The sequence below is a fragment of the Pseudorasbora parva genome, chromosome 13, assembly GCF_024679245.1.
Source record: "Pseudorasbora parva isolate DD20220531a chromosome 13, ASM2467924v1, whole genome shotgun sequence".
Classification (NCBI taxonomy): Eukaryota; Metazoa; Chordata; class Actinopteri; order Cypriniformes; family Gobionidae; genus Pseudorasbora; species Pseudorasbora parva.
The window spans coordinates 11,020,396-11,159,816 of record NC_090184.1 but is presented as its reverse complement, the minus strand read 5'-3'; the positions used below and the strand labels follow the sequence as shown (position 1 = coordinate 11,159,816).

The 139,421-nt window shown below is 38.8% G+C and overlaps 3 protein-coding genes across 5 annotated transcripts; 1 reads left to right on the top strand and 2 right to left on the bottom strand.

The window, feature by feature from the left end:
* Positions 1 to 46,674: 46,674 nt before the first annotated feature.
* On the bottom strand, positions 46,675 to 57,826 carry ogg1 (8-oxoguanine DNA glycosylase). Of its 3 annotated transcripts, XM_067413171.1 has the most exons (9): positions 57,678 to 57,826; positions 56,799 to 56,949; positions 55,913 to 56,271; positions 51,707 to 51,886; positions 48,866 to 49,044; positions 47,368 to 47,515; positions 47,212 to 47,261; positions 46,961 to 47,127; positions 46,675 to 46,910 (listed from the first exon to the last, which is right to left on the bottom strand). In XM_067413171.1, the coding sequence occupies exons 2-8, from the start codon at positions 56,906 to 56,908 to the stop codon at positions 46,963 to 46,965; spliced, it is 1,191 nt and encodes a 396-aa protein (XP_067269272.1). In that variant the 5' UTR covers positions 56,909 to 56,949; positions 57,678 to 57,826; the 3' UTR covers positions 46,675 to 46,910; positions 46,961 to 46,962. The 3 variants fall into 3 exon arrangements, with proteins under 3 accessions (XP_067269272.1, XP_067269273.1, XP_067269271.1); XM_067413172.1 differs by having other exon boundaries at positions 46,675 to 47,127; positions 57,491 to 57,826; XM_067413170.1 differs by having other exon boundaries at positions 46,675 to 47,127.
* A 113-nt stretch (positions 57,827 to 57,939) lies between these two features.
* qars1 (glutaminyl-tRNA synthetase 1) lies at positions 57,940 to 111,440 on the top strand. Its single transcript, XM_067413168.1, has 23 exons — positions 57,940 to 58,109; positions 58,251 to 58,401; positions 70,346 to 70,455; positions 76,200 to 76,275; positions 76,353 to 76,417; positions 76,525 to 76,578; positions 77,055 to 77,115; positions 81,709 to 81,780; positions 84,468 to 84,553; positions 86,024 to 86,110; positions 86,191 to 86,290; positions 95,135 to 95,213; positions 95,980 to 96,219; positions 96,308 to 96,400; positions 105,435 to 105,572; positions 105,883 to 105,970; positions 106,731 to 106,877; positions 107,353 to 107,454; positions 107,543 to 107,635; positions 107,750 to 107,877; positions 107,967 to 108,033; positions 111,090 to 111,215; positions 111,294 to 111,440. The coding sequence occupies exons 1-23, from the start codon at positions 57,999 to 58,001 to the stop codon at positions 111,342 to 111,344; spliced, it is 2,325 nt and encodes a 774-aa protein (XP_067269269.1). The 5' UTR covers positions 57,940 to 57,998; the 3' UTR covers positions 111,345 to 111,440.
* A 982-nt stretch (positions 111,441 to 112,422) lies between these two features.
* On the bottom strand, positions 112,423 to 123,604 carry si:dkey-75a21.2 (uncharacterized protein LOC794385 homolog). Its single transcript, XM_067413169.1, has 9 exons — positions 123,451 to 123,604; positions 122,297 to 122,509; positions 121,065 to 121,183; positions 120,689 to 120,958; positions 120,031 to 120,074; positions 118,502 to 118,573; positions 117,959 to 118,021; positions 115,222 to 115,257; positions 112,423 to 114,102 (listed from the first exon to the last, which is right to left on the bottom strand). Exons 1-9 carry the CDS (start codon positions 123,517 to 123,519, stop codon positions 113,657 to 113,659), a joined length of 1,332 nt encoding a protein of 443 aa, XP_067269270.1. The 5' UTR covers positions 123,520 to 123,604; the 3' UTR covers positions 112,423 to 113,656.
* Positions 123,605 to 139,421: the final 15,817 nt, after the last annotated feature.

Genomic DNA, 139,421 nt, shown 5'->3' with positions numbered 1-139,421 from the left:
ACTACACTCATTCATTCATACATACATTCACAACCTGAGTTCAGTCGCGAGTTCAGTTCATGCCTTTGCAAGCTTAACTTTCATAGAAATTAATTTGAGAAGTTAGAAGACTTAAATTGCTTACCATAGCTCCGTTTAAATGAATGCCTGTAGCTGCAAGCTGAGCTCTCCCTGAGCTGAGTGTAATCTCCCATCCCCCATGTGCGGGTTCAAAACATGCGGTAATGGCTCCCTCTGCTGGCTGTAGTCTTTAGCCTTCGGCCAAACATTCCTCCTATGATGCAAATATCATCAATTTGCATCATAGGAGGAATTTTTCCAGAAATAAAATCCATAAATCTCTTGTCTCAGGGGGATATGAGAGGGGAAAGCACAATCATTTGAATATACTCCAGGGTTTCTACTGATACTGATACTGTCACCTTGTTGAGGGAATGGACCAGTACGTATCTGACCTAAAATAGGGCTCTTTCCTCAAATGACCTGAAGGCCCAAAAGGGTGAGTTGCCCACGAGTTCTCTGTGTTTGCAAAGCCCGGTCTTGAGAGTGAGCTAATTAGCCAGTCATCAAGGAAACTCAGGATGCGAACCCGATGTGCCTGAGTGGCACAAGGGCTGCCTCGACTTCAGTTAAGCCGCGAGGTGACAGGGCTACCCGAATGGGAGAACTGTGTACTGGTATGCCTGCCTTCCGAAGGCAGAACGAAGAGACGGTCTGGGTCGAGGAAGAATGGAGACATGCGGATGTGTCCTGCAGGTCAGCGCTGCAGACCAATCCAATGAATGAACTAATTAATTTTATTTGTCCATGAAGTATCATGAAGTCAGGGCTGCAGAAGCACTCAAAAGGGTGTCAAATTTCATTCAACCTCCCCTCCACTAGATGGTAGACATGTCATACTTCATCCGGACTCAAAAAAACATTATGGATCTATATATAATCTTTGAGCAAGACCAAATTGAATCAGTGCAAACAAAAGCGGAGCTGGTGTGTGAGTGAGCCGTTTTATCAGAGCATTGTCAAAGTCAGTGAGTATTTGCATTATATTATTATTACTATTATTATTTTCTAATGGCATTAATAAACCTTATCCGCAATGAAGTGTTGGGTGTTCTATTCGCGGAGCCTGATTCTGAAGGGTAATATCAGATGACGGTGATTCAGAAAGTAAAACAAACCTTAACGTAGCCCAAAGCACAAACGGTGACCCCTTTGCCCAATGTCAGTCCCGGGGTCGGAGTGTTCATTGCGAAGTCAAGAGGTGTGTTAGTGTTGGGAACGAGCGGGCCGAGGGAGATTTTTACATTCAGTCAGATTACATTCATCGTGATCAATGAGCTGGATGAGCTCCTGTGATGAGAGCTGAGGTAAATGCGTTTTTTACATACTTTCACAGCATGTGTTCAGTCTGGCGTGTTTTCAGTTCATGCCTTTGGAAGCTTAGCTTTCATAGGAATTAATTTGAGAAGTTGAAACACTCACTTTGCTCTACAGGCAGCTCTGCTTACATGAATGTCTGTAGCTGCCCGAGCTGTGTGCTCTGAGTGCGATCCTATGCATGGGTTAAAAAACATGTGGAAATAGCTCCCTCTGCTGACTGTAGTCTGTAGACTCTGGCCCAAAATTCCTCGGATAACACAAATTGACGATATTTGCGTCATCAGAGGAATTTTTCCAGAAATAAAATGCATACAACCATAGGCTAATCACTGAAGTAACCCTTTAAACTCCTTTTGCTTAGCAATTTGCACATAATTTTTGCACATAATAGAGGCTATAGCACAGATATACACTTATGCGATTCAGCGAACCCTGTTATTTATTTATTTACTATATTTTACTACTATACTACTATGTTTTATTTTGTTAATTGGCATACACATAAAACATTTTTAACCTTCATTATTCAAATCAATTGACCAACTGTTAGGCTCCATTAACTAGGTCTCCGGCGCAATAACTCTGCTCTTTTAAGTATTCATATTCTTGTGTAATCGACGCGCAATCCTAATATGATTTATGACCTGTAAGGCTGCCAGAGTATTAATTATACACTGTTTAATAATAGGCCAGAGTAATAATAATATTGATGATTGAACTAAACATTAGCCTGTAATATTATTATTTTAATTTATATGTTGATTATGAAAAGTGAGCAGCATGAGTAAGAATCGCAATATGTTTGAGACCTGGGGAGTCACATGTTTTTGATCACTTCGAGTATTATTTTCTAGAAAGTCTTTCTTAAAAAAAATATTTAGTTTTGTATAAATTGTATTTTTATTTTGATCGATGTTTCATTAATTAATTGCCTGTTTATTAAATAAGAAGCAAACTAAGATCGTCTGGAATGGATTGATGTGCGTAACTGGCCTGTTTCCTCTGCCTTTGAGTAAGGCTGAAACTATAGGCTAGATCTTTCTTTTTTAATACATTTCTTGAATATGTCTTAATTACAGTATATATAGCCTGTAGTCCGTATTAGGAGAAAATATATGTCCTTTTAACTACATTATCTTGTTATTACGACACAATTGAGTGGAAAATATAATGTATAGGCCCTATGTTGCAGCAATGCGTCACCGCAACAGGTGACATGTAAATGCGAAAAAAACGCTTCCATTGCAGTTTTGCGAAAATGTCCTTTTTCGAATTGCCTGAAAAACCACCTCATGAGAGCGTAAATTTTTTTTTTGCGATATATGGGAGTTTTTGCGAAATTGCCGCGTTTCCATTGGACGTATTTTCAATTCGCAATTTCAATTTGCAATTTCAATTTCAATTTTACTGTCGCCTTTGGCTTAGCTTGCTCAGTTGGGGACATTAAAATTATGATCCAAGTTATTCAACTAACTATACATTTAATTCTATAAACTATCCAAATTAAACTATCCAAATCAAATGTTGTTGCAATGTTGTCCTGTTTAACACTGTGAAGCTGCTTTGAAACAATCGTCATTGTAAAAGCGCTATATAAATAAGGTTGATTGATTGATTGATTGAATTGTAAAACCATGGCTAATTTCTGTAAAGGTAGATATATTCACTATATGAGTGTTCATAATACAGCTGACATGTTTGTTTGAAGGACAGCATTTGGCAGGATGTGGAATAGTATGTTTTGTCAATAAAATAAAAAAATTGCCTTTTTATCCGATTAATCAATTAATCTAAAAAATTATCTCCAAACTAATCAACACAGCTGAAGAGTCGCTAGTATAACTTGTAGAGAGAAGCTCAGAAGGCAAGTGATTCACTCGGCTCCAAGGCAGAAACATAATGCGTGATTGCAATGGAACTCTGTTTATACCCACGAGCTGGGGCGGAATTGTATTATGCAAATTCCACAGACCCATGGCATTTTTAAAGCCTTGACTCATTTTGTAAGAAACCGAAGGTGATTGGCTTCTAGTCGAAACCGCCATTTCGTCAGCACTTGCGTAACTCGGAGTGCACTGACTGAAAGGGAACAAAACTAAAAAGGAAAATATTTTGACATAGAAAAGGTTTAAAAAATTTTTTTAAGTATTTGAACATTTTAAATATTCTCACATAATCGTGAAAAAATAAAATCGTTTTTTTTTTTTACATGTGTGAATGTGATATTTTCCCACCAACATTACCATGTTCACAAGGTGAAAAAACAGGGGATGCAATATAATTATAAAAACAGGATATCTTCTAAAACTAAGGGATACATATATTATTTTGCATGAGTATTAGGAAAGGAAAAACAAACATACAGTAAATGTATCTGCAAAAAATCCACTATGGATATATGTATTGTCACGGTTCATGAATCTGCTGTCTCTCTCTCGTCTTGTGAACTGTCTGTTGGCGTGGTCACTGATCAGCGCTGATTAGACATGTGGCGATTTTCGATAATGTGATTTATCACGATAATGAATATGCACGATATTATTATCGTGGGCACTTTAAAATATCATAAATAATAATTTATTAACAATTTATATTTTTTTTATAATGCACTCAAGAATACTTTACCCATCAACCGTATAAATGCTCAACACTGCTTTATTCTGCGTCAAAGGGAAGCGCTCAGGTGTAAATGAGAAGCACATGAGCTGCTGAAGTGCCGCTCAGTGACAGCAGAGGGCGCTGATGAACTGTAGAATACAGCGATTAACCCGGAAACCCCGCAAACAAACAAAAAACAGGTGTAGTTTTTAAAACATCCATTCGTTTTTTGTAATCTCAATGTTGTTCATCACAGCACCAAATACTTAATACTTTAAGACTTAATAGGCTATTTATTTTCAAACTTAAACATTTTTATGTTTTAATCTGGACTACAACATTCCCTAATGATTAGAACTGTTCAAATTATTTGTTATTGTTCAGTAAAACAGTAACACATACGACTTCATTAGTTAACATGTTAATTCATTATTACCAAACTGACAATGAAAAATACTTATAAAGAATTAATCATCAAGTAATGTTAATTTCTTAGTTACTGTTTAATAACATTAAAATCAAAATAACAAATGTAGCTATTGCTCAATCTTAATTAATGCATTAAGTAATGAGACCTTATATTAATTTGTTACCTGTTGTACTTTATAGCCTAATTCTTTTGCACTTTAATCTGTTTGAAATTTTTTTTACAGCTCTGAAAAAAATCAAGAGACCATTGATTTATTAAGTGGTCTCTTAATTTTTTTCCAGAGCTGTATATATTTTTGGTGCATTATTGTATCTAAACATTCAGTTATTTTTGTTATTACAAAAATAGTTCTTAAAGCTGTTATGCTATGGCACCACTTTTTTTTTAAACTTATTTCAATATTGTGATAATATTGTATATCGTGATAAAACTTCAGCAATTAATCGCAACATGAAAAATTTATATCGGCACATGCCTAGCGCTGCTTTCAAGAGAAGTTGAGGGTGGCCTTCGTGCTCACGTTGCTTTGGGGGAAGCCGGCTCTTTGGGGAACGGCGGTGTGGGAAAGTAAAGATCCATGCTGCACCTCATTCCAGACACTCTCCGATGAGATGCGGAGTGTCTTCGATCGTGCGGCGGCGGGTAGGGAGGCGGCCAGACTACTCACCGATCTCCGCCAGGGAGAGCGCTCAGTGTCGGATTATTCCATCCAGTTCCGCACCCTGGCCGCAGAGTGCCGTTGGAAGGAGGAGGCGCAGTGGGTCCGATTCCTGCATGGGCTGGCTGACCGTGTCCAAAGAGAGATTTATATGCTGGACCTCCCTTCTAATCTCAACGGACTGATAGAACTGGCATTAAGAATCGACGCTCGGCTGAGCAGGATGGGTCGATTTCAGCATGGACTAGAGTCTCGTAAAGTGGAGGAAGCACGCAGCGACAGGAGACACGGTCAGCCCCGTCTCCGATCACGAGCCCATGCAGGTGGGGAGAGCTCGGCTTTCCCGGGAGGAGAGAGAGAAGCGGAGATCCCAGGGACTATGCCTGTACTGCGGCAAGCCGGGCGACTTCATCAACTCCTGCCCGGTAAAAGGATTAAGCCCGGTAGCGACACTGAGGTTACTATCGGGTGGGATCTCCGCTAAGAAGACTTCACCATCATCCACTCTCTTCCGGTAAGACTAAGGTAGGCAGCGCACACGCACGACACTGAGGCACTGCTGGATTCAGGAGCAGAGGGTAATTTCATGAACTTTAGACTGGCACAGAAACTGCAAATCCCCTTCTCACCACTCCAGCAGCACATCTCCTTCAATGCCCTCAATGGCCAACCACTTCCCAACATTGCACACATCACTGACCCTCTTACGCTCATTATAGCCGGCAATCACACCGAGACACTAACTTTTTATCTCATGCACTCTCCTCTGGCACCCGTAGTTCTGGGGCATCCGTGGCTCACGAAGCACAATCCAATGGTGGATTAAGGCCACAACGCAGTGTCTGAATGGTGTCATGAGTGTCATGAGTCTTGTTTATTGTCTGCTTGTACGTCTGATCCTGTGTCTGTGTTCCAGGAGGAGGCAGCGGATTTGTCAAACTTGCCCGTGGAGTACCAGGACCTGAAGAGAGTGTTCAGGAAGTCTCGTGCTGCTTCTCTTCCTCCGCACCGTCCCTACGACTGTGCCATAGATTTAGTATTGGGTAAGTCTCTGCCTTAAGGCAAGTTATATTCACTTTCTGTCCCAGAAAGAGAGGCTATGGAGAAATATATTTCTGATTCGCTAGCTTCCAAGTTCATTCGTCCTTCCTCATCTCCAGCGGGGGCGGGGTTCTTTTTGTGGGGAAGAAGGACAGATCTCTGTGACCGTGTATTGATTACCGAGGGCTAAACAACATCACGGTGAAGAATACTTATCCTTTACCGTTGATGTCTTTAGCCTTCGAGCTGTTGCCCGTCTTCACAAAATCGGATTTACATAATGCCTATCATTTGGTCCGCATAAGGAAGGCCAATGAATGGAAGACCGCATTTAATACCCCTAGGGGGCACTTTGAATATTTGGTCATGCCTTTCAGGCTTTCCAACTCTCCAGCGGTCTTCCAAGCACTCATCAATGACGTGCTGAGAGATATGGTCGACCAGTTCATATATGTCTACCTGGACGACATATTGATTTATTCTTCTTCTCTCCAGGATCATGTTAAGCATGTCATACGAGTGCTTCAGAGGTTGTTAGCGAATGGGCTTTTTGTCAAGGTGGAGAAATGTGTTTTTCATGCACAGTCTGTTCCTTTCCTAGGGTACATCGTCTCGTCTGAGGGAGTGCGCATGGATCCTGACAAGGTTAAGGCTGTGATAGATTGGCCAAGCCCAGATTCCCGTAAGGCCCTACAGCGGTTTCTGGGATTCACCAATTTCTAACGGTGTTTCATTCGCAACTACAGCCAACTAGCCGCACCTCTGACCGCCTTGACCTCTCCCCGAACTACGTTCAGGTGGTCCGATACAGCCAAAGCTGTATTCGTCAACCTGAAAAGCCGCTTTGTTTCGGCTCCCATCCTCGTGGCTCCTGACCCATCATGTCAGTTCGTGGTAGAGGTCGACGCATCAGAGGTGGGGGTAGGCGCAGTTCTTTCCCAGCGCACTTCCACAGATGACAAGATGCACCCTTGCATGTTTTTTTCCCATCGTTTTTCTCCTGCCGAATGTAATTATGACATTGGTAACAGAGAGTTGTTGGCCATTAAATTAGCGCTGGAGGAGTGGCGTCACTGGTTGGAAGGGTCAGGGGTACCTTTCATTGTCTGGACCGATCACAAGAATTTAGATTACATCAAAACTGCCAAAAGACTCAACTCTAGGCAGGCTCGGTGGGCACTTTTTTTTGGGATGTTTTGATTTTTCTCTCTCGTACCGCCCGGGTTCTAAAAACATCAAACCCTTTTCCTTATCTCGTATTTTTGATCCATCTGTACGCCCGTCTACTCCCGAGTGTATTTTACCCAAGACTCTTTTCATCTCCACTCTCAGATGGGAGGTCGAATCAAAGGTTTTGTCTGCCTTAGAAGGGGTAACGCCTCCGCCCAACTGCCCACCGAACCGGTTATTTGTGCCAGAGGGAAATCGGTCCGACATTATTTAGTGGGGTCATTGTTCCAGCATAGCCTGTCATCCAGGAGTTCACCGTACCAGTTTTTTGGTCAGGCAACGATTCTGGTGGCCACGTATGGCTCGCGACATCCGCGATTTTGTCTTGGCTTGCTCGGTTTATGCCACTGGTAAAACTTCCAATCGCCCTCCGGATGGGTTATTACAGCCGCTGTCAGTCCCTTCGAGACCCTGGTCCCGCATCGCACTAGATTTCATTACCGCCCTCCCGCCCTCCCAGGGCAAGACGGTCGTTTTGACCGTTGTGGACCGGTTCTCAAAGGCGGCTCATTTCATTCCCTTACCCAAATTACCCTCAGCTAAGGAGACAGCGGTTACTGTCATTGATCACGTCTTTCGGTTACATGGCCTCCCGACAGACGTGGTGTCTGACAGGGGTCCCCAGTTTGTGTCCAAATTTTGGCGAGAGTTTTGTAAACTTCTGGGAGCAACTGTTAGTTTATCTTCAGGTTTTCGCCCGCAGAGCAATGGTCAAACCGAGAGAGCCAACCAAGATTTGGAGAGAGTGTTGTGATGTTTGGTCTCCATAACACGTTACCAGTGTCATCCACGGGCCTGTCGCCGTTCAAATGTAGTGTAGGTTACCAGCCACCAGTTTTTCCCAGTTTGGAATCCGAAGTTGCGGTCCCCTCCGCTCACGCCTTCATCCAGAGGTGCCGTCACACCTGGAGCAGAGCCTGTGAGACTCTTCTCCAGGCGGGGACGCGCACCAAGGCTAAGGCCGATCGCCACCGGTCTACGCCTCCGATATATGTCGTTGGTCAAAAAGTGTGGCTTTCTACCAAGAACATTCCTCTCCGATCCGTATCGAATAAACTTGCTCCTATTGGCCCGTTTCCTGTCACCAAGATGGAAACATCCGGTGACAGTCCGACTCAAACTCCCTCCTGCGTACAGGAGAATTCACCCCACCTTTCATGTGTCTAAAATAAAGCCTGTGTTTCATGCACAGATTAATCCGCCTGTCCCGGCAACTTGAAGAACTCAAATACACCATATTTTGCTGCAGTCGTGTTTATTGTCGTCATGTTTAATCAAAGCGCCTCTATCTTCTGTTTACACCGCGTTAGCTTTCACATCATGGATTTCCTGAAAACTAATGTCAATTACTTCTCTGACGCAAATCAGGTATTCCATCCAGGAACCCTGTCACCGCGAGTCGAGGATGGCTCTCACCCGGTAGACAGATGGGTCCTCGTCGATGGTAGGAGGAGGAGATACGGCACCATCACCAGGATCTGTGGGTGAAGAAGGGACAGGTTCAGTGAAGGGTTTGAGCAGTGAGACATGAAATGAAGGTGAGATTCTGTAGGTGGGAGGAAGGTGAAGGCAGTAGGTGACTTCGTTCAGCTGCCTGTCTACCATGAACGGTCCGATGTACCAGGGACTCAGCTTACGGCAATGCAGCCGGAGACGGATGTCCCTTGTGGAAAGCCAGACCTTCTGGCCTGGCTGGTACTGCGGCGTGGGTCTGCGCTTGGCGTCAGCATGGTGCTTGTGTCTCCCGACTGCCTGCTGGAGTTGCACGTGCGCTGAGTCCTAGACCCTCTCGCTCTGGCGGAACCAGAAATCCACCGCTGGGACCTCCAAGGGCTCACCAGTCCAGAGGAAAGCATGGTGGTTGGTAGCCGAGGACACATTGGAATGGGGTGAGCCCTGTGGTGTGGTAGACTGCTGGAGTGAATTCTGGGCGTATTCGGGCCGTAACGATGTCTTCTGGAAGCCCAAAGTGTCGGAAGACTTGGGTGAAGAGTGCCTCCGCCTTCCAACGCGGTAGGTAAACCTTTGAAGGGGATGAGCTTGCAGGATTTAGAGAATCGGTCGACAACGACTAGGATGCAGGTGAATCCTTGGGAGGAAGGCAGGTCTGTCATGAAATCGATCCCCAGATGGCTCAAGGGATGCTCGGGGATCGGAAGAGGGACCAGCTTACCCTCGGGGAGTCTCCTAGGGGTGTTGGCAATGGTGCAGACTGAACATCCCTTGATGAATCGGGAGACGTCCCAAGGCATGGCGGGCCACCAGTAGCAGTGGCAAAGGAGCGAGATGGTTCTTCTCCTGCCTGGGTGTCCAGAGCCCGGTGAAGAATGAGCTAAGTCCAGAAGGGGCAGGCGATGACGAGGCGGGGCATAGAGGCGCCCTTCTGGACCTCCCGGCGGAGCAGGCTGTTGGGCGTTCTACTGTTGGATCTGTTCGTGGAGAGCCCACTGGATCGGGCTGACAACCATGGCTGAAGGGAGGATGGTTTCAAGGTGCTCGGGCTCAGGGTCGGCTTGGTGGAGACAAGAAAGGGCATCCGCCCGGTTGTTATGGTTCCCTGTACAGTACGTCACCTTGAAATTTAATCTGGTGAAGAAGAGCTCCCAGTGGGACTGACGATGATTCAGCCGTTTGGCGTCACGAAGGTATTCCAGGTTACGCTGGTCGGTGATGACTTCAAATGGATGTTCTGCTCCCACCAGCCAGTGTCTCCATTCCTCCAGGGCGAGCTTGGTCGCCAGGAGCTCCCTTTTGCCGATGTCATAGTTCTGCTTCGCCGGGGATAGTTTTTTGGAGAAGAAGGCAGAACTGCTCCGACCCCGGTCGATGAGGCGTACACTTGGACGAAAAACGGAAGATGAGGATTGGGATGGACCAGGATCAGAGCGGACTGGAAGGCATTCTTCAACTGATGGAAGGCCTCCGTGACCGATGGAGTCCAGGACAGAGACTTGGGCCAGTTCTGGAGCAGAGAGGTGAGTGAGGAGCTGAGCAGGCTGTAATTCTTTATGAAGTGACGGTAGAAGTTGGCGAATCCCAGGAAGCGCTGCAGCTTCTTGATGGTGGTGGGCTGTGGCCAATGAGTTATGGTGTCCACCTTCCTATGGTCCATCTTAACTCCATGGTTGTCTATGATGTACCCAAGAAACTGGACAGTAGAGACGTGGAACTCACACTTCTCGAGCTTGAGATAAAGGTGATGGTCTCTGAGCTTTTGCAGGACTTGACAGACATGCTCCTCATGCTCCCTCGGGTTACTAGAATAGATGAGGATATTGTCGATATAGACGATGACGAACTTGTTTAAGAATTCACAAAATATCTCATTCATGTAATTTTGTAAGGTGAGTTGGACAGCCCATACGGCATCACCCGGTATTCATAGTGACCAAAGGGAGTGATGAAGGCTGTCTTCCACTCGTCTCCCTTGTGAATGCGAATGAGGTTGTAGACACTTCTGAGATCGAGCTTAGAGAAGATGGCGGCCCCACAGAGCTGTTCTAGGGCTGATGGGACCAGAGGAAGAGGATAACTAAATTTGACGGTCTGAGAATTCAGGTGACGGTAGTCAATACACGGCCGCAAGCCTCCGTCCTTCTTGGCCACGAAGAAAAAACTTGAAGCGGCAGGGGAGGTCGATGGACGGATGAACCCTTGTTGGAGCGCTTTGTGCATGTACTCCTCCATGGCCTTCTGTTGAGGGATGGACAAAGGATATATGCGGCCCATTGGTAGAGTAGACCCAGGCAGGATGTCGATGGTGCTGTCCCATGGCCAATGGGGTGGTAGTTTGGTAGCCAACCGCTTACTGAAGACATCCTGGAACGCCCGGTAAGATGGAGGAATTTGGTTTCGGCTTGAGTTGAAGGAACTGAAGATGATGATGGACCTTTTCGGCGAGGAAGATGAATACAACGATCAAAGCAGTTCTCACCCCATTGCAGGATCTCTCCGGTGAACCAGTGGATATGCGGCTGGTGTAATATAAGCCAGGGGCGTCCCAGGATGATGTCCGTGGTTGACTCCTCCAGCACCATGAACGTGATGGTTTCCTCATGCAGATGACCAACGCGTAGTGTAAGTGTGGGGGAGAAAAGGCGGATACGACCTCGGCCCAGCAGTTTTCCCTGAATGGTGGCGATTCTAAGGGCGACGGGACAACATTGACGTTGGGCGGTTAGCTTTTCGAGGGTTTACTGACTGATGAAGTTTCCCGCCGACCCGGAGTCGATGAGGGCTTCTGCTGCAACAGATGAGTGAGAATTACAAAAGAATACTGGCGTCTTGGTAAGGTTTGCCGTTAAAGGAGGTAATTTGATGGTACTCACCGCTGGCCGAGTGGGTCGCACGGGGCAGGTCGTAATGCCATGTCCATCTCCCCCACAATACAGGCACAGATGTTGTGAGATCATGCGTTGGCGTTCGGTGATGGTGAGATGGTATGAGTCGATCTGCATGGGTTCAGGTGCTGGAGGTGCAACAGATGTTTGAGCGGGCGGAGGATCGGCAGCGAGTGAGGAAAGGCCACAGGCAGATAACCGTTGAGACACGCGGATGGTTTTCTGGATGAGGGCCTCCAAGCCCATGGCGTCCTCGTAGACCACAATAAGTTGCTTGATTTCAGCGAGGAGGCCGTGGCGAAAGGCGGTGACGAGGGCTGATTCATTCCATCCGCTCATAAAGGCCAGCGTTCGGAAGCGCAATGCATAGGAACTCGTTATCTCTCGTTTGCCTTGGCAATTAGAAAACAGTTGATCAAATACCTCTTTTAGATGAGTGCAAAAGGTGGTGGTTAAACCGATGATGGGGGCATTCGCTTTCCATAGCGACTGTGCCCACTGTAGGGCTCGGCCTGAGAGTAATGAGATGATAAACGGCACCCGGCCTCTCTCACTGTGGAACAGATGGGAGTTTGCTTCCATATACAGGGAACCTTGCAAGAGAAACCCGCTGCAATCCTCCGCCACGCCGCTGTAGGTCGCTGGTCGGGCCATGGGACTTACGCAGGCAGCTGACGATGATGATGGAGACGAAGATGAAGGTAGGAGAGGGCTTCGATGAAGGAAAGGTAGTCGAGGTAGGATCGATGCAAGACCAGACAGTGAATGTGAAGGTGAGCCAGGTTGATATAGGGTGACAAGTGATGGTGCCCAGGTGCCGGTGATGGTGAACGAGTGGGCGTGGTAGTGTCTGATGCTGTGAGGGCGTGACACCCACACACAGAACTACTTTTCTTTGACATTTTTTTATTTCTGAGTAACTATTTAAATTGACGTACCAGGGTTATTTTTCAATAATATTACAGTTTTTCTCGATTGCTTAAACACTATAACCAGGCTTTTGAACTAAAATTTCAAAACCATAATGCCATTTATCAAAAAGCACACCCATTTCACTAAACTATAAACACTATTCCCTGTTTTGACACATGAGTCAGATTTGTTGAACTGTCACTGCAAAACTCTACACACAAATCCCTTAATTTCTCATTGCCTAGACCATGTGGTCATTTAGAAAGCACTTGCATTCAATATTGTTCACTCAAGTCAGCATAGTTTCAGCTCAATTAGCAAACAATTACCCAGGTGAAAACACTAAGAGTCAAAATTTAACACACATCAATCAGAACTTTCAAGATACATAAAAGTGCCAGAGTCAGTTCATTTGAGATTTGGAACAATGGATCCTCAAAAAAAAAATGAAGGAAGAGGTCGAGGAGGGAGAGGAAGAGGACGTGGGTGGTGAAGGAGGAGGAAGAGGACATGGTGAAGGAGGAGGGAGAGGAAGAGGATGTGGTGAAGGAGGAGGAAGAGGATGTGGTGAAGGAGGAGGAGGAGGAGGAGGAGGAGGAGGAGGAGGAGGAGGAGGAGGAGGAAGACAAGCAGTCTCGGATGAAATTAGAGCCAGTTTAGTTGATCATACGAGAGAAGTGCCAATCATATGCATATTCCACATTTTATCATAAGTGTGGGGACATGCACTGGTCTTGGTCTTGACTCAGTCTCGGCCCTTCAAAGTCTTGGTCTTGTCTTGGTCTCGGTTTAGGTGGTCTTGACTACAACACTAGTGGAAAGTGTGTGATCGAGAACCTTATATGCTTGTTCACCTCGTCCAGGCCACGTGTCAGTAGATGCGTGCCAGGGGTGGATCAGGCATGCAAGAGGATTTTACCCCCGCTGCCAGGCTAGGGCTAATATAGCCTGTGATGTGGATGAGATTCTCTGGCCTGACCCAGACCAAAGATGGGAGGCTGAGGCGGAATACATTTTTTTGTTTTTGTTTTTTTTGTACTGTGTAGTATGAATGAATGAATAAAAATGTGCCAATGTATCCATTGGTTGTGTCTTTTGTTCATCATGTGAAAAGGTTTGTGAGAAGGGGAACCACAAGCAACATAACTTACCAGTTTTGGAAATGTTGTTTTGAATTTATTGCACCAGTGTGTTAGACTATGTTGTAGTGTGTGTGATTTTGAGGGCTTGTGTGTCTTGTCTGAGGGCAAAGTTTGGTTTTTCAGCAAGAGTGAATGGTTTTGAGTGTAGAGCTTCATTTTGACCTGAAAATAGGTTGTTTGGGAAACTGGGTGAGACGTTATGGATTTGTGTTTATAGTTTTGAGAATATGAGGCATAGTTTCAAGAAATGTGTTTAAGCAATCGAGAAAAACTGTAAGGACTTTTTTCTTCACTGTGAGGATGGTTACTGTGGATTTTAATTCATGAATGTTAATCATAGATAAGGTGCCTTGAGTAGGCCTGTTGCGATAGTCGATAAATCAATTAATCGCACGATAAAAAAAAAACATTTTAATACTGTATTCTAAATGTTGGATAATTAATATATCATATGCTGAAGTACATTTCTGGATTAAAAGAAAAAAAACAACAAGAACCGTACAGAACGGAAAACCGTGACCCTAAAACCGTGATACGAACCGAACTGTAGGTTTTGTGAACCGTGCTGCCCCTAATATGCACCTAAAACACAATCATCTGTTGCAGTTTTCATCTATTTTATTTATTTTTTTGGTACTTATTTAAATGCATTTTTAAAAACAGATTGAGAGTCCATGCTTTTATTGTTTTTGTTTTGTTTTGTTCATGTATTGTGGTTATTTAAAATGTTTTCAATTTTTAGTGTTAAATAGTCTTTAGAAATTTAAGTTTGTTGATATTTGAAAAGGTGTACCTGCATTTTTATGCCATTATCATTATTTTAGATGAAAATGGTCTCAGAATGACAATATTATCGTTTATCGCAATAATTTCTTGGCCAATTTATCGTCCAGCAAAATTTGTTATCGTGGCAGGCCTAGCCTTGAGATCATTGTCTGTAGGAATTGCATTTAAATATCTGCACAGAGAAAAACATAACCATTGTGTTATTTTACTAAATTACTAATTAGTAATTTACAAATTAGGTTTTAACAGCTTAAATAATTTGGGAGAGTAATTCAAAGACATTAAAAGAGAGTATAACAGTAAAACTAAAAAAAGAAGTTACATTCCACATAGTTGCATTAAAAAAAGTTTCCAGTTGAAAGAGAGTCTGTTACTGCAGTCAGACATTTCCTTACATTTCCGTGAACGTTTCCAAGGGCAAACAGAGGCCCATTTGTAGGCAGTGAGATCAGAGCCAGTTTAACTGCGCATGCACGCACGTGTGTGTGTGTGTGTGTGTGTGTGTGTGTGTGTGTGTGACTACGTTCAGAACAAACAAAGGTATCACAGCAATCATAACAGCTCAGAGACACGTGGATTATTTGTGTTTGAGTTGGATACATAAAGGTATATAGTAGCCGTTTTACATAAGCTAATCATACCCGTAAAGAATATCTCATTCATAATTCCTGACCAGTTACTGCACATATGAGTGCATACACATATTTGTCACACCTGATATATGAAATTTGATGGTTTCTTTTCTTCTAATAGTAGGGCTGAGTGGTATGAAATACCAGTAAAAAAACTTTGTAAATGTTGTTTATAGAGTAGGCTCGTATGACACTTACAAATAAAGGTCTGTGGATCCAAGGCTATCTCTATTTCTGATATCTTCTCTGGTCAAACTCATTCTCTATATTTATATTTATATTTATTTTTGGTCAAAATTATTTCCATAAGGAGAAATGTTACTGTACCCTAGAGATATATGTTTTGCTTTTCAATTTTATATCTGCCTTTACATCTATCCAGTTCAAAGGCTGTATGAATGGAGAATATTAATAGGATAATGCCGCTTTTATAGCTGTATTGTCAGTCTGTGTAAAGGCACGTTTTGCAGTAGGTAATACTGTATATGCTGCTTCAGATGTTGCAGACAGGATTGAAGCTTTAGTGTTATTTTACAAAGCAGTAAAATAAATACATGTCAATGCAGTAACAAACAATGCAGTAACAAAAGACATGTCAAAGCCTGTGGTTTCCAAATCTTGGTTTACCACTGTGAAGTCAAACACAGTGGGATGAAATTACACCATGCGAGTATAAAGTTGCTCAAGGGTTTAGGAGCCCTTTATCTGGGTTAGTTTCAACGAGAAACCCCATAATATGTAAACTAAGGAGGTGTGCTCTGTTATTTTACCCAACAATGAAAATTAGCCCATGATTTACTCACCCTCAAGTCATCCTAGGTGTATATGACATTCTTCTTTCAGACCAATAAAATCAGACTTGTATTTTAAAAAAAATCCTGGCTCTACCAAGCTTCATAATGGCAGTGAACTGTTGTTTCATTTTTGCATCCATCATATAACTGATCCAGTTATCCACACAAATCTTTGTTCTTGTTCTTGCCACCTTGCCAATGAACAAATCTCTTTGTTCTTGCAGAGTATGTCCCAAGCTAAAAATATGTACGTCTGCTTCTTGTAGACATGCCCACCAACTTATGCCTGAGATGATAGGCCTACGTGGAGCTAAATCACATCTAACTTCTAAGCAATAAATATACCACATAAACTTTGGATTCCAATATTATGAATGAATGGATGAACTTTATTTTTAATGAATATCCAGCTCAAGTGGGGAAGATATTGTGTGTCTGTTCCTTCATTTGACCACGGATTCGTTTGTAAACAAGAGACTGGATTTGTGGGCATTTCGGTTGCCAGTTACCGTTTGCCGTTTCCCCACACTCTTTCAAAACAATCCCTCATTGGTACTGACATGGGAGCTGATGCTCAAATCTTATCCAATACTAGCCGTGGCCATTTACTTCCAAGTCTTCAGCACGGCACACCCATACAAACTGAGCATTTCTTCAGAGAGGCTCAAAACCAGGGTACAAAATAGCCTATTACTATGATACCTATTAATTATGATGTTTTTAAATACAAAAACCACACAAATGTCATAAGTTGACCTCAGACAACAGTATAAAAAAAATTACAAGCCAGTTCATGACCCCTTTAAAACTTTATATAGTAAATTATCTAGCTTCCACTAGATCACCTTCCATATTCAACTTACGGAAAAAGTGTAGTGCCTCTTGAGGTGCTTACAAAATTGCATACCAGTTAGGTTTTTTAATTATTTAATAAAGTTTTTATATGCTTTACTTAAATAGGGCTTTATTAAACCCCCCAAAGCTGTGTGGAGCAGCAATATGATGGATAGATGCACTTTTAAGGACTTCAAAAACGAAACAATAATTCACTGTCATTACAAAACTTGTAAGAGCCAGGGCATTTTTTTACTCTTTGGGTGCCACGGTCGAGTTTACTCAATAATGTGGCACTGAATAAAACTGCAGATTTTGTCAAATAGGGTGTCAAATTTCGTTCGACCTCCCCTCCACTTGATGGCAGACATGTCAGACTTCATCCCCGACTAAAAATAAAATAAATATTTTCTTAGTAAGACAACATTAACGATAATATCCCCTGTGTTGTCTAGATCAAACACAAGATGCTAAAGTAACAATTAGAAACTCCAAGTAGCTCACATAACAGTTTGTCAAATGACAAAGTTAATATTATTTCCTGCCAGTGTTGTCAAGGGTTCAGTGTATCCCTTTTGATGGATTGAAATCTAAATTAGCCTAAATTTCATCATCAACACATAACTCAGAAGCTAACTAAGTTTACTGCTACTGTTTAGTTGCTTACAGATTGCTCACTTGATCCTTGTAGCTAACGTCACCTACTCCACCATCTAAGTTGAAACAGCTTCTAGTCAATTTGTTAAATAAATATACATTTTTTGATAACTGAAGTATGATTATTTTACAGCAGGTGAGTAGTAGAGATGAAACGGTACGGAAATTTTAGATCACGGATAATTTGACCCAAATTATCATGGTTATCAATCTCATCACGGTTTTGTTCAAATGAGAAAGTGTTCAAAAAGAACCAATGCACACACTGAAAACTAGTGATGGGGAGTTGACTCCAAAAGAGTCGATTCCTCGACTCTGAATAGCCCCAGAGTAGGGGTCGACTCCAGTACAGGAATCGACTCTCGGTGTCGACTCTAATGCGGTGTCAGAAATCGCTCGTTTACTGATTGCTTACTGAATCTCTCATCTAAAGTGCATGGCAGTTGAGTGCACTATAAGCAAGGAGTGAATGAAATGAAGCGATCCGTGAGGTAATACACTGACATAATACACCGCATCAGACAGCTGTCGCAGAAACTTTGTCACACACATTTATTTGAGTGCTTACTTTAGAAATTGAAAAAAAATAACAGAGACTTTAGTTTTTCTTTAGGCTTCCTCCTTGCTAGCTTTAGTTTAATTGATTGTATATATTGCAATAAATATACATTTGTTTCCCATTATTAACGTCATTAAACTAACCATAAATCATAAAAATTCTGACATCAAGAAGAAACACATCAATAGTGTGCATTATTTTATGTATAGACTAGTATCTTTAACTTACCTTTTAAGACAATGATCATGTGCGTTTAGCGCCATCACTCGACAATCACATCTTTTTTCGTGACTTTTCCTATGTAAAATTATTGGCAATGGATACAGAATGATAGCCACAAAAGTCATCGCTAAATTGGAGTAAATTTGGACGGCCACGCTAAAAGTGTGCGGTTTTAATAAGAGGATTTTAGGACTTTGTGTCAGGGGGAAATAATTTAAATATGTAACAACAGCATTTTTTTTTTATTTCTTGCCCTGTTTTGATGTAAAGTAAATAGAGTCGAGGAGTCGATTCCATAGACTCCCATAGTGGGAGTCAGGAATCGGAGTCAACTCCAAAAAACCTGGAATCTAACACCCCTACTGAAAACATTTCAAATTTTACATTTGAAAATCAACAAACAACAAATAAATCAAGCAGCTCTATGCACTTTTTAAAAGCAAGATTGTATTCTGTGGGATTTCCTTCCTTATATTGGCCGTCATTAATAGCACCACATAATGCATAAATAATAATTTGGTGTAAATATAATCTCTAATATTATCTCTCTATACATATGTTCAAGCAATATTCTCATCGGTATCCTCTCAGCTAAGACGCATTTAAATCTAGCTTATTTTGTGTACAAGCCAAATATCAAAAATCCAAAAGGTTTGCATTATACCCGACACTAGATGAACACTTTAAAATCCGTTTTATACAAATGCACATACCAATGTTGTATGTAACTTTAGAGACGGTCCCTAAATTTGCGAATCTCGAACGTCAAGCCAACTTTATGCCAGTCATATCAGATGTACTATGGTTCTGCTGTGTTTAAAACTATTTTGCTGCTGAAATAGGTTAGAACAAAAACATTCAACCGTATGCTGAATGAATCTCCTCCGTACATCGCACGTTCATCTCTGCTTTGAGTGCAGATTTCAGTGAGTGAGAGCGCACCTGAACGCATCTGATAATTAGACATTGCATTCAGAAACTCAATAGTAACACGTGTGGTAGGTTATAATGCGCAATGCGATTATAACAGATGGCTTTTGAGAAGCCTATAATAAGTAACTGTTAGGGTATGGAAGCAGAAAGAGATCAGTTGTAGTGATCACTTATTAACTGCTGTTTGTGCCAAGTGTGAAAATAAACATTTATTTTAAGTATTGATGGATTATGTTTACTTCATAAAGAATTATTCATGTGCATACCATACAATGTCAGGATTTTAGATTCAACTCTACAGAAAGCACAACAATGGTTTAAATGATGAGAGATGGTGTATATAAATAGACGAGTATGAAAAATATAAAGTTTTTGGATATTTTCCACATGGTCTTGTAAAAAGCAGTGTCAGCAGTGTGTTTGTACCTGTATGTCATCCACCACACATTCAGCGGATGATGATAATTTATGTAATGACGTGCATACATTGAAGACCATTTACGTTTCATCTATGCTTTGTTTTAAGCTGCCTTCTGTCATTTCTTCTCATTCAGAAAACAGCGTTGCGTCATGTGCTGGGTGCGCATGCACCAGACTGGATAGGATTTACAGCGAGTTTTCAAAATCGTGATAATTCCTGACGGTTTTAATGATAATTAATTTTTAAACAATATTACTAACCGTCAGTACATTTTATAGTGGTTTATCGTGAAACCGGTAATCGTTTCATCCCTAGTGAGTACACTGTAAAAAAAAAAATGTTGATTTTTGTTGGTTTAACTTAAAAATGCATGTTTCACCGCGTCATCAGAAATAAAACACACACAATTACCCAATATGCTTACAAAATCTTTTAATAATATTTTAATAAAGGTTGTCGAATCTCAAAAATTGTTCATTGTATTAACTCAAAATTTTAATTTCAATTAACTCAAAATTTTAAGGTAACTTTTTCTAAAAAAAAATTTACAGTGTAGTAAACATGACACTAACTACATTTACATTTACATTTAATCATTTAGCAGACGCTTTTATCCAAAGCGACTTACAAAAAAAGGGTAGAGCAATAGAAGCAACGTAACAAACAAAGCCAACAACCTGTAAGAGCTGTAAGAAATCTCAATTAATTAGCAGAGTACACAACTTTTTTTTTTTTTTTTTTTTTTTTTTTAATAGCCAGCTACAACAAATACTCACGTACGGAAAATACAGAACACTGGATTTGGATAGCTAAGATAACAACCCATTAGGACTAAGGCTGATGCCCCAACTGTTGTCGTTAATGCGGATTCAGTGGCCCAATGGGTTGGTTTTGTATGGCATTCTAGCTAAACGCGCAGCAATAGCCATCGACAGCAAAAACTCACGTACGCAAAATACAGAACACTGGGTTTTGGTAGCTATGATATCTATGTAACATACCCGCCTGAAGGCACAAATCCGGATGAGAGACGTAGATATGATCAGTAAGTGCTATTCTGTATTGGTCAAGTGCAATAGGAAAAGTGCAATTGGAAAAGATGTGTCTTAAGATGTTTTTTAAAAATGGCTACAGACTCGGCAGCACGAATTGAGATCGGCAGGTCATTCCACCAGGTGGGAACGGTCCAGGAAAATGTCCGTGAGAGCGATTTCATGCCTCTTTGGGAAGGAACCACGAGGCGCCGCTCATTCGCAGAACGCAAGCTTCTGGAGGGTGTGTAAGTCTGAACAATTGAGTTTAGGTATAATGGTGCAGAACCAGTGGTTGTTTTGTAGGCGAGAACTAGAGCCTTGAATTTGATGCGAGTAGCCATTGGCAACCAGTGCAGTTTGATGAAGAGAGGCGTAACATGCGTTCTCTTCGGCTCATTAAAGACCACTCTCGCCGCTGCATTCTGGATCAGCTGCAAGGGTTTGATAGTGCATGCTGGAAGCCCAGCCAGAAGAGCATTACAATAATCCAGTCTGGAGAGAACAAGAGCTTGAACCAGGAGTTGTGCAGCCTGTTCTGATAGGAAGGGTCTAATCTTTCTAATGTTGTATAAAGCAAATCTGCAGGACCGGGTTGTTGCAGTAATGTGGTCAGTGAAGTTTAACTGGTCATCAATCACAACTCCAAGGTAATGTAGAAGCCACTCCAACTATTTTGAGTGGCTTCTACATTACTTTGTTTGGTTATATAAATTGACTTTTAAACAGGGATGCAAACACATGTATGGTTAAAAAAGGGAGAGGTAACTCAACCCACGCTCCCCATTATAATCCTTTTGTGGTCACCCGATAGCTATCGGAACAGCTATAAACTCAAATCAACAGCGCTTTATTTACACATCAAGTATTATAATGGGAATATATGATCTTGGAGAGTTTTGCCTGCTGACTGTCGTAACCGAACGTGACGCGCAGTTTGAATGCTAAACGGAGATGATGACTGACAGCTGCAGCGGAGGAAAGACGAGTTTCCATAAACTTTAACAATGGAAATATTAATATAATATCCTTGTCTCGCACATTCAGCTATGGAATGGCTTTAGATGACTTTGTACCAGCAAATCATAATATAAGAGTGATTGCTGCAGGATCATGTGACGATATATATTTCTGATTATTTAATTACCACGACAAGCTGAATCTGAGCAATTGTCTGCCTGTCTGAGTTTTGTCAACAGACGGAGGCGGCTGTCTCGTAATTCTCTATGCAGGAAAAACCCTGTATAACATTATAAACCAATGATCTTACCAGAACTTTGCAAGTAAAACGGGAAGGCGCAGTGCCGAACTCTGGTCTCAGGGAGAACTATTGCAGTAGCAGATACCATAGACGGTAAAAGATACGCAGTCAGAAGAAACACTAGCGGTTCACCAGCGCACATTGGCGCTCAGTGTTCTGATTTACTTAGCTCATATTTACTGTTTGGTGGAGGCAATCTAGAATTACTGTTGGTGAAATTATAATCGCGCTGTTTGCATCCCTGTTTTAAATCAGTACTAGAGCTGCACGATTTGGGGAAAATATATAATTGCAATTATTCTGGGTAAAATTGCGATTGCGATTTAAAATGTGATTATTGTTATTATAATTTTTTTACAAATGAAAAGTGTGTGTTTATAATATTTTGTGTTTTTATATTAATGTGACTAATAATAATTATTATGATTATTATTACTGCAAAAAATATTTTTAAAAATAAGAAATATTACCATCACAATAACATTTTCATAATTACAAATAAAAAGAGTAGGTCAGAACAAATATAACTATATAATACTAATACTAATTATTATTATTATTTTTGTAATATTTTACAGAAAACATTTTACACAAAAAAAAAAACTGCTGGGTTACCTATTAATATGCAGACAGCCAATGACTAAAAAACGTTAGAAAGGTCTAAGCCTAAGGAGTTTCTTAAAGTTTATTCTTAAAGTCTGTCTTTAATATGAAATATGAACCTCTTTTGCATCCACTGTGGGGGAAAACTCCTGTACATTGAAGAAAAGCATGGATTGTCCAACACATTTATAATTTTTTAAGTTTATTAAGATTTAAAAATGTATTATTCTTATTATTGATTACCCAAAGGTTTTTAATTCATACTGAAAGCCAGAGGGCGCCCTCGAGCGGAAAACGCCACATTTGCCTCAGAGAAGTAATTGACATTAGTTTTCAGGAAATCCATGATGTGAAGCTAAGCGGTGTAAACAGAAGATAGAGACGGTTTGATTAAACATGACGACAATAAACACGACTGCAGCAAAATATGGTGTATTTGAGTTCTTCAAGCCGTCAAGGGTATTTTCATAATAATAAAGTGTATTATAATGCAGTGCTGATTGACATAGAATACTATAAAATAACACATCGTCTGCCTCACTCTGATGAGAAGCCACATCAGCTCACAAACACTCGACTGACGATATGAAGTGAGGTAAAACATGTTATTAAACGTTGCCTTTTGTTGAACAGGTTTATGAACGCTTCACTAGTTTGTGAAGATGGTTGACTCGTGTTGCTTTTTCAAACGCACGTTATAAGCGACTCAAACTCGCAGTCTTTCAGACGGAGCAGCATTTATCACAGAGCCGCTCTTTGGTAACACACTGGGCATTTATTTATTTAATTAAAATCGCAGCCTTTGAGCTTTCATAATCGCACACAAGCCAAATCGCGATTGCGGTTCGATTTTGATTAATCGTGCAGCCCTAATCAGTACTCTACCGTCAAACTGTAATATTACTGTACAAACAACATATTTACGCACTACCCAGTTCAGTTTGTGATTTAAAGTTAAGAAGCTATCATTGTAAAATCTTTGTCATGACGGATGGTAGCCTATAGATGTGTTAGCTGTCATTGAGCCAATCAGAGCAGAACTCAGCATTAATATTCACGACCCTTCCAAATAAGGCAAAAACAGAGCATTACATCCTAGGGACAATTTCTAGGGTTGTAAATGGACCTGTAAAAACCATATCTTTTACCTTACTTTTTTTACCTTAAAGGGGGGGTGAAACACTCAGTTTCAGTCAGTGTCATGTCAATCTTGAGTACCTATAGAGCAGCATTGCATCCTGCATATCTCCGAAAAGTCTTTATTTTTTTTATAATTATATAAGAAAGATGCGCTGTTCCGAGTCATTCCGAAAAAAGCTGAGCGGGTGGGGGCGTATCGTGTGGGCGGAGCTAAATAATGATGAGGGCGCGCCGCTGTTATTGTGTTGAGTGCGTCGTAAAGCTGTGTCATCCCTAACAGCGGGAAAAAACTTTATTCAAAATAAAAAAATGCCTTTTAATCAGATACAGCCATACATCTATGATCCGGAATCAGACCCAGAGGCTGCAGTTGAACAGGAGCAGCAGCAAAAAACGACTAGAGCAGGACGTCTCTATGTGGTACAAGTTATACACTAACTATATAATATGCTTAGCGGCTTGTGTAATTTACATATTTATACTTTTGAAGGTGTACATGTGGGAAGTGCACTTCTTGCTAGACTACAATCAAACCGTTATTCCACGATTTTAACTTTAACGTCACGTTTTTAGAACACCATGTCAAGCGCGAGTGTTACAACGTGTGTGTGTGTGTGTGTGTGTGTGTGTGTGTGTGTGTGTGTGTGTGTGTGTGTGTGTGTGTGTGTGTGTGTGTGTGTGTTTACGCGTGGTTTGTGTAGACAATTGTAGTAAGCGGACTGGTTTTGCACGGCAGGCTAGTGTTTACATAGAAAGACATGGAATAGTAGCGCATTTGAATGAAGAAGCGCGCTTATTTAGTTCAACATATTTCCCCACTCTTTGTGTATTGTTGTTTGGAGTGCTTTTACAATACACAAACATAAAGTTACACATATAGTGGCCAGCTAAACAAATGTACACGCACTACACATTGCATGCTCCATTGATCAATTAACTATACGTGATCATGTTTGGGCTAACGTTACTTGATGGGCATAGGCAAAAACACAGACATTTGAAGCAGTCTTACTCGCCGCCTGCGGATCTAACGTTGGGACCTTTATCGTTGGGACTGCTCCATCCTTCAGCATTAGGCGATCGGAAAATCCGGCGTCGAACTGGGCCTTGTTTATGAAACAGTTTGCACCGAAATGCAGTGAACAGACATAAACCTTTGCGCAACTCATTTGCTGATCTGGAAAAGCAAATTACATCCACTGTTGCCTTAACACATTGTTTTTTGGCAATCTGTACAGGACTGTCTTGGTCTGGCAGCCAAAAACGCACTTTTTTGGTGATATTGTTAATTTCTTGAAGTCACATCACCTGTGCAGCGCAGCCTACAAGCCAGCGCTTTGATGGTAGCCTGTTGCTTTTGCACTCTCCCTCTCTCTCTCACGCTCTTCCAGTAGAATTGTCCGTACGGCCCATACAAGGAAATTCCGACCTATTAACGTCAAGTGGACCCATGATCGAAAAAAACTTGCCGAAACTTATGACTAACCGGAAGTAGTATTTTTGACAAAGAAATACTCCCATCAAACGTCCACCTTAACTTTTGAAACTTTGTCATGTTTAGTATGGGATTTCAAGTCTTTAACAGTGTAAAAAGATCAGTATGCATGAAACAGCATTTCACCCCCCTTTAAATAAGCCACATACCCTCTATTTAGATATCAGAGAACAATTTAAAATAATGTTTCAAATCAGTCTAGGGCACCTAGACAAAAATACTGAAATACTAGGGCACCTACTGAAAATTCTATAATTCAAGATGACCACCACCATATGATGTCATAATATGCAAATTAGATGGGAAAATGTAAACCATACATAAACTTTGGGTCATCCATAATATTTCTTTAATTTACAGAAAGTCTCTATCTTTTATCACTTTTAAGATATATCCTTTTGAAATTAAGAATTCCTTTGGCAGAAATTAAAAACCTTTGCCACCTAAAGGGTTAATATAACTCTGATTTTATTTGTCTGAAAGAAGAATGTCATGTACACCTAGGAAGACTTGAGGGTGGGTAAATCATGGGCAAATTTTCATTTTGGGGTGAACTAACCCTTTAATAACTCACAAGAGCAATAGTGCTGTGTGAGGCTAATGCTGCGTTTCGGGCAGGTATTTGAGCCCGTAAGTTACAACTTCAAACCACGACACAACTTTGTAGCTTTCCAGCCAAAGTCACGCCAAACTGCTTGAGCGCAAGGAATTGTGGTAGCTAACGGATGGAAACAAAGCATGGCGGACCAGACGGCGCTTATGCTCATTTAAAATCATATTTACAAATCGCCAGAGGTGCTTACTGCTTGCTTATTTGAGGGAAACGGAGGAGAGAAAAAATGGCGCATAAGGCAAGGGAAGCTGTTATACCTTTTATTGTACGTTATTTGTATATTTGGAAATGTCCTTCTCCCATCTGTTTCGCAGGCTATGTGACATCAGAGCTCAAAACTGGGAGTATATTGATCTAGGACGAGTTCACTGGTGGGAAGTCACGGGTTTGACTGCCAAAATTGGCCCGCCAGGGCAACGTGATCTCATGAAAATACGTGAGTATTTTTACGTTACGTGTGATTCTACTACACGTACATTTACTAACGTTTTCACACACAATAAAACGTACAATACTGACTTATTAACAGCACTAAAATGTACAATATTGACGTATTGACAGCACTAAAATGTAAATTATCGACGTATCTGTTAACGTGTAAGCAGCCAGCCACCGGCTCCCATAAATCGTGGCATTAATATTGTTTATTTTATATCCAATAGTCACATCAATACATGTTTTCAGTCACATTTATTAAATGCATTTTACTAAGTTAATCAACCTAATATAAAATAACATTTTGCTCTCGTGACATCACTACAAACTCATTTCGGGTGACTAGATAATGTTAAAAGAAGACTGAATTTTAAAACCGTCAGATGAATAACATTCTTGCCAACCATTTTGTAGTATTTAGCTTGTTGTTTGCTGTCAGACATAAAAAGGCATTTTCTCCTATTCAGCAACTGGCAATCACAATATACACCAAAACACAACATCAATTCACAAAACGCAACACTTTATTCGTTTGCTGTAATCCAAAACGTTAGAATCCATATGTTTGCGAGAAACAAATCTAAAATTGAGCCCGGTGATCTTCATCTCCATTAGCCTTCATCTCCTCTCAGTAGCGCGACGGCAAACATCAAATCTCGCGCTCGTAAATTCAAATTTAAAAAACGCGCCCTCATGAAGTGTTACGACATGATTTACGGCAGTGGCATCGAACGCTCATTGGCTCTCGCCTGATTCGTCACAGATTTTGACATGTCGTGTTTCAGTCGATTTGTATTTGAAATGGGAAACGCGCAACTTCACGGAGAGAAGCCGGATTAATATTTTCATTGATTAATAGCTAACATTCTGCTCTGTACCTCATACAAAACTATTAACGTTATATACCACCAGAGAGGACTGCGACTGCAACACATCTTCATTTGAACTACTTTTGGTACCGCTTTTGACATTTTTGCAATAAATAAATTATTGTGAGTACACTGCTGTCTGTTATGCTTTGATTTATAACAGTACGTTGTTTTAATAAATGCTTATGGGTAGGTTTAGGGGTAAGTGTAGGATAAGCCGTTCAAAATATTTTTTTTAATGCTATATTGTTACCAAAATCGTCATTTTCCAACGTTTTACCTTTATTTTCTTTATATTCTGTATTAAATTGGTAGGTTTAGGTTTTGGGTAGTGTTAAGGGATCGTAGATTAATCAATAAAATGGTCAAAGGGAAATTATATAGATATCTTTATGATATAACAAAACAAAATGTTTTTACCAGAATAAAGTTTTGTATTCTTAAAAAAAAGATTTCATGATGGATTCGTAAATATTTCACGTTTTTTAGCTGTAAAAATGTAATAATACTACGTTTAAATGTTGCAAATACGTCTATATTTTACATTTTAGCACTTCTCCAAACGTACTAAGACATACGTTTAGTCTCTTTGAAAGTAACGTATTAATACCTACGTATTAAGGATGAGACCAGGCTGGCCAGGGATAATATCTGGTCCATGCCTGCAGCCAGATTGTTTTGATAGTGGCTGCTGGTTCTGAAATCTATCTGTCATGATAGTGTAACAGAGCCGAGCTAGAGAGAGCCGTGCAGGTAAACTCCCCTCATGTCAAGAGACAATCTAGTTTAGCGGCTTAGGCAAAAAGTTGCAGCCTTTAGCCTCATTGTCACACTCCCTTGCGGAGTTAAAGCCCCGCTTATAGTGGGCATTGCAAACCAAAGATATTTCAACAACAGTTGCTCAAAATCAATCTGTCTTTAGTGATTTTACCTTCAAAAAAAGTATGAAAACTTTTTTGCAGCAATGTTTTATTTTGGTATGAATTGAGAGCTTTGAATTTGAAAAGTTCTGAAAGACATTTAAAAGAGTCTGTGGAATGTATAGCTAGACATGCCTCTAAAATTACCATCATGAAATGTCTGGTATGATAAAACAAACAGTGAACCATTGAAACGTTTGCTTATATTGCGGGGCCTCAGCACCAACACGTGAACAATTACAAACTAAATTCACCTTCCTTTTTATCAAAAATATTGACAAGACAACCAGCATGCCATGCTGCTTCGTCTCGTGGTGCCGCCTAAAATTGTATTCTTTACAAACAGCCACAAATTTGTTGCAGATAAGACACATCGGCTTTGCATTCACAAAATCAGGTAGGATGAACACATAGTTGACTTTCCATTCTTCTTTGTATGCCTATTTTTGCTGTCGACATTCCTCTTTAGACTCTTTGATAGTGCTAGCTTAAATGTAAGACACATCACTCTGCACAAGACGTAATGCCATACCTCCAGAATGCAAACAATTAAACAAATGCAGTTTAGTAAGTGAAGATGCCAAGGAATAATTGTAAAAGTAGGCAGCGTCAAATAATTATTACACTAATTTGTAATACACAACTCCAGTGTGTAACAAGCAAATTAAAATACACATTTATTATTCACAATATGAAAAGAGGAACATGCCATTAATGGGCTTTAGTAATTTTACCTTCAAAAAAAGTATGAAAAACTTTTTTGCAGCAATGTTTTATTTTGGTATGAATTGAATACCAAAATACTCAATAAATAAAGTAAAGACTGTAATAAAATAAAGTAAACAATAAAATAAAGACTGAATACTAAAGTCTTATTTTTTTCGTTTTTATCCATTCTGCTTCTACCACATAAGTGTGTTTTAGCACACGGGGGTCTGTGTTGCAGGTTGGAAGATACTTGCCAGGTTACATGTCACTACTGCTTTATTAATGTATCATTTTTTTTTTTTTTTTTTTAAAACAGTTCATTACCAGTTACAAAAGACACTGTAACTGTATGTCACATGCATATGTCATATGCAATTCTAGTTGTATTCATCAATTTATTTTTATAAATATAATTATATAAAACTATATTCTGGCCCGCCATCTAGTGGAGATTTATTTATTTTTATTTTTTTTTTTTTTGGCCCATGGCCAAATTCTTGCCGGCCCCTGGTTTATGGGTTCCCTTTCCCTTTCAAAAGAGTAAACTTTTAGAAATGCATGGCTATTTTAAATGACATGCCTGATCGTGCGATTCATTAGTTTTTTTTTTCCTTCTAATTATCAATTATAGCAATTAAACCAGTCATTGTGGTTGTGTTAGCTAATTTACCTCTACCACAGGATCTCAAACATATACAGCTCTAGTACAGCGCTGGCTATCTTGACCATCAAAACTTTAAAAACACAAAAAATAAATAAAATAAAAAAACTTCATCAGACACTTGATATAAAGATCTGATAATACATGTCATGGCCACTTAATTACTTTTGAGTGTTTGGGTTCATTTAAATAAATATTTTAAATAATATTTTGACTTAAAACAGATAACATGCACCAAAGCACATACTAGGTTACCAAACAAAACATTAGGCTATATAGGGTGTATACCAGGACAACATTCGCTTGTAAGGGTGATCGATGGGCATAAGTAACGAGCCTTTAGCATAGATAAACAATCTGCTGTCCAGGGTTGCGCTAACATGAGGCAGGCAGTCATTCCTATCTTTTCTGCAGGCCTGTGTAGTGTGTACGTCCTTGAGCGAAACGTATTCCGTAACGCAACGACACGACATGAACGGTAGGCTAACATATATCTCCAATAAAGTATTTTCATTTTAGCATTAACGCTTCGTAAGAGACGTCAAGTCGAGTTTTCCTTCGCAGGTAGCTGTCATGGTCAGTAACCGTCTCACATATTACATACACACGCGCGTTTTCATTAATATTTAACAATGTGTTACCGGAGAGGAATAAATGAAACATTCTTACATGTGAGTTTGGCGTTTGTTGCAGTCGAGTAGTTGGCGTCGTGTTCATTCATTTTTTATTTGTATTTCCTTCTGCGATTCTGTCCGTGAAGACATTGCGACACAAAATACTGCCCCTATACACACACACTCTCTCTCTCTCTCTCTCTCTCTCTCTCTCTCTCTCTCTCTCTCTCTCTCTCTCTCTCTCTCTGATGTTGCGAGATATAGAGAGAAAAAAAATATATATTATTGTGGGACCAACCTTTACCTATTAGTCTAACATATCCAAACAAACAAAATGTAAGTACACATAGGCAACATATCTAAGAATAGTTACTATTTAGAATCCTCAGTAAAAATGTAAAAGCAACTAGATTTTATTACTTGACATTTTATTAAGAAAATATGAGTGCATCTTTGTTTCTGTACAAGTAAAATCATGTCAGATTAGGCTATATCAGGAACAAACATATGCCACTAGCCTTTGCAAAATAACAGGATTACAGTCATTTGGCCATTTACTTTCTTTCATTCGTGTTCTGGAAAAACAAATCTAGGCTTCTCTAAAGATTATATATATATATATATATATATATATATATATATATATATATATATATATATATATATATATATATATATATATTTTCAATCTGGAACAGTTTAGTGGTAAATTAAAAGTCAATATAATAATGTCAATATATAATGTAATGCTTTTGAATTGAATGCTATTTCAGTGATCAATAAAAGTCAAGCATATAGACATGCATGTTTTTTAGTTATTCAAAAACTGTCCAAAATCAATTCTGCAACAAAAACGCATGCGTGTGTGTGTGTGTGTGTGTGTGTGTGTGTGTGTGTGTGTGTGTGTGTGTGTGTGTGTGTGTGTGTGTGTGTGTGTGTGTGTGTGTGTGTGTGTGTGTGTGTGTGTGTGATCTATCTCCCACACACATGAAACAAGTTTCATTCATTCATTCATATCAAGAGGTGGCCATGCTGGACCCCGATACTTTCAACAAGAGGTGTTTATTCAAGAGACACAAACTTGTAGCTCTATCCAACTGATGTCTTTCCTGGTTCGGTTGAAACACGCCCCATAATCACAGCCCAATGGAGCAGTTTCAGACTCATATTCTGACTAGAATTGACTATGACCACATCAGACTACTGATCTATATAAATCTATATGACTCTATATATCTATAACTCTATATATCTATATAACTCTATATATCTATATAATCAGATAACGGCCATATCGTGCTGACCAGAGCCATAGAGCTCTCAATAGTTCCAAACAACTCCGCGCTGTCAATCTGATTAAATAGGATTAAGCAGGATAGACAGCATTTTCACTATATTTGCAGCAATGTCTGGCAAATATTAACACAATATGTGCATTGACTTCGCCAAGACTTTACAGTAGCATTTTATTCTGAGGAGAGATGAAGAGACAACTTTAATCTTCATTTGGGTCACGAGAGAACAACATATGATTTTACAGCTTTGAGTGTTGTAGCCAATCACGTGCATTTCTATTGAAAATAATAACCAATCATATGTTTAATTTACCGTTAATGAGAATCCTCTCAGTATCGATCAAAACAAGTTTCAGACAGTCTCAAAACGCTAAATTCATTTTAGTGGAAGTTTTTACACGAATCCCACTATCTACAAATCCTCTCATCATAACAAACAGCACAGACCTGATTTAAATAAAGATTTATCGTGAAGTAGTCAGATATTTGTTTTTCATTTGTAATGTTCCCTAATTAGCCTATTATCATTCCAGTACAAAAAGTAACAAAAATTGTTATTTTAGTGGTATAAATCTGATTAACTATAAAAATTAATTCAAAATAGAAAAAAAGGCTAATGAGCCGCATGTGTTCCTCTTCCGCCATCTACTGGCATAGTGTTTTATTTTTAATTTTAAAAATACTCGAAGCCTACACAACAGGTGAATATAAAGGAATGATGCTAGAATAGGCTATAATTTACCCAAGAAAGGATTTTTAAATGGTGGTTAAAAATCAGGGCAACCAATTTATTCAACTTTTTACATTCAGGCACTAGATACATTAATCATTGAATGAATATAAACGCATTTGACAGAAAGATCTCAGAGAATCTAAAAACTGTTGAAATGACAGATAGCATCTGGATATAATAGCTTAAGCAGTGATCTCACGTTATCTAAAGTGAGTCTGACGATCTATTATAACAATATATAATAATAATAATAATAATAATAATAATAATAATAATAATAATAATAATCATAATAATAATAATAATAATAGATTTTATTTATAATGCACTTTTCATTCCGAAGTATCTCAAAGTGCAACAAAAGGGAACAAATAACAAAAAAATTAATATCAAGTAAAAATATAGAATTATTATACAGGTCCTTCTAAAAAAAATAGCATATTGTGATAAAGTTCATTATTTTCCATAATGTAATGATAAAAATTAAACTTTCATATATTAGATTCATTGCACACCAACTGAAATATTTCAGGTCTTTTATTGTTTTAATACTGATGATTTTGGCTCATAAAAACCCAAAATCCCGTCTCAAAAAATTAGCATATTTCATCCGACCAATAAAAGAAAAGTGTTTTTAATACAAAAAAAGTAAACCTTCAAATAATTATGTTCAGTTATGCACTCAATACTTGGTCGGGAATCCTTTTGCAGAAATGACTGCTTCAATGCGGCGTGGCATGGAGGCAATCAGCCTGTGGCACTGCTGAGGTGTTATGGAGGCCCAGGATGCTTCGATAGCGGCCTTAAGCTCATCCAGAGTGTAGGGTCTTGCGTCTCAACTTTTTCTTTACAATATTCCACAGATTCTCTATGGGGTTCAGGTCAGGAGAGTTGGCAGGCCAATTGAGCACAGTAATACCATGGTCAGTAAACCATTTACCAGTGGCATTGACCCTGCCCTTGATAAAACACAGTGGACCAACACCAGCAGCTGACATGGCACCCCAGACCATTACTGACTGTGGGTACTTGACACTGGAATTCAGGAATTTGGGCATTTCCTTCTCCCCAGTCTTCCTCCAGACTCTGACACCTTGATATCCAAATGACATGCAAAATTTGCTTTCATCCGAAAAAAAGTACTTTGGACCACTGAGCAACAGTCCAGTGCTGCTCCTCTGTAGCCCAAAAGTGGCTTGACCTGGGGAATGTGGCACCTGTAGCCCATTTCCTGCACATGCCTGTGCACGGTGCCTCTGGATGTTTCTACTCCAGACTCAGTCCACTGCTTCCGCAGGTCCCCCAAGGTCTGGAATCGGTCCTTCTCCACAATCTTCCTCAGGGTCCGGTCACCTCTTCTCGTCGTGCAGCGTTTTTTGCCACACTTTTTCCTTCCCACAGACTTCCCACTGAGGTGCCTTGATACAGCACTCTGGGAACAGCCTATTCGTTCAGAAATGTATTTCTGTGTCTTACCCTCTCGCTTGAAGGTGTCAATGATGGCCTTCTTTACCGCAGTCAGGTCGGCAGATGTTGCGGACCCATGATTGCGGTTTTGAGTAATGAACCAGGCTGGGAGTTTTTAAAAGACTCAGGAATCTTTTGCAGGTGTTTAGAGTTAATTAGTTGATTCAGATGATTAGGTTAACAGCTCGTTTAGAGAACCTATTCATGATATGCTAATTTTTTGAGATAGGAAGTTTGGGTTTTCATGAGCTGTATGCCAAAATCATCAGTATTAAAACAATAAAAGACCTGAAATATTTCAGTTGGTGTGCAGTGAATCTAAAAAATATGAAAGTTTAATTTATATCATTACATTATGGAAAATAATGAACTTTATCACAATATGCTAATTTTTTGAGAAGGACCTGTAGATTCTCCCAGCGTTAGAGGCTCTTTTGCCATATTCCCAATTCGGCAGTGTCCTGATGACGTTGTCGAGGTATGACAGCTGAAGATCAGATGATGGGGATCGCCGCAGCACCATGCAGGAGGTAAACTAAGTTTTCCTGGCACTTCTGTGGACACACCGGGTTCGGCGCAGAAGTCCAAGCCATTCCACGGCCGCATTGCCGAACAGCGACACAGCCGAGACTCAGCAGCCGAGACTCAGCAGCCAAGAAGCGAAACATTCCAACATCACGCCGGACGCTGATGACGCTAGCCCGGTGCAAACTTCAGCCACCATGCAGCTCAAGCCTGTGGGAGACCGCCAGTGAGCAGCCAAGACCCAGGAGAGAGAGCAGTCGCACTGAGCAACATCAAATGTCCTTCAAACCAGTACCAACCGCAACTATTCAAACATAAACTTCAGAGAAGCGTTGGAAAACGGCAAACAACGTCCTCTCAGTGGCTGCCAGCAATCAGTAACAGTCCCAATTGTAGCTCTGACTATTAGACTAGTCACAAACATAATAAAATAAAATAACATCTAAATCTAACTGTACAGTAACATGATTTGTGTGTGGAGAAGTGGCGAACAGACAACGCCAGAGTCCTCTCCCCCACGTTGCATAGCAACGAAATCAGTATAGATATAACAAAAACGAAATCAATATAAATCAACTCTAATATGCTTCCTAAAAAACATCTTATGTCAATATACCTGAGAGGCCAATAATGCCATAAAATCTCAAAATATGCATGAATTTCATCAATTTTCCAGCGAGTGCACTTGAGATATCCAACACTGAAATGAATGGTGTTTAATGCTGGAATTATTGCTCACTCCGTGATACGCGCTTTGCATTCCTCAGAGTTTCCTAATCACTGATCTATATAGAGTTATATAGATATATAGAGTTATATATATATAGTTATAGATATATAGAGATATATAGAGTTATATAGATTTATATAGATCAGTGGTCGTAACTCTGTTTTTCAGCGGCACTGGCCAAAACGTGATTGGTTGGAGCGAGAACGTGCTACGATTGGTCAGCACAATATGAATTTGGGGAACATTGCTTTGTACTGCTCACCTGGTTCATTCATGTTGGCCCACATCTTTTACAGGAATCCATCTGTTTTATTTTCATACACTGTTTTATGTTTTATACATCGCATTCTTTGTGCTGTCCCCTCAGCTCTCATTGTTGTCATTCTTGCTTTAAATGTTCTCTTTGTCATGACTGCATCAACACTTACTTCTTTCACATCAGACTTTTCTTGTACAATTACTAGCTGCTGATGTTTTATTTCTTCATTTTGTCTTACTTGAGTTATCGTTTTAGCCAATGTCAAATTTGGATCAAGTTACAGTTTTTCTGAGAGCTTTGCATCTGTTATGCTCACTACAATACGGTCTCTGATCATTTCCTTGTGTAGATCACCATATCTGCAGTGTTCTGCAAGCTTATACATGTCCGTGATAAAACTCTCTGCTGATTCACCAGGCTGTTGAAATCTGCTATTGAAATTAGCTCTCTTGTAAATGACATTATGCCTGCCAATTAAGTGCTCACTTAAAGCCTTCTTGACTTCCCCCCCCCACCCCACCCCACCCAATTTTTCAACATGAAAATCACAGTAGATCAAATGAAAAATATGTAGAATTTATTTATTTTGTAGCAAAAAAATTGTTCCTAATCAAATATGACTTTATCATAATAAATCTGACAAAAAATACTCCCCCTCCATTGAATCGATTGGTAACGCCCAACCAGCGAGTCACACTTTCACCAAAACAACGAGAGTGGTGTTTGAATGGGAGAGACACGGGTAACGTTAGCGCCAAAAATGAAGAGAAGTGCTGGACAGCGGACTATATTTAACTGCTGGTCAGAGAGGGATGCAAAAAAAAATAAAGCATGTACTGAGAATGAGGTATGAGAATTTTGTGTAATAGCTAAGTACACATGACATAAAATATTTAGCTAGCTCATCCATTTCAATATATTTATATGCCCTACAACTATCAGTAAGTTACCAAAACAGCTGTCTGCTTTGCTAGTTCATTTTTCAATAGTGTCTGTAATTATCACTGACAAAAGTATTAACATCTGTGTCTGTTTTCTTCCTAAATCAATCTGACTTTTGAACGTATTGGATGAATGAACGATTTAAGTGGCTCATTCATTTAAACAGTGAATCGCTGCCCCCTACTGGCGGTTTCAATACTTAATTTCTTTCTTTTTATAATCTCTACTATGTTAGAATTTAATGAGTGATTATACACAAATTTCATATGATTATAAGGTATGTCATAAGGTGTCAGTGACTTGCTCTTAATCCTGGACACTTGCTTCTTATTACTTCTTTTCAGGTTGTGAAAACCCTTCTGACACCATGTAACAGATAGTTATTTAGTAAACTATGAGGTGGAACATCATGACACATAAACAGCTCAGTCACCGAATATTCAGTTATTTCTCATTCTCTTATTTTCTATACATCACTCTCTATAGGTTTTACTGAACAGGAATGCCCTTTACCAGTCAAACCTTGACTCCTGTCTAGACTCTACCATCTTGTATCTTGTATAATTTTATGAGATTGCATTATCTGTAAAGGTTGTTCTGTAAGTCCTTGACTTTAGTTCAGTGACAATTTGACTTTGAATAAGACTCATGATCTGGGCTGACACTAAATTTCATAGACATAGATATACAGGCATACATGTTTGAGGGTGGTAGACAAGCTACCCTTTCCACATCAGTCTTGAAAATACCTTTGTCTAATATCTGATCCTTTGGTTAGAAAAAATACATATATATTGTGATGCAAGTTACTTTGACATGATGTAGCCCCTCAGAGAAGGAACACTGCGTCATGACAAGGGTCACACTTACATAAGCCACTGACTCAATTCAGTCTTTCCATTTTTAGCATCACTGTTTGTGTTTCCGGGTGAATGACCTGGTATAAATGGATGGGGGTTTTTTGTGCTTGTTTAATGGTAATGTTGAATGTCTTCAGTGTAGTTTATGTGCAGCTTCTCTCTTTATATATAACTGATCTCCTCAGAACAAACAAAACTAAAGATAACATAATTTCACAAACATTGCACACACACATATATAATCCAAAACAATACAACAATGCAAACAATATAATAATAAATCAAGTATACTGCTTGGCTTGCTTTCAAACTTCTTAAAGGGGTGGTGAATTGAGAAATCAACTTTGCCTTGAGATTTTGATATAGAATATCCTGTAAGTTTCAGAGGTGAAAATTCCTTGTTAGTCAAAGAAAAGCTTTTATAGACACCAGGCACAGAAAACGATCGATTGTGTGCTTCATCCTTACGTCATCACGCGACAAAACACCACCTCTACAGAATAATAAGCATGTGTAATTCAGTAGCCCTGCTCACCGAGGAGAGACCCCTGTCATGAGTGTAAAGCGCTTTGGGTGTACAGTAGTACATATGAAAGCGATATATAAACGCTAAATAACTATCTGTTACATGGTGTTTTGGTCAAAACCAGTGTAGAAAGTAGCCTATTTCGGTAACACTTTACAATAACAGGACATGAATAATCATGTATTAATACATGAATTAATAGTTAATTCAACATGAACTCATGATCAGTTAAGATATGAACTAATCATGAACAAATGAGGAGCTATCCTTAACTATTACACGGCTCTGTGAAATACTTGATTCTGATTGGTCAATCGTGCATTCCAGCGGTATGTTATTTCCAGATAACAACCGCTCATATGGGTACTACGAGTTATCTTGACCGGTACTATTTCTATGCTTAACGCTGGCGCCATCTTTTGGCTTAAACAGCCGTGGGTTACAATGGAAGACTTCAAGGCAGGTTTCCTTTATAACGTTTTTAACATAGATTTTTTCTTACACAAACGCATCGATTCGAATCAGAATGCTCTATTAACCCATCGGACTCTTGTGGAGAACGTTATTTGATGGACAGCTGCATTTTTTATGGACTTCAAACACAACTACAACTACTGCTTGGATTAACGTTAGCCTGGACTTTTTAAATATAACTCCGATTGTATTTGTCTGAAAGAAGAATGTCATATACACCTATAATGACTTGAGGGTGAGTAAATCATAGGCTTGGTTTCATTTTTGGGTGAACTAACCCTTTCAGCATTCATTTTCAACATTTAGCAAGGGCATATGGCAAATCTTCAGCAATAGATAAAGGCTTAAAGCAGGTTGGAACTTTTTTTTTTCGTGGAAGCTTTGTGTAAGAGCTAATAAAATATTGAATCTCAAGACAATATTTTGTGTCTGATAACTTTTCTTTTGAGACTAGTAGCCGTGTAATAAGCGGGATAATGTACACCCAGCCGGTTGGTATCGCAGAATAAACCCCTTCAGAGTGATCATATATATACTACCAGGGGTGAAAAGGAATAAGGATTCTTTGTGTATATGTTAATTAATTTAGTAATGAATTAATTGTTAGTGCCTCATAGTGTCTAAACTCATGGTTAACTAACCATACACTAACATCAACTCATGGCTTGTTAATATATGACTGTGTCATGACTTTACTTGAGGGGGCCCATCATGGTTAATTCATTATTAACTATTATTAACTATCATTATTAACAGACCACTTCACCACGCTGGTTCATGCTGTACGGTCCTCACTGGTTCAGGACACTCCCTCCACCGATACTCAAGCGAGCATGTCTTCACCTGCACCACCGGCACCCGTTACTTCGTCAGCTGCCTGCATAAGTCCTATGGCCCGACCAGCGACCTCCAGCGCGGCGGAGGATTGCAGCGGGTTTCCCTTGCAATGTTCCCTGTATAAGGAAGCGAACTGCCATCTGTTCCACAGCGAGAGAGGCCGGGTGGCCTCATTACTCTCAGGCCGAGCCCTACAGTGGGCACAGTCGCTATGGGAAGCAAATGCCCCTGTCATCGGCTCAGTCACCGCCTTCTGCACTCATCTAAAAGAGGTATTTGGTCAACAAACTGCCGAATTATCTGTCCATGATCAACTGTTTTCTATTCGCCAAGGCAAACGAGAAACAATGAGTTCCTATGCATTACACTTCCGCACGCTGGCCTGTATGAGCGGATGGAATGAATAAGCCCTCGTCATCGCCTTTTGCCACGGCCTCCTCGCTGACGTCAAGCAACGTATTATGGTCTACGACGACGCCATGGGCTTGGAGGCCCTCATCCAGAAAACCATCCGCGTGTCTCAACGGTTATCTGCCTCTCCTCACCCACTGCCGATCCTTCGCCCGCTCAAACATCTGTCGCACCTCCAGCACCTGAACCCATGCAGATCGACTCATACCATCTTTCCACCACCGAACTCCAACGCAGGATATCACAACATCTGTGCCTGTATTGTGGGGGAGATGGACATGGCATTACGACCTACCCCGTGCGACCCACTCGGCCAGCGGTGAGTAGCATCCAATAACCTCCTTCAATGGCAAACCTTACCAAGATGCCAGTATTCGTTTGTAATTCCCACTCTTCTGTTGCAGCACAAGCCCTCATCGACTCCGGGTCAGCGCAAAACTTCCATCAGTCAGCAAACCCTCGAAAAGCTAACCGCCCAACGTCAACGTTGTCCCGTCGACCTCAGAATCACCACCATTCAGGGAAAACCACTGGACCGAGGTCGTGTCCTCCATTTCTACCCCACAATCACACTACGCGTTGGTCATTTGCATGAGGAAACCATCACGTTCATGGTGCTGGAGGAGTCAACCGCGGACATCATCCTGGGACGCCCCTAGCTTATATTACACCAGCCGCATATCCACTGGTCCACCGGAGAGATCCTGCAATGGGGTGAGAACTGCTTTTGATCGTTGTATTCATGGTCCTTGCCGGAATGGTCCATCATCATCGTCAGTTCCTTCATCATTACCTCTCCAGTCCACCTCAGTAGAGAGTCCCGAAACTCACGTCAATGTGGCCATTCTCCCAGCTTACCGGGCGTTCCAGGATGTCTTCAGTAAGTGGTTGGCTACCAAACTACCACCCCATCGGCCATGGGACTGCGCCATCGAACTTCTGCCTGGGGCTACTCTACCGCCTATCCTCTGTCCATCCCGGAACAGAAGGCCATGGAGGAGTATGTGCACAAACCGCTACAACAAGGGTTCATCCGTCCATTGACCTCCCCTGCTGCTTCAAATTTTTTCTTCGTGGCCAAGAAGGACGGAGGCTTGCGGCCGTGTATCGACTACTGTCACCTTAATTCTCAGACTGTCAAATTTAGTTATCCTTTTCCTCTGGTCCCATCCGCCCTAGAACAGCTCTGTGGGGCCGCCAAGCTCGATCTCAGAAGTGCCTACAACCTCATTCTTAAAGGAGACGAGTGGAAGACAGCCTTTATCACTCCCTCGGGTCACTATGAACATTGGGTGATGCCATATGGGCTGTCCAACTCACCCTCCGTCTTCCAAAATTACATGAATGAGGTATTTTGTGAATTCTTAAACAAGTTCGACATCGTCTATATCGACGATATCCTAATCTATTCTATTGACATGAGGGAGCATGAGGAGCATGTCTGTCAAGTCCTGCAAAAGCTTCGAGACCATCACCTTTATCTCAAGCTCGAGAAGTGCGAGTTCCACGTCTCCACTGTCCAGTTTCTTGGGTACATCATAGAAAACCATGGAGTCTCGATGGACCAGAGGATGGTGGACACCATCACCCATCGCCCACCACCATCAAAGAGCTGCAGCGCTTCCTGGGATTCGCCAACTTCTACCGTCGCTTCATAAAGAATTACAGCCTTCTCAGCTCCTCACTCACCTCTCTGCTCCAGAACCGGCCCAAGTCTCTGTCCTGGACTCCATCGGCCACGGAGGCCTTTCACCAGCTGAAGAACGCCTTCCAGTCCGCTCCGATCCTGGTCCACCCCAATCGCTGGGTCCTCTTCTTCACCAGATTCAATTTCAAGGTGACGTACAGTCCAGGGAACCAGAACAACCGGGCAGATGCCCTTTCTTGTCTCCACCAAGCCGACCCTTAGCCCGAGCACCTTGAAACCATCCTCCCTCCAGCCATGGTTGTCAAACCGATCCAGTGGGTGCTCCACGAACAGATCCAACAGGAGAACGCCCAACAGCCTGCTCCGCCCGGAGGTCCAGAAGGGTGCCTCTATGTCCCGCCTCGCTATCGCCTGCCCCTTCTGGACTTGGCTCATTCTTCACCAGGCTCTGGACACCCAGGCAGGAGAAGGACCCTCTCACTCCTTTGCCACCATTATTGGTTGCCCGCCATGCCTCGGGACGTCTCCCGATTCGTCAAGGGATGTTCAGTCTGCGCTATTGCCAACACCCCTAGGAGACTCCCCGAGGGCAAGCTGGTCCCTCTTCCGATCCCCGAGCGTCCCTGGAGCCATCTGGGGATCGACTTCATGACCGACCTGCCATCATCCCAAGGTTTCACCTGTATCCTAGTCGTTGTCGACCGATTTTCGAAATCCTGCAAACTCCTCCCCTTCAACCGTGTTGGAAACCTTCCGGAAGACATCGTTTCTGACCGAGGACCCCAATTCATCTCTAGAGTGTGGACCGCTTTCTTCCGTCTCCTAGGGGTGTCTGTCAGCCTCTCATCAGGTTACCATCCTCAGACCTCAAGCCCTATTGGCTGATGGCGCAGGCGCCAACCCGAACATTCTTACGTCCTAATTTCTCTGCCTTCCCAAAGTGGCTATTTCTAGCCATTTGGTTTCGGTTTTTCTGACCCAAACATTTTGGAATTTGTAAAACTTTCGTCACCAGAGTTTCAGTGACTGCGGATAGTGAAACTTTGTTCTTCTTGACGTGAAGTGTCATGGAGTTTTGTCGCTGCCTGCCGCCGTGCACTCACTTTATTGCGAGTGACAAACCTCACAGTAAGTGTGTTAAATACTTGGGGTTTTCACATGCACACAGGTGGTGCAAATTCTAAGTGTAAATTCTGCGATAATCTCCTACTCAGCAACATGACATCATGACTTCGCGTAAACATACACGCAGGGGCGGAGCGGGGGGGTGGCTAATGGGGCTTAAGCCCCGAATGTTTTGTCAAAAGCCCCGAATCTTTTAGTAAAAAAAAAATAATAATAATAATTTTGTTTCATTTCCTCTCAGTCTTTCAGACTGGAGCGGCAAAAAATGAAACAAAAGCTCCTTACCGTGTGTGTGTGTGTGTGTGTGTGTGGGGGGGGCAGTCAGCAATGCGTCACACATCACTCAGCTTGTTTGCCAATACCAACTGCCAATAAAAACAGATTTTTTTTTAAATGAAATGAAGCTTTATTTCCATAAAGCTTTTCAGCAGATGGAAGCATGAAGTGTCCCAAAATCTCCTGATAGCTAGCTGCATTGACCCTTCCCTTGATAAAAGTGGACCAACACCAGCAGCTGACATGGCACCCCAGACCATCACTGACTGTGGGTACTTGACACTGGACTTCAGGCATTTTGGCATTTCCTTCTCCCCAGTCTTCCTCCAGACTCTGGCACCTTGATTTCCGAATGACATGCAAAATTTTCTTTCATCCGAAAAAAGTATTTTGGACCACTGAGCAACAGTCCAGTGCTGCTTCTCTGTAGCCCAAAGTGGCTTGACCTGGGGAATGCGGCACCTGTATCCCATTTCCTGCACATGCCTGTGCACGGTGGCTCAGGATGTTTTTACTCCAGACTCAGTCCACTGCTTCCGCAGGTCCCCCAAGGTCTGGAATCGGTCCTTCCCCACAATCTTCCTCAGGGTCCCGTCACCTCTTCTAGTTGTGCAGCGTTTTTTGCCACACTTTTTCCTTCCCACAGACTTCCCACTGAGGTGCCTTGATACAGCACTCTGGGAAGAGCCTATATGTTCAGAAATTTCTTTCTGTGTCTTACCCTCTCGCTTGAGGGTGTCATTGATGACCTTCTGGACAGCAGTCAGGTCGGCAGTCTTACCCATGATTGCGGTTTTGAGTATTGAACCAGGATGGGAGTTTTTAAAAGCCTCAGGAATCTTTTGCTGGTGTTTAGAGTTAATTAGTTGATTCAAGTCAAGTCAGTCTCTCACTCTCTAAGTCTCTGGCTCAGAGCCAGTCAAAAAAGCAGATTTACATTTTTGAATTTGGCAGTTGATAGCTGAACGCTCTAATCATATTTGTGATTGTACACTGCAGGGACCAGCCTAGAATGTGATTGTCAAAGGGTTAACAAACTGGTTTGCAGAGGCAAATAGCGTTGTCCATTGTTTACTTCCTTGCTAAAAATGTACAAATAACAATACAAACTATTACAGGAAAACACAGACCAAAAAAAAATCATACTTACAGGTTATGGCCCGTAAACAGCTTCTGTTTTTAAAGTTGGAACTGCTCCATCTTTCAGGACAAGCCGTTGTGCGAATCCTGCATTGAACTTGCGAGGATTGTGAGCTTTGATTCCTCCGTAAAAATTTGCAGCACAGAGAGCGAGATTTAAATTTTCCTGATAGTTACCCCTTTATTCCCCAAATATTTCATATTGTTCCCTTATACCTACAAGTACTTACTTTATACTTACACTATAATTACAGAACGTTATGCTGTAAATTTGCTTTAATTATGCAGTACTTTCCAGGCCGTAATATAAAGCGTTACCAAAAAATTATAACCATGCAGCTGTCTACTTCATTATCACATCAGACAGAGTATTTTGTCACTGAGGAAAAATTCCACTCATTCACTGCTACAGGAGAAGAATTGGCTAAACTCGTTAATTCATCAAAATCAACAATGTGTGCTCGACCCTACACCGAATAAGCTATTAAAAGAGATGCTTCCTGAGGTAATAGATCCTCTCCTTAATATCATTCATTCATTCATCTTTAACAATAGGATATGTACCGAAAACGTTTAATTTGGCTATAATTAAACCACTTATTAAAAAACTGCAACTTGATCTTACAGAATTAGTCAATTACAGACCAATTTCAAATCTACCCTTTCTGTCCAAAATACTAGAAAAGGCAGTCTCCTCACATATATGCTCCTTTTAAAAAAAGAAATGGTACACTGTAAACCCTAATGTTGTCTTTACTTAAACAAATCAAGTAAACTTGACTAAATATTACTAGTTTAGTCTAAAAACTCAGTCATATAAGTTAGTATAACTTATTAACCTACAAAATGCATAAACTTAAGATTTCAAGTTGTATGAACTCAAAATCATAAGTAATTAAAATAGCTCACTCTGGTCTTGCTTTGATGTGATTGGCCATGCAAGGAGTTCTGTCTAGCAACAAGAGAACGAATTCACTGATTGGAGGACATTTCCAAAAGGCGGTCCTTTTCGCCTCACCTGTTGCTTGTTGCTGATTCAAATTAAGATGGAGACTTTTTCATTGTGTGCAATCTTAAATTCGGTAAGTAAAAATTTGTAAGTTACTAAACCTAACAATAATACGTGAACTAACTTATAACCAGATTGACTGTATTTCTGTTTTAATGAACATAATTGTTTTGTTGGAAGTCACCATGATGGAGATAAGTGTTTGCTTTAGTTGGGCTCTTGACAAATGATAATGTAATATTAGTGTTTCTCTGGCTGCTTTGTGTTTGTGAGACACATATGTTAAGTAACAAAAAGCCAAGAGAAAATATCATCAAGTGGTGTTGTTTATTCATTGATGATGATAATAACATCATCAAGCATAGGCAGAATTCCTGATCTTGTGCAGAGTCCCATGCTTTGGATGTCAAAGCAGTTATTAATAGTTTTGAAATATTAATAATACTAGAATCTTCACTATTGTGCTAATATAAGTTTTTTTTTTTTTTTTATGTGCACAAAATGTTTAAATCTATGGAATTAGTTAGACACATACACACATCACTAATCTGCGTATGAATCTCTACAATGGTGACAAAACTTTTTACAATGGTGAAAAAATCTGATAAACAGATCAACTCTGAACATAAAACAAGCTACAAAAACATCAGAACAAAAAAGCAAAAGTAACAGCAAATAGTAAGAATTCAAAGAAAATTTGTCACAATTCAGACGCATAATTTATTCATGCTGCATGTTGGGACCAATGGGGAAGTTTTGATTGGTTGTACCCAGCATGCTGTACTGAACTGGTGTAGCAAGTTTGGTGAACTTAACAATTTAAGTACAGTGAAAGTGAGCACCAAGTTAAGTAAACTTAAATATTCAAGTTTTAGGAGACTCCATTACTCAATTGAATTGAGGGAATCACTTTCCTCAAATCATTTGAGTATTCTCAACTTATTAGGGTTTACAGTGTATCTGTGAGGAATTTCAGTCAGGATTTAGACCGTACAAATGATTTATTCTTATTATCTGATCATGGTTGTATCTCTATTAGTGTTACTCGATAATAGACTCTTTAATAGACTCAAAAATTATGTTGGCATTAGTGGAATTGCATTGGCATAATTTAAATCATACTTATCTGACAATTATTTTTATCAGTTTGTAGCAGTAAATGAAGAGATGTCACACTGATCAGTATGGAATACTGCAAAGCTCAGTGCTAGGACCGCTGCTTTTCACCATCAACTCAAGTCAAGTCAACTTTATTTATATAGCGCTTTTACAATGACAATTTTTCAAAACAGAAAATTCACAGACATCAAGAATCAGAAAAGTGCTGAAATAACTCTGTTTAAAGGGATACTTCACCGCTTTTTCATATTAAGCTATGTTATTCCTTTAACTAAAACAAGTTGATACATACCTCTCTCGTCTCAGTGCGTGCACTTAATCGCTCTGACGTGCGGTAACATTCTGATAGCATTTAGCTTAGCCCACTAAGCCCAAGCCCAGTTCATTCACTAAATCAGAGATCAAGTTAGAAGCGACCAAACACCTCTACGTTTTCCCTATTTAAATAGTTACACGAATAGTTGAAAGATCAAGAATGATTACACAAAATAAAACGTGGCGCTTTTCTAAGCGGATTAAAAAGGAGAACTATAATGTATGGCAGAATAGCACATCTGAGTATACTTCGATTTGGCGCAGTAAAAAGTCCCGGCTGAAACATCCTCCCTCACATCTCCCCCTCCATCTCTCATTTCTGTCAATGTCTGTCGGTAATAAATGAGTCCCTTCTTCATGAGGTTATACCCACTGTTTCACTTGTAGAACAAAGGGTGATCAAGTCACGTGACTCATGTTGGTTTTGAGATAACGCAGGTAAATGGGGAGAGATGTTGTCTCTGGGCATCCTTGTTTAGTTTTACAATCGGTTCAGGGTTTAGAGAGGGGTTCTCTGGAATGCTTTGTTGTGTCGACTAGCTGACTGACCCCACTAATAATACAGCACCAGTGGACAGAGCTGTGCCAGCAGGTTTTTACCTAGATAAAGGCTACTCTGTGTGGTGGATCGCTCTTACACTCTCCCGATTTTTCTGTTATTTTTATGCAGACTGATGCATCGACCAGGGGGTTGGGTGCTGTTCCAGGAAGTAGAGGGAGAGGAACGGCCGGTGCTATACGTGAGTCAGAAGCTCTCAAAGAGAGAGACCAAGTACATCACCACCGAGAAGGAATGTTTAGCGATCAGATGGGCTGTCCTCACCCTCCGCTATTATCTCCTGGAACGGGAATTTACCCTCTGTTCGGACCATGACCCCCTGCAGTGGCTCCACCACATGAAGGATACCAACGTGCAGATCACCCATTGGTATCTAGCAAGGTGGAAAGATAGTGAAGGAGAGAGGAAATAACAAAGGAGAAAGCCTTTTGCTTCAACAAAATAGAAAAATCCAGGCATTTTATAATTTTTAAAAACTAAGAAAAAACTACATATACAATCACAGTGATTAGAATTTATCTTTTATCTGTTTCTTTAAAAAGTTAAAAAATATTTACATTTTGTAGTTTTACAACAATAACAAAACAAACCATTCATGTGTAACTGCACATTTATTATACACAGTGGAAAATATTTCTTCCTTGAAATTACCAATATAATTGGAGCTGTTTGGAATCCTGATATCTATTGTAGAAATTCAAAAGATCCATCCACACCTTAAAAAAACAAACTGTATTCAGACTTGTTGTCCGAGCTTATAATTGATGAATGTAATCCAAACTATCATTTGAGGTTATGACCTCTGATGCTTATTGCCTTTTTCTCTTTTCTGTTCTTCTTTATATCCATCATGTCTTCTCTTTTTCACCTTGTTCTTCAGCTCAGTTTTCTCATCTTTTATAACAGGAAGCTCTTCTCTAAGCTTCTGAAACTTCTTTAGATCAGCACAGAAAAGTACCTGAGACACAAAAAGAAAAAAAACGGTCATCAATGTGAAAAAAATTATATTATTATCCAATTAATGTAGTACACTATTACTCACAGACTGTGCCCAGCCAGCATAGGGACCCCAGAGTTTTCTAAAGAAGTCACCTACAAAAGAGGAGAAAAAATATACCTCATTTACATTACTTTTAAAGTTGATTTTTACTTATTTATTTATTTATTATTAAACAGAGTATATTATTTGAGTACTAACCAATCTCTTTGTAGACTCTATCAGTCAAGGTCTTCTGGCTGTTACCGGCAGCAAAGTTGTAGTCACGTTTGGCGATCTGCCACACATGTGTGTCAACAGGAAGAGCCTCAAACTTGTCCAGTGACATCAGACATACACAGTCAGCCACCTGATCCCAAGTAAACATATTTTACAGATGTAACAGATGTTCACAGATATGATAAATTGATATGTTTAACAATTAGAACAACCAGGACAGGCTGAAAAAAAATAAAAGCCCTCATGGGAAGGGAAGTACGCCAATAGAAGCACATGTTAGAAGAAGCATATTCTGTAACACTTTACAATAAGGGTGCACTAATATGCATTAATTCATGCTAAATTAATGCACAAAAATCACGAGTTAATGTATTACTAATGGTGAACTAACCCATTTATTAATGATTACTGCATCAGCAACTAATGAAGATTCAACATGATTAATAGATTAAGTTATCATTAAATAGTTATTAGTTAATTATGTCATAATGTATTCATTCCTTAATAACATATTATATTAACTAATAAAGTAAATTAATGTGTTAATTACCACAACGGGTCAAAGCCATGCATTTCAACTTCCACTTGTCTGCTTTAATTAATCATTAGCTAATGATTTATAAAGGTATCATTATGTTATGACTACTTGTTGGGGCACATGACTATTAACTAATTCAGAATTAATTCAAAACTCATAACCACAATTACATATTACTTAATAAGTTAGTTAATAGTCATGTGCCCCAACAAGTAAAGTCGTAACATAATGATACCTTTATAAATCATTAGCTAACGATTAATTAAAGCAGACGACTGGAAGTTGAAATGCATGGCTTTGACCCGTTGTGGTAATTAACAGATTCATTTACATTATTAGTTAATATAATATGTTATTAAGGGATTAATACATTATGACATATTTAACTAATAACAATTTAATGATTACTTAATCTATTAATCATGTAGAATCTTCATTAGTTGCTGATGCAGTAATCATTAATAAATGGGTTAGTTCACCATTAGTAATACATTAACTCATGATTATCTGTGCATTAGTTAAGCATGAATTAATGCATATTAGTGCACCCTTATTGTAAAGTGTTAACGCATATTCTATGCAAATGTGTTGCATTGTATTGCAACCGTGTGTCCCATTGTACATATTGTACTTGATGCACTTTCCTGTGCTACCAATAGAGTTAATCAAAAGTTTGTTCCATTAAATTGAAAATATTAATATTAATCAAGTAGCTTTAAGTGCTAACAATTTGCCTAACTTTAACTTCAGCTTTAGACTGCCATAATAGTAATTGACCTAAAAGACAAAATCCTCTTCATGGTATTACAGTCCAATGAGCAAAGCCGAGAATACAATGTGTGCAATGCAATGGTGCAATTGTGAGGCTAAAAGTGTATGCATCCATGTACTGCTATGCATAGAGTATTTTAATACAAAAATGCTGGCTTAACAAATAATTACTTTGAGACCAACTCCAGGAAGAGTTCTCAGTGCATCTCTGGCCTGAAGGTAGGGGGCGCTGCGGAGCGACTGAAGCCAGTCAAGGCCATGAGAATTCACAATGATTTGTGAGCTCTGCTGCAGGAAGCGAGCACGATAGCCCAAACCCAAGTCACGCAAACGGATCTCCACACTAGGGTCTGTCACATATATATACACAAACAAACATTCAAAAATGAATCATTATCCTTTTCAGTGCTTGTATAGTTTTGCATTATGGCGTGTCAATGATTTTGGTTTTTAAACACATTTACTCTTATTACCCATCTGTCTGGAATACATGAGTGTGATTCAGCAGTCAAATATTTTTGTATAAGGATGCTAAACTGTATGACTGTTATCACAGGCAACACATTTCATACATAGTCAAACCAAAATGTATTCAGACACCTTCGACATTCTCACATTATGACAGTTGATTTGCTATAATATTTTTTTTTTGAAAATGGTAATAAAATATGACAAAAACACAATTTAAACTGTGTCAGTAAATTCATCTTGATAATGTCAGATAACTTTGATTGAAAGGTATGTAATTATAATCAACCAATCAGCTGTTAGATGTTAAAATTAAGTAAACAATTAAATAATACTTACTAAGCAATGCTTAATTTTGTTCAGTTTGTGAAGTAAATAGTCACATTAGTAATTAAAGAAAAAAACATTTAAGCAAGTGTGTTTTTATACATTTGTCTGGTAGTCCATTGTATGAAGAATTTTTTGGCATATGTCACAGTTTACTTTATTTTGCTATCCTCACTTATATAAATTAACTATATAGTGCCTAGCACCCACTAGTAAACAATTATATCTGGTGTGCGAATAATTTTTGGTTTGACTGTATATGTGCTATTTTCACATCTCTCATGTGTGTTCAGACCGTTGCTTTTTGGATCTAGTCCAGTTCAGTGTTTGATGGCTGACCCATGGCCTTCAACTTTTGATCCATTTCGCTTACACTATTTGTGCCTCATTAACCAAGATATTTATTTGTAAAGATTTTTTAAAGACATTTCTGCAAATTCTGTTGAATTAACTTGTAATTAACTTATCTTTTTTTTTTTTTTTGCAATACTACATATTCTTGCACTAGTTATATCACACATCCACCTTTGTAAATAACATTCATTATTCATGTTTATGTTTTATTGCAGAAGGCAATGATAACATCAGTATACAAAAATCTGTGATTTAGTCACACTCATCATCACACTCTTATGGTTTTTTTTTTTTAAAGGTCCCATTCTTTGCGATTCCATCTTTCAAACTTTAGTTAGTGTGTAATGTTGCTGTTAGAGCATAAATAATACCTGTAAAATGATAAAGCTCAAAGTTCAATGCCATGCGAGATATTTTATTTAACAGAAGTTCCCTTTCAAAGCCTACAGCGAAAGGCCGGTTTGGACTACAGCCCTGCACTTCCTGCTTTAATGACGCAACTAAAACTTTTGTTGACGAACCCTCCGCCCACAAGAACACGTAAATTCGGGGGCATTGTCCTTTTGCTCTCGCAGGTCGAGAATAGGAAGCGTTGTTTTTGTAGAGTGTGTTTGTCGCCATGCCATTGAAACGCTGTTATTTCCATCCCGGAGTCAAATCACTTTTGTTTGGCCTTCCCACGGACGCTGTATGTAGAGATCAATGGCTACAGTTTATGGTTAACTCGGTTCCGGAAAATTATAATCACAATTTAAAACTATGTGCAGCACATTTTGCTGAGGACTACTTCCTCAATCTCAATCAGTTTAATGCCGGATTCGCAGAAAGATTATTCTTAAAAGATGACGCAGTGCCCTCTTTGTTGTTTATGGACCACAACCGGTAAGTGTATTTTATTATTTAAGTTGGTCCGTTTAACAGTTTATTTAACTCATGACACAAAGTGCAACGCTGTTTAGCTTTGTTAACTAACGTTAGATGGTAATTGAAACTAATCCGAAAAACTTAGCATATAAAAGTGTAGTAATTCATTCCGACACCATCGATTGTTGGTGTTTGTAATGATCAGTTTAAACTACTGAATAGACAGCTTACCATTCTGGAACATCCAGCAAAAGTCTTTCCTGAGCAGGTTGTAATCGATCCTCTTCGATATTCTCCGGGTCTGATTCCGACTCAAATTGATAAGACAATATAGACATTTTTGCAATAATATTGAGCGCGGGTATCGTATCTACCCGTTGTGATAAGAGGCGGGACCTTTCCGGGCAACGTGCTAAGCTGCTGTCCAATCACAGCGTGGGAAGCGCTGGCCTAATCAGAACTCGTTACGTATTTTTGAAGGAGGGACTAAATAGAACAAGGAAATCATCAGGCCGTTTTTAGGACAGAGGAAACACCGGTATACAGATAAGTCTATTGTGTGAAAAATACTGTTTTTTTTTTACACGCGAAACATGAACTCATGTTATATTGCACACTGTAAACATAATCAAAGCTTCGAAAACACGCGAAGAATGGGACCTTTAAGAAAAATGTAGTTAATTTAGATTCCTCCTCCTCAACCTTGATTTAAGATTTATATATATATATATATATATATATATATATATATATATATATATATATATATATATATATATTTGAACTTGAAACAAGACAAAAATACTCAGTAAGAAAAGCATTTTTTTTTGCTTTGAATAAATAAATGAAGTTTTTAAACATCCCTTAAGCTAAAGGGGGGGGGGGGGGTGCATGTTTATAAAAGCTACTTAAATATCCTTATTGAATTGAGGCCTAATCCTGATTTAATCTAAAACCTGTCTGTGAAACCAGGCCATAGAAATACAAAAGTATAGCTACCTGTAAGATCTTGCAGAAGAGGAAAATCATGATAGGCCATATCATCAAGCTTGCAGAGGAGAGTCCCGAGTGTCTGACACAGTCTGTCAACCATGCCCTGAATCCGCGAGATATGATTATTAGAGCTACAGATGAATGAGAAAAGACACTCCACAGGCTCCTGGCGCAATAAACGCACTCCTAAGATATTCAAACAGACAGACACATGCACACACACACACACATTAAAAATGTATTTTGTATTAAGAACCACTGTGTAAAAGACAGCACTCAGTAGATTTTAATTTATGTTGCATTTGCTAATATGTCAGTCAACGTGGATCTATATTGACACAAAGTTTGTTTTGTGAAAATTGTGAAACATAACAGTTTGAATATATTGTAAAATGCAATATATTCCTTTTCCAAAAAATGTCACTGTATTTTTATGATAAAAAAATTCAGCATTGGTGAGCTGAAGAGACTTATTTCAAAAACATTTAAACTATTTAATTATTCCAAACTTTTAACAGCAGTGTATATGTCTTCATCTCTAGTGAGTGTACATGTTTTTCAAAATTGTTATTCAGTAAATAAAAAAATAAAAAAACACCGGGGTGCACCTTTTCTTTAACCCTCATGTTGTATGAAAACATACAATGCCCAAGGGATATCAAAGTGGCTGGCAATGCACCATAAAAACATCACAAAAAAACTAGTCTATGCATAATTGTTTACGTCTTCTAATAATATAGAATAATATCGGTATACTATGCAACCTTTTCTCCTCTAGCAGTAAAAACAAAACTGCATACATTTTGGTTGTGCTTTGGATGTGCGTGACTGTGCGGATGAATATGTTTGTCTGACTGCTCATAAAACATTCACTACTTGCCTTAAAGTGATACTTCACCCAAAAAGAAAAAAAAAAATCAGTCAATTACTCACCCATACTGTAAGTTGTTCCAAACCCATAAGACTTTTTTTGTTTTTTTTAGTTCATGAAATCTGAGAGCTACACAACTACCACTTTGACGCTTTAAAAGTGCATAAAGAGATTGTTAACAAAAATCCATATGAATTGAGTTGTTTAGTTTTTATTCACATATAAAGATTCATCCACTTACACATCAGTTGTGATAAACGGAAGCTCAAGCTTATTCGTTTGACTTGCGAGAACCAATTAGGTTCATTCTTGTGTTACACAGCATGTTTGAGCCACCGAAAGAACCAATGAAGTTTGTTTTTGCACGTCAAGCGCATTCGGTTGAGCTTCTGTTTATGTTCGCTGATCAATGTTTAAATGTGAATAAAAGCCTAAACTAAACCTGTTCATGTAAAATAAAATTAGTGCGTTTACACTCTCATGGCAATATTGTGATTAAACTTACTTCATGTAAACGCAATACGTTGATCAAACTATGTGATTAAGCTTATAACCGTAGTAACCATAATCACATTAAACTATGTGGCATACACCGATTTTCACAGGCATGTAAACACCTTAATCCCATTACTCTGACCAATGTGGTCAGTTCCATATGAGATGTTAACAGGCAAATCCAGCATTGCAAAGTGTTCATCATGGGGCAGAATAATATCTAGCACGTCCATTTTTTTTTATTATTTGATGTAAGCAGACAATGGCTGGTAACATGCTGTATGCCATACTGAGTGTGGTATAACCAAACTTATTAGCAAATAATCAGAATAATAAAAATTGCATTTTAAGGGATAGTTCGCCCAAAAGTGAAAATTGTATGTTTATCTGCTTACCCCCAGTGCATCCAACATGTAGGTGTCTTTGCAGTGTTGGGCAAGCTACTTGGAAAATGTAATGAGCTAAGCTACCAGTTACTCTACATTCAATTAAGCTTCACTACACCAACGCTACCCCCTGGGAAATGTAGCAAGCTAAGCTACAGCAACTTTGCAAAAGTAGTTTACTACATCTAAGCTACTTTTTATTTATTTAATTTTATATTGAACCAACTTCATTCCAATCAATGGTATCTCAGTGATCAATAAAAGTTAAGCATAAAGACATGTATACTTTTATTCAGTTATTCAAAAACTGTCCGAAATGAATTTGGCAACAAAAACATGTGATCCATAATATTAACAAAACCAGGTGTTGAGATATGTTCATCTGTATCTGTATGATATGCATATGCATGTGTTTGCATTTGTGCTCAATTTAGACTTGGGCACTTTTGCAGGACAAGCTGTAAGTTAATTTACAACTCAACACAGAAAGTAGAGTAGCAAAAGAATTAAGACCTGCTCCAAACAGTACCAACACAAAAAACAAAACATGTATCCTAAGTGTGTGTGTGTGTGTGTGTGTGTGTGTGTGTGTGTGTGTGTGTGTGTGTGTGTGTTCCACACATATGAAACTAGTTTAATTCATTTATTGTTATCAAGAGGTGGCCAGGCTGGAACCTGATTAACCTGTTAACAAGAGGTGTTTGTTCAAGAGACACAATAGATTATTTTCAAACTTTGCATTGAAACGTTTCTCTTTCGTCACTGAGCGGACGATGTGCGTGCAACAGTGAATTGAGCGCTTGGAAACAAACGTCACCTGGATAGCGCATATGTGCAAACGCCGAACCTTTCTTTCCGCGCTTACTGCCAAAGGAATACTTTAAATCATTTTTCACCTCAAATAGAACGCTATATCCAACAGCCTGGAATGAGCTTCACTTCCAGTAAGGTCAATATACACGCTCTGGGGTCGTGTACGAGATTCACTTCTGGCATTGGCATAAACTACGCCAGATCGTACTGGAAGTGAAGTGCGTTCCAGGCTGTTGGATATAGCGTTCTATTTGAGGTTAAAAAAAAAAAAATACGGCTCGATTTCTCACACAAACTGATCATTTTGTGCCATAAGATATCAATGTGTCGTCATGAGCCACATGGCTCTTTGTGCATGTTGTCTAAGGAAGGTTTTTTTTTTGTTGCTCTCATAGAATTGTTACCCATGCACATGCATTATATCACTGGCACACAGCAACAGTTGGAGTTAAAAATCTTACATTGTGTTCTACTGAAGACACAAAGACACCTACATGTTGGCTGCACTGGGGGTAAACAGATAAAATCAACATCAAATTTTCATTTTTGGGTGAACTATCCCTTTAAAAAGTACAATTAAGACCGCACTCTGATTATTAGAAATTATCACATTATTGGTGCACATGTAAACGTAGTCAGCGAGTCTCTTCAGAATATTTTGACTAAAATTCTATATTCATATAGATTAGTGTTACAATCTCTATTAATATTTTTTAAAGTGGGGGCTTAGAGACACCTAATCTTTAAACTAACCGTTTCAGGCACTATGAGAAAAGGGATGATGCTGCAATGTAGATTATGAGAAAGAGTGTTTTTTTCTTTTGTTTTTACCTTGGATGGATGTAAACCTATTGTAGGAGACCTCCAAAACAAAATGAGTAATCTTAAAAAAAAAGCATAAGGGCACTTCAATTGTGGCACATGGTTGAGAGAAGAGGAGAAAAAAAAAGATTTCTCTTTAGTAATATCTTAGTCATCTCTCTTTTTAAAGTCTTTCAAATGTCCCGCTTGCTTACTCTCTCTTCTAACCTATCATAAGCGCAAACAACTCCTTTTTTAGATTGGCAACAATGGTGTTTTTGGTGGGGTGAAAAAAACCCTCCGTGCTGGGTTGCGCCAAACACTACAGATATAGAAAGATATATCCCGCCTTCTAAATAGTCAGATTTTGTTGCTGATTTGAAATATGTTATTTAATTATGAGTTCAGCTGGAGATTTCAGGATTCCCCCATTCAAATAGATAGAACTTGGTCTTGGTTGCCCGAAATAGCTGCCCGGAAGCCTTGCAAATAATGCCGCAGAGTGAACACACTTAGAAAGGGACTTTGGTTGCAACCTTATGCTACACTTATTATTTAATATTACAATTCATTCTCAATTTTTTCACTACGTATGGGCCACAAGAGAAATATTTATTAAATAAATTAAGACAGTATATCGTTATTATCATATGTTGAAGTAGATTAATCTTTCTTCAGTTTGCAGGGGGCCTGCAGATTTGAGCTATTCCACTGTTCAGTATATGGAAAAGAGCATCATGAAAATTCAGCAATGCATTTGTGGAAGGGAAAATCATATGAAATGAAAAAAAATAAATAAGATAATTTTCATTTTTGGGTGAACTATTCCTTCAAGTAGACATGTACCTGTGAAGATGTTTGCTGTATGTTTAAAGTGTGGATCCACGGTGCTCCAGTTCTTGTAGAGATCCACCAATTTAACACCTAACTGGAAATAGTCCCTCAGAAGTTCCTCCTCTTTGTTGTCAGGTTCTGACATAACAGTGCACATTCCCACCTCTTCCTGCTTCATGTCAGTCATTCCTTTTGACCTCTTTCCCAATAACTGCTCCTCCTCTTCCACTTTTTGTTTCTGTCTGTTTTCTGTTCCTGGATTTTTTTGATGACTGTAAACATAGTACCATAACGTATCCTCTGTTTGAGTTAGTGTCCACACTTTTCCACGCATTACTCCCGTCCAGTGACCATCTGCAGTCTCATGCCATCTGAAAAGATGGAAAATTATGAACAACTGAATACAAAAATTCTTCAAACATCATCAAAAATCAGCTTGTTTAATTTTAAGCCATTGTTCAGAATGAAATACTGCTTTACTTACAGGGTGATATATATATATATATATATATATATATATATATATATATATATATATATATATATATATATATATATATATATACATATATATATATATTGTATGATGCTTACTGTATTTTTAAATACAACCCATATTACTGTACAATACCTACTCAGTATTCATTCAGCAGCTTGGTGGGAATTATGTTTATTTCTCATATGAATTGTGTTTTAACATTTAAAACACAATTTACACAGACATCTTAAAGGTACAGTATAATACAGCCTGCTTAGGGTCAGAGATGGTGTAAAATTAAAAATGAAGGTTTGCTTGGGTATAAGAAACAGTGACTAACATCATAAATGGACAACAATAAATAAATAAAATGCTAAAAATTTTTTGCAGAGAGCAATGAAACCATAGTATATAGTTTACCGGAAGGTCTGACCACATCCCAGAGTGAGATCCAGCCGAAGCTCTGACCGTGGACATGTAAGTGACCGCCATGCCTTACAACCCGAAGACAGCAGAGCATGTTGGGACATTATGTAGCTTTGTTCCTTACACCATCAGGTCTAGTCAGCTACTGTGATAACAAAATAAATATAATAAACAATTAAAAAAATAGTAAACTAAAACATATTATGAAAATATACATTTATATGGTTTGCACAGAATAAGAGTTGAAATAAATTAGGTCTTTATTCTTTGTAGAGTACAAAGAAACAGTCACATGAGTATATTTGTGGAAATTTTATTATATTTATTATATTTATAATAAAATTTTAAAATTATTATATTTTATGCCAAAAATCATTATTAATCATGTTTATGGAGATATTTTGTAAATGTCCTAACGTATGTGTGTGTGTGTGTGTGTGTGTGTGTGTATAAGTAGAAAATGTGTTAGGTCTTAATTTGTGATTTCCATCATTTCTTATTAGGCCTATTTCATATTGCAATTTATACAATAAATTGCTTAAATCTATATTAATTCCAAGTATCTGAGATACAAATTGAAAACCGTCTATAGTAAACAAGGTGATCTATTCTGATCATCCCTGCAAAGCATTAAATAGACCCCATGTCACAAGACTCACAACATTTCGATCATTTATATAACTTACACGTTAGATCAGCCAGGCCGACCCGGAAATTAGCATCACGCTAAAACAAATCTAAACCATATACTTTTGAATTATCGCAGAAAATAAGCTCGATAAACAAAAGAAGCGAATCAGAAGTGATCAACACAAATTGACCCAATTTTTATGAATTATGAAACCCAAATACAATAGCCAGAAAAAGGCTAACCTTAGGCGGACTACACATCACGGTCGCTCAACTTTAACGTCACCACCACCACCACAGTAGGTTGGGTTTGGCTTTCTACTGTCTATGGGCTATGCTATGCTATGCATAGATATCCATAATAAAGTCCTTATTATGGATATCTATGATGCTATGGGCTCGACTGATGCAACTTAGGTGTCAACAGAGGCGTACCGATGATTGGCGGAAGGATGCGCGAAAACAAATCTGATTGGATAAATCACGGTTCGTACAGCTCTGAATCCACGCCTACTGCAGGACTGAAGGAAGTGTAAACCGGCGTGTGTCTGTGCAAGAAGGGAAATGGCGGACTCGGTGTCTATTTTCATGTCAATTGGCCTTAGTGAGCAGAAAGCTAAGGAAACGTTGAAAAATGAAACGCTTTCGTCAGCACTCAAAAAGGCCATCGAACTGGTACATAATTAATACGCATATTTAATAATTGTTGTCAAAGTCATAAGCCTCTTGAGAACTTGCATGACAATTTCTTTACCCAAGGTGTTTGAAAAAGTTTTGTAATATGGCTGATGTTAGTGTTGTGTTTTTGTTTGTCAGGCTCACGGGCTGCGTGGGTCCGCTGGCATTGATAAGACTACAGGCACTCTGCTGTACAGTATGGTGACACGACTTAAAGACATGCATCGACTTTCTTTCCTCACAGAATACATCATTACTCGAAAAATAACCACGGAGCTGCAGTTGTCAGGTATCATTGTCTATAATTCCGTAATTATTTTTACGGTGTACACTGTACTATTAAGTTATTTTTGGTACAAAACAACTGAACACGTGTGAGAGTGGAACTAGTGAGCAGCAGAACCGCAGTTTCAGAACACCGTCCACAGAACCGGAAGTGAGGGGCGTTACATATACACGTTTTTTTTATATATGGATTTTAATCGGATCGATGTCTACAATATTTAACAACAATACTTTTAAATAAACTTACTTTTCTATTATTATCCTTGAACAGGAGAAACCAATGAGATGTGAACAGAAACATGAAGAATATGTTGAGTTGTGTGTTCACGTCTTCTTATTAGAGCTTTTTTTTTTTTTTTTCATTTGTCAAAATATATTATTTGTCTTAATATTAAATATTAATTAATAAAACATGTACAATGAAATTAAAAGTGCTTCCGGTCAGTGCATCATTCATTGATTCTATATCTAAAAAAAATATTCTTCTTAATATTAAATAATTATTCATTAATAAAACATTCATTTTGTTTTCAGGGATGAAAACACTTTCATTTTTTCAAGTGTTTCTTCAGAAATGCCATGATATGGGCTTAAGCGTCAGTCACAACTTTTTTTTTTTTTTTTTTACATGTTTTTATTTTTTAATTATGCGCCTTTTAAATTAGTTTTAAACCTATTTTAGAAATATTACGTACATGTCCTATTTGTTTTCTTTCAGAGAAACTCGTTTTACTTTAGGACCTTGGATTAAGTGGTTATTTTTATTTGACATTTGAAAAATTGAAATGTCACATTCTCTGGCTATTATTTTCAATCGGAATAATACAATTGAATATAGAGTTAAATGGGAAACACTTTATAACATGTTACAAATGTATTAAGATATTTTTAAAATGATCAAAAACCTAGTATTGTTGAAGTAACAATAAACCACAGTGGTTGTGTCCATTAACATTAAATCTCATACTTTCTGTCAGTATTTTTACAACATGAATGTGAGCAAAATACGGAAACACTTTACAACATATTATATATTTATTAATAGTTTTTAAATAAAAACGGTATAGTTTTAGCCTGTTTCCATGAAGTATAATCTACTGTCTTTTATTAATTGATATTAAGCATGATCAATAGGCTGTTTTAAAATGTTGATACATCATGACATGCACATTATGAGAACATAAAAGTTACTTTATTTAAAAGTATTGTCTACTTTATTGTGAAGTAGACATCAATCCGATCAAAATCCATGTGAAAACAGCTTGTATTTAACAAAAGAAAATTGATACACACACACACACACACACACACACACACACACACACACACACACACACACACACACACACACACACACACACACACACACACACACACACACACACACACACACACACACACACACACACACACTTCCAGGGTGGGGTTCTGCAGGGCTGCAGCTGGATACTATTGGAATTTGTAGCTGTAGAGCATATCCACACATGTTTAGCAATACATTTGAAGTCGCAGAGAAAAATATTTTAGGAGTTGTAAACATGTAGCGTTTTTTCTCTCTCCTACAAACACAACATTTACACCTTTACACATTCTTCACTGCAGGTGCACATCCTATTCTACGAAACCCTATTCCCTATAAGTATGCATACTCTCTCATATATGTATGCATGCACACACACACGCACACACGCACGCACACGCGCACACGCGCGCACACACACGCGCACACACGCGCACACACATTATGGGGGGGGCCAAACAGTAAACCAAAATGTATAGTAATAACTAAATATATAAATGTAAATCCTGAATATATATTTATAACTCTAAATATATAGTTATAACTCTGAATATATAGTTATAATTATAAATATATATCTAGCAATATATTCGAATATCTACAAACGCCTATGCTACAATACATTTAGAGTATTGTATTGGATGAGATGGCAAACAATAAAATACAAAACAAAGGTCTAATAAGCCACGTTTACATGCACACTTTTTTGTCATTCCGATTGAAAGATTCAGTGGACTGTTTACATGAGACGTTATCTAAACCGATCTCCTGACTTTCAGTCTGAATAATTTTTTGATGTGTGCACAGTTTGTCTGACGCATCAGAAATGTCGATACTTTCCTCTCCAGCCAATAAATATCTGTCTGCAGAGCTGCAGTTTCACCACAGCCGCTGTTTTGCTTTTCACTGCTTTTCACTTCACAGTTTCACTAGAGCGGTTTCATGTAGATACATTCGATTTTTAAATCTTAATTCTGTCCTAAAACTATCTATTGATTATTGTTGCTCCTGCTGTTATTTTTTTGCATCTTCTGTTGCTCGGAGGCCTTCAGGCTCCTTTACTGATATAAAACAATGCTGTCATGAACACTTACCTATTTCTTTTACGTTTATTTCTCCAAAAACGAACAGCCTGGTATAATAAACACACAATGTATTTTTAAAGCCAGGTATAAAAAAACTAACTTTCGAATAGACATTTCAAAGGTTTTTATAATTATTAAATTATTAGTCTAAAGTCAAGATAACTAATTCCTCAAGTTGATTAATTCTGCCTGAGGTAAATCCTTAAACTTGAACATAAATAAAACGTACTTTCAAACAGGCTGAAAGTGTGAGCATATTATTACAGTTTTTCTCAATTGCTAAAACACTATTTCTGAAACCTTGCTCCATTTTCTGAAACCATTAAACACAAAACCTCCTCTTCAAGCACTATTCACAAAACCTCTGACTTCTCTTGCAAAATGAAACTTTCGCTTCAAAACAGTTTTACCTGTGTTCAAAATCAAACACTGCTCTCAAATCATAAACAAAGTGATCAAAATGATAAACACTATCAAGCAATCAGTAAACAATACAGCAAAAAATAGAAAACACATTGTTCAAAACAGTTCTCAGGCAGAAGTAAATTTTTAATCTTAAAACAAATTTCATATTTTTCTGTCATTGTCTTGTGATGAATGAAAACATGTTTCATCATAGTAGCTCAAAATTGATCAGAAATTATTACTATTCTGCTTTGCTTTGCAATTTTTTGTTCTTTCTCTTGCTTGTAGCCCTATTTTTACCAACTCATTCTAATGAAATGCATATACATCACAAATTGTATTTATTGTGCGATTTATACGGCACAATTATTTTTTATGTGCATATGATTTGCATTGTCACCCCATTGGGTAGGTTGAGTTGTTTGGAGTACGTGCACATAACACAATATAAAGGACATATCATATGCACACGAAAACTGCATGCGTAACGTATGCACATAAAAACTCATTTTGGCATATAAATCGCACGATAAATACAATTTGTGCTATAGATATTCATTTTCATTAGATTAGGCTGATTTTTTACAGTACTATACTCTGCATCTCACAAACTCGTTCTTTGTTGATATGAACCTGCAACCAGTCAAAATCTATTGAGCAGTCAGTAGCCTACTGTAAACAAATGGAAAGTAACATGTTCAGGGCAATAAGATTTGTTAATTGTACAGTATACAGCCTACAATGCACTGTACTTACACTGATAAAAACAACTTGTAAGATTTACTTGATAAAATCTTTGTAACAATTTGCACTCAGTTTTTCGAAGTAAAATTTACTGCTGCGATATCAAGTACAACTTACTTGCCAATATTAAGTAAAATGTACTTAACTATAAATGTAACATTTGCAAAGACATTAAGTAAATGTTACTTAATTATATTTAACTTAGCATGTTGTATTTATTAAAAGTAATCAAGTAAATTTAATTTTAAAAGGAGCATAACTATTGTGAAAATTTTATAAATCTGTATTATTTACTCTTATGAAGTAATTAAGTAGATTTTATAATGTTTGTCCATTTGACATTTTGAATTACTAAGTTGAATTAATTTATATTACTCACTATTATTATGTTAATGTTGCTATTTTAAACCAAATAAATGTAATAATTTTCTCTGCATCAAATACATGTATCACAAATCACACATAAATACAATAAAGTTGAACAGTTTATGTCAAAATTTACAATTAACCATTAAATCAGTAATGTTCACACCAACTGATTAAGTAGTTAAGGTACATTCATTATAATTTACAATAACTGTAGAATTAACCATGTATGGTTCAACTAAACATCAGCAGCCAACAGTGGCATAACTAACATTAAAGGGTTAGTTCAGCCAAATATGAAATGTATCACATTTGAGTCCAAAAATAACAAAAACTACGACTTTATTCAGCATTGGCTTCTCTTCCGTGTTTGTGTTCAATCCTCAAATAAAGATTCAAACGGTGAAGAGAAGCCAATGCTGAATAATTTTTGTTATTTTTGGACCCAAATGTATTTTGGATGCTTCAAGAGACTCTAATGAACTAACTGATGTCTCATATGGACTACTGTGATGATGTTTTTATTCCCTTTCTGGACATGGACAGTATAGTGTGCATACACTTGCATACGCTCTCGGACTAAATATTAAATATCTTAAACTGTGTGTGAAGATGAGCGGAGGTCTTACGGGTGTGGAGCGACATTAGGGAGAGGAGTTAATGACAGACATTTCATTTTTGACTGAACTGAACTAACTTAACCCTTTAATGACGAGCACATGCATAGTCCAGCTGAAACAGAATGGTCACTTTTCCTTAATGCTCATTCATCGACTGGATCCTCTCGATCAGCTCCATGGACGACCATCTTAAGGATATGTTCAGCGGCAACACTGCGACTGTCCTCCTGCATACAGTTTGTAAGAAAGAAAGAACACAATTCCATTTAAGAAATAGAATTACATTTATAACATTACATTTTATTTTCATTAAAAAGGTGACCGGACCTTCATGTCGTTAGCTCACTAAAATAGAATTGCTGACATTCATGCACTTGTTGCTAACGTTATACATCAATGCTTATTTGGTATCAGAGTTCACCTGCCATCCAAACTTTCCTTCTTTAGTGCAGAGTGCAGACTAACTTATGCTTTGATATAATAATTGCTGTGAAATTTTCAGTGGATATAAAAACAACTAACTTAAGACACTTTTAAAAAATGCTAACATTAGCTAGAGGACACACACACAGGCAGCCAGCACTTAATCACGGCCAGCTAACATTAAATTATTTTGGAGTTAACCAGACAGGGTGACTTTTTCTACAAGAACGTGGCTAACTACATTTAATCCCCTCTATCTTTGACTAAACACCAGTCTCAACTTTATAGAAGTGGATAATGCTTTAGCTTTAGCTACCGTTATTGTGATTAAAACTCACTTTTAGTCAATTTTAAACCGCAACGTCTATGTAATAATCAAACCATCAAAACGAAGTATCTAAATCTAAATAGAAAAATCTAAAATAGAAAGGTCAGAACTTACCGAGAAAAAGTCAGCCATGTAAAAGCAACATCCCAAACCGACCGTCTCTGCCACTGAACCGGGATCTTTTTGGGCAACAACAAAAACGGGCGGGCAGATTCACTTTGCTTTTCAGATTAAAATTTACTTAGTATTTTTAGGTGAATGTGCTGTGACTATAAAACATTAAATACTATTTGTAAATATATAGTAAAATGTACTCTTTCTTCTCAGTTAATTTATTACATTAATAAATTGTGTACATTTTACATAAGATATATAGTTCCAACTTAATCTTGATTTTACAATGTATAAATTACATGAATTAATGTAATAGATTTTACAATACCACAAAGTCATTTTTTTCAGTGTATATTGGTTGTGTCTCATCATTTGAAACAGGTTAAATCAGTTTTGAGTGAATGTGTTCAATCAATGACATTGTGTTCTCCATTTGTATTTGATTGTTGCCACTTGTGTTAACCCGTATGAATGGCATGTGCATTAGAGAGCAGTATGTGTCTTGACAATGAGAATGTGTTTAGAGATTTGCTGAAAAGTCTAAGTGAGATCTGCAAATTGTGTTTTATGATGTGAAATGGTTTAAGGTATTGACAACAGACTGCACAATTAGCTAAATGAGTTCAGGCAACTGAGAAATTTGTTCAGCCGATGGGTTTTAGTGTTTTAGCAATTGAGAAAAACTGTAATTTGTTGGAGACACAACCAATAAACAAATTTAATTTATTTAGCATATTACATTTACAATTTACATTTTAAAAATTATTATTTTACCATTACAGTTGATCACTAACTAATGACTATAAAATCAAACAAGTGCAATTACAATAAATAAATAAAATCCAGTGCCATAACATGCATCTCTAAGACATAAGACTCATGATGCAATGCATATGCACGGTCAGAACTGCTGTGGTAAAACTGCGGCTATGCTGCTCGGCAGTCACACACTTCTCTCTCCAGCAGCTGGAATGTGTTCACGGTTGCCATAGCAACTCTCAATTGCTGCCAGGACTTGTACTGTTTTAGGCCCCGATCACACAGAACGCGTTTTTAAGGTTTGAAAACGTGAGGCGCACTGTACTGCCTTTTTTGGTAAGCGTTTTTTCATTCAGAAAAGAGCAGTGCGCTGCAGTTTTTAATGTTTCTAGGCAACCCCCGAATCACCTGTACTGTCAGTAAAATCAATGTAACGGTCAACACAACAGAAGGCCCACCTCTCCATTCATTCGATTGGACAAAAGAAAATAAACACGATGACGTCGGATACTTTTCCTTTTCTCCTTCAAAATTCGAGCAGCAAGTGGTTAAAACGCGAGGGGCCCAGGGTGCATAAGCAGTGCGCATAACGCTCTCTGCCAATCGAAATTTATTCAAAAAAGGCACCTCTTACTGCAAAAACATGTTCTGTGTGATCGGGGCCTTATAAAAGCTATTTAATTCTTGTAAAGTAATCATCTCAGAAAAAAATGTATTCTTCTGTCAGGCAGTTGAAGTAAAAAGTGCTTTGGACAAACACTGTCAAGATGAGAGGGTGTAGCCAGGCTATGTCTGTGTCATTATTTCAATATTAACTTCATAACTTCTTACGAAATAAAAAGTTAACCCCTCGGAAAAATTTAGTTTCCTGTCGTCAGCATTATAGCCTGGTGTGAGCACGGTGCACACTCTTCAGTAGTGATGGTGCACGCTGTATATCATGTCACATTTAAGGACGTACACTCAAAAGTAATCAGGTCAGGTCGTTTACATGGCGAAATTTTTCGCTTGATCAGTTCATAAAAAGGTTTATCCCACCCCTCTCAAACCGATTACAATTTCATTCAGTTTGTGCTTTTATTCCGATTGAGGTGTTCATATAGCAATTTCATTTGGATTGGACTTTTAAACCCATTACAGTGCTCCATGTTAAACGCACCTATAGAGTGTAAAAAATGCGCTACATGGCACTATAAAAACCGGATAGTTCGATTACGGATATGTCATGTTCGAGTGCATATTCGAATATCGAATAAAAAAGTAACAGCCCTACTCTGAATATATATTTAAATGTAAAATCCTGAGCATATCGTTATAACTCTGAATATATCAATGTAAATCCGAATATGTAGTTATAACTCTGAATATATAAATATAACTTTGAATATATAGTTATAACTTAATATATTGTTATAACTCTGAATTATAAATGTAAATCGAGTGCATATTCGAATATCGAATAAAAAGTAACAGCCCTACTCTGAATATATATTTAAATGTAAAATCCTGAATATATAGTTATAACTCTGAATATATAGCTATAACTCTGACTATATAAATGTAAATTCTGCATATAGAGATATAATTCTGAATTTAGTTATAATGCTGAATATGTTGTTATAACTGAATATATACATGTAAATATATAGTTCCTGAATATAGTTCCTGTGAATATAGAGTATCCTGAATATAGAATGTATTTTATGACTTTGCTCCTTTATTGAACACCAGTATTACATAACTGAAGATTTTACACTGTTTTTAGATATATTAAATTAAATTTGCAAGCTTTTAAGTGTGTCTGACGGAGCTGAAACAAATGAAGTTATGAAGTGAATAAATATTTATTTTTAGATTAAGTATTTAGAAATATGCCTGTTCCCTTACAGGGTTCATCATCTGAGGTCTCTGTCTATAAAAATACACATTTTAATAATGTAGTGTTTTATTTTTTAGCATCTAAAACATTTTTGTGCCTTATCTTAAGAATAAGTGCTGTATATCAATATAATTGATTAGAGTCGATTAGAAATCTATAGATTTTGTATGTTTAAAGGTTAAAAAAGAAAACGAGAAATTAAGATTATAATGGGACTGATGCCGATATAAGCACTGATGTTTTGTAGAGCACAAAAAGGCAATTGTGGTGAGGTGGTCGAGTGACAGACGTGAGAGGAGCGAGCGACACCAAGGCACACTGGTCTCGAGTCCTCTCGTGAGGGAGCCCAGAGGATATAAGGACTAGCAACACCAGTTGAAGGACGAGAGAGGACCAGGCCTGGACTACGTTGTGTTTTGTTTGTTTTATGTGTGTGTGTGACAGCCGCCCGTGAGAGGCTGCCAGCGTTACTTTTGTTTTGTTTATTTATTTATTATAAGTCTTGTTTAAACTATCGTCGGTTCCCACCACCTCCTCTTCCACACTGCTCGAACTCCTCAGCAACGCAATCCCCCTCAGGTGCAAGGGCTCTTCGACAGCATGTCCTTCCTTCTTCCCGGGTTTTGGCACCAATGTAACACAGTTCGTAGTATGGGAAGAAGAAAGCGGGAACTGGCAAACGTTTAAACTGCTTTTAATAAATAAATAAACAAAACGAAAGTAATGTGGGCAGTCCCTCACGCACTGCTGCCACACACACACATAATAAAACATAAGCAATACAGAACGTAGTCCAGGGGGTATTCCAGAAAGCAGGTTATGTGATATATCCGGGTATGTTTAAAGGGGGGGGTGAAATTATGTTTCATGCATACTGAGCTTTTTACACTGTTAAAGACTTAGATTCCCATCCTAAACATGGACAAATTTTCAAAAACTAATGTTGGACGTTTGATGGAGTATTTCTGTCAAAAATACTCCTTCCGGTTTCTCACAAGTTTCGGAGAGTTTTTTTCGAGTATGGGTCGGCTTGACGTTAATAGAGTGGAAGGTCCTTGTATGGGCCGTACAGGCTCTTCTCCCGGTAGGGTGCACGCGCGCATGACTAGAGTGAGAGAGGAAATGCACGGCCATAAACACTCGCTCAGATGCAGATCCAGTCGTCCGTGAACACTTCTGACGCGCCGCGCTCCACTTTATTCCTATGGGTGACATCAAGCGACTTCAACGCTTCAGCACAGCATTCCGGGAAGGCAGCGCTGCATTTGAACCAATTTTAACGCAGAAATGACGGGAAGCTTCACAACATCGCTTCAGTCACGTCGCAAAGTGGATTTCCACGGTCACTGCTGTCACAGGACTTCAACAAATCATACCAAAGAAGTGTGTTTTTGACGGAGCGGTCCCAGCGATAAAGGTTCGGTCCTGCTTTGGAAGCAGCCAGTGAGTAAAACTGCTTCAAATGTCTATGCTGTTGGCTATCGTCGCGTGAGTAAACATCAGTAAATGACACGATCGCGTGCTTCGTCATTCAAATGCGCTAAGGGTTACTCCATTGTTATTCTATGTATAACTTTACACTAGTCTGACGTGCAAAACCGTTTTTCTTGCTACTGCTAAGGTTTAGTCACATACAATAGTCCATAAACCAAATCATGTCCTCATAAACTGCGAGTAAAGACACACAAATGTTGACAGGCCACTAAATACAGTACATACCACAGAGACGGACATCCTGCTGTTGCTGTTTCTCCTGTTCAATTTATTTCAGCCTCCGAATTTGATTCTGGATCATTATCTGTATTAGCTGAGAATCGGTAGCCATTGGTTTCTTCACGCTTGAGGACGTCACCGCTTTGTGCGCATTCGTCATTCTTTAGCTCCGCCCACACGATAGACTCGGAAAGACTCGGTACAGCCTATATTTATTTTATAAATATAATAAAACTAAAGACTTTTCGGAGATATCAAGGATGCAATACTACTCTATAGGAACTCAAGATTGACATGAGATTGACTGAAACGGAGTGTTTCACCCTCCCTTTAAGAGTAAGTTAGCGGATAACCTCCACTTTCGGTTCCAAAAACGGAGCTAACTTTCAGGATATTTAAGTAGGCATGGCAACTCGCTCTCTGAACATAACCTGCTGCAGAGCAGGTTATGTTACAGGGTTAGTTTGCTTAAGAGGTATTCAGATTTGTTTTATAATAAATTATAGTAATTAATATAACCAAATTTGTTATATAATATACAATATTATATATTCATTCTAAAGAATTAGAATTTAAAAAAATATATGTTTAAATTAGGGCCGGGACTTTAACGCGTTAATTAAGATTAATTAACTACGGGACTTTAACGCGTTAATTAATTACGCAAAAAAAAAAAAAAAATTAATCGCACTTATTTTTGCCCCGCGGAACGTTTTTCAATGAATGAGTTTTGACGGACCGATTATACTGGAACACCAACTAGCGCTCATGAGTCACGACAACAACCATGAAAACAACAAACCATAGTGAACATGAACGAAGAAGCTGATGAGACCGCTTTGCTTGGCCCCGTGGATGGGAAATTTAGTTTTAAAAAACGAAATGATGGTAGCGTCGACAAGAGCATGGTTGTGTGCAAGCTATACAACAGGGGTATCCAAAGTCGGTCCTGGAGGGCCACTGACGTCCTGCAGAGTTTAGCTCCAGCTTGCCTCAATACACTGCTAAAGTTTCTAGTATGCCTAATAAGACCTTAATGAGCTGGTACAGGTGTGTTTAATTGGGGTTAGAGGTAAACTCAGCAGAACAGTGGCCCTCCAGGAGCAGGATTGGACACCCCTGCTATACAACAAGGAATTAGCGTATCACCGCAGCACATCGAGCCTCAAATATCACAAATATGCTTTTGCTAAACTTAATGGCAAACATTGCGCTGGTCTGCTGGACTGAAATAAATAAACAATATTTTGTTGATTAAGCTTATGTATTCAGTCATTATTCAATGGTACACTAAAAATACATGTGAAAAATTACTTCTCATTGTTCTCAGGTCAAATATTTATATGCGATTAAAATGCGATTAATTTCGATTAATTAATTACAAAGCCTCTAATTAATTAGATTAATTTTTTTAATCGAGTCCCGGCCCTAGTTTAAATGTTAATGCAGTTCAAAATTATTTATTTTATTGTCATCTCACACATGGATCTGCATTCAATTAATTAGCATCAAGCAAAAAATATATTCCTTATTCTCAGTGAATGAAGAAAACATAAAATGATTGCAGCACAACTACCCAATAGGTGGTGCATTAAGTAGGTTATGTAAATTGCCATTTAACAAAAGAAGAAGAGAAAGTAGAATGGCACACTTTTTCTTAGCAACTGTTTCCCTGGTGAATCATCTATTCCTCGCTCTGTTGAGACTGTCTTGTGTGTTCATGGTTAACATACTCTGAGTGGTCTGAACTTACTCCTGAACGCGTTTTTGAAACCAGCATGCCTCGAATAAGCAAGGTTTGGGTTAATCAACCGAGAGTTCAAGGTAAATGTGACCGCAAGTTTACGTTGCTTTGCTTTCTGGAATACCCCCAGGCCTGGTCCTTTCTCATCCTTCATTGGTGTCGCTCATCTTTATATACCCCCGGGCTCCCTTATGTGAGGATTTGAGACCTGTGTGCCTTGCAGGTGAATCTTTCAATCATGCGCCGGTCTCGCTTGTTCCTCCCACGCCTCTCGCTCGCCCACCTTGTCACAGAAATATAAATGGAAAACTATAGCAGAGAACACTAGACTTGCCAAAGTAATTGTTTAAATCAGCACTACTATTTCACCCCCACCTGATATTAGTTCTCATGAGCAAGACCCTTTCCTTTGGTTCACTAATTTGCTGTACACTACACCATTTTTATTGCTGATATTTTTTTTCACAGTGGCATTGGACTTCGTAAAAAGTCACCCTCAGGAGCATGTGGATCAGCAGGAGTTTGAGACTGCCTGTGGGGTTGGAGTGGTTGTCACACCTGAGCAGATAGAGGATGCAGTAAGGACACACTTCATTCACAAACGTTCAGAGATATATAGTAACGAAGTAGAACTTCTTCACTTCTGTACTAAAAGGCATAAACACTCTACTTTTCTAGAGTAGTATTTATTTCTCCTACTTCTACTTTTATTTCAGTACATATTTTTGATGAGTTTAATACTTTTACTCCGATATTTTTTTAATGTGCTGCATAGTTACTCGTTACAATTATAAAAATGCTACGAATCATTTGATTCTAAACCCACATTATTTACCACTGCCAGACCGTAGATGTCAGTTTTGATGAAGCTGGCACATCATTGAGTGAATCAAGCAATTCAAGAAGACTGCTTATGCTCCCGTTCTGCCTTTTTTTTTAGCCACCAAAGCAATATTTGTTCGGTGAGTGATGTAGAATAGAATAACTGCTGCAAGGCGCATATGCGAGAGAGAGCGTGCGTCCCGGCCGCGCACGCACATTCATAGTCTAACAACGTGAGCGCCGTAGGCCTATTGCTCTCTATTTGTTTAGATAGATAGTTAATGTGCACTGTGAAGTAACATACAAACAATGAACAGCTGTATTTTTATTAACTAAGATTAACAAAGATTAATAAATACAGTAACAAATGTATTGATCATGGTTCATGTTAGTTATTAGTCCAGTGTTTCCCAACCGGGCGGGTGCGGCGTCTTCAATATGGGTTATAACTTGAAAATAATGCTTTGTGTTTCTGTCAATGGATACATGTGCTGGCTCCTCAGGGATACACAACAACAGCGATAATAAAAGAAAAATGTGGGCAAAGCGGTCTCTCTTTGTAAAAAAACATTTTTTCAATGCATGCGAGTGCCGCCGTATTTTAGAACATGTCCAGTCATTTTCGTTTTCCCCGTCATTACCCGCGTGTACAGACAGAAGACGCGAATGAGAACTCAAAATGAGAAGTTTTATCTCTGTGCACTCGAGTCGTCTCAAAGCACGCAAATATTGAGTTCTCTTTTAAATCTTGCCCTTGAACAGACAAACTCACACAAAAAGTATGTCAACATGTCCATCTTGATGAGTAGCCAAGCAGACATACTCAGACATACAAGCAGTCTCAATCAGCTCCCTAGTTCAGTAGTCAGGGCACTGATCAGGACATAAATCAATGGGCTGACTCCCTGATTAGTGCCCTGACTACTGAACTAGGGAGCTGATTGAGACGCACCCATAGTCTGTATATGCCTTAAAGGGGTACTTCAGCGCTGGGAAGATGAATCTGTATTTAAACTGGGTCATTAATGTAGTAGAAATGTGAAATTATTTTTGAATTTGGTGCTTTCTAGACTGAGAAAAGACAGAAAATGAAAGACTACAATTCCCAGAATGCTTCGCTGCCCTGTGAGGCCATTCCCAAAGCCACCGCTACTGGATTACAGTAACTGAGTTCAGAAAGTACAATTAAATACTGAACGTGTGTGTTCAATATAACGATCGAGTTGCCGCGTGAGTCTCACAGCAGACTCAGATTAGGAGTCAGATTACATTTAATGTCATAAATGAGCTGATGAGCTCTCGTGATGAGAGCTGAATTAATCGCGACCACATTCGCGGCATACATTCACAACGCTTCATGCCTTTGGAAGCTTAACTTTCATAGAAATTAATTTGAGAAGTTAAAACACTTACATTGCTTAGCATCCATTTAAATGAATGCCTGTAGCTGAGCTGTGCTTTAAGTGTGATACAAAACATGCGGAAATGGCTCCCTCTGCTCGCTGTAGTCTTTAGCCTCTGGGCAAACATTCCTCTCGTGACGCAAATATCGTCAATTTGCGTCATGACAGGAAATTTTCCAGAAATAAAATGCATAAATCTCTCGTCTCGGGGGGATATAAGAGGGGGGAGCACGATCATATGAATATACTCCAGGGTTTCTACTGATACAAAGCCATATGCTAATCGCTGAAGTAACCCTTTAAAGGGATATTTCACTTTAAAATAAAAATTCTGCCATCTTTTACTCACCCTTAAATTGTGTGAATTTCTTTCTTCAGCTTAACACAAGGGAAGATATTCTGAAGAATGTCAGTAACCAAACAGTTAACTGGAGCCATTGACTTCCATAGTAGGAAAAAAAAATACTATGGAAGTCAATGGCTCCAGTTAACTGTTTGGTTACTGACATTCTTCAAAATATCTTCCCTTGTGTTCAGCTGAAGAAAGAAATTCATACAGGTTTGAAACAACTTGAGGGTGAGTAAAGGATGACAGAATTTTCATTTTAAAGTGAACTATCCCTTTAAGTGAACTTTATACAGTCGAGAAAGACGACGACTATCCTTGCATTAGGTCTTAAAGGGAAGACGACGACTATCCTTGCATTAGGTCTTAAAGGGGCAGTAACCTTTACTCTGTTTAACGTCAAACAAAAGATAAGGACTCACATACTATTGATTTAATAGCTTTTGTGAGTTTAATATTTTATTTTATTTTATTTTATTTAAACAGTTAAATATGCAGTTATTTTACACTTGATTACTTTATTCAATTTTTCTACCTAAAACTAATGTTACACCTACCTGAAGTACCTGGAAATCATTGTTTATTTTATTAGTATCTTTGCTCAATAGTATTTATTTGTGCTGTTGCTTGTATTTAAGTTATTTGCTCTTATTTTCTTTATTTTTATTTGACAGTAGTTCTTTTTTCCCTGATTATAGCAAATACCGAACTGCACTGAAACCGTGATACAAACGGAACCGTGAGCAAACTCTACCATTACACCTCTAGCGTAACGTGTGCGAGGGGGTGCCACAACATTTAGAACATTTTCAAAGGGTGCCATGACTGGAACAAAGTTTGGGAACTAATGTAATGGTTACTAATCAAACCATATTATAAAGTGTTACAAACAAATCATTTTGTTTGGACACATCTTGAAATAAGAATATAAGTGTGCTCATATTTGTTTTTAGTAAGAGTGGTTAGTAAGATTTAATCTTAATTAACTACAGTATTTTCAGGTTATTTATATGATGTGTAGAAAAATTACCTTAAAAATTAATTTAGCATAGTTTAGACTGGAGTGAGGTAAAACGGGGAAAAAAAGTGCAAAGTTGTTGTTAGCTTGCTGTTAATTGCATTCAATTGTATATGGTAGAAAATTAAAGACTATTAGTCAAAATAAACTTTTTGGTAATGAAATTTGATGTTCAAACTTTTGATTACTTACTTTAATAACTACATAACACAATACTTTTACTTTCAGTACTTGAGTAGAACATTTTTAAATAAACTACTTTCAATACTTAAATACAAAAAATGTTGAATACTTTTGTACTTCTACTTAAGTGTGGTGCTTAAAGAGGACTTTAACTTCTACTCAAGTCAATTTTTTGATAGAGCACTTGTACTTTTACTCAAGTCTGGATCTCTAGTACTTTATACATCTCTGCAAATGTTCACAAAAGTTTTTCTGTGGTGTGAGTATAGACTAGATACAATATGGCAATCTAAAGTTTGGACGCACCTACTCATTTATTATTGCTACTATATTTAGAATATTATGAGTAGTTACTTGTAGTATACTAGTAGTAGTATAGTAGTATTTTATCACAAATGGATTCATAGGAGCTGTGTGTTATAGTAACCAAAAATGTTAAAAAATAAATGAAAACTATTTTATCTTCTTCAAAGTTGCTATCTTATGTCTAGATTTCAGCTTTACTCACTGTTCATTTTCTCAGACATCTTCATGAGGTGACTCCTGAGATGCTTAAAAAAAATATTTGAAGGCCAAGTGGTGTAACCCATACTCAGAATTTGTCCTTTTGCATTTATCCCATGGTAAACACACACTGCAAACCTGGACACACCTGGAGCAGTGGGCAGCTATTTTTGCTTTGGTGCCTGGGAGTTGATTGGGGGTTAGGTGCCTTGCACAAGGGCACCTTTGGCATTTCCTGCTGGTATTGAGAATTAAACCCGCAATATTCAGGTTACTAGTCTCTCTAACCATTAAGCAACGACTGCCCTCCCCATACTTTGTGTCCGCTGCTATTTTCCATATGCATTTTTTCCCTAAAAATATATAATTTGCTACTGTAAAGCAACAACTGCAAAGAACCTAAAAAAACCTGTCACCCCTGCATTTTAGTCTGCATCTGGGAACCCATAGCAGATCTCTAGTCTGTAATCTGAGTGATATAGCTTAATTGTGTACAATAATCAACTCTGAAGGTAGTAATTATTTTAATAACTATATCCTAATAATTTTGTGTGAATTTGTCAGCTCAAACTCAGTTTAGTATTTGTGCGCTGGAGGGTTGTGTCAAAATTAGTAACTGCTTCGATGCTGATTCGTTATCGGTTCAGTAATAGACCATAACCGATGTTACTGTCGTCACGTATAATGTTATTTGTCACGTACGTGCTTTGTCACGGTAGCATACAATGGCAGAGGGAGGCGAGTAAGAATAATTAAAAATGCTCCAACTACTTTAAAAGCAGACATATTGGGCACATTTCAGCTTTAATAAACGACCTGGTTAGCATGACTGGAGAACACTTTTGTGGCTTTGCGTAAATCAAAGCTATGATTTATCAAAACGATTTCATTTACACTTAGGGCACAAATATATCTCCGCAAAACGGATATAAAGGTTATACTGTTTCTGAAACTCCGTAAACTTTTTTTTTTTTTTCCCTCACGCATTACTCACGCTTCCAATACAGGCATTATCTCTCCCGGTGCTCATCTCGTTCTGCCTCTCCCGCTATTAATGCACTATACATATAAGAATAAACCATTTAAAATGCTTTTAACAATCATACTACTAAAACTAAATATGATCTGGTGATTTAAATTATGTTTGCGCAATAATCTGAACTTCAATGTTAGCAACAGTATGTGCGTCGTTGTAAATCTGTTCATTATAATCCATCGATTGTGTCTCTTCAGAAGACTTGGATTTGGATTAGACACTCGATTATTTACTTTTTTGTGGATCTTTTAAGTTTTGTTTGATACATTCAAGAAGCGTGTTTTCTTTGAGCCGGTAAAATGAAAGGTTCAGTTCATATGACTAACAAAATTGTATACATGAGGATGCAGTGAACCGTCAATGCATCATGATGCATTGTGATATCAAATTGAACCGAATCGATGACATGATAATCGTAATCAAACCGAACCGTGAGACTAGTGTAGGTTTACACCCTTAGTGCGCTGTCTGAGATGTGGCTTTCTGGGTGTGCTTGGGATGTTTGCACACACTAAACTTTCCACACAGCGCACAAATAAGAGAATGAGCCTACTTTAGTGCCTTCTTGCGCTTGAATATTTAAATGATCAAGGCTTTAACTTTCGTGACAATGCAGCACCAAATTGTCAGCTGTCACAATTTGTTGTTCATGTTTGTTTACATTCATACAGTTAGAAGACATAAAAAATTTACCGGCCAACTAGTGAGTATCACCATTTCATTCATGTACTCCCTGATGCAGATGTTGACACTCATTTGTAGCTTGGCGGGTGTTAATTTTAGGCCCTGACTAACAAGTATTTTTCAATTTAAAAAGAGAAATAAATATCAAGTGGTTAGTTTATAACTGTTTTCTATTCTCATATTTATTTTAATCAATGTATTAAATGGCCAAGCATTGAAATGGTTTCCTCTATACTTAAGCTATACTGTATATGCTAGATTTTCATAGTTTTCAGTTAGATATTTAAGAATCCTTATCCACCATTGACCTAATAACTCTTCCACAGGTGGAATTAATAATCAAAAAACACAAAGAACGGCTGTTGGCAGAGAGATACCGCTTCAACATGGGAATACTTATGGGTGAGGCAGCATGTCATGTGTCATGAGTACAGTCGTGTTTGTGCTGGTGAGGAATAGTTTCTGTTTGTGCTATTTAGGTGAGGCCAGAGCCACTCTTAAATGGGCTGATGGAAAGATTATCAAGAATGAAGTGGATATGCAGGTTTGTGCAAGTTTGGCAGTTCTACTACCTTTCTCAAATTAGTTTAAATCATTGTTAATGTACAGTATGTGCACTTTTAGTTTTAACATATTTATTTTGGTTTTTAGGTATTGCACCTACTGGGTCCAAAAACTGAGGCAGATCTGGAGAAAAAGCCCAAGGTATATTTTTTCAGTCTCTTTTTTTGGGGGGCACCCCTTTTCCACTGAAATTATGCCTTGTGAGGATCTGGTGCACAGCTAACGGTTCTGTGAATCTTTCTTATAACATTTTACAATTATGTGGGCAGGTTATTTTGTAAATTGTAACCATCCAAAATTACTGCATCACAAACATAGACAAAATTACAAAAATAGGAAATGGTTTCAGACAGCTAAAAGTATGTTGCACCACATTAAAGCTAATCTAATCAGGTGCTTTTTTGTAGATAACTTTATTTATTTAAAATTATCTACTGTTTTTACATTGTTGTTGTACACGACAAACAGATTCAAAAAGCATTTTTTTCTGTGGAAACGCAAAGAACAGGGTGATATTTGGCACAAGCTCTGACACCAGCACTGGCACTACAGATGATGAGCTGTAGTTATGTCAACTATGCAGCTGTGAAATGTGCTGCCATTTGTTTTCATCACAGGCAGTCAAAATCAAAGGTGCAGAGAACGATGTGAAGATTGAGCAGGTTTCAGAAGTAAAAGGTAAGACACAGAAAGCTAATGAGACATTGTCACTGCACGTGACTTATGCATCGTTAGTTTTGTATAAGTGAAAAATGTACATTTCTGCATTTGGCAGACACTTTTATCCAAAGCAACTTGCATTGTATTGCATTAATTTAGTCAGTTCTCATCTGAAATGCTGCATCAGAAATATTTGGGGCTAGGGTTAGGCAGTATGACAATATATACTGTGGCGATTCTAAACAGAAAATAGTTTCTATTGATAGAGATTTCTTCAGTCATCTTGGTTACTTTGCCACAGTTCTTTTGGATTTAGTCTGTCTATACAATCCCAGATGGACTTGATGTGTGCATCTTGAAGTCATCGTATGGCAAAACATCGCCTCTACAGAATAATAAGCACGTCTAATTCAGTAGCCCCGCCCACCGACTCATGGAGCTGTTCGGATCGTGCTAGCCAGCAGCAATAAACATGCCAAAGAAGATGGCAAGATTTTGCGCTATTCCTGGTTGTGGAAGAACACAGTAGCTGCATAAGCTTCCTTCGGATCCTAATGTTAGGAATGTGTGATACTTTTCTTTCTGTCTAATTTCTGTCGAACGTGATGGCCAATCAGAAGCATTCAGATTAGTCATCGCTGAAACCAATGTTGTGTTCAGTGCACGCTCTCTGTCTTGAGTTCTGACTGAAACTCGCAAATTCTCCTGTCATCATAAATAACAAAGTCCAGATTGGATGTAAGAGGTCAATGGCACAGTATTGTCAGCTTCCGTGCTTTTAATAGTTTATGAAATAAAATCCATAGTCATCTTTGTCCAAGACTGAGAAAAAAATGTGGTTTTAACGTGCTTGTCAGAGCGTTTAACTCGCGCTAGACCCAAGTTATGGATAGACTCATAATCGGTCACATTCTCTGCTCCTTCTCTGTATAACATTAGTTTATTATGTTTAATATAATTTATTCATCATGCTGGTAAAATCATATGGTTTTCTAATGCATGAAAAGCTTTAATATACAGTGAGGAAAGTATTTGAACACCCTGCTATTTTGCAAGTTCTGCCTCATCATAGAGGGGTGTAAAATTGTCATCGTAGGTGCATGTCCACAGTGAGAGACATAATCGAAAGAAAAAGATCCAGAAATCACAATGTATGATTTTTTAACAATTTATTTGTCTTATACAGCTGTCTATCAGCTAGAAATCTGACCCTCAAAGACCTGTTAGTCTGCCTTTATATAAAGACATATAAAGAGCAGAGAACTCCACCCCGCATGCGCTCTGTCGCTTCATAATAAGCACCTTCTTAGCTCTTTCTCTTACATATTTCACATATTAATCAAAATCAAAAGTTCAGAAGACTGAATCCATGGTGAACTTATTGCTTATTCGGACAATTGTTTTTCCCTTGAATTACCGCTGGGTGTGAATTGCACTCAAAAAACTTAGATCTTCTCTGACCAGCTAAACAGCTGACATAAATCATACTTTAAATAAACGGGCAACAAATTTTATCCAGTTATGAAGTCTTTTCTGAGTGACAAATCTTCCATAATGTTCTAACAGTCGGGATTCACACACAACGGGTCTGCTTATGTCCAATTCACGACTGAATGACTTATTTGAACCAAATCATTTTAACGAATGGTTAAAACAACTGGCCTGTCCAGCACTGAACTGAACAAATCAGTTTAATCATTTACTCAGAACACCTCAGAAATGAGAACACGTGTGCTTACCGAATTTAGCAAGAGTGTATAGTAAGAATTAGTTTTAATTATCCACAGTATTTCAGCTCATTTATGTTGACAATGTGTAGTAAAATAAATGGTCTAAAATTATTTAGTTTAGACTGGAGTGAGGTGAAAACAGAACAAAGTTGTTCTTAGCTAGTTGATCATTTTATTAAATTGTATATGGCAGAACATTTCTCTATTTGTTAATTGATAATGCTATTTCTAATATTGATATGATTATATACCCAAACAATTATTTGTAAATAATGTAAAAATGAGGGACAAAAGAAACATCAAGGTAAGAGATCATACATACTATGAGATATCTAAGTAAGATAAGAAAACAATTACTAACTGTTTCTTTGAATTTTTTTAATGTATTGTCAGCATTGCACGTGGATAGGGGTGTGTGTGTGTGTGTGTGTGTGTGTGTGTGTGTGTGTGTGTGTGTGTGTGTGTGTGTGTGTGTGTGTGTGGTTAATCAAAATAAAACACATGTACAAGTTTCCTTTACTTGGCTTTGCAAAATAAAACTGCACAATAACATTTCCACAATGTAAATGAAAAATATGCCATTATATAATAAATTGCCTAAGCAGCTAATGCATATATGTATGATACATATTCCACCTCCTGGTATTCACATTAATTTAAGACATAATGGACTGTCTCTGAGATTAATACCTCACCGAGATTAGCATTTTTAGGGAACTTGAGTTTTTAAATGGGTGCGAGCGCTTTTCACAAAACAAACACGCCCTCTGTCAGTGTCAGTTTGGTGTTTTTGTCCACCATACAGTCCCTGACAAAAGTCTTGTCGCTTGTGTAAAAATTGACCTTAAGTGCCACTGAAACATATTTCTAATCAAGATTTTTTTTACAAGAAATGGCTCATTTTAATCACACCATCTTTTGTGATAATGTTTCAGTGAAAAACTAAACTTTCAAAAAGTATTCTAATATTCACAGCTTGGTAAAGCCCAATGAGTCAATTTTTGCAAAGACATAAGTGTTGTCACCTTGTCATATGAGCTTCACCTGCGACTAATAATGGATCAATTAGGTCTCAAGTGTGTATAAAAAGAACCCCTGTACACTAGACCTTCACATCAACTGCAACTAGACCTCTGCAAACATTACTAAGATTCACCCAGAGACTAAAGTTTTGATTATCAAGAGGCTGAAGACCCGATCCACTGCTGATGTGGCAGACACCTTCATTGTGTCTCAGCTTAAAGTACAGAGGATAAAAAAAAGATTTGAAGAGACTGGAGACATTTTTGACAAGCCCAGGTCAGGCAGACCCCGCAAGACAACTGCTCGAGAGGACCATTTGTTGGCTCGAAAATCCAAGGCCAGCCCATTTTCCACTGCAGCAGAGCTCCACGAGACCTGGTCACCTGAAGTCCCCGTGTCAACCAGAACAGTTTGTCGGATTTTGTCTCGAAATGTCCTCCATGGTAGAATCAGTGCCCAGAAGCCAGCACTAAACAAAAGACAACTGAAAAATTGTGTGGCATTTGCCAAGGCCCACAGCCTGCTAAAAGGATGGACGCAGGAAAAGTGGCAGAAGGTGGATTTTTCAGATGAATCTTCTGTTGAATTACACCACAGTCGCCGCAAATATTGCAGGAGACCTACTGGTGCCCGAATGATCCGAGATTCACCCAGAAAACAGTGAAGTTTGGTGGCGGAAAAATCATGGTCTGGGGTTACATCCAGTATGGGGGTGTGCGAGAGATCTGCAGGGTGGAAGGCAACATCAATAGTCTAAAATACCAAGAAATCTTAGCTACCTCTTATATTCCCAACCATAAAAGAGGCCAAATTCTGCAGCAGGACGGTGCTCCATCGCATACTTCCATCTCCACATCAAAGTTCCTCAAGGCGAAGAAGATCAAGATGGTCCAGGATTGGCCAGCCCAGTCACCAGACATGAACATCATTGAGCATATGTGGGGTAGGATGAAAGTGGACGCATGGAAGACGAAACCAAAGAATATTGATGAACTCTGGGAGGCATGCAACACTGCTTTCTTAGCTATCCCTGATGACTTCATTAATAAATTGTATGAATCCTTGCCAAACCGCATGGATGCAGTCCTTCAAGCTCATGGAAGTCATACAAGATATTAAATTTGGATCTCACAGCACCACAACTTAATTTGCTGACATATTTTTGTATTTGCAGTAAATTTGTTAAATTTCTGTATAGGCGACACAACTTGTGTCTTGCCAAAATTTGACCTTTCTGTTTTGATTAAATGATAAATATTTTTTCTGTGAAAATTATTTATTTCAGTGCATTAAACATCATTTGGGAGGGTTTTAGCTTTTCATATGAGCTATTTCTAACACCAATTAATTAATTAAAAGTCAGGTTAATATCAGGTATTTCTAGAAAATAGATAAGCGACAAGACTTTTGTCAGGGACTGTAGATCGTAAACAATATGGACACATCGTCTTCAATGCCTCCCACTGACCAAAGGTTAAGTGTTATTTGCTTAAAGAAGAAAAAGATTAATTCCCACATATCTGCAATGCCTTTTGATTATTTTATCAAAACTTCTCTCATGGAACACTTACACACCCACACATAAGAGAGAAGTGCCAATCATATGCATATTCCACATTTTATCATAAGTGTGGGGACTTCCACTGGTCTTGGTCTTGACTTGGTCTTGACTCTTCAAAGTCTTGGTCTCGGTTTAGGTGGTCTTGACTACAACTAATGTATAGCTTTGTAATATAGTTTTGGTGACCATAGTCTGCCATTGTATGACCAACAATGATGTATCAATCCACCTAGCTCCCTAACAAATTTTCTTTATAAAATGTAAAAGTCTGTTTTAGATTTCAATCTTTCTCTGTAGGTGAAGGACAAATGGAGAGGAAATCATTGATGGAGCAGCTGAGAGGAGAGGCACTGAAGTTCCATAAGCCAGGTGAGAGTGTTGACCTGTCTGTGTCCAGGCAGCTACATAGGGTGGTACTCATTCCTTATTTGTGCATCCTCGCGTTCTTTCCTCGCTTGATGCTTCCAAACTCAACCCCCCTTATGGTGCGTTCACACGAGATGCGAATAAAGCGATAAGCGCAAGTGATTTACATGTTAAGTCAATGCAAAGATGTGAATAGACATTCTGCGGCAAGAACGAGGCGAATTGAGCAAGTTAAAAAAAATGAACTTTGGCGGATATTCGCACCACGGTAACCAGTCAGGATGCTGCTTGCTGCTGTCATGTGGTGAAGTGAAGGATGGGAAACCTAAGTAATTAAAAAATACTACTATTTTGTCACATTTTTGTTTTAAGACTTTTATCAGGCGAGAATGTAGTTTTTTAAAACTCAAATCTGTGGTTAATTTTTTTAAGAGCGCCTATTTGAAAATTTGTTTTGCCGTTTTCGGAGTTGTGAGATCCAGTCGATCAGTGGGTGCTCAGCGCTCATACACCCCGACAAGAGCAGCTTTAACTCAGCTAGACCTTCTGACGTCTGCCGCTGGCTCTGTCTCCGAAGTGGTTAAACATGAGATATAATGTCTTGTGTAGAATCGGATCAGGTGATCTTTGGTCTCATTGATCTATAATTTGTTCCCTGCCTAATCGTTAGGCTGAGGGCAAGTGACGTTTCATTTATTTTTGTAGGCTATTTAAATTTACCGTTGTAGCCTACTAGTGCTGACTTTCTTTGACTGAATTGTTTGCTTTATTAATTTAATAGCTTCTTATACCTTTTACTTTTATAAAGGCACACATAAACGTACATTTAACAAAAAAACTGGGTTGTGTTTTGTCACATTTAATTTGATTACAGTGATAATCATATGCACACTTATTGTCTGAACCACATAATGTGTGCTTTTTAAAATGTAGCCTAAACGAAAAGAGGCAGGGTTGTTTTATATATTTTTTGTTATAAATATACATGCAGTAAAGATGATCAAGGTATGCGTTTCCTGAACCACATTTGTGTGGCTATAATGTTTTAATGAAAATGAAGAGGCGCAGAGTGGTGTTTTGACATATTTCGTATTATTGTTGTATATACGTAATAATGTGTATATCGTATTATTGTACATCCTGGAGTGTCTGCTGAGCCGTGTCAATTGGTGTCTCCTTCGAATTTGCCTCACCGGCACGTCATGCTCAAAAACCCGTCCCAGGCGCAATAATTCCGATCTTTCATGTATTCATACTCTTATGTAATCGACGCCCCATCCTAAATAAACCCCCGTCTCTTCCGTGATACCCTGAAATTTTGAATATTCCGATCTAATATGATTTCTGACCTGTAAGGTTGCCATAATAATAATCATACACGGTGTGTTAATAGGCCAGAGGAGAACTGGCACACCGACTGAGTCTGGTTTCTCCCAAGGTTTTTTGGTTCCTTGCCACTGTCGCCTTTGGCTTGGCTTGCTCAGTTGGGGACACTAAAATTATGATCAAAGTTATTCAACTAATTATACATATAAAATTTATGAATTAGGTTTTATTTAATTCTATAAACTATAATACGGATATGCCAACATTGTCGCTATATGATAAATTAAAATAAGCTGATAACATCACTGTTTTCTCCAGAACGACTGTACAGCAAAATCTAATTTTGTTGCAATATTATCATTTTTATATACTGTGAAGCTGCTTTGACACAATCGTGATTGTAAAAGTGCTATATAAATAAAGTTGATGGAAAAAGTTGATTGATTGTAGCATAAAATTTGCATACAGAAGTGAGGGCGAGCTGAGTGTTGCTATCAAGACATGATGTTGTTGTTGTTGTTCCATCAGCCGAGTAATGAGCTTGTGTCCTCCCATTCTTGAACTTGGCAAGTCTGAACTTGGTCGCGGGACAGGCAGAAGTATTGCTGAAATCATCCATCATCCAGGCGTAGCTCCTCGAGCGTCTCCAACACGAGTCTGTTGCTCGATTTGCGCATCCAATTCGCTTTATTTGCATGAATGGATTCAAAATGTTCAAGCGACCAACTTCGCTCGAATAGCGTGATTTTTATTTGCTTCATTCATGTCTTATGTGAACACCGCGATTCAAGGAAAGGAAATGTGAATGGAGGAATCGAACGAATACTTATTTGTATAATCTTGATCACTTGAGTGTCACTTTAAAGCGTTATTAGCTATAGACAAATAATCTGCCCTTATGTTTATTTAAGATTTAGAAATTCATAATTAATATATGAATGAAAGTCCTTTTAAAATATTTGAGATTTATGGTTTATTTAATCTGCAGAGGTAAAACATAAATTATTGTTAAACAGGTGATGGGGAGGAGAATTTATGCATGCATACATCAGGTTTTTCGATTTCCGCATAGGATACATCGGTGCATCCTCACTCATAGCTCCCCTGGAAGCTTCCACACTCATTGTTGCTTGCCTCCCCATGGTGCACTTAGAGAATTGAGATGTCCTTCAAGATTGCTAACTTTGATTGGTTTTCAGATCACAGGCTGGAGGAATGATGAAATTAGATCCCTATGAGTGTTGAGAAGCCCCCAGAGAAACTGTTCAGACCCTCAATATGCAAAGCTCATCCCAATATACCATTAGGGGGATTTTTTTTTTAAGGCTAAAATGAAATCATGTGATTTTTATTGTTCTGTCTAGGGGAGAATTACAAAACGGAGGGTTATGTTGTAACACCCAACACCATGAATTTGCTGAAGAAGCACCTGGAAGTCACTGGTGGACAGGTATGACCTGAATGCAAGTTTGCAAAAAAAAAAAAAAAAAAAAAAAAAAAAAATATATATATATATATATATATATATATATATATATATATATATATATATATATATATTCCCACAAAGCTATTGGTTAATTTTTTGCAGTCTAGGTGTGGTCTAGGTCTTATCAGAGATGGCACAAGTTATTACATTTTAATGAAAGATTAAGAAAATAAAACGATTTTGTCTTTTGAATTAGTGTCAATGAAGTGTGCACAATAAGACCACAAACATTAAAGCTGCAGTCCGTAACTTTTTTTGGGTTAATTTATCCAAAATATTTTTTTGAGCAAGTACATAACCAGCCAGTGTTCAAAACTATCTGCTTACCATAGCTTGATTTACAGCAGTAAGCTTGTAATAATATTTTTAATTTCAGTGGTACTGATGGATTTCCCTGGGAAAAGCAAATGTTTGCATCATTACGTCACGTCTGTACACATAAAGAAGGAGTCCCGGTTAGCAGGTTATCGCATGTGAGGATGTTGGAAGTTGAGAACCTTTTCTCACACCACTTGATATAATTAAACTTATCAATTTGATGGCAGATCCAAAAAGGTTCAAACGACAATCACCAGTGACAACTGGAGATTCATCCGTTGTAAAATGCAAAAGTCTTCGGACTTCGGAATGAAAAAAAGAGACTTCACCCGGGCGATGCAAAAACAAGGATAATTAAAGGTGGCGTAAACTAAGGGAGGGTTTTTTCAGCTTTTTTTTCTGCTGAACAATGGTTGAATTAGGCTATGTAACAGTAGCACGACTGTTCGCTTAATTCATGCAGTTAAGGAGTTTTCCTTTGTTGTGCCTTTCTCGTTTTGCTATGCACATTATGGTAACAGCTGTTATTTTGTGCTTGCTATGAGAGGGAGCTTCACCTCTACTCCACATTAATGTGTTGATATATGACGATTAGAAATTAGACTGCACAGAAATGGAAACAACGAGCCCTAATACACATTAAATGTAGTCACGCAATCCTGATAACATTAACAGTTTGAAAAAGTATAATTGGCAGTTTGACGTGATAAACGATGGTTAGATTAATCATCGCAATATATTGCAATGCTTTTTTCTACCTTAGTTGGTCAGAACAAAAGAGGATGAGCTACTTACATGTTCAGATGACATTCTTATGTCGGTCATACTTTCAAACAGTAAAGTCTGTTATTGGGAATGACAGTATCCACACCGGGTGACTGACAGCGCTGCTCCTGACAGCTGCACATTTGATTCCTCTGCGCTGTGCTGACCGGGGCACTACTCACGTAGAGTTGATAATTCCGCGAATAACTGCAATTGCAGTTTTCGAACAGAGATGGCGACAAAGAGGAAAAACTACGGACTGCAGCTTTAAGAAACTAAACAGAGTTAATTCATATTACCTAAATATTTTCTTTTATAAACTAATTCTTGCTTTTACTCCAACTCTAGGTCCGCACCCGTTTCCCGCCTGAGCCTAATGGTATTCTGCATATTGGCCATGCCAAAGCAATCAACTTTAATTTTGGTTATGCCAAGGTACACATAAAGACAAACACACACACACATGCACTCAAATGAAAAAAAATTTCTGTCTGACTTCATGTGTCTGTGTGAAGGCCAATAATGGCATCTGTTTCCTGCGGTATGATGACACAAACCCAGAGAAAGAGGAGGAGAAGTACTTCACTGCCATCAAAGACATGGTGGAATGGCTTGGTGAGTATTGAGAACTGATCCAATCACAAGCACTCTGCTGAAACTGAGCAGTTCACTTAACATGAAAATTGTCATCACTTACTCTAGGGCTACAAAATTAATCAAGTTTCTAATTGCGATCATGATTACGGATGCCACCATTAAGTAATCGTTCAACGCTTTGATTGCAAAAAAACAAACACTTGCATTATTTTTAGTGATCGACCAATAAGATTTTTTTATTACCGATTATTTGGTAATTAAAATTATGTTTTTGTGCCAATAACCAATATATAGAACCAATATTTATTGTGTTATTTCTGTTTTTTACAATTACAGCTACAGCACTGAACTGAAATTTTTAAACACTGTCATTTTTTCAGTTTCACTCCCTTACATACAGAACAAAAGACATTTACATCAGTAAATAGTCTGAAAAAATTGGCATTTAAAAAAAAATAGGCTACAGTGCAAAGTCTTTTTAACATTAATGCTGTTTTACCTTTGTATTTATAAATACAGCCATATTAACAACAGGCAAAATACATTTATAAAGTCTAGTTAATGTTTTCAAATGGGGAACATGTATAAATGAGATTGAGTCTCAGCTCACCATAACTATGAGCATAAATATAAGCATTCATTTTAAACTACAGTTTTAAAAGGTTTATGTGTTTAATAGAGAGTGACTATTCTCTGGAATATGCAAACATTGTAGGCCCAATAGCTATGATGTATTCGCAGGTTTGTTTATTTTTCTTACAGAGTCAATCTCATCTAGTACGGTGTCAAAATTAATTTTTGTGTCAGTCTGCTGATGACAGACACAAATGCTCTGTTTTCATCTCTGCTTTTAACTTGAGCCCCTTTCACACTGCGATTCTGGTAAATACACGGATAATGCGACCCGGCATTTGTTCCCGGGCCGCTAGATTTGGTCCATTCACACTGCCAGCGAAATGCCGTAATATGTGCGCTTTCACACACAACCCGTAACGGTCCCGGGTCGAGTTGACACGTGACATCCTGATGTGATGTATAATGGCGAGCGATCTCAGCTTCAGCGCGGATAGTAAGGAGCTCCGTGGTCTCGACTTGTGTCCAGTTTGCACACATTTCTGCTTGTTTAATTTTAGTTTCTTTTGTATACGAACACTTTCTGCGTTTAAAACACCGACTAGCTCTTCTGGCACTGCAGGGTTGTATTATTGAAAAAACAAGTTCTAGGAGTTGCACGATAACTATGTACACGTTGCGGCATTCGTTTCGGCTTTTGTTCACACAGCGCTCGTCCTGGGTCGAATACCGCAATATTACTAGGTCCCCGACCCGGGTCGAATTCGGTAATCAATCCCGGGACGTGGTTGCTTTCACACAGAAGGCGACCCGGCAATGTTCCGGGAATATTGCGGGTCCGACGTGCAGTGTGAAAGGGGCTTTGCATGTCTCGCGGAGATAGGAGCTGTAATTAATTGGATGTTTATTATATAAATGTGATATAGCAAACGTTAATATAATTTAAGAAGTTTTAAACGAGCCGGTCTTGTTAACATACGGTGACTAGCCTACATGCTGCCTGGAGCAACAACTCTGTGAGAGAACGGCTCACCATGACTGAGCCTAAACACAGAGAGAGAAATAAGTTTGGTGCTTTTATTTCCAACATGCTTGAATTCATGGCCTAATAATTAATTTTCAGGGAGCTGTAGTGATTTTTACTTTTGTCCACCCAAGGAAACTAAGTAGTGATTGGTACTCACGTCACCGCTGACGTTGTGATTTTGGATCACACGTCACTAGGCCTGTCACGATAACAAATTTTGCTGGAAGATAAATTAGCCAAGAAATTATTGCGATAAACGATAATATTGTCGTTCTGAGAACATTTTCATCTAAAATAATGATAATGGCATTAAAATGCAGGTACACCTTTTCAAAGATCAATAAACTTTAATTTCTAAAGACTATTTAACACTAAAAATGGAAAACATTTTAAATAACCACAATTAATGAACAAAACAACCAAAAACAATAAAAGCATGGACTCTCAGTCTGTTTTAAAAAATGCATTTAAATAAGTACTAAAACCAATAAATAAAATGGATGAAAACTGCAACGGATGATTGTGTTTTAGGTGCATATTAGGGGCGGCACGGTTCACAAAACCCACGGTTCGGTTCGTATCAGGGTTTTAGGGTCACGGTTTTCTGTTCTGTACGGTTCTTGTTGTTTTTTTTCTTTTAATCCAGAAATGTACTTCAGCATATGATTATTTATTAGTAATTATCCACAATTTAGGATACAGTATTAAAAAAAAATGTTATATCATAGCCTAATCATGCACAAACTGAACTTGACCATCTCTGAGGAAAGTGATATTTTGTTACAGCTAGAGAGAAGACATTGCTTTTCATTTATTTGGCAAAAAAAGGAGAATGTGTATTGCTATCTCTACAGGAACGTATGTGCCTTTTTAGGACACAAAGATTGAACTTAAGAATTAACTTGCGTTCATCAAACTTCAGTGTAGCTTTAAGCCTCGTTTATACACGACGCGTCCGCTCGAGCGCGAGGGTGCGTGCGGCAAAAATGACGTCGACGTGGAGTGCGCTTGGCGTTGTGCACGTGAAATTTCGTAACTTTGCATGTGGCAATGGCAATTATCGTGGCCGGAAAAATTATTGAGCTCATTTTTTTATTGTGCGATTAATTGATTTATCGACTGTAGCGACAGGCCTACACGTCACTTGGTGTAGTTATGAGTACATCAGATGACCACCTTCCCCCCTCTTAGTTTGGGACACTGGTCAAGGTCTATTACCTTGGCTGTATTGAGAACACTCCGAACAGGAGGCTGCCCAGTCATTTAGAATGAATGAAAAGTGGGGAGAGTTGGTCAGCTGATTTATCTGAAAGATTGGTGAGATTTCTAACTTGTAGAGCCTTTTCTGTATTATCAGCACAAGTAAGACACAATTGTAATAAAATAGATTTTACTAACAAAAGATAAACAGAAAAATTAACACAACTACTAAATGAATACAATGCATGATAAAGGAATAAAGTGCATAAGATGCATAAAATACATGCGAGTAAGTTAAGTGTGGCTATAGTTACGTTATCTTATAGAAAGATAAACGGTTGTTTCTCTGAAACAAAGGTGAAGATCCTTATTATGCATCAAACAAATAAATGAAAGATTATTTGTTATTAACTAGCATCAGTTATATTACCTCTAATGTAAATTAGAAAATCCTATACTGATAATATACAACAATGCCAAGGTCTCGAGAAAGAAGTTTGGCTAAATGATATTTACATTCCACGTGGTTGAGTAAGCAGTCTAATGGTGATGACCACTGGTTTTGCTGGGAGACAATGCAGTGAAGAAAGGTGCTGGAATCCGTTTCAACAGCCTTGAACATGAAGATCTGTGGGATGCTGATCTCCTGGGGCACCAAAGGGTCCTAAAATCTGGAACACGCAGATGAGGCCCTGAAGTAGGTGCAGAAGGTCCTTAATCTTAAACACACAGACGAAGGAACCTTGAAGTGAAGATTTGCTCTCCTGAGCTTAACCTTGTTGCAAATGTCTCTGTGTGTCTTCTGCCTCTTTGGGCCAGACACTCAGAAGTTGGTCAATCCGCTCTGGTCTCCTGCATGGAGACTCTGGACTTGCTGTAGTCATCTCGCTGGACTAAAACTCTGAACATAGTGTTGGTTCATGTCTCCTTCCTCACAGGCTGGAGGCTCAGAATGTTTTCGTATCTGTTGCTGCCTCGCAAGCTGTAGATTCAGATCCTCGGATCTTGTGTTGTCTCTGGTTAAACCAGAGGCTCAGAACTTGGTTGCTCTGTCACAGTCTCATCCTCGCCGGACAGACTCAGAACTTGGTGAACTGTTTGTCTCTTGTGGGAGACTCAAACTTGGTGAACTGTTTGTCTCTCAGATGAGGAGACTCAGAACAAGGAGTGTCTATTGAAAGGGTACCTTTATCCTTTTCCGAATAGGAGATTGCAATTCGGTGCTTCTCCGTTCCAGTGTTGCAATTGGCTGCTGGCATCAGAGGGGGCTTCTTTCCCCTGTGGAACTCATTTGCATACTGTACACAGTTAGAAGTCTTTAAAGTGTCTTTAAAGTTTATCAATGCATTTCTCGCTTTCCAAACCACCATCAGAATACCCTTGGCAATATAATATATTATCACAGCGCTTATGATAATATATTATCATAAAACTGTGCGCACGCACATCCTATGCAGTTTTCCCTTAATAAATCACAATCAAATTCTAAATGTAGGGCAACTTTTGCAGGCTTCATGTCACACCCATAGTTGCCCATAAATAGTCTGTGAAATGCCCACAAGTTAATATTCATCGATTATTCATCGAAATCATGGCAAACACAGAGAGGAAATAAAAAAAACGTAGCTTCACTCAATGTGAAGTAGAAGTTATCGTTGGTGAGGTGGAAAAGAGGAGAAAAATGTTGTTTGGGGTGCACAGTGTGGGCATTACTAATGCCAAAAAGGCACTTGGGTGGCAAAAGGTTGTAGATGCGTAAATGATGTAGCCTCACAACCTTGGACCATGGCCGAAATAAAAAAGAAATGGTCGGACATCAAAGTCGAGGCTAAAAAAGTCTCTGCTCCATCGCCAGTGTGAGTCTGCCACGGGTGGGGGAAAGGGGACACTGGAGTTGACCCCTCTTGATGTGAATAGTTGAGACCAATACATCATACCTTATTTTATCAGAGACCATGCGCTCATGGCTTTTTTATATATAGCTATTCATATATCACTATTCCACCAGATAATGCTTATTTGAGGTTTCAGAGATTCAATAGGAATTTAAATGAATTACTAGCCTGTATAAAAAGACAAGCAATAATAATGCTTTCAGTTATAATTTAAATAAATGTTTTATTCACATCAGACACAATGGCCCTCATTTATCAAAAGTGCGTACACCAAATTTCCAGCGTACACCCAAACCCACCGTGACTTTGAGATTTATCAATATGGACGTTGGCGTACGGTGCGCTCAAATCCTACGCCAAATGGAGATCAGTTTTCTGTTTTTATTGATTCTTCATTAAATGGTTTCTCCTCATCTGACCCTCTGGAGACAAAGGTGTCTATGCTGAACTCTGTTCTCCTGTCTGGCCTGGACTTATTTGCTCCTCAGAAGTAACGCACCGTTTCATTTTTACGTCCTGAGGCCCGTTATTCATACCTCGCTTAATACATCTGATATGATTTGACAGATCCAAGATCTTTTAATTGTGATAACTGATCTCTTGCTAATTGGGTTCTTAAACCGAATTTACGGATTGGATTAAAATATCTGGATTAAGTTCTCTGAGGTCACTGCTCGTGCCTGTGTTCCCTGAAGATGGCAGATGCATTGATACTCAAAACCACGATCAGCAATGCAGTGATTGGCTGGCGTGAAGACAACATAATGACATCATATAATTAAAAAAGCCACCTGGCAAAAAACTTGTCAAAGAAAAAAAAGAAGATTAAAGCTGCGAGCAGCGATGACGGGCCCAAGGCAGTGGCACCGCCACCCTTAAGACAAATTGTGCACGACAGGCAATATGCATTTAAACAGGAGAGTATTTTAAAATCGCTCAAATATGCCACATTTAACGCAGCAGCTTGTGTCGCTGTGACCACAAGCCACACCCATGATGTAATTTAGATATAGAGGAATTCTAATGTAATATGATATAATAGGTAATTTTCAAATATGTGCAGTTATCTTTTGCAGCTCAATTTTGTAAGGCCAGTATTTAATTCAAGTTTTTTTTTATATTTTTTTTATTAACACAATTATTAAACTAATTATATAAAACTATATTTTTAGTGCCCTACAAAATAAGTTGAATTTACCACATTAACTGCAACAGTTGGTGCTGCTATGACTACGAACCACAACAGTCACATCTATGAGATCAATTAAATTTAATGAATCAATTTCATGTCAGAGGATGTCACGTCAATTTCAAATGAGCGCAGAATACCGTCCGAATGGTGATATTGTATTATCCTAACACTTCTCTTCATGTGTTTTTGACCTAACTTAGCTACTTACAATCTTATGCAATTAAGCATGCTTTCATTTCAATATTTGTGGCATCCAATAAAAAAATTTTAATTACAAAATTAACAAATGGAGCCAAATCACAGAAACTGCAGCAATGATTTTAATATTAGTGTCAGGTAAGAGTAAGATGTGTGTCTAAATTTTATGAAAATGTATTATAAAATGTACTTATAAACTAGACTGGGTAAACCTATCCTGATCTGCTGGGGATTTGACTTCACCCTGCAACACAGTCTGAAAACCCGTACATTAATTTCTACTGCTTCTGTTACACTTTTGTGGCAACCAATCACACACTAACTTATCCACCTGGCACGCTATTGGCAGATTTAACACTATGACGGATAGAGAGACGATGGATATGCTCATTGATCATGGCTCTTGTAGTCTGTTTAGTTGACTATCCAATTGCATACAGAGTAATTCAAATAATGCTTGTTGATCATGCCTTTTGTGCAGTAGAAAATACAGAGCAGACTCCCCAGACCAATGTTCAATCTTAAATTGTTAAATTTATAAACTAGAATATCATGTGAAATTGACTTTTTAAATCAATTTGATTTATATCAGTAAATAATTTATTTAAAGACATACAGGTCCTTCTAAACAAATTAGCATATTGTGATAAAGTTCATTATTTTCCATAATGTAATGATACAAATGTAACTTTCATACATTTTAGATGTATTGCACACCAACTGAAATATTTCAGGTCTTTTATTGTTTTAATACTGATGATTTTGGCATACAGCTCATGAAAACCAAAAATTCCTATCTTAAATTAGCATATTTCATCCGACCAATAAAAGAAAAGTGTTTTTAATACAAAAAAGTCAACCTTCAAATAATTATGTTCAGTTATGCACTCAATACTTGGTCGGTAATCCTTTTGCAGAAATGACTGCTTCAGTGCGGCGTGGCATGGAGGCAATCAGCCTGTGGCACTGCTGAGGTGTTATGGAGGCCCAGGATGCTTCGATAGCGGCCTTAAGCTCATCCAGAGTGTAGGGTCTTGCGTCTCTCAACTTTCTCTTTACAATATCCCACAGATTCTCTATGGTCAGTAAACCATTTACCAGTGGTTTTGACACTGAGCAGGTGCCAGGTCGTGCTGAAAAACGAAATCTTCGGCTCCATAAAGCTTTTCAGCAGATGGAAGCATGAAGTGCTCCAAAATCTCCTGATAGCTAGCTGCATTGACCCTGCCCTTGATAAAACACAGTGGACCAACACCAGCAGCTGACATGGCACCCCAGACCATCACTGACTGTGGGTACTTGACACTGGACTTCAGGCATTTTGGCATTTCCTTCTCCCCAGTCTTCCTCCAGACTCTGGCACCTTCATTTCCGAATGACATGCAAAATTTGCTTTCATCCGAAAAAAGTACTTTGGACCATTGAGCAACAGTCCAATGCTGCTTCTCTGTAGCCCAAAAGTGGCTTGACCTGGGGAATGCGGCACCTGTAGCCCATTTCCTGCACACGCCTGTGCACGGTGGCTCTGGATGTTTCTACTCCAGACTCCGTCCACTGCTTCCGCAGGTCCCCCAAGGCCTGGAATCGGTCCTTCTCCACAATCTTCCTCTTCTCGTTGTGCAGCGTTTTTTTGCCACACTTTTTCCTTCCCACAGTCTTCCCACTGAGGTGCCTTGATACAGCACTCTGGGAACAGCCTATTCGTTCATTAAAAATATTCTGTCTTACCCTCTCGCTTGAGGATGCCATCGCTTGATGGCCTTCTGGACAGCAGTCAGGTTGGCAGTCTTACCCATGATTGCGGTTTTGAGTAATGAACCAGGCTGGGAGTTTTTAAAAGCCTCAGGAATCTTTTGCAGGTGTTTAGAGTTAATTAGTTGATTTAGATGATTAGGTTAATGGCTCATTTAGAGAACTTTTTCATGATATGCTAATTTTTTTGAGATAGGAATTTTGGGTTTTCATGAGCTGTATGCCAAAATCATCAGTATTAAAACAATAAAAGTCCTGAAATAATTCAGTTGGTGTGCAATGAATCTAAAATATATGAAACTTAAAAAAATGTAACTATTTCAATCCGCAAATTCCATAGTACTGAAACAGCTCTGGTTAAGGTCACTAATGATTTACTAATTGCTTTGGATTTTGACTGTCTCTCAGTCTTGATCCTTCTAGAGCTCAATGCCGTCTTTGACACTGTAGATCAATCGTTTTAATTATTCGTTTAGAAACTGTCTATGGGTTTTCTGATACTGCACTTAATTTGTTTAAGTTTTATCTTGTTGATTGTAAGCAGTTTGTAACAGAGGTTAGTTCCTTTAACTAAGTTCCTATAACTACCTGGGGCAAAAAAACCTATTATTGTACCATGAATATTTTTGTTTTATTATATTTTTATATAAAATATGGAAAATAGTTGCTTCAAACAATGGTATAAAGCTATTCAAAACATCATTCAATGTAAATTGTGATCATTGTAATGGCAATTACAATTTCAAGGGAATAATCGGCAATTATGTTTGTACATTTTTGTCGTGCAGACCTAAATTACTCACTGTCTTGTTCTAATCCTCTGTACTGTTATTTTTGTACTGTTATGAAAGTTGAGCACCTTATCTCTCGTGGTCTGTTCTTTTTTCAAGCAGTTGTTCATTGTCAAAGTACTTACTTCAAGAGAAAGTTGACATTTGCGTGCTTGCAATACATTATGGAATGCATTTAAAAAACATTTCAGAGCAAGATTTAAAAGAAAAAATTTGTTCTTTTCTATCACTCAGGGTACAGACCATACGATGTTACGCACGCCTCAGATCATTTCCAGCTTCTCTACGATCTTGCTGTTGATCTTATTCGCAGGTGAGATTACAAACATGATGTTTCAGGGCTTTTAGAACGTGTGCACCTAATTTATGAAAAGGAGCACAATGGAAGTCCAGCATGCTATGCACAAGCAGACATAAAAAAGCAAAGTTAAGAAATAATAACAAAATTCAGGAACATAGTGTGAGATTGAGAGATTACTTTCTGATAAACCAAATTGTATCACTATTCTGAGACACTTAAAACACTGGATTATGACCTTGTTTTGTGTAAATCAGCACATGCCTTATTTTGAAACGCTCAGTGGTTCAGATTAAAAATTCTAATTTAACCGCAGGATATATAACTAAAAATTCTCATTTAACCGCAGGATATATAACTATATATCCTGCAGTTAAATGAGAATTTATAATCTGAACCACTGAGCGTTTCAAAATAAGGCATGTGCTCATTTACACACAATCCTTTTTTGTTTAAGCACACTGTCATTTTGATTTACAAAGGCTGAATTACTCATAAAACATCCACAATGATGTGCCAGGCAAAGTAATCCTACTGAAGTGATTTAGTAATTTCTTACCATAGGGTTTTCATAGAATAAATTTGAAATAAACATAAAATAAACATTTTATTAATAATTTAATTTACTAAGTCAAATTTACACTTTTACTTTTACAACAATTTGATTCTTCAAAAGATATAATTATGTAATTACCTGAGAAAACAATGGAGTTTATGTGTGTGTGATCTGAATGTGGTCTATATTATTGACTATTGATTCCTTTGTTTGTTTCTGTTTAAGGGGTCATGCATATGTGTGCCACCAGCATGGAGAAGAGCTCAAGGGTCACAACGTCCCTCCCTCCCCCTGGAGAGAGCGACCAGTGGACGAGTCTTTAGTTTTGTTTGACAGGATGAGGAAGGGCATGTTTGCAGAAGGGGAAGCGACTCTGAGAATGAAAATGGTCATGGAAGATGGGAAGATGGACCCTGTGGCATACCGTATAAAATACACGCCCCATCACAGGACAGGAGACACATGGTAAAAAACACTTTGTTTCGCTCACATTGTGTGGGTGTGGTTTTGTTGCTTCATTTTTTGCCACTCTTTTGTTGTGTCTTGTGTATAGGTGCATATACCCCACGTATGATTACACACACTGTCTGTGTGACTCAGCTGAACACATCACACACTCGCTGTGCACCAAAGAGTTTCAGGCCAGGTATGTCACTCAACATTATGACAACATTATAACAGCGCGATGGCTCCGATCCTTCAAATATTCTTATTATTGTGTAATCGATGCATCATTCTCAATAAACCCATCTCTTGCGTGATACCCAGAAATGTTAAATATTCCGATCTAATATGATTTTTGACCTGTAAGGTTACCAGAATAATATTCATACACTGTTTGTTAATAGACCAGAGGAGAACTGGCACCCCGACCGAGCCTGGTTTCTCCAAAGATTTATTTTTGGTTCCTTGCCACTGTTGCCTTTGGCTTGGCTTGCTCAGTTGGGGACACTAAAATTATGATCTAAGTTAGGGCTGGACAATAATTCAATATCAATATATATCGCGATATAATTTTTTTCAATAACGGTGATATGATTTTTAAACACATTTCCGATATTTCGATATGACTGACATTCAAGGCGCATGCCATCAGAAAGAGCAGAACACGATTGACTTCTTGCGTGATGACGTACACCACGGACACGCAGCCGGTGCTCAGCAGTTGTAGGCTGATAGATCAAACGCGGCACGTTAGCTACAAAGAGAGTTTCCCTGCTCGCAACACAAATGTGACTGAACGAGCTTCCACAAGTAAGGAGAAATAAATAGTTGATAAGAGAAGAAAGACTAACTTTCTTTAGTGGCGTGGAAGTGGTTCGTCTATCTAAAGCACTATTCGCACGGGATTAGTATTATCTAGGGACCTCTGTGATTGAGAAATGACTCCTCCACATCTGAGTTTTGCGTGGCGCATTCGCACGGGATAAGCAAAGCCTGTGATTTTACTCGAATTTACTGACTTCTCCCGGATATGATGTTCGTTATAGAGAGCTGTATGAAATCATAAACAGGCATCGATATCGTTTTGATTATTTTACAGTAGCCTAATAAATAAATATAATTTCGTTCAGTTAGTGAACAGACGCCATGAACTGAGCTCAGACCGGCGGCAGGAATCAGATTTCATTTATCACGAGTAGGAAGCTGACAATATACGGCGGAAGATTCGGTTTCAAAACTAAATGTAAAAGCGCCTATTTAAACAAGATTGTCATTGTACTGTACTGTTCTGTTATGTTTTTCATTCAGAACAGTATTGATGTTAATATTAAACACACCATTCAATCAGATTACTCTCAAATTGATACTCATTCTAAAGTGAAAGTATAATCTGTGTGGGCGCGGCTGCACGGGAATTAACGGTGCGCATTATTAATGCAGACTTTATTCTTCGTGAAAGATAAAGATAGAAATGCTCACAGGGAGAAAAAAAGCTTGCAAAAAGTATATACAATCCGCCTAATCCTGGCCAAATCACAGAGATGTCGATTCGCACGGGGCTAATGTTATCACAGGACCTCGGTGTTCGGCGAAATATGGTAGGTATAGGCTAATTTGCGGGGGAATTTTTACTTTACAAATTACAGACATGGCCGATTCGCACGGGATTAAGATCACAGACATTCTCTGCAATTATTACAAATCACCAGAGGTCCCCAGATAATACGAATCCCGTGCGAATGGGGCTGATGTTAAACTTGTGCCGGAGAGGTGCCGACTAGGGGTGTAACAATACATCGACATAGATGCATCAATCTAATGTCTAACAATACGATGCCAAGCGTTACAAATAATCCATGTAGATATTTGTGTAAGAGGCAAGTGGCACATTTGTTTTAATACTTTCCACATTTGCACACAATGTCATGTATTAACACCAACGCGTTCTTTCTCGTTTAAATTACCTTTCAAAGCTTGTGAAAGACGGTCAGACATGGCTTCACGAAAATGTATCATTTTCTCCTGTTTAAAGCCTTGCAAAAGCAGCGTGCACTCATCTCAAACAGAGCACAAATAGGCCACTGAATTGAGTCTTATTTTATTAATTTTTTTGTGCATCAGTAGATAAAGGTATAGTTTTGCATAAAAGGAGAATATCGCTATGAATCGTTCTTCAGTGAAATTTAAAACTTAAAAGAAAATGCTCAATAAACTGCGTCTGCGAAGTGAGAGTCTTGTTTATTTGATGGTGATTTCACATTTCTTGTTCGTATAAAGGCTAAATACAAATAAAAGGTGAACATTAATTTATTTGTACCGTTTTTATTTCTAAAATATTATATAGTTTTATAGGAGGAGGTTTCATAGACTTGGCAAATTAATTTGTCAGAAGTTTGTAGGTACAGAAATCCTTTGTGGCAGTTCTTAGTAGTTTTTCTAAAGCTTTTATATAGTTCATATCGATATCGAAATTATATCGTATCGACCAAAATTAAGAAATATATCGTGATATAAATTTTGGCCATATCGTCCAGCCCTAATCTAAGTTATTCAACTAAGTATCCAAATAAAATTAATTTATTAGATCTTAATTAATTGTATAAACTATAATACTGATCTTCCAACATTGTCGCTATATGATAATTTAAAATAAGCTTATAGCATCACAATATTTTCCAGAACGACTGTACAGCCGAATCTAATTTTGTTACAATATTGTCCTGTTAACACTGACGCTGCTTTGAAACAATCGTCATTGTAAAATCGCTATATAAATAAAGTTGACTTGGCTTGACATTAATGCATTTTATTTCAAGTATCAAGTAGGACGGGGTATTGACACAAATTACATGGTTTGTTTCTATTCGGAGTCACAAGCTCTGTATTTCTCTTTGATTCTCTTTGAATTTGATTTAGTATCAACAAAAGGCAACAATGAAGAGTGATCCAGTAACACTTGTGAAATAATGTAATAATCAGCAATCAAACAGTTGTATACTGAAGAACAATGAACAGTTCAGGGAAGAAGCTGACGGAAACCAGCAAACATACTTCTAATGTGAAAATAAAATGCAAAACACATAACAAAAACAACCTGCAGCTGTCTTACGGCCGACTGCAGCATATTAACATAATAACAACAACGTAAATGTACCAGGCCTGGTCATCTATTGCCTTCCACTGTCATTTGTATTCTTTGTTAAGGGTTAACACCTTATGACCCAGGACCAGTAGTGAAGATCAGGATTGCAATTAATTAAAAGAAACATTTACTTAAGAATAGTTTGCAGTTTCAAAATCAGAAGCCAGCTTCAAGTCTCACAAGGAGTTCGTAGGCCGCGCTCCCGCTCTCACCGTCTCGTTGCCTCGCCCTATCGTACATACAATTGTCCCAACAGTTATACCGTTTTCAAGGTCTTATCCACGTCATTACTGCAATGTGGATGGTTCTGATTGGCTCAGAGACAATGCACAGGCATGGTAAATTTCCACTCGAATCAGTTAATCTGATGCACGTTTCCATAGATGTGTCACTTGTTGACGCTTTCACCACGGAATTAGGCCCGTAGTGACCTTCCAGATCTGGAGCAGGCGCCAGCTTGCCCAGAACAACAAGTCCACCCATCTCTTAGGGTGCCCGTTGTACACCATTCTCAACACTGATCTGTAACATAGAATATTGTGCACTTACACAGATACACAATCTCTCCAAGGTTGGAGCTGATTAAGCTCCAGTTCTAACCAAAACATGCTGATAACATGTGCTTTCTTTTAGTGAGAGGTACAGACAATAGTGCAGGCAATATTCATCTTGACTTTGTGTTACAGTAAAAGGAAATATAAAAGGAATAAAATATAATAAATTAAATTAAAGACAAATCCATATTTAATCTCTGGAAGCCAGGCTAAGTGAGCAAACGCTGTTACTGCACTCCTGACATGTTAGGAGTGTGTAATACCTCAAAAATCCACACACACCACCTTGTTGCAAGTGTTTAGTGACACATCACACATCTCTAGGCCAGACCCTCAGTCACTCCTCAGAGACCAAATGTACAGTTTAGAGAACAAGAAACATTAAGCAAAATCATAACTAGAAAGAATCATTATAATATAGGAAGATAAATTAGGATATATTTACTATATACAGGTATATGGAAGCGGGAGTGGATTTCAGCATTCCCCTTTCACCTTCCCTCAATGGGACTCTAGACCGCTGTGTCTCACAGGTGTCTTTCATTATCACACTCTTCATCAGCCTCACTTTACTCTTACAGCTCTCAAACCCCCACCTTTTTTTGCCTAGCAATGAGAGGGAGAGGACGCTGGCATTGTCTGTTTGCTGTTTTTCCACCTAAATCAAGTTAACTGTACTGTTAGATTTAGATTTTATTTTATTTTTTATGAGTGTGACCAGTCAAACAGTCAGAGCTACATTTGGGACTGTTGCTGATTGCTGGCGGCTGACGGTTGCTTCTAGTTTGAAGGACATTTACTCACTCAGCTGCTCTCTCTTCTCGGTGTCGGCTGCTCACTGGTGATCTCCCTCAGGATTAAGCTGCATGGTGTATTCCTCCGGACAGCCTTTCTTTGAGGCTGTTGTCCTGCAATTGTCCTGCTGCAGTTTGGCCTCTAAGTCTAAGACTGCTGCCCTTGCAGTATTAGCTGGGAGTCGGCTCATGATCTTCTCTGCCATACTATGGACCATCTTCTCATTGTGCCTGACAGTGTTGTTTCTGTCTACCACATTACTCTGTGTTTGACTAATGGCTAGCACTAGTCAAAACCTTTCAGCAGCCTTCATGAAGCGCAAATATTCCATTCTGTAGCTGCTACATTTCAATAACTGCACCATTCCAGTGTGTATCGCGGTCATCAAGGAACATGGACTTCTGCGCAGACTGCATTACATCCATAGAGGTTCTCATCGTGGGTTTGTTTACCATTGGCCTTTCCATCCATCTGGACCATTGTCGCACATCTACCGCATGATTACAACAGTGTTGCTCTGTGTTGGTAACACGGGAAACATTGCGAGATCTCCGCAATCCAAGCTGGACTCCATAGGAAGCACCGCGAGATCTCTTAACACAAAGCATGAAAGAAAATTTTGAGTGGATTTTAGTGTATTACGGTCAATATCAAGACTCACCACCCCATCAACGCTCAAATTAGAACTTTTGAATGCACAATGCCTCAAATGAATCATCTTTCATCAAAGACCACATCATGGATAAGGGATTAGACCTTATTTGTATAAGAGTGTTACGTTCCCCTCTAGCTGTCTAGGGGTCGGGAGAGGAGGTAACAAACGAAAAAGCATAAAAAGGAATACAAAACAAAAGGCTAAGGTGAGAACACACTTCAATCCTCGGTTCCAGAGTGAAGATGGGCTGACACCGGATGATAGGTCAAAGCAAGGATTTTATTTACAATAAAAAAAAGAGAGAAGACATAAAGATTAATGGGGAGCAATGGCTCAGGGGAGAGCAAGGCCTAAAATAACAAACAAAACAGTTCTCTGACTAGGGAGAGATTCTAATTAACCTAAAAACAAAATAAACAACATAAACTTCCCTTAACTCTCTAGCTGTAGAAAAACAGGGACAAGAGCAGTATTAAAAGAAAAAGGCACTCTCCCCCTACAGCTTCCCTTACAATAGTAACAATTAAAATAGAAGGAGCACAATACTTCTCACTTCAGTTGAAGGTAGGACCGGATCACTGGTCACTTGCTAAACTCAGTTAGCCACTGCTAACACACAACTATTGCGATTGCAATTCAAGTTCAAAGCAAAGATTCAAACCGTTATGAATCAGCGTATTGATTCATGACTCATAACACATGTCAAACTGCTGAAATCACGTGACATTGGTGATCCAAATCCTGAATCGATATGCTGATTCATAACCATTCTAATCTTTGTTTTGAAATCGGCCCATTACTATACAAGTCGTTATTTCAGGGGGGTTTTGTGCACAAAACTATTTTTGTCACTTCATAAAACTATTGTAGAGCCACTGTAGTGAGATGGACTTTTTAACAACGTCTTTAGTGACATTTATTGGTCTTGAGAGGAAATCCATCCATGTGTCAATGAAAGGCTTTCTGAGCCATCGGATTTCGACAAAAATGTCTTAATTTGTGTTCCGAAGATGTTTGGAAGTCTTACACGTGTCGAATGACATTAGGGTAAGTAATTATTGACAGAATTTTGCATTTTTTGGGTGAACTAACCCTTTAAAGGGATCCCATGGTGTTGAGACTTGTATGGCTTAATATAACATAAATGATGTCTCTTACTGAATTATGTGGTAGAAAACCCATGAAAGATCTACGTTATTTAAAAAATCGATTTTATATTTGGACCATGGGCGGCGCCATTTTGTTTGCGTTCTAGGTTGATGACGTAGAGTGGTTGAACTCCTCAATCAGCTGGCGTTACCCGTTGCTATTTTTACCACAACGCAACTCGAAAATTGTTTCAGAGTTAAACAAAACAAATGAATTGCTTTGTAATTGTACTTAAAACACACTCAAACATACATGTGCACACAAACTCACCTACACAAGTCACAAACAGATCGGCGGGCGCGCACACACACACCTGACTGCTCTGTCTCAATCGCATGCATCATCACCAAAACATCCTGCCTCTCTTCCTCACGTACTTTATCCCATCGTCCTAGATATTTCCCTCTGCTGGTCACATTAGGCATTATAGTTAATCTACTATCAACAGTCTATCTAGGGAACAGGATGTGTTGAACAGGATATCAACACAGATTGAGGGTTATGTATGCGCGCGCAGTGCGTGCGTGTGTGTGTGTGTTCGCGCCGATCTGTTGGGGTGTGTGTGTGTTCGCGCCGATCTGTTGGGGTGTGTGTGAGTCTGTGTGAGAGAGAGAGTTTGTGTGCACATGTATGTTTGAGTGCGTGAAGTCGGACAGCTGTTTGTAAATCGGCTTTACTCGGTGGAACGTGAGACTGAATGACTGCACTCGAACATGTCCACTATGGTGTCGGACAACACTACAAATGTCCGTCCCTTCAAATAATGCCCTATTTAAGGGTATAGGGTCGATTTCAGATTCAGCCCCTGTCGTGGAGACTGAGCAGCCCAACATCTCGATTGAGACAGAGCCTGTCGTGTGCGCGCCCGCCGATCTGTTTGTGACTTGTGTAGGTGAGTTTGTGTGCACATGTATGTTTGAGTGTGTTTTAAGTATAATTACAAAGGAATTCATTGGTTTTGTTTAACTCTGAAACAATTGTCGAGTTGCGTTGCGGTAAAAATAGCTACGGGTAATGCCAGCTGATTGAGGAGTTCAACCACTCTACGTCATCAACCTAGAACGCAAACAAAATGGCGCCGCCCATGGTCCAAATATAAAATCGATTTTTTAAATAACGTAGATCTTTCATGGGTTTTCTACTACATAATTCAGTAAGAGACATCATTTATGTTATATTAAGCCATACAAGTCTCAACACCATGGGATCCCTTTAAGTTTATAGGCATTAAAAAGCTCTCCCGAGGTAAATAGTGTTTTTGTATAAAAAGTGACATTATATACAACTCTTTTTTTTTTTTTATACTGTTTTACTGAATTCTTTTCATAGTTGAAACACTGATTGTGCATAATCAACAGCATTACATGAGACCTGGTTCATTTCAGTATGTTGTACTGTTTCATTCACATTTATTTGTTGACATTCTCTCTATTACGCAGTGATTATACAGAACAGCTAGACAATAGCTTTCCCAATATGACTATTACCACATAGTGGCCCTCATTTATCAAAAGTGCGTACACCAAATTTCCAGCGTACACCTTGCGTACACCCAAACCCACGGTGACTTTGAGATTTATCAATATGGACGTTGGCGTACGGCACACTCAAATCCTACACCAGCTCAGCAGGTGGTGTACGCACGTTTGAGTTAGTGGGAAAATGCGCAGAAAAACAATTCCTAACACAAAACGCACTGACAAGATATGCTATATGACCCACTGTTAAAAACCACAACAACAACATTCAGTGTTTATTTTTGTGCAACATGAACGTCAATGTTTAATTTGTGTGACTTTACCATAGAGTTTGATTTGTAGGCATATGTATTCCTACAGTCGCGAGCCTGTGCGCTTTACCGGCCCGCCTGGCCCAGCAGCTGCGCACGGACTGGGACTAAAATAATTCAGACTGACAAAATTATAAAAATGACCTTCTTCTTTTAAATAATAATAAAATCAATAAAAACGACATTCTTCTTCTAAATAACAAGCGTCATTAATAATAATAATAAGAAGAAGAAGAAGAAGAAGAAGAATCTTACAAATTGTCATGTAATTATTAATGTGAATGAATCTTACTCCACATCACATCATCATCACTGTCGTACACCCCAATACATGCCGTGATACGAAATCAAATGCTAATTGTTTCAAAACGTGCTGTAAAATAATGCATTGGGATGGTAATTTCTTATCCAAACAGCTATTTAAACTGCTGGGGTGCGCTTCTCAACCCCCACACTATTAACAGCTCGTAATGTTATAACGTATTTCAAACTACTCATATTATTACTCATATGAGCTCGTATTTCAGCTCGTAATTACTCGTAATTTGGGTCCATATTTTGTTTTTGTGGGTGCCTTTATTCCCACTCTTTATACTCTTAAATAAAACAATTTCGGTTTTTTTTTCCACTTCCCTGGTGATCTCGATGGGTGCGTCTCAATCATCTCAATAGTTCAGTAGTCAGAGCACTGATCAGGGAGTCAACCCATTGACTTATGTCCTAATCAGTGCCCTGACTAGTGGACTAGTAAGATGATAGAGCGCGCCCGATCTCCACTTCGGAGAAGTTTCGCTTCTTTGCCGTCTTCCGTGTGTCCATGGCGTAAAATGAGGGCGTGCGGGAGGCGGAGACTTGAATATATAGGGGCGTGTTATTCTAATGGCGATCGTTTTCAGCCGCGGGATTTATCAAGGGCAAGTATTGCGTACACCTGAATTGCAGAGGTGCGCACAGTTTCATAAATCAGGCGGTGAGAGGAGTGTAAGCATAATCTTGCGCCAACATATACGCCTGTTTCTACGCAAGATTGATAAATGAGGGCCAGTGTACTTTAGTATTACTGAAACACTGTATTAGCTAATTGGCTTTCATGGCTCTAACTATCCATATACTTTTGCATTTAGGCACAACTTTTTTTTTTGTCTCTCTCAGACGATCATCATATTACTGGTTGTGTAATGCTCTGGATTTGTACTGCCCTGTGCAGTGGGAGTATGGCCGACTCAACCTTACTTATACTGTTGTTTCCAAGAGGAAGATCATCAAACTGGTAGAAACAGGAATTGTTAGGTAAGACGCACATCTTTTGTGTGTGTGTTTGTGTGTGTGCCCTTGTTTATATTACATTGTGGGGACCAAATGTCCCCATAAGGATAGTAAAACCTGAGATCACCTACATTGTAGGTGAAAAAATCCATTACGTCTATGGAAAGTCCCCACAAAGATAGTGAACGTGTGTGTGTGTGTGTGTGTGTGTGTGTGTGTGTGTGTGTGTGTGTGTGTGTGTGTGTAGGTGTGTAGGTGTGATGTTTGTGTGTCTCAGTTGTTTGTGAATTTTCGATTATTATATTATGTTTGTGTCCTGTGTTGTATGTTTCAGAGATTGGGATGATCCACGACTCTTCACACTCACAGCTCTCAGGAGACGTGGGTTCCCTCCACAAGCTGTAAACAATTTCTGTGCCCGGGTGAGAGAAAATTGGGGCAGCATTGTATATCACAAGTCAAGATATGTGAACGATCGAATGGTAGCAGGAGCTATGGTCACTACTAGAGATTGACCGATTGTGGATTTTGCAGATTCCAATAACTAAGATTGAAAAATGACTGATAACCGATTAATTTCTGATACTAGTTTTTAAAAACAAGTAATATGAACAAAAACGTTCTATTCAGCAGTGGTGGCTGGTGAAAAATATTTTAGGTGGGACTATTTATCAGCTCAGAACTTAGAAAAGAAAAAAAAGCAAACAGTTACATTAAATTGAGATTGCTATTTTAATGGCAAATGTAGAGCGAGAGGGAGTGTGTGCATGCCCTTGTTTATCTTACATTGTGGGGACCCATAAATAAAACCCAAAAAATAAAAGTGCATTTGCAAATTATGGAAAATAATATATTAGTCACCTACAAAAAAAGCTAGATTTCTGGCTCTCACAGACCTGTAACTTCTGAGGTATATAACATCAAGTATTAAGATTGACTTTTGTTGACGGCCTGCAGTTGTTTTTGATATTCTAGGTATAGAAGTTGGGTGCATCTATGCTTCATTGTGGATTTCCAAATCAGTCGTTCATCTAACATTAAACAGTCAAACAGGAAAATGAATCGGCCGATTCTGATAATGAAATTGTATGCCAGCCGTTGCCCCTTTTATTTGTTGCTGATATATTAGTTTACCACTATTAGAACTGTACCATGCTGTTGACATCTGTTGTTTTGTTTTAGGTGGGTGTGACTGTTGCCCAGACCACCATGGAGCCACACCTGTTGGAGGCATGTGTAAGGGAGGTCCTTAATGACATTTCCCCTCGTGTCATGGCCATACTTGAGCCCTTGAAAGTCACCATCACCAACCTACCAACCAATGCACAGGTACACATGCATAAGTGCATGATTGATTGTTCCATATAAGGCATAATTTACAGCTAGCCAGACATTATTACAAAAAAAAAATCAGTTAAGTGGCCTTAAGAAGTTTATTTAGCAATGATGACAAAATGACACAAGCTTTTCTAATTACAGCCAGTCTGTCATTAACAGTTTTGGCAAAATGAAAATGGTTATTTTGCGGTAATGACTGGCTGTAATTTTACTGATTTATGCTCTGTACTAAAAATGATATTGAAGTTCTATAAGGTATTTTTTGCTAAAGTTGCAAGCTCTCTTCAGGCACAAAGACTTCAGTAATATGAGAAACATAAAGGTTACAACGATGAACAACAGTCAAACAATACGTTTAGATTAACCAAAAATATATTTACTGCTCATTGACCAGTCAAAATCAAGTATTCCAGAGAGCCATGCAATTACTGCAATGGATCAGTCCTCTGTTTTTTCCCCTATTCAGAAGGAGCTTCGAGTCCCAGACTTCCCAGCCAATGAAGCCAAGGGCAGCCATGTGGTTCCCTTCTCAAAGACCATCTTTATTGAGCAAAGTGACTTTAGAGAGGTAAAGATTATTTTCTGTTTTAAATTTAACCAGCATCCCATATAAGCAGAGGTGACACTGTTTTTGCTGTTTTGTGTGTTTGCTGTAGGTAATGGAGAAGGGCTATAAGCGCCTGACTCCAGATCAGCCAGTAGGCTTGAGACATGCAGGATACGTCATCTCTGTACAGCGTGTCATCAAGGTGAAACACCACTCGCTAAGCTCTGCTAATTTTAAAAGCCTTAGAAATTTTGCACATCAAATATGATACAGTAGGATTTATAGAGTTTATTGTCTAATGTAACGCTCTTTTCAGGATAACTGTGGTAAAGTGTGCGAGCTAGAGGTGACATGTGTCAGCTCAGACTCTGCGGAGAAACCCAAAGCATTCATTCATTGGGTGAGCGAGCCACTTCAGTGTGAAGTGCGCCTGTATGAAAATCTGTAAGTGTCCTTGTGTACTGACAAAACAGAATTTTAAATTTTGTCACATGTCTTTTTGACACACAGACTGTAAATGTTTCTGTCTGTAGGTTTCTCCATAAACACCCAGAGGACCCAGCTGAAGTTCCTGCTGGTTTCTTGAGTGACATTAACCCTGTAAGACAATACATTATATAGGGTTACCTTGAATTTTTAAAGAAAGTTTGATCACTTAGAAAAGTAATGGCATTATTCTCAACAAACTAAAATTAGTGCAATACTTCAGTTAAGGATTTTGAACACAGTGAAACATGCAACTGCAAAAAAATGAGTGCAATAATATAGTTTGTTTACACTTTTTAATTAGCATGTACTTACTATAGGGTTTGGGTAAGGTAGGGTTGCCAACTCTCACACAATTGGAGACACTCTACCCAAGTAAATCTCGCACCAAATTAGCAATCCTGCTTTTGATATGAAAAAAGTCTCAGCTTTCAAATATTTTTGATAATACGAAATTCAAACAATAAATACCGTTTCGGTGCACTTAAAGGGTTACTTCAGCGATTAGCATATGGCTTTGTATCAGTGGAAACCCTGGAGTATATTCAAATGATTGTGCTTTCCCCCCTCATATCCCCCTGAGACAAGAGATTTATGCATTTTATTTCTGGAAAAATTCCTCCTATGATGCAAATTGACGATATTTGCATCATAGGAGGAATGTTTGGCCAAAGGCTAAAGACTACAGCCAGCAGAGGGAGCCATTTCCTCATGCTTTACACCCGCGCATGGGGGATGGAGATCACACTCACAGCTCAGCTGGCAGCTACAGGCACTCATTTAAACAGAGCTATGGTGAGCAATGGAAGTCTTCTAACTTCTCAAATTAATTTCTATGAAAGTTAAGCTTGCAAAGGCATGAACTGAAACATGCCAGACTGAACTCGCGTTGTGAATGTATGCCGCGAGTGTGGTCGCGATTACCTCAGCGCTCATCATGAGAGCTCATCAGCTCATTTATCTGACTCCTGCAGTTAGTGCTCAGTGCTTTGAGACTCGCGCGGTGACTCACGCATTATATTGAACACACGCGTTCAGTTTTTAATCGTAGTGTCTTCTCCAACTCAAGTCACTGTAATCAAGTTGGTGGCTTTGGGAATGGCCTCACAGGGCAGCAAAGCATTCTGGGAATTGTAGTCTTTCATCCCCGTGGGACAAAAATACATTTTCTGTCTTTTCTCAGTCTAGAAGGCACCAAATTCAAAAATAATTTCACATTTCTACTACATTAATGACCCAGTTTAAATACAGATTCATCTTCCCAGATTCATCTTCCTTTTTTTTTTTCAAAAAAAAAAAAAAAAAAAAAAAAAAAAAAAAAAATATATATATATATATATATATATATATATATATATTTATTACATTACATTAGGCTTCTTGAGGCTAGTAGTAGGCTCTATTTAAGTTTAAAATGCAGAAAACGGTCGCATTTGCAGCATATATGCTTCCCATCATAAATCAAAGCTCAAAATCAATGTGACAGAATGGACAATATTCCTCTGCCAGTGAACACTGCAAGTGTGAATGCACGCTCTTTTGCTCTGCTCCTGCCCTGTCAACAGCACACCGCAAGCGTGAGCGGCATGTGAACAACGCATATTTTTTCCGGCGCCCATGTTAATTTATGAGTGCAGTCACATCGGGAGCAGGAGCAGAGAATGAGCGTCAAGCAGAGGCGTCGCCTAAGCAGCAGTAAAGCGGGAGTTATAGCGGCGAGCCTATTTTTGCTTTGCTGCTGATGCTCAATTAAAGTGAAAGCACACTTTTGATGGCCAAAATAAATGAGTTCACACAAAAAGTGCTCAAAATGCACACAAGAAGCACGTGTAGTGTGTTTTAACAATAGTTGGAGTATGTCAGAAAAGAAAACAGAATAAAAAATATCTGTAGAAGATTTACCCATTTAAACTTTTTTTAATTTAAATAAGTTTGAATTATTCAGTTTGGGTGAAAGTGTGATTATGATTATAATAAATAAAGTAAACTAGCCATAAAATATGATAAACTTTCTTTTAGTTTAGTATGTAATACTCAGACAGGTATATATATAGGCTCTAGCATTAGTAGCGTGGGAGCTGCTGCTGTGACGCTGTACAAACGATTCCAGTGTGAATACTCTTGCGCGTCTGCAGCTGCAGTGACTGTGTAGTTACGCTGGCGGGCAGCTCACGCACTGCTCACGCTTGCAGTGTGAAACAGCCGTTAGTCATAGAACCAGTTAGCTTGAATAAATGAATGTATTAATGTTTTTATTTAAGTGTCATGCACTCATGGTGCCCAGCCCACATGGACACTATTGGACACTATCCAATCATTAGGAAAGATGACCAAAATTGTAGTATATACATACAATATAATAAGCCACAACATCCTGACATAATCACAACTAAATTACCTCCTGTCAGGGTAAAAAGTCTTTTGTCATAATGTCCATGCCTTCTCAACAAAGGTTGCCATACAAAAAATTTCATTTTCAAATAACCAAAACATATTAAACAAATCCGGGATTTTGTGTTGCATCATATTATACAAACCAATTCTTAAATTATTATACAGTGGGTAATAAAACATATAAAAGGAAATTCATCCTCCACCACACATAAATCACACACAGAACATAACCTGTCCTCCTCTTGGGACTCCTTTAAAGTGCCCCACTTCCACCTTTAGTAGCAGCACACCAGCTCTGATATTTTATTATTTTATTAAGCAAAAATAATAAATATAAATTAGATGTATCCACTAGTCTTGAGGGCCATGAGGATTGCAGGTCATAACTGCTTAATTATTTTTAGGTTTTGCATTTTAATAAATAATTAGATATGATAAAACACTAGATTTTTTTAACTGTGAAATTTAAGAAAATAATAACTTTGAATCCTAATATTTATTTAATGATACTCATACAAGCACACACAAGTGAATATTAATTAATGCAAGCAAATACTTAATTTTACCAAAGAATAGTGCTAAAAAAAGCAGTTTCAACAAATTGTTCTCCACATAAGGATTATAAGGATTAGTTGCTTATAATTATACATAATTTACAGTTATCACAATAGTAAGTATGTTACAAGGATGCTAAAGTCACATACATTTCTAAAAAATAAAAATAATAATTTAAAGTTTCAACAATCTTGTTTTCTTTTTTGTTTTGTCATTCTTAGAATTCCTTAACAGTGATTGAAAGTGCCTTAGTGGATCGTTCTGTGGGCAAGGCCAAAGTGTTTGACAAGTTTCAGTTTGAGAGAGTGGGTTATTTCTCTGTGGACCCCGATAGCACATCTGAAAAGGTATTTCCAGCAATTGTCAAAGAAATTAACATACATTAGAGGAATGCACTGCCTCATCTGTCACCTGTTCCTCCCCAGCTGGTGTTTAACAGGACCGTCACCCTGAAGGAGGACCCAGGAAAGATATGATTGGGCTACAAGAACAAAGTTTTACTTGACATCAACCTGACATCACAAAGCAGTTTTCAATATAATAACGCCAAATAAACCAGCAAATTCAGTGTATTCTATCCATATTATGAGGTCTTTTTTTAACTCTCAAGTGTTAAGCTATTTTGTACAACCTATTAATTCTGAAATTATTTCATTAAAGATATTGCCTCATGTAAGTCTATTTGATGCAAATGCATCTTTGACCACTATGGGTTTTATGGGATTTCTGAGATTAAAGGGTTAGTTCACCCAAAAAAGAAAATGATGTGAATAATTACTTATCCTTATGTCGTTCGACACCCGTAAGACCTCTGTTCATCTTCGAAATACAAATTAATTTTTTTTTTTAAAATCCGATGGCTCAGAAAGGGTTTCATTGACACCAATGTAATTTCCTCTCATTAAGACCCATAAAAGGGACTAAAGAGTGAATCCCCACTAACGGGATTGTTTGATGATCCGAATCATGAATCAATACACTGGTTAATAAGGGTTTGAAACTTCGTTTTGAAATCAGCCCATCGTTGTTGTTGTTTTGTGCACAAAAACTATTCTCATCGCTTCATAAAATTGTTGTAGAATTACTGTAGTGAGATGAGCTTTATAACTTCTATGACTTTTATGGGTATTGAGAGGAAATGACATTGGTGTCAATAAAGGCCTGTCCTAGCCATCATATTTCAACAAAAATATATTCGTGTTCCGAAGATGAACGGAGGTCTTACGGGTGTCGAACGACAGTAGGGTAAGTAATGAATGGCAGAATTTTCATTTTTGGGTGAACTAACCCTTTAAGTCCAATGAATAGAAAAATGGCTTGTTGGATACATTTTTTAACAGGGTAATTAATTTCCGTTTGGAAAAACCTTTCTTGGATAATTAAGATTTCCTGTGGACAACCAACAAATACATTTAATTTTCCATGGGTGAATTGTAACAATATCTTTAGACAGAATACCATATTAGTGTTAGTGCAAACTTAAGTGTTTTTTTTTTTCAAATATTTTATGATGACTACATTTATGACAGCAATGCAATAATAAGCACAGATATATTGGTATTAATCATGATCTTACAGGTTTATTGTTGAGTGTCCATACTTTACAAAGGTCAATCTTAAACTTATAATTAAACTTTTGTAGTGCCTTTTCTAGGGAAAATAAAAAGCGGTTTGTCTACAAAGCACAACTATGCTAATAAACTATAACATTCATGGGACTCAAAACTCATGAATTTAAAAATAATTGATATTTTGACAAAATAAAAAATCTATTAGAAATTACAAAACATTGCACACTAGATTGTATCCATGTGCATAAAGAAGAGGAGATGAGATAATTTGTCATGTTTGGCCAAAATGAAACCACATTACCACCACACAGCTTGTGGTGCTGTATCTAAAAAAAAACTTGGGTGATGTATACATATCAAAACAGTAATGATCATTATATTTGCATTGGTCTAGACAGCAGTAAAACATTTTCTCTTTCTATAAGGTTGTTAAAATAAAAGCTAACAGTAGCATGTCTGTACACCTTTAAAAATACAGAAATTATTATAAGTCAACATAAAACTGCTTAGGCCGCCCAATTCACTTCCATAATGTGACTGCAGAGTTGAACATTAAAATAGAAAAATGAAAGGTGTAACTTGATTTTATCAATGTGAATTACCTGCATGGTGAATAACAGGGTTCCTCAAACTCCATCCTGGAGGGCCACTGTCCTGCTGTCACTGTCCTCCAACCCTGATCAAACATACCTGAACTAGCTAATCAAGGTATTCAGGATCAGGTGTTTTCAAACCAGCCCTGGAGAACCCCCTAGCCCTGCACATTTTGTATGTCTCCCATATTTTACACACCCACTTTAGTTCTCTCCAATAATGAGATGAATCAGGTGTGTTAGGAGAGGGAGACATACAAAATGTGCAGTGCTAGGGGTTCTCCAGCACAGGTTTGAAAACCCTTGTTTAAGATTACTAGAAAATCACAGGTGGTTTTGATGAGTTTGATCAGGGTTGGAGCTAAACTCTTCAGGACAGTGGCCCTACAGAGCCAAGTTTGAAGAACCCTGGTGAAAGTGTTTCATACCCACACTTCAGGAAAGAGTCAACAAGTCATTACATGGTAATTAAATATACAAAAACAAACATTTCCTCTTATAGAACAACATGCACTGCTGAATTGTGCACAAGAAGACCAGAAATGTAAAGTTAATGGGGTACATTTTGATTTCATAATGTTCACTGTAAAGCCCAGCTTCTTAAGACTTTATATTTAATAGCCTCTAGACAGTATTTGGATCTCCACACACACCAAAAGCTGGTGCTGGTGTGTTGGGAATAGCCAGTTTATCGGTCTTCTCAAGGGTGTTATTTTCTTGCAAACAGAAGGTGAGGGTTTGGAGAGCGTTGTTGGATTTGCTGTTGCAGTATGGGTGCTCTCTTCTTGAGCTCTTTGGTGGTCTACCAACAGCTCTACGTCCAGCCAAAGCCCCTTTCCTCCGTGGACCTGCAGCTGGTTGTACACTGATCTGATTGATTGTCTGAGTGGCCTTACCAAAACAAAAAAGTGATGACTGCAGAGCACTGTCAGTCTTTATTTGAAAGAAATTGGACACAAAAGCTCTTATAGGTGGTGTAAAACTTGCGTCCTCATTTAGCTTCTTTTTAAGCATCCCAAAAATCTCCTCAAGCTGTCCATCCAAAGACCCAACGATCTCTTCAGCTGCACCTTAACAGATACAGTAGTAAGAAAAAATATGTGAATGGCTTGCAGAATCTGAAAATGTGAACAATTTTAACAAAATACAAAATGCGTTATTTTTTCTTTAGTGCTGTCCTGAATAAGATATTTGACATAAAACATTTTTTACATACAGTCCACAAGACAAAAAAAAACTGTGAAAAAGCTACGAAAGCTTCAGTATCTGAGAGGATTACTGCAGGCTTGATTTAAATCCTCTCCAGCAGTGACTATGATTTTGAGATCCATTTTTTTACACTGAGGACAATTGAGACTCAAACACAACTATTAAAAAAAGCTTAAAACATTCACTGATGCTCCAGAAAGAAACACGATGCATTAGGAGCAGGGGGTGAAAACATTTGAACGGGATAATGATGCCCAAATTGTTCTTACTTTTTCCATTTAATACTGCCCTAGATAATTACAAGTTTCCCGAAAGACAAAATAAGTACTATTTACCTTGATCTTCAAGTATTTTTACGTTTTAACCCCCCGGCTCTTAATGCATCTTTTCCTTCTAGAGCATCAGTGAATGTTTAAACCTTTTTTAAAAATTGTGTTTGAGTATGTCAATTGTCCTCATGTGAAAAGATTATACAGTCATTGCTGGAGAGTTCAACTATGAATGTGCAGGACCAAGAAGATTTTTCTGAAGAACACTGGGCAATTTAACTTTTCAGGACAAACAAGGAACTCATGAACCACCATCACAAAACAAAAAAACAGCCGTGGGAACGACACGCATGCATTTTGTATGATCCCTCTTATTTAGTTAAAATTATTCCCATTTTCACAGATTCTGCAAGCGATTCATACTTTTTATTGCAACTGTATATACAATGATAATGACTGTGTTTTTTAGGATTAGTCATTTTGTCATCATCATCCCCCCCCCTTAAGTTGTTCCAAACCTGTTCGAGTTTCATTCTTCTGTTAAAAACAAAAGAAAATATTTTGTTGGTGAGAACTGTCTGGTCACCAACATTCTTTAATATATCTTCTTTTGTGTTCAACAGAAGAAATTAACTTGTACAGGTTTGGAACAGCCTAAGTGGGTTACTATCTCTTTAATGTAAAATGCTTTAATAAAAAAACAAAACGTACTTGGGCCTGGCTCGTCTTCTGTGAAATGTTCTCCTTCTAAACAGAAAGACATACAAATAACAAAATGTTTGCTTCCATATTAAATATTGATCTCAGAAAACATTGAGACCACAATAAGCACATTTTGACCACATTCGCATTCCTTTCTCATTATTAAAAAACATTTCTCTGTTTATTTGCCAGTGTGATCTGTGTATCACGTTTATTTGCCAGTGTGATCACGTATCACACGTGCCTATTGGTCTTGCCCGTCGATCTAGTCTATTAATCCAGTTTCCTGTCTTGCTTACAAAATTCTCCTCAAATTCTGCTCAGTTAGATCTGTGGTTGCCCGTCTCCTCCAGAGCATAGCAGTCCCAGACTGCCCATCCTGATATTGACCTTTGTTGCATCCCTGGCTCTAGAGATTGGATTGGTTTTAGCTCGCCCTTCTGGACTGCGTCTGACCTGCGCTTACCCTCAACTGAGATTTTGGTTTGTCCAGTTATTCCCATTTAATCTCCGTTTCTGACCTGCTCTACAGTCTTGACTTCCCCTCTTGCTTATGATTTAGATTTGATAACTGTTTAGATGGACTTCTGGTTCGACGTTGGCTTTGCTGATCGTCTTTGTCTGGCTAATTTGAATTGGCCTGGATCCAGGAGGCTCATGTGTTTTTTTTTTGTGTTTTTTTACTTTCTCATTAAAAGACAACTCCGGGCAATTTTTAAAGGGTTAGTTCACCCAAAAATGAAATTTCTTTCATTAATGACTCACCCCAATTTTGTTCCACACCAGTAAGACCTCTTCATCCTCGGAAAACAATTTAAGATATTTTAAATTTAGTCCGAGGCTAAAATACGACTTTATTCAGCATTGTCTTCTCTTCCACTTTTGTTTTCAAACCTCAAATAAAGAATCAAACGGTCGCGAATCAGCAGATTGATTCGTGATTCATATCGCCAATGTCACATGATTTCAGCAGTTTGACACGCAATCCGAATCTTGAATCATGACCGTTTGACTCTTCATTTGAGTAACACGGAAGAGAAGACAATGCTAAATAAAGTCGTATTTTTTTGTTATTTTTGGACCAAAATGTATTGTCGACGCTTCAAAAGAGTCTAACTAACCAATGTAAGTAACCATGTCACATATGGACTACTTTGATAATGTTTTCATTACCTTCTAGACGTGGACAGCAAGTGGGCATACACTTACATTCAAAGGACAGAAAGGCCTCGGACTAAATCTTAAATATCTTAAACTGTGTTCCGAGGATGAACAGAGGTCTTACGGGTGTGGAACGACATTGGGGTGAGTTATTAATGAAAGAAATGTCATTTTTGGGTGAACTAACCCTTTAAGTTTATCTTGATCGTATACCTTTGTGAGTACAGTCTATAGAAGAAAAAAAAAAACAGATTGGTGCTTGCAACACGGAGCTATTAGTTAATGCTCAGAGCCCCCACTCAGCTAAAACGGGAGCTTTGGGGGCACAAACGTAAAGGGTGTATTTGTACCTCTTAACAGACACAAAATGCAATTAAAATGTCTGTCCAACATGAACAGGGCCCTTATATGACAACGAGATGCGTTTAACCACTTAGCCATTGTTTAAATTCACCTAAATAGTGTTTTAGACGGCTAGCTGTTTCTCGCACTCCAGTGGGAACGCAGTTGTAGCCGAAAAAAAAGGCAAATAGTCCAGTTGGGAAGAGTGTTGTGTGTGTAAAGCATGATTATTTTATTACTGCACATCTTTCCTTAAGCCGTGTGTGCCCAAATGGAAGGATAAATAAAGTTTACATTACCTCCACAGTGGTTGCACCCGTCTTCAACCATGAAATGGCATTTTTCTTCAACGGGCCCCGCTGTGTTGTGTCTGAGTAAGCTAGTCATCCTTGTAAAAGTGTTCGCTGCAAATTTTTGCATTCTGTTGCCACAATTCGGAAAGGCACAAAGTGAACCATTTCTTCTTCACTTGTGAGCCCGATCGGATCATCACTCTAGTTGTCCGGTTCACAACCGAATCGTTCTTTTTACCCGAACTGATGAACTCACGAGCAGCTGATACTGAGTATGTGCGTGTAACTGAACGTTCAGCAGTTCTCGGATCAGCAGTACAGAATCGAAAAAACATTTCTTTCGGACACGTTCAATACTGAGAATGACGAGCCGATGAGCAGAGCCTCTTTACACACACAACACTCTTCCCAACTGGACTATTTGCCTTTTTTCCAGCTACAATGGCATTCCCACGGGACTTCAGCACGAGACTACAGCTAGCCGTCTAAAACAGGTGAATTTAAACAATGGCTAAGTGGCTAAAGGCATCTCAGTTGTCATGTAAGGGCCCTGTTCTTGGTGGAAAGACATTTTAATTGCATTTTATGTCTGTTAAGAGACACCATTTAAGTTTATGCCCCCACGGCATAACTGCCGTTTAGCTGGGAATTAACTGTAACAGCTCCATGTTGCAAGGACCAAACCGTTATTTTTTTTCTTTTTCTATAGACTGTACTCACAAAGAAATAACGATCAAGATAAACTTAAAAATTTGCCGGATTTGTCCTTTAATGTTGACTTTCCTTCCAGAAAACCTGGCAAAAATGTACTTTTTGTTATACTTGCAGGTGAGAGACTTTACAAATTATAAATATGAAATGTCTTGCAGTGAAGTTATTTAGCATTACATTGCTCAATATCTACACATGTGAACTGTGTCAACAAAATGGCAAAAGATTAGTTTCTTCACCTGCGTTGATGACTGGTAGTGTAGCAACAGACACCCCATCTTCAATGCACGTGGTGTGTCCATCTGTTTTAGAAAGGGCAAAATTATGATAAATAATTTTGGTCCCACATTATATTAGGTGGCCTAACTACTATGTATTTAGATCAAAAAAAGTATAATGTACTTTTTGTGTTTATACTGTATTGCACACACTTTTGCTGATATTGAGGTGGGATAGGGGTAAAGTTAGGGACAGGTGTGGTGAGATGGGCAAGTTTAAGGGTAGGGTTAGGTCGGTGTAAGGGATGGGTCAGCAGTATAATTATAAATGTAACTATGGAAATTAATTACAGATGTACTTACATACAGGAAATGTTAAATGTGTAAGTACAATATAAAAAGATGTATGTACACAATAAGTGCATTGTATCAAATGATTAATTCAAAAGTTAGTACATAGTAGTTAAGGCCACTTAATATTAAGTGGATCCACAATTTCTACAATATCTCTTTATAGACAACTATTATTGATAATATTTTTGTTTGATTTCAACAGATACATACCTGCCACTGTCGTGGTCTCCCATGACTGTTCCAATTCTAATGGTTTAAAAAGCTCTTCTGAAATGTCCTTCTCTGAATAGACACCCACATTTCACAAGAAAAATGCTGGAATTAAACAATGCTAATAACAAATCTTCTACAACTACATGTGATTTAATATCAATTGATTTCATTAAAAAGGCTTACATGTTTAATATATTTGTGGCACTTTAAAGCAAGTTTCTACTTCACAGCTATTTCCATATAACCTCTATACATATGTGCAGTTCAGTATCAACACACAATACTACTGTTAACTTGACTATTCAAGATAATAAAGAAAATGTATGTATTTCATCCTGATTTAATTTGTCTACTGTAGGGAAAAACTCCTAAACTTCAGCAGAGAACCAATGTTTGTAAGGAATGAGGGGTTTCTTTATTGTATATTAATGTATTTATGGTTTGCGCTGTGCTGTTTAAATGGGTTATAACAGTTTTGGAGATGCTCTTATGTCTAGCCATCACAATTTAGCCCTTGGTAAGCACGCTCAAATCCTTACGGCCGTCAGCATAACTACACCATTACTGTAGCTGCAGACGCTCAAGATTATTCACAATTGCGTTTGTACAGCGTCACAGCAGCGACTTCCACACCACGGATAATTAAAGCAAGTTTAAATGGGTAAATCTTCTACAGATATTTTTTATTCTTTGTTTTCTTTTCTGACATACTCCAGTTATTGTTAAAACACACTACACATGCTTCTTGTGTGCATTTTGAGCACTTTTTGTGTGATGATATATTTATTTTGTCAATCAAGTGTGCTTTCACTTTAATTGAGCATCAGCAGCACAGCAAAAATAGGCTCGCCGTCAAAAAACCTGCTACACTGCTGCTCACACAACGCTCATGCTTGACGCTAATGCGCTGCTCCTGCTCCTGGTGTGAATGCACTCACTGATTAACATGGGTGCCAAAAAAAAATGTGCTGCTTACACTTGCGGTGTGAAACGGACGTTAAGCTTTCCCATTTTCCTGCTTATAACACATCAGTTTGTTAAACAAACATCAACAAAATGTTCACTTGGTGCCTAATATATACCACCCACTAACAGGTGTAGTAATTAAGAGATAATCAATGTTATTCACTTAACCTGTCAGTGGTCATAATATTATGCCTTGTGTGTTTGTGTGTGTGTGTGTGTGTGTGTGTGTGTGTGTGTGTGTGTGTGTGTGTGTGTGTGTGTGTGTGTGTGTGTGTGTGGACAAAAATTTGTATAACTTCATGGGTATGAATGTTTTTTTAAATGTAAAAATATAGAATGTTTCCCGTGATAGGTAGGTTTAGGGGTAGGGGCAGCGAAGAAGGATAGAATGTACAGTTTGTACAGTGTAAAATCCATAACGCCTATGGAGAGTCCCAGTAAACCACATAGACCAGCATGCATGCGTGTGTGCGTGTGCGTGTGTGACCCAGTTCATTGACATGGCCACAATAAGCTGATTATCACCACTGCACTGATCTTAACAGCCAGAATCGTCTTACCTGCAGGTTCAGCATATGACTTTTGAAAAAGCTTGTAGTATAATCTGTGGTGAAATATAAAAAGAATATGGCTTAGTTTTCAGTTGTAATGACATGTATACTAACATGAGACAGAATTCATGTGTTTTAATTTGTAAGGCATAAATGTCAGAGTGGTGTTAAAAAAGTTTTAATTAAAATATTTTTTTTAAATCTATATATTTTTGGTCCACAAAATGGGTCAGTGTGTTGTGACCAACATGTACGAATATAAGCAAGGGATAAGCAAAGCCTGTGATTTCACTCAAATTTACTGACTTATCTCCCGGATATAATGTCAAGACTTGTGAATGTTTTTTCGTTATAGATATATATGGTACGGCGAAATATGGTAGGTAATTTGCGGGGGAATTTATACTTTACAAATTAACCACATGGCCGATTCGCACGGGATTAAGATCACAGACATTCTCTCCAATTATTACAAATCACCAGAGATCCCCAGATAATACTAATCACGTGTGAATAGGGCTTATGGTACATATGTTTTGAACTAGAGATATTTTTAAAATATTTTAGAAAATTCTTTGTTGTTACTGACTCATAAAAAGCTTCACTACATAACACATTTTAAATATATATTTTACTATAGTTTATCAAACACCATTGAATGACAGACCTGTAGCAGAACTGAAGGTCTGGGCAAATGGATCGATCTGCAATAGCGTAAATGTAGTTATCGCCTTCCTCTTCCTGTAGGTTGTATTTAATGCTTTTGAGTGCAGATGAAGGAGAGTGACCAGTTCTGTAGAGCTGTTGTAGCTTTTCAATGGTGTCATTAGAAACATCTCTCCATCTCATGACTTCAGCAGTGTTCAGTCTATGGTTATGTTCGTTCCTCAAGTTCACATGAAGGAAATAGCCCTCTTCTATGTGTGGGTCTCCTGATCTGTGGAATAGATAAAGAATTTTGTTTTAACAGTTTCAAAACAGATTGTACGGCCTATTGAGAATTACATTTCTAATGCATTATGTTAGTCTTATTTTTATCTCACCTGGACTTTCTTTCATACATATGTCTCTTGAGAATCAGAAACATGGTAGCAGGGCAGTTGGTATTTTTAGATGTCTTGGATGATGTACTGTACGTTTTGTGTTGGCATCTCAGATCCACCTGGTATATACAAAATATAGTACTTAGTTTTGAGAGAATGGCCTTACTGAACATGACACTTAAGGGGGTCGCACACCGGACGCGGAGCTCGGCGGCGCGCCACGCAGCGTCTCAGGTATCGCACACCGGACGCGCACATTTTAAAAGGCTACGTTTATTATACATTTCCCCAAAATATGTTTAGACTTTATTCAAGCTGTTGAACTCAGAATGTAAAACAAATGTGTCTTGTAGCAAAGGTTTAAATCAGTATACCTTAACGATAATATACTTTTAATATAAAGCCTTGAAATGGCGCTCTGTGGCGCGGCAGGATTTAGAACAACTTCCTGAGTCGCCGCGGACAGGCGCCGAATGCCGTCACCGGTGTGCGTACACTCATTGAAAACAATGTGTTCGAATTTTAAAGACGTGGCACGCCGCCGAGCTCCGCGTCCGGTGTGCGACCCCCTTTAGTTTAGAGAATGTCAACTGAACATGAAATCAGGTTGTTGTTGTTTTTAAAATCTTCTTTGCTTTTAATCCTGTAAGCATTATTTCAATATTGTTAATCATTTCAGAGAAAGTTATTATACTGATTAATCCCATTCAATTAGAACAGAAACATCTTAAAGGATTAGTTCACTTAAAAATGAAAATGTCCTGATAAATGTTTTAAAAAGTTGAAGGACAACATGATATGAGAAGAACAACACCGAAGTCATCCATTTGAGGTTAAAAAGTATATTATTATTATTTTTAAAAAATGGCAGATGGTTTCGCTAGATAAGACCCCTATTTCTCAGCTGGGATCGGGCAGAGACTCTGAAGCCCTTTGAAACCTTAGAAAATTCCTTTTGGACCTTCAACCAATTGGTTACCATTGAATTATGTACATACCATACATTATATGGAGAAAAATCCTGAAAAATGTTTTTCTCAAAAAAACATTAAAAAAAAACAATTTAGACTGAAGAAAAAATGACATGAACATCTTGGATGAGATGGGGGTGAGTAAATTATAAGAACATTTTAATTTTGAAGTGAACTAATCCTTTAAGAACATAGACACAATTTTGATATCAGGTTGGTTTTTAAAGCATTTCTGTCACACACACAACAGGTTCTTCATACTCTGTATTTGTTATAGCGTCCAGAATCAGGGTATGTCCTGGATTTCCTCCATGTTAAAGCTGAAGTCTTTTGGAAGTCCTCCAGCCACTTTTGGACCTGCTCCTCGGTAGTCAGCTGCAATTTAAGAGCCGCTCGAAAGTTTTCAACATCCCCAGACATTTCCAGCAGTTCATGACGACACAGTAGATGACTGTACCCTGGTGGCAAGATTTTCTGTGTGAGGTAATAAAACACTGCATTAATTTCACAATAACATGTGCAGGACAAGATTGTATTGTTCTGTCACTTTCAGTTATAATTGCATTGTGAAATATTCACACCAGTTAAACACATTTATTGCTTAAAATTTAATTGCTGTAATTTGTTTATTTATAATTCTTATTGTTCTCAAAGAATATTCAAATGAGATTCTCAATATTATTATAATAAAATGTTTTTAAAGAAATACTTCACTACAACGAATTTGTTTAAATCATCGTAACTTTAATGCAATCACTTACAGCAAATGCTACTACGACATACTTACTTTAATTGTGTGTCGGTTTATGGGCTGTAATGTTTTATGATAATTTGATGGAAAATGTTCTTAAAATTATTTCACAATGAAAGCAATGCTAAATTTTCTTCAAAAAAAATATTTAGTAAAGTAACGCTAGCTTTATTAACTATTGTGTATAACGTTAGTCAGAAAGTTTTAGAGCATTAACGTTATATTTTGTGTCACATTTTGGCTATGGCAGCAGTGATTGGTTCTTCATGTGTTTAGACCTTTAACTGTTAGACGTTTATTAACGTTTATGACGTTCATAACATATAATGTTATCGGTTTGTAGAAAATACTACGTTAATGCACTGAGCCACATGGTTTTACCTAAAGATGATAAACGGTTATTATATAATGGTATAACTACGCTATAACTGTGATAAAGATTCATAATTGTAAGCAAAACTTTCTATAATTAAAACACTAACTTGCTTTAATAGGCTAAATAAAAAGTGTAAATGTAGTCTTAACGATAAAGATGACTATTATATAGCCTACGAATCGTGTCAGCTGTGCTAACGTTAACTGTTAGCCAGCTAGCACACATAAACTCGGGCCTCTCTCTTTAATAGTAAACCAACTGCGGATAATAATATGAATAACACCAAACCTCCACATGATCCGTATCCTCTGCTGCTTTATCTTCTCCAATACAGTGCTGACACTTTAAAAGCGTCATTTTGAGGAGCTGAACACAGCCAAAGAGCTCAACTTCGCGATCGGGTTTAACGTTAACCGTCTTTTGAAAAACTCTCGCGAGAAATCTCTCTCTCTCTCTCTCTCTCTCTCTCTCTCTCTCTCTCTCTCTCTCTCTCTCTCTCTCTCTCTCTCTCTCTCTCTCTCTTCAGATAGCAGATATTAGCATGAAAAAAATGTTGTTTTGCCAAAGCATTAGAACAACATTTGGTAAGTAGCCTAGATAAATTATAGCCTAATAATAATTATAATAATAAATCCAAATTAAAAAGGCGATATAAGCTAAATAGTGAGATGCAGCAAAAATAATAAAAGCCTAATAATAATTTAAAAAAAAGAGTATGATACAGAAGTCAAGACAATATAATTGATCTGACAGAGGAAAATGAGAACTGAACTGAAGCTTTTTTTGTTGTTGTTGTTTTGTTTTTGCAGAACTGGGCCTTGTAGCCTACCATGAAGGTCATTTAACAAACTCAGGGTTATAGGATTTCTTTTGAGTTGACAACACCAAACCAATCTATTCAGGCTTTGTTGGTCTTATGACGCTGAACATCAGCTTTCCCTGTCAACTCAGGCTTTGATCCTGAGTTTAGAAGTTTAGCAGATGAGTAGTGAACAGCCAATCACATGCAGGGGATCAGTGAAACTGAGATTCACTTCTTGCGAGAGAAGCAGTGAGATTGATTTCTCTCTTTTGTAGAATATTACATGATTGAAAAATATGAAGAATTTAAACAAATTTACACAGAAGAAGAAACGAGCTGTGTGTTAAAATGTTACTCTGGATAGAGCAGAAGTGGGTGTTTTGACAGCCAATCACAATCAGACAGAAGCTCTTATTGAGATTAACAGAATTTAGTGTTGACGATGACGAATCATTGAATGTTTAATTTGAAGTAACCAAATCTGTAATTAGTGTCTCCTTTATTTGAGCTCTTGACCCTTAACTCTTTTACTTCAGCTTTTCTCTGTTTGCTGTGACTGTGTGTTTATTCATCACATTTGAAACAGCAGAAATAACCAGGAGAAAAAATGTGATCAGATGATAATGTTATCATCACATGCAGGGCCGCATTAAGACTATAAGGGGCCCCTGGGCTTTTACCTCTTGAGGGGCCCTTCATCCATTGGAACTGCATAATTAATCGTTAAAAGTTATGGTCCCACCCCTTTTACCCCACCAGGTGGCAACAAGTGACTGTTAAAAATGCATTTGTCATTGAATCAGTCTCAATTTTACTCAATCTTTTCAATCACAAAAAAATCACAAAGCCTTTTATTTTACGGGAATAAATGGTATTTAAAAACATCCAAATCTATAGGTCTTTTAAATTAAAATATACAAAAATAAGTGAAAAAGTGCACTTCCAGGTACTTAAAGACACCATGAATAGGAACTAAAATGTGCTTTTAATATAATTATTATTTTTTTAAATACAGATATAGTGTGTTAAAAACACATTTTAGTTCATATTCATGGCGTCTCAAAATGTCCTTAAGATTATCGTAGGAAACAGCAGGTAAGGCCTATTTAATTACATGTAGCCTATGCAGAATCTTTTGTATCAACGTTGCCATAGATAAAAATTATTATATTCCACAGCTCTAGTGTGGTGGCTAGCTAACTACTTGGAGCTCAACTAAGTTGTTAAGTTTAAAAGGAGTTAATTATTTTAATAGACTATCATATCTAGCTATCTGCTGCTAGCCTGCTGTATCACAACCTACCGGTACATGGTGGTGATTCTCTTTCCCCTTCACCATCACTGTTCTGACGTTCTACTTTATCTTGCGCTGTTTTTCTGTTTTGCGCACTACTTTTATATTACGAGACATTGCTGTCACACAGTGGCAGAGCCAGGATTTTTTTTTTTAGGGGTGGCCGGGCAGGGGCCAACAACCATTCTGCGGGGGCACAGAAATCTTTATTATTTCAACATAAAAATTAGTTTGACTATTATATACTGGACTGTTTTAGTGACTACAACACAAATGAATACAGTTAATTTGTACTTAATTGTAATTGAGATAGTATAGTGAATTAGATGGAATGCTGAGTGAATTTGACAATTTCTTAGTTTTTCTTTTACTGAGTTAAATTTTTGACAGAACTGTTGCAATTATTTATTTTGACAACTAATATAGAAAGGATTTACTTTACTAACATTCAGTCTTTACTTTCTCCGTTGAAAGGTTTAGAAACAGGCCTTACAGAATAACTCAGAACTGTTGAAGAGTTAATTGATTATATAAAATTCAATGAAGATTGAATAATTTAGGCTATGTAGTTATCTGCATGTCTCATCCATGAAAGATGCAACAATGGAGAACAAGCTATTGGGTTTTTGAGAACCAGAACCAAGCTGACTGAGCAAGTTAACCTTTAGCTATAATGTAAGCACCTTGCCTGGAGGTGGGGAATAACAAAGTGTTCTCTATTGAATCCCTAAGAATATTAATTTATTTAAATTATATAATAAGGACAGAAGTCAACATTTTATTTGATGCATTTAAATATGATACATTGTTGTTTGTATAGGCTACTTTACAAGTTAAAGCAAAATGCGCGGCTATATTTCAGTATACAGTGCTCACATTTATTTGAGCATTAAAAAAAAAAAATATTATCAGCGTATGCCTTATTGCTATATTACATGGCAGAATATTTTAGCACATTATCGCGTGATATTCAAGAGTTTGCTTGTCTCGGAATCTAGCAGAAGTGTCACCAGTTTTCACATACGTCTTTTGAGCGAACATAATTTTACCGGTGAGGGTTCATGATTATTGCGGATTATTGAGCGGAGTCACACCGGTCCGCTCCGATCTTTCTCGTCAGAACACCCTTGTATTGAAAAATGGTCGGGTTTAAATCAGGCTCATAATTACAGTTAATGTGTCGGGCAGGGCCGGGCTTGGACAAAATAAGGGGCTCGGTAGGGTCGGGCTTGATTTTTTTTGAGCTCTAAACTCCAACTGTGACTGTTGATTGCAGGGTTCATTGAGTGAGAGGGTTTGCCTGACATTTCTCGAGCAGGACTTGCAAAGCCCGCATGTGCATTCAACATGATAAAGCATAATTTTAAAGGGACAGCCAACATATTATAAAATCCGGTTACAATATTTCCCGGCATCATCGGGGCCCTCCCCCAGGCCGGGGCCCTGGGCTTAAGCCCAGGTAAGCCCGTGCATTAATGTGGCCCAGATCACATGCATTGGTAGAGAGCTTGGCAAGTGTTTGGTATCTGAGTGACTCTGGCCAGTTGATATTACCTAGAATATCTAAATCAACTGCAGGTGGTCGATCCTTTTCCTATAGCACCTCAACTCTGGAACAGTCTTCCTAGCATTGTTCGGGAGTCAGACACACTCTGTCAGTTTAAATCAAGGCTAAAATCGCATCTCTTTACTATGGCATACACATAGAACATTTTACTTTCATTATTCAAATCAATTGACTGATTGTTAGACTGCATTAACTATGTAAGTGGTTGCTAAAAGTAATTAATGCACAGTCAGGTCATTCATGTCACTGGGTTTGAGGCTGTGAACCCCGGAACCTGTATAGGGGATCAATAGTTTTTTCTCTCATCTTTTCCCATGCCAGATTTACTAATCCCAACCTCAGTGAAATGTAAGTTAAACCATGTGCTGTTTTCCCTGTAAAATTTAGTTGTATTTCCTTTCTTTCATTGTTCTGTGAAGTTACATTGTTATATGTCTACATTTGTGTGCTGTTTTAGTTCAGAGATCATCAAGCTAACTCAGGAGAGCAGTCAGTCAAAAGTTTGCACCCTTGGTGAGCAGAGAGATGTGTGTATTATTTGACTCCATAAGAAACTGAAAGGCTTTAATGATGTAAAATGTCTACATTTACTGTTGTGAAAATTGTTTTGTTGTATAAGCCTATCTTGCAAGTTAAAGTTGCATATGTGATACCTGAGTAAATTATTGTATTCAAAGAGCTTTAAAGGGCATTTAATGTACATTACAATTCTACAAATGCATGATTATGCACTGTAAAAGTGGGTGAAGATTTATTTGTAAATTTGTGATGCCAAAGGTTTATTAACCAGCTATTTGTGTATTTACTTATAGTTTTCACGATGCTTATGCTGATAACCGAAGAATAAAAACAATTGCACCCGTTCGAGACTCTCTGCTATTATTAAAGGAGCCAAGGGCTGCTACAGTGAAAACTCGCCACTGGGTCATCCAAAAACGTTGACGTCTTCATCAGCCAGTGGACATAAGATCATCTGATGTTCTGTACGTCAATATATGGATGCCACAGCTGCATTGAGAGACTTTGCTGACTATCTAAGTGGGTAAAACAAATCACAGATAAATACAGGAGCACTACATTGAAGTCAACGTGGTAAAGAGACTATGTGCTCATTTAATTCATCACATGGGACATTGGACATCTAGAGAAATCAAGAACCACCATATCCTAAAGAGTACTAAAGAGGGTTTGAATGTGTGATACAAAATACTGTAAATGTTAAATCTGTATGGTTGATAAGTACAAAGTCTAAGCGTGTGCTAAGGTCATTGTCATCTCACAAGATCTTAATTCCTGAACCTAACAATATCTAAGGGGTGAAATCTTCTTACTGTAGATTTCCAGCAGTATTTTTGTTTATGACATTTGGTATTGTTTCTGTTTACTCTCCTGGGTGTGCCCACAAAGTGTAATTGTCTAATGTGAGTTGCAATATATAGTTTTAAGAATAAGTTAAAGTAACCACTCATACAAATTTGAGTCTAGACGTAAAACACTCTAAGGCCTTACAGTACAAACAGATCCACTAGTCCAACAAGATGTCATCACCTGCTGAAGAAACAGACAACCCTCTAGAAATGCAACAGGTCAGGTCAAGCTCCCGCTAGCGTAGTTTAACAACAAAGGGTCAAGAGTTACATGAGCAGGAAGCAAAAAGAAATGCAAAGGCTTTTAACAAAGCATATGACTCTTGGAAACTCACAGATAAGGAGGTTAGAGTGAAACTGAAGGCTTTCTGCTCATCTGAGGATCTTGATAAAATCCAAATGAACATTAAATCCAAACAAGCCATAGTACACCAAGCCTATTCGACGCAATCACACTACTACTCCAGATATTGTCAAAAGAATGGATGCATGTGACATTCTTACAGCTGAGGTGACCTTGTCAGTAAACGACTAGAGAACATAGATGAGGCTTTCAATGACCAACTAGAGAAAGAGAGAGTGAGAATAGCGCTAAACAAGGATGAGTATGGGTCAGTTTTTGGGAATACGAAAACAGAAACTGTAATTTCAGAGTCATCACAAGGATCTGGCATCAACTCAAGCGCCATCTCCAGGTCCTCTAGCAAACGTGCAGATGCAAAAGCTGATCTGGCAGCCAAAGTTGAACACGCAAAAGCAATGCAAAAAGTACACGTTCAACAAGCAAGACTCGATAAACTGGAGCGTAAATGGAAACTCAAGGAAACACAGATGCTAGCAGAAATCAAGCAGAAAGAGGCTGATATGAACCTAAAGCTAGAAGAGGAAAAAACAAGGTTACTACAGCTACAAGCGGACAATGAAGTGAAGTAGCTGAAGCTCGCGTAAGGGCATACAACAATTTTGATGGCCTTGAAAAATTTCACGGAAGAGACTGACTTTAAAGCTCAATATGGTGGGCAAAATGCTGAACTCAGAAGCCCACTAGACCCACAAGCAATGCCGTTCCAGCCTCATCCCACACCCTCCAGGGCACCAGTAACTCAGGAGGAGGTCAGCCTTGCACAGGCAATTGCAAGCTCACTTATCCTAAGCCGTCTGCCCGTTCCAGAACCAACCACATTTACCGGTGACCTCCTAAAAATCATGGACTGGAAGATATCCTTTATGGCTCTCATTGACAAGAAGCCCCTCCCAGCTAGTGAGAAAATGCTCTTTTTAAAAAGTTATCTTGCCGGGGAAGCACGCAAAGCTGTTGAAGGATTTTTCTACCGAAATTCTAAGAACGCATATCAGGGTGCTTGGGCAGTCTTGGAAGATAGATATGGAAGTCCATTCATTGTCCAAAGGGCATTCAGAGAAAAGCTCATGAAGTGGCCAAAGATACCCGTAAATGACCCTATTGCACTAAGAGAGTTCGCAGATTTCCTTCAAGGTTGTGTTGAGGCCATTCCTCATGTTAAGGGCCTGAGTATTTAATGATTGTGAGGAAAATCATAAGCTTCTTAAAAAGCTGCCTGAGTGGATGGTGCGCAGATGGAGTCGCATTGTTGTGGAAGAGCTAGACAGATCTGGAGACTATCCAAGCTTTATGCACTTCACAGAGTTTATGCTAACTGAAGCTCGTATAGCTTGTAATCCCATTGCCTCCCCCATTCTGATGAACATTAAAAACATAGACGAGAGGCTTCCAAGGAGAGCCAAGGCACTTAAAACAACCACGAAAATGAAAAACTCCACTTCAGGAACTCTGGAAAGCTCAAAGCCAAAGCCCCCTTGCTTAGTTTGTAAGGATGAAACACATTGAGTTGTTAAGTGTCCAACCTTTGCAGCCAAGACTATGGACGAAAAGAAGGCCTTCATCCATGAAAACCACCTGTGTTTTGGGTGCTTAAGAAAGGGCCACATTACCAAAGACTATAAAGGGCGACACACTTGCAGTACATGTGGTCGACGTCACCCAACCTGCTTGCACATAGAAAGAATCAGAAACCCTGTTGAACCAGCAAGCAAAGATCCCGTAGCCACAGGAGATCATGCACACAAGGAAATCCACAAGGTTATGGCCCATGCATTGACACAGCACGTTTCCGCCACCTCTAGCATTGTTCCAGTACTTGTGTCATCAACAACAGAGCCCCAAAAGGAAATTCTCACTTATGCTCTACTCGACACACAGAGCGACTTGACTTTTATCTTGGAAGATTTGGTCGCTGAACTAAATGTGAACACTTAGTCAGTGCAACTTAAACTCAGCACAATGACAGCTGTCAACACAGTCATAGCAAGCAAGACCGCCTGTGGTCTACAAGTTCGGGGACTCAACTCTGAAACATACATCCACTCGACAAGTCCCACATCCCTACTAAAGGTACAGCGCTCCAGTGGCCTCATCTCAAACGTCTAACTAACAAATTACATCCACTTCAAGATTGTGAGGTGGGACTGCTAATTGGTTATGATTGCCGGTCAGCTCTACCTCCCTTGGAGGTCATCACAGGCTGTGAAAATGAACCTTTCGCGCAAAGGACAATGCTTGACTGGAGCATTATAGGGTCCGCCAATCCACACTTGGATAGAAAAGGTGTTAGGGGTTAACAGCTTATGACCCAGGACCAGTAGTGAAGAAATGAAGACAGAGTCAGGATTGCAATTAATTAAAAGAAAAAATTTACTTAGAATAGTTTGCAGTTTCAAAAGCAGAAGCCAGCTTCAAGTCTCACAAGGAGTTCGTAGGCCGCGCTCCCTCTCTCACCGTCTTGTTGCCTCGCCCCATCGTACATACAATTGTCCAAACAGTTATACCATTTTCAAGGTCTTATCCACGTCATTACTGCAATGTGGATGCTTCTGATTGGCTCAGAGACAATGCACAGTCATGGTAAATTTCCACTCGAGTCAGTTAATCTGATGCACGTTTCCACTGAAGTGTCACTTGTTGATGCTTTCACCCCAGAATCAGGCCCGTAGTGACCTTCCAGATCTGGAGCAGGCGCCAGCTTGCCCAGAACAACAAGTCCACCCATCTCTTAGGGGGCCCATTGTACACCATTCTGATCTGTAACAGAATATTGCGCACATACACAGATACACAGTCTCTCCAAGGTTGGAGCTGATTAAGCTCCAGTTCTAACTAGTTCTTACCAAAACATACTGATAACATGTGCTTTCTTTTAGTGAGAGGGCCACACAATAGTACAGGCAATATTCATCTTGAGTCTTTAGTGTTTCAGTAAAAGGAAATATAAAAGGAATAAAACATAATAAATTAAATGAAAGACAAATCCATATTTCATATCTGGAAGCCGGGCTAAGTGAGCAAACGCTGTTACTGCACTCCTGACATGTTAGGGGTGTGTGATACCTCGAAAATCTAAACACACGACCTTGTTGCCAGTGTTTAGTGACACATCACACATCTCTAGGCCAGACCCTCAGTCACTCCTCAGAGACCAAATACATCCATCCATCCATCCATCATCTTCCGCTTATCCAGGGCCGGGTCGAGGGGGCAACAGTCTAAGCAGAGACGCCCAGACTCTCTCTGGCCACTTCCTCCAGCTCCTCCGGGGGTACCCCAAGGCTTTCCCAGCCCAGCCTGGAGACATAATCCCTCCAGCGTGTCCTGGGTCTTCCCCGGGGCCTCCTCCCGGTGGGATGTGCCCCGGAACACCTTCCTGGGAAGGCGTCCAGGAGGCATCCGAAATAGATGCCCGAGCCACCTCAGCTGGCTCCTCTCGATGTGAAGGAGCAACGGCTCTACTCTAAGCTCCTCCCGAGTGACCGAGCTTCTCACCCTATCTCTAAGGGAGCGCCCAGCCACCCTGCGTAGAAAGCTCATTTCAGCCGCCTGTATCCGGGATCTTGTCCTTTCGGTCATGACCCACAGCTCATGACCATAGGTGAGAGTAGGAACGTAGATTGACCGGTAAATCGAGAGCTTTGCCTTACGGCTCAGCTCCTTCTTCACCACAACAGACCGGTACATTGCCCGCATTACTGCAGATGATGCACCGATCCGTCTGTCAATCTCCCGTTCCATCCTTCCCTCACTCGTGAACAAGACCCCAAGATACTTAAACTCCTCCACTTGAGAGAAGAACTCTCCACCAACCTGAAGTGAGCAAGCTACCCTTTTCCGACTGAGAACCATGGCCTCGGAGACCAAATACACACTTTAGAAAACAAGAAACTAAAAGCAAAATCATAACTGGATAGAATCATTATAATATAGGTAATATAGGAAGATAAATATTAATTAAAGTTTTGATTATGAAGTTAATTAGGAGATAAATATATACAGGTATATTGAAGCAGCAGTGGATTTCAAAATCCCCCCCTTCAAAGGAAACGAGGGCTTTACATAAACAGCAAGGATGAGATTCACTGCAGTCTTGCAATGGCCAAAGCGAGGGTTGCGCCTACAAATCTCAAGCATCCGAAGATTGGAACTCTCAGCTGCAGTCACTGCAGCCAGGATGAGTGTAATGCTGAAGGCGGAACTCGAGATGAAAATAGAGCAAGAATTTTTCTGGACAGACTCACAAGTAGTGCTGGCTTACATCAACAACGAGGCACGAAGGTTCCATGTCTTTTTAGCAAACCGTGTTCAGGTATTTAGAGGAGCTGGATGATATCAAAAACGTCAATCCATACGAGCTGCCTGCAGCAGAATGGAACAGAGACCTAACGTTAGACGTTTTAACTTACTACCTTGCACGTTCCTGAAATGTTTCTATATATTGTTTGTGCATTCTGAATAATAAATAAATATATCTCCCCACTATCCTGCAACAGTCTAGTGCTCGTTCTCTCATTAACAGTGTTTTTCTCATACTGACCATATTTTATACCTGATGACAAGTTTAAATTTCTAAATTAATTTAACTAATAAAAAGGAACGCTTGTGTGCGCTGGTGCTTTTAGTCCAGTCTTAAGTAGACTAAATGCTCAGTACGTACATAACGTTAGAGGAAAATGACAGTCAACTAGGCTAGCTATAGGCATAAGTTACTTTGAATATGAATCATTTTGGCATTAACATGTAAATTACATAGAACAAAATTATTGACAATGAAAAATGACAAAATAGTTTTCAAAATGTTTAATACAAATAAATAAAGGATCATGTTCATCAGATGTGAACACACTCCAGCATCGTGGCACTAGTAAGACAATGACTGACACCCTGTGGTGAAATAATGGCGTATGTTTACCAGCAGCTGCTTTCTCAGATCGTCTGGGGTGGATTAAAACTTCATGTTCCATTGAGTTTGGAAAATTATGTACATGGTCATCTTCAGAATATCTCTTCTCCAGTCTCTGTCTGAATCCAATAGAGGGAATGCATCGACCTCACTTTTTCCGCCATAACATGCCCCCTCAGGGGGGTCTGAGTGGCAGAAGAGCTGCTGCGTGACTGGAGTTAATGGAGGAAAACACGAGTAGAGCAAATGATCCTTACAACTTACCAAAGATTCAGTGATCCATGGATAATATGCAGCCAGGAATCGTGTTTTCCTGCCATTTTTAGGAGCCTCATTTCGACAAGAATGTTTATAACTGTCATTCATTTTTCAAGTGAATCCCGCATGTATATGTGGATGGGTCCGTGTTTTTAAGCGTGTAGTGGTGGTAATATACTTTATATTCACTAAAAGCTGTCACTCATTCAATAAACGCAATCTCACAAAGTTCCGCAGTGATGTTGGTATACAATGAATCTCTTATTTTCACAATATTTGCACTTACAGAGGATTGCCGCGCGTGTTTAACTGAACTCAGCGCCTGGACAAACGTTCGAGCGGTGAGTTATTCCAAATTCAACACCTGTGATTGGCCAATTCCATTTTAGAAGTCTACAAACATGTCTGTGATTGGCTACATTACTCACCGAGGCGAAAACACGTCGGAAATGTAATCATTTGACGAGTGCAAATACAGATACACACTGGATCTTTTGCTAGCTCCTTTTCGCTGATAATATGCAATTATTACGAATTCTTATAGAGGATTACAGATCACAGACAAGCAGTTATGGGCAGCTTTTCACTCTAAAAGCAGAAGCAGCAGCAGGTGGCAGTGGTTTAAGTGAGAAAATTACACGCTATTATCAAGTCCGTCTCAAGCTCAGAACAGCGATGACTATGCGGTCCTTGGACAAGCCTCCCCCTACCCCCCTTCTGGCGCCGGGCCTGGTTTTGTGAGTTTTCGCTGCGTTCGCGCTGTAAACCAATGCTGCCTCTCAGTCTTTCTGCCACTCATCGGGGCGTAATCACAGTCACTCCAGCTGACGATGATGTCATGTGCATTCCCTCTATACCTGGCGGACCATCCTCCCAAAATGGCGGAAGGGGGCGGGACGCGGTGTCGTGACGACATCTCCTCATTCTCAATTGTTAACCCTTTTCTTTCCCTATTAATGTTTGCTGCTGCATCCTTTACGTCTATGGCTGATTTCAATTTATCAGATAAGACTTTAAATTATATGCATCTGAACTGTGGTGAAATAAGATTTTCACTTCAATAATCAGTGCTGACGCACCGCTCCTGAAGGCACTGCCGGACCGCATAGGGTTGCAGTGTGAAAGCTGTTATCCGTTAACATGGGCATTAGTTAGTATGTGCAACAACATTCTCAGGAGCATGGGGATCAACAGTCTCAACTCATGGAACCACAACCTATCTTTTCACCAGAGCACCAGCCAAACATGGACAACGGTGATACAGATAATTGTGGAATCCAAACACACAGTTTAGAAGAATGTAGCAATGTCATGTTCCAAGAATTACAAGCACAACGCCAGAGCACGAGGACAGCCTATGCTCAGCAAAGCCATGCACGTCCTTTGAAGTTCTACCAGGATGAACGCTGCCCTCTACAGACCCATGTCCCACAATCTAAAGGTAAAACCTATTTCATGCCCTCTAGAGCATCCCTGCATGATCAGTCAGACACAACAGACTTAGCCAGATACCTGATTCGCAAAGAAATAGTTATTTCAGGGCTTCTAGAGTTTGACGATAAACCAGAAAACTACCGGGCCTGGAAATCTTCCTTTGTCCACTCTACCAGTGATCTGAACTTAACACCCAGGGAAGAGTTAGATTTACTAACTATATGGCTGGGACCACATTCTGCAGAGCAGGCTAAACGTATCTGTGCAGTTCACATCAATAATGCCAGCTCACGACTCAAAATGGTGTGGCAGAGATTAGAAGAATTTTATGGATCAGCAGAAATGATAGAAAATGCTCTGCTTAAGAAGTTAGAGGAGTTTCCTAAAATATCAAACAAGGACAATAAGAAGCTGTGGGAGCTAGGGGACCTGTTGCTAGAGCTTGAGGCAGCTATGAAAGATAGATTCTTATCCGGACTATCTTACCTCAACACATCACGGGGAGTCAATCCCATCGCACAGAAGCTCCCCTATAATCTTCTGGAGAAATGGATCTCAGTTGGCTCTAAATATAAAGAAAACCATCAGGTTCAATATCCCCCCTTTTGTGTCTTTGTAAAGTTCATCAGAGACCAAGCAAACACAAGAAACGACCCCAGCTTTGCCGAACTGACCATGAGTGGTTCAGTCAAGATGGATAGACCTCTGAAATCCACCAAACAATCTGTGTTTACCAGGAAGACTGATGTTTCTTCTGAAAATGGTGAAAAGCAAAGGGGGGGTGAAACACTCAGTTTCAGTCAATCTCATGTCAATCTTGAGTACCTATAGAGTAGTATTGCATCCTTCATATCTCCGAAACGTCTTTTTATTTTTATATAAGTTTTTTTATATTTATAAAAGAAATATGGGCTGTACCGAAGCTTTCCGGAAAAAAAGAGCGCCTGGAGGCGTATCGTGTGGGCGGAGCTAAAGAATGCCGAGCGCACAAAGCGGTGATGTCCTCAAGCGTGGAGAAGCCCATGGCTATCGATCTCAGCTAATAGATATATGATCCAGAATCATTCGGAGGCTGAAATGAATTGAACAGGAGAAACAGCAACAGCAGGACGTCTGTCTCTGTGGTATGTACTGTATTTAGTGGCCTGTCAACATTTGTGTGTCTTTACTCGTTTTACAGTTTATGAGGACATGATTTGGTTTATGGACTGTTGTATGCGACTAAACCTTAGCAGTAGCAAGCAAAACGGTTTTGCACGTCAGACTAGTGTAATGTTATACATAGAACAACAATGGAGTCCGTTAGCGCATTTGAATGACGAAGCACGCGATTGTGTCGTTTACTGATGTTTACTCACGTGACGATAGCCAACAGCATAGACATTTGAAGCAGTTTTACTCACCCGCTGCTTCCAAAGCAGGACCGAACCTTTATCGCTGGGACCGCTCCGTCAAAAACACACTTTTTGGTATGATTTGGTAAAGTCCTGACAGCAGTGAACGGTGGAGATCCACTTTGCGATGCGACTGAAGCGATGTTGTGAAGCTTCCCGTCACTTCTGCGTTCAAATCGGTTCAAATGCAGCGCTGCCTTCCCGGAATGCTGAAGCTTTGAAGTCGCTTGATGTCACCCATAGGAATAAAGTGGAGCGCGGGCGAGGAGTGTTTATGGGCGTGCATTTCCTCTCTCGCTCTAGTCACACACGCGCACGCACCCTACCGGGAGAAGAGCCTGTACGGCCCATACAAGGACCTTCCGCTCTATTAACGTCAAGCCAAGCCATACTCGAAAAAAATTCTCCGAAACTTGTGAGAAACCGGAAGGAGTATTTTTAACACAGAAATACTCCATCAAACGTCCAACATTAGTTTTTGAAACGTTGTCTATGTTTAGGGTGGGAATCCAATTCTTTAACAGTGTAAAAAGCTCAGTATGCATGAAACAGCATTTCACCCCACCTTTAAAGAGAAACATATCTGTTTTAAGTGTTGTGCCTCAACAAGTCTCCTCGCCAAGAACTGTGACAAATCTGTGCAGTGCAAAGAGTGCAACAGCAACAAACACTTAGCGGCACTTCACCCAGGACCAGTACCATGGAAGTCATTGAGTTCTGCAGTTAAGGAGGATCACGGCGGTGAGGAACAGGAAGATGAGACTCCAGAGGTTATGTCAAAGTGCACAGAAGTCTGTGGGGACTCATTCGGCTCCCGATCATGCGCCAAAATATGTTTAGTCTGAGTCTACCCTGCAGGACAAAGAGAGAAACCTGTTAAAGCATACGCTGTGCTTGATGAGCAGAGTCCCTGGCCAAAGTCCCTGGCCAAGACCGAGCTATTCAACCTTTTGGGCATTGGAGAAAATGCTGCACCATACACCCTTAGAACATGTGCAGGGATTGTAGAAACCTCAGGACGACATGCAAGCAACCTTATAGTTGAATCAATTGATGGAAATGCACAGATCTCGCTTCCATCACTCATAGAGTGTGACATGATGCCAGACGACCGTTCAGAGATCCCGTCAGCAGAATTAGCACATCATTATTCACACCTCAAGCCAGTGGTGGATAAAATCCCAGCCATTGATCCGGATGCAGCCATTCTTCTCCTACTTGGCAGAGACATACTATTATTTGGGAGTATGTCCCAAAAAGTACACAAAGTGCGTAAACAGTATAATGGACCCAGCAATGCTCTATATGCTCAACAACTTGACCTCGGCTGGGTCATTGTTGGAGAAGTATGTCTCAGAGGAGCCCACAAACCTAGCAGCATTAATGTTTACAGGACCGATGTATTACCTACAGGGCGTACGTCTTCCTTTTGACCATGTCATAGCGTTATTCACATCCAAGAAAAGTTTGAAAAGAGGAGATCAACCCACTGTATACAAACTTTGAAAGAGATGGACATACTGGCAGATGACACTGAAGAGCTTGGAAGCACAGTATTCAAAAGAACAAAAGAGGATGAGAAAATAGCTTTGTCTGTAGAAGATCGAGCCTCCCTTGAGATCATGGACAAAAACGTCCACATGAATGATGCAAACAGTTGGGTAGCTCCCTTACCTTTCCATTCCTCAAGGAGCCGTCTCCCAAATAATAGAGAGCAAGCAGTGAAACTTCTCTCATCTCTGTGTCACACACTGCAAAGAAAACCAGACATGAAAAAACAAAATATGTATTTCATGCAGAAAATCTTCGAGTCAAACCAGGCAGAACTAGCTCTGCCATTGGAAGAGAATCAAGAGTGCTGGTATCTACTAACATTTGGTGTCTACCACCCTAAGAAACCAGACCAAATACGGGTGGTATTTGACTCCAGTGCCAGGTACGAAGGTGTCTCTCTCAATGACATCCTCTTGAAGGGACCAGACCTCAACAACACTCTTCTTGGTGTCCTTCTTCGTGTCCCCAGGGTGCCTTTTGCAGTCACAGCAGATGTGCAACAGATGTTTTACTGTTTCACAGTATGTGAGGAACACCGTGATTTCCTAAGGTTCTTGTGGTTCAAAGTTAATGACTTCACAAAACCAGTGAATAAATACCAAATGACAGTACATGTATTCGGTAACAGCTCTTCACCAGCTGTGGCCATTTATGGCTTGAGACGGGCAGCGCAAGAAGGACAAAACGAATATGGTCAAGATGCTAAGCAGTTCGTCATGCGGAACTTTTATGTGGATGATGGACTTGCCTCATTCTCCATTGCAGAAGAAGCCATCGACGTTCTAAAAAGAACAAGGGGGATGTTAGCTGAGTCAAGTATCATGTTGCACAAGATAGCATCAAACAGCAGCACTGTTATGAACGCTTTCCCATCTGAAGATCGTGCCAAAGATCTTAAGGATCTGGATCTGTCATCAGATCCTTTGCCTTTCCAACGCAGTCTAGGCCTCAGATGGGACCTGCAGACAGACAGCTTCTTCTTCTGCGTATCTGATGAGGTAAAGCCATTTACTAGGAGGGGCATCCTTTCGACGGTCAATAGTGTCTACGATCCCTTGGGGTTTGAGGCACCAATCACGATTCAGGGAAAGGCTCTGGTGAGAGATATCTCCTTAGAAGAGTATGATTGGGACACTCAACTACCAGACGATAAAATAATCCAGTCGAAAGCCTGGAAAGATACCCTGAAGGAACTTAAGTTACTTAAGCAGAGGACCTACCTTTCTGTTTCTCTGCTTTCCACTGTACACAGAGAAATTTGTGTCTTCGCTGATGCATCGACTCTAGCTATATCCGCTGTAGCATACCTTAAGGCAGTTGAT

What these genes read in the sequence shown, in the direction of transcription:
- ogg1 (XM_067413172.1), bottom strand. Translation starts at nt 56,908, where the DNA reads ATGTCCCAACATGCTCTGCTGTCTTCGGGTTGTAAGGCATGGCGGTCA. An exon ending in GGATGTGGTCAGACCTTCCG is followed by an intron (nt 56,272 to 56,798) that starts GTAAACTATATA and finishes CCATCTTTTCAG; the next exon opens with ATGGCATGAGACTGCAGATG. An exon ending in TCTTCTGCAAGATCTTACAG is followed by an intron (nt 49,045 to 51,706) that starts GTAGCTATACTT and finishes TATATGTGACAG; the next exon opens with ACCCTAGTGTGGAGATCCGT.
- qars1 (XM_067413168.1), top strand. Translation starts at nt 57,999, where the DNA reads ATGGCGGACTCGGTGTCTATTTTCATGTCAATTGGCCTTAGTGAGCAG. An exon ending in CTGTACAGCGTGTCATCAAG is followed by an intron (nt 107,636 to 107,749) that starts GTGAAACACCAC and finishes CGCTCTTTTCAG; the next exon opens with GATAACTGTGGTAAAGTGTG. An exon ending in CCGATAGCACATCTGAAAAG is followed by an intron (nt 111,216 to 111,293) that starts GTATTTCCAGCA and finishes GTTCCTCCCCAG; the next exon opens with CTGGTGTTTAACAGGACCGT.
- si:dkey-75a21.2 (XM_067413169.1), bottom strand. Translation starts at nt 123,519, where the DNA reads ATGACGCTTTTAAAGTGTCAGCACTGTATTGGAGAAGATAAAGCAGCA. An exon ending in AGGATACGGATCATGTGGAG is followed by an intron (nt 122,510 to 123,450) that starts GTTTGGTGTTAT and finishes TACCTCACACAG; the next exon opens with AAAATCTTGCCACCAGGGTA. An exon ending in GGAGACCACGACAGTGGCAG is followed by an intron (nt 118,022 to 118,501) that starts GTATGTATCTGT and finishes TTTCTAAAACAG; the next exon opens with ATGGACACACCACGTGCATT.